Raw genomic sequence first — 117,554 nt, 5'->3', positions numbered from 1 at the left:
GAATATTTTCGAAGTTATAGACACATTAGTGAAGGCGCGCCGACTACATGTAAAGTGCTTTCAAAACTTTAAACTCGTTTTTCTCGAAACGGTGTTTTCAAAGTCGGTGAGCAAGATTTCTCAGAAACGGCTAAACCGATCGGTCTGAAATTTTTACACAAGCTTCTTAACTATATTTTTTAGTAATTAATCGAAGGATTTCCCCATCCGATGAAAATTTCTTATTTTTATAAACAATTAAAGACCCGAATTTTGGTCGAAAATCGAACCTTTTGCTTTGAGTAGCCGCCATTTTGTCAAAAAATTTTTTTTTGCTAATTCCTTCGATCAATCACTAGATTATTTATTATATTAATGAAATTTATTTGGTTTTTGCATTTTAGATGATCCAGTCCAGAGATATCGTGCTCACCGCAAGAGGCCTTTTTTTGCGGACCTCTGCAAAATTGGCAATATCAACGTTCCCGATAATTATTTTTGGCAATAAAAAATATATGAATATAGTTTAAGGTTGTCGTAATATACCTGCCAAGTTTCAAATCAATAAACCAAATAGTTTGCTTAAAAAAAATTCTTGAAAAATGTCTTTTTTTCGACCTTCTAACTGTATATAACCCCTTAAAGGGAGATTCTTTTATTTCCTTCACTAAAAAATGTAAAATGCACATTCTCGATGACAAACTGAGTTGGATGCCACATACTGTTTCCCATTCCTTTCTTTGCGATTTGCCAGTATGAGCATAAACCATTTGTAAGCTGCTTCCATGAGTTGCTGTGCAAAAGCCGCAATTTTTCGTATATTGCAAAATCGACATGGAAAGGTGAAAGGGCCTCTATTAGGATCTTATGCAGGAATAAACGTCCTGTATGTTTAATTTTTATATGTTTATAAGATCATTTTTGATAAATTATTCAGCGAGAAACATTCGTAAATAAATGAAAAAGAGATTGTACAGTTTTCTGACTTTAATATTTCGGAATAGGGTTGATAGTCATCACTAATGTACACAAATTGGCTGTACGACTCAGTGTTTGTGGTAGCCGATATCCAATTATAATGTATACTTTGGTATATGGCTACCAAAGCGCAATTATAGTCGCTATAGTATGGATATGCGATAGATTAGGACTACCTATTTGCCATAGATAAGTCTTTTCTTTTCTTGAAGCCAACTTTACTCCATTAAGGGAGTTCTGCATTGACCGAAAAAAATGGTAGTCTGATGGTGCAAGGTCAGGGCTATATGGTAGATGCATCAAAACTTCCCAGCCAAACTCTCCCAGTTTTTGTCGAGTCATCAAAGATGTGTGTGGTATACCGTTGTCCTGATGGAAGACGAAGAACTGTTGATCAGTTCTGGCCGTGCTTCAATCTCATCAGTTGTTGAGAGTAAAATGTAGAATCAATCGTTCGACCAGGCTGGAGCAGCTCATAGTGGATGATTCCTTTCCAATCCCACCAAAACACTCAGCATAACCTTTCGAGGCGTCAATCCTGGCTTTGCGACCATTTGTTGAGCTTCACCACGCTTGGACCATGATCTTTTTCGCACATTATTGTCGTATTTGATCCACTTTTCATCTCCTATTAACATTTGCTTCAGAAATAGTTCGATTTCATTTCGTTTCAGCAAAGGCTCGCAGATGTTAATTCGATCCATTAAATTTTTCACAGACAATACATGTGGTACAAAAACAACGAGATTCTTTTTGTAGCCAGCACTTTTTAAATCGTTCAAACCATTTGATATTGAATGTTAAGTTTCTAAGTGATATCATGGCTGCTTATGTGACGATCCTGGTCAATCTTTTCCATAATTTCATCGACCTTTTCAACGATAGGTTGGCCAGAGCGAGGTGCATCTTCACATCGAGATTTCCAGAACGGAAGCGAGCAAACAATTTTTGTGCTACACGAACTGATACAGCATAGTCTCCGTAATCTTCACAAATTTTATTGGAGGCTTGCGTGGCATTCTTCCCTTTTTTATACATAAATTTCAAAATATAGTGAATTTCTTTATTATTTTCACTCATTTTTGAACAGCTGTTACTCTTTTTAAACTTCCCCGAATTTAATTGTTTTTTTAATTTTAAATGAAGCTTACACACTATACACACTATATGGTATGAAACAATGGTAGCACTGGAGATATACGACTGCAACGACAGCTATTGATAAAATACGAAAAGACTTTTTCAACTATCCGACTACTTTCGAATTACTCAAGTCTACTCGAGAACATGTTTTTAGACCATACACTGACCAACATACTGGACACTCAGTGTGCAAGGATAAAGAAAATATATAGAATATGGGAGCTTTGGGATTTATAGATCGAAATCGATCAGGTTTAAACTATTACATATCCAATTTTATATTTTTTGCTAAGATATCTTATACATTGATCGATATTTACGGTATAAAAAAAACCGGAAGTTTGAAATTCTTATATAATTCTAAGTTATGTGGGGACAAGTGGAGATATTGTCGTTGACTTCATCCATTTTAGGCAAGATTTTTGTTCTGAATTTAAATAAGATATCTTACATATTAACCGATATATGCGATATTAAAGCAACCGGAAATTCGAAAATATTTATATTATTAGGTTAGGTATATCAAGAAAAATCGTTAATTTTATAACATATTCACATATTAAATACATCTTGATACACATTATTCCCTGATCTTATTTTCACATAAAAATATCACGTTGCTCATCCAGTTAGTACCAAAAATAACAAGAATTTTGAGCTAAGTTTACGGCGACTTTATTAAGGTTCTTTTTACTTTATGCGAAGTAGATCGATTCACACAGTTCGCTATTGTCATAAAATCAGAGCGCGGAAAATAATTTTAATTTCAATTCAGAAAGAAAATTAATTCCTCCACTTACCCAGTTTATGAGCAAAATCACAAAAATTTTTAACAAACAAAATCGAGTTTATTAAAATTTTTTCACTAAACTCTTTAAGAAATACATGCGTCGTACATATTTACGTCAGATCTTTATTTCCTTAGGATGCCCAAACTACACTCTCAATAAAATCTAAGTATTCGGATACCCTAGTAAGCACGTCTGGCACCTGTGAACGACAACGTGGACCAAAAGAATCTATGCCGACGAGTCGATATTTATTTAAACTTGCATCTTCCACTATGACCATAGGTCCACTCGCACTACTACATTCATATACCGATGGATTTACAGCGTGTGCACATAACTGCGTTGTCCGAATACCATCTGCAATAAGCCGGTTTACAAATTTACCATAAGCATCTCGACACAATGGTATTGGAAGAATCCGTACGCGTACTGCACCCACAATACGTTGACCATTGACACCTAGAACGACGAAATTGTATTAAAATTTAATGGATATAATTAAAATAAAATCAAATGAGGGTGTGTAAGAGTGCTGTTCTTCGGACTCAATTAGCGCTGATAGCGTTATTTAGATCGGATAGTTTATATAAATTTTAATACCCCAACGCGTGGCATACAACTCAGTATTGTTTAACGGAATTGCGGCAGCGGTAAATAAGCAAACGGGATACACCAAAGAAGAATAGTTAACGTCACTCTCCAATTCGACCAAACCGATATCGTTGTAAGCAGAAGTCAATGAATAGTTGGGATGCACATGAATGGCCTTAAATTTGAAATTTTTATTTTAAATACTTAAATGTTTATTACGGTATATATGTACATATGTATGAATGTACGCTCATATATATTTACTTTGATTTTCTTCTCAACCATGCCAATACTCTGTTCAAAATTGTCAAGGTCTGTAATGCCCAGTCGCACAATCACCGGATTACCATTTTTATACAATGAGCTGCGGTTAGCACGAAACGTTTATCAATTAAGGCGCCACTACATGGAAATGTGATATTTTCGTTTTGCTTTTGATGACCAATGAGTGCCATATAGGGATATTTTCCAGGTGCAACGGCACTACCTTCGGGTGCATGCGGTATCAAATTGGGCTGTAGGCCATTACCTAATGCCTCACAGACTAAAAAAATTTCATATTTTTACATAAGTACGTGTGTATTCACATATGTAAGCATATAGTAAGTACGTATAAGTATATAACTGTACAGAGTACCAAAAAACACTCTATCATTCTTTTATAGTACACACTTAGGAGAGTTTTACTTACTTCTAACCGCCGGGCGTTGAACTACTTGCGAGTTGATCTTTTGGTTACAGATCGCAAAAATGCAAAGAGTAATAAAAAATACCGCTAGTGGATTGGTGAGTACAGCATTAGCTCTAAAGTTCATATTTCTAAAAGAGAGTTAATACTGCAGAAAACAAATTTTTATTATTAAAACATTACGTTTCTAACTGAGTAATTATTTAAAATATAAAATAGCAAACCGCAAATATTAAATTTATTAAATATTATGGCTGATGTTAGCAAGTCTCACTTATTTCACTGCACGTTTGAACCGATTTTAATCAGAGGCTTCCTATTTATAGCGAAAGTTATGTACATATATGGACACAGATATACTATATATTCCAGTGAAAGTAGATTTGCATACTATTTCTACTGATGATAAGAGTAGAACAATAACATTGCCAACGATTTAATTATGACAAGAATGTGAAATACACATGCTTCCATTACATTAACTTACTGATAAACTGTATGAAACAAGAAGAAACTCTTTTAAAATTTTATTAAAAAAAAACCGAACCTATAATACCGCTCACAAATTTAAAAGTTTTCATACAAGAACTTGATTTTGATCGGTGAGTTTGTATGGCAGCTATATGCTATACATAATATGCTATGCGATATCGGCGATTCCGAATGAGAAAAAGAACGTGTTCCTATAGATATCTGCAAAACATGAACCTTGCTAAATCGACTCAGCTTATCACGCTGATCATGTACATATTTATATACTTTATTGGGTCTCAGACATTTCCTTCTGCGTGTTACAAACTTCGGTAACAAGTTAGTTCCAGAAGTTTGGTGTCATCGTGATTGTGATAAAACGTTTTTCCTGGTTTACTATATGTATGTAGGTATTTATACATATCCTCACCTGAAATTCAAAATAACGTAACAGCATTTTCGGAAATTTACAGTGGCAAGAATGAAACACGAAATAAAATGGAACATGAGTGAAACAAAATTTTAATATTGGTTTAAACTGGTTTATATCTGACCGCAGAACCTTAAAATGTTGAACATATGTAATATTATGTATGTAATTTGAAGTAGTGAAGACACTCAATTTCGAATTTTTTGATAATACGTTGTTTTGCATTTCAGGTGACGATATATAGTACATACAGCGCATTTCAAAATTAAAACGTTTTCGTATCCTAAGTGTAGATAGCATTTATTGGATAAAATGTTGTAATTAACATTGTTTTGTTTTTTTTTTTTTTCATTAGATGCTTCCATCTCCTTCGTTGTCTATTATTTCCTCTCATCTTTGATGGCAACTTGTGAATAAATTTTCCGCATAAGCGACCCACAGGTGTGTTGTAGTAGCCGAATGAAATATTTTATTGACATTAAATGTTTTCTACATATATATTATATTTTGGCTTTCATTGAGGTCGAACTATTCTCTATTGGATTGGCGTCTGATGACTGTGATGACCAATCTAAAGTTCCATTGAGTAAATAGTCTGTTCCTATGTTTCGGATAATTGTCTTCGTGCTGTCCTCCATCACGGTTATTTTGGACGTAAAGCATTTCAGAGGACTACAGTAAACCATTTCTATACAATTTCATCAATCTAACGGCTTTTAGATTTTTTGTAAAGCATATTAAAACCCCAAAACCATAAGCATAGAAGCACCCACAAAAATGCATCATTTGGGGGTGCTTTTTGATTAAATATTTGTTCTTTTCTTAGCCAAAGACGTAAATATTTTACTATCTGTAAATATCAAATGCTCCCAATGTAACCCTTTTCGGTATATTTTTTGGTTATAGTACTGGCGCGTTTGATGGCACATCTCTAAAGCCTTTTCCGTACTGGACTTTGAGATATACTAAATATGTGTCCGCTTTCTAAACAAACTTTCTTAGCTTTTCTTATACATTCCTTATACTGAACACTCATTTTGCTTATTTCATTGCACGACGTGATACATTACGAAGAACGAAAAACTGGCCAAATTGTAGCCGTCAGTGATCGCAAGGAAACATGTATTAATTTGCCAAAAAATAAAATAAGTTTCAAGAATCGATCGCACAAAGAAAAAAACACTTTGAACACACTATACTCTAAGATCATATCAGGAAAGCGTTTTATAATCCGATTACTTGCGTAATCAGTTCTTTGTGTATGAGTTCCGTCTTATGAGAGTTGTCTGAATTGAGGTGGTTTCTTCGAAGATGCTCGATTGGTTTCCAGCAATCCTAGCGAATAGAGGTACTTGGCGCAATGTCGTCGCTCCAACGTGTGCGATCATTCCTCATGCCTTGTGACCATCCAATCTACTACCTGGAAAAAGTAATTATATAAATGTATGTAGTATTATGGTGCCTCGACTGGTAAATGGCTTGTCAATAAAAACAATTAGCCTTCTTCCGCTGCTACCCACAGAGTTTAATTTTTTAAAGCGCGGCCGAACTAAGAACATCTCGATGTTGAACCGATTAGAGCCATTTTTTGAAGTGCGGTCGAAGGCATGCCAAAAGTAGTTCTGAGCGAAAAACTAGTAATGACATAACTCTTTCTTTAACATTTACAATACTTATCTTTAACGTATACTATTTCTGTTCCTTTTTTTCGTTTTGCTATTAATTAATGTTTCGCAACTCATAGTGAAGTCTAAAATTTCAGTGAAGTTAAGCGTCGATAGTTTGAAAGAAAATTAGTGCACGTTCAGCGAATACAAATATTGTTATAGATTTTATATTTTGAAACATATTTCTAAAGAATCAACAAACAAACGAACAGTGATTTCCAAAGCCCGAGGAACGTAGTTTGAACAAGTAAGGAAGGGCTAAGTTCGGGTGTCACCGAACATTTTATACTATCGCATGATAAAGTGATAATCGAGATTTCATTATCCGTCATTTACATATTTTTCAAATACCGTATTTGTGTAAAGTTTTATTCCGCTATCATCATTGGTTCCTAATGTATATATTATACAGAGAAGGCATCAGATGGAATTCAAAATAGCGTTATATTGGAAGAAGGCGTGGTTGTGAACCGATTTCACTCATATACACGTCATCAGGGTGTTAAGAAAATATTATATACCGAATTTCATTGAAATCGGTCTAGTAGTTCCTGAGATATGGTTTTTGGTCCATAGTGGGCGACGCCACGCCCATTTTCAATTTTTAAAAAAGCCTGCAGCTTTCTTCTGCCATTTCTTCCGTAAAATTTAGTGTTTCTGACGTTTTTTGTTAGTCGGTTAACGCACTTTTAGTGATTTTCAACATAACCTTTGTATGGGAGGTGGGCGTGGTTATTATCCGATTTCTTCCATATTTGAACTGTATATGGAAATGCCTGAAGGAAACGACTCTATAGAGTTTAGTTGACATAGCTATAGTAGTTTCCGAGATATATACAAAAAACTTAGTAGGGGGCGGGGCCACGCCCACTTTTTCAAAAAAATTACGTCCAAATATGCCCCTGCCTTATGCGATCCTTTGTGCCAAATTTCACTTTAATATCTTTATTTATGGCTTTGTTATGACATTTATAGGTTTTCGGTTTTCGCCATTTGTTGGGCGTGGCAGTGGGCCGATATTGCCCATCTTCGAACTTAACCTTCTTATGGAGCCAAGAAATACGCATACCAAGTTTCATCATGATATCTCAATTATTACTCAAGTTACAGCTTGCACGGACGGACGGACGGACGGACAGACAGACATCCGGATTTCAACTCTACTCGTCACCTTGATCACTTTGGTATATATATATAACCCTATATCTGACTCATTTAGTTTTAGGACTTACAAACAACCGTTATGTGAACAAAACTATAATACTTTCCTTAGCAACTTTGTTGCGAGAGTATAAAAAGCTAAGATTCAGCAGCGACGATTTTCGGTTAGAATTGTATCCTGACAACGCCAGATTATTTGCGGTGTAATCTTTCTCTTTATACTTATTGATGCAGTATTTAACATGAAATAAATGTGTGGAAACAATCTATGAAGAGTTAGTGCTTATAAAAGTAAACAATATAAGTGTTAAATAAGTTTAATTTCTTATACATAGATGATACTACTACTACCACTATATGATTTCTATTAGTTGGATTATAACTATGTATTAGTTAATGAGATATAGCATTTTTGTGAAGCAACTTGTGTTAGTTTACAAAAAAAAAAATGGATCATAAAGCATTTTTTTAGTGTGTTAATAAAGCATTTTGAAGCTTTTGGGGATTATACTGTTGAATATGGGCTCAGGGAAATCCACCGTTGAAAAAATATTTGCTAAGGTGGAAGCAGGTGAAATGAGCGCCGAGGACAATGATGCTCTAAAGAGGCGAAAGCTCTGTGCAAAGTGCGTGCCTCGAAAGTTCATAATCCAACAAAAACAACGAATAACTGATTCTGAGAAGTGTTTGAGTGCTCTTTAATCGTAATAAAACAGAATTCTTGCCTCGATGTGTAACAATAGAAACATAGCTCCATCAATTCCCACTGGAGTCCAATCGACAGTCATTCTAGTGGACTCCACATGATGAAGCGGCTCTCAAGCGTGGAAAGACGAAAAAGTCGGCTGGAAAGGTTATGACAGCAGTCTTTTGGGATGCACGTCAACGACTGGTTACTGAGCCAGTTATAATCTATTTCACTGCGTATTTGGTTGCAGTTATTTTCTACTATTCCAAATACTTAGCATTTGTATTATTTTTGAGGAAGAATCTGTTAAAAAAGGTACGCGTATAATCAAATGATTCCTACAAACATGAATTTTGAACAAATGCTTATGATTTGAAATATAATTTTTGTATTTATGAGTTGTATTAAATTTTGACATAAAGAGATAAAAGGTATTCTATGTCCTTACCATGGTTCTAGGCTACTTCCCCACCAATTTTCAGCCAAATCGGTTCAGCCGTCCTTGAGTTATAAATCGTGTAACTAACAACAACTTTCTTTTATATACATATGTATATAGATATTGAGTAGTCGGAAAAGTTTTTTCGTATTTCTAATCAAATTTCAAACGTAGTGTTTTTTATATTTATACTATTAAATAAATAACCAAATATGTACCAATTTGGTCGACCACTTTTTGCCATTTTTCCGCTAGAGACATTATTCCATCAGTGTAAATTAAATTCCAGAACGAAAGCGAGCGAACCATTGTTGTGCTACACGAACTGATACAGCATCGTCTCTGTAAACTTCACAAATTTCATTGGTGGCTTCCCTTTTTTATAAAAAAATTTCAAAATATAGCGAATTTCTTCATTATTTCCACTTATTTTTGAACAGCTATAAATTTTTTTCAAAAAAGGGTTAAAACTGTTAATGTGTTTTGATAATATTGAACAAAATAACAACAAGAAAAAAATATAATAATAAACATTGCGTAGACGCACATTTATAATGCACTGGTAGTCGTGGAACTTCCTATGAAGTCCAATAAAAATTTGCAAGGTTACGGCAGACAAAAGTTAAGGCACACAAAGTGTTATTGTTCAAAGCCATTCAACTGCTTCTCAAAGTCCTGAGAGCACAGGCTTTCCTGTAAATAGCAAATTTCCTGTTTTATCTACAAGCCCATCTACATACTGGCCTTCTAATCTTACAAAAATGCCTGAACGTTCGGACTTTATTGTATACAAAGCAATTCCAAGTCATATGCTTTGACTTTAGCCCGAACCATTCGCCAAAATCTAGTAAAAACGGCAAATAACTGCGAACACTTGCATAAATGATTTCCATAGGTATTATTTACATACATACATACATATATTAAAAATTAATTTGAACTCGACGCAGCCATGGGATTTTCACTGAACTTATTTATGAATCAACGTATCAAGCGACTTCCATTAATCAATCGCATTTTCTTCACAAATATTTCTTTCAGGGTTTTTAAAATTATTCGAATACCATGAAAACGGATTATGGATTATTCGAATATTCGGTTTGTAACCCTTCCTATGAATATTACCGATTATGATATTCGAGTGTTGTTCTACTGCGGAATTGAAAATTGAAATCTAAGCAGCCTTGATTTTTACTTGTTTCAAATTTGTGAAAATAAAAATTGTTTGTTTCTATAAACTTACTTATGTATACAGTTTGTCAAGAAATTTTACACACTGAAAATTTACAGCATTTTTTTACTTTGCATACAAAAACAAACACCTTCTGTTAAATTTCATCTAATTTTTTTAATGTAGAATTGTTGAATAGTATGTGCTTAGTTAATAAGTGCAAAAACAAAAACAAAATATTGCAAGGTTAAATATTAATTCAACAAAAAAGTAGTTTACACATTTTGGACACTGTCAAGAAACTCTTTACACATTTTGTTGTTTGTGTCTGTTTTGTTTTTCTTGAAGAAAAAACGGTACTTTTACAATCTATGATTTTGCAATCATCGTTTTTTTGAATTCTTTCTCATTTAATTGTAAAATATTGATGAACGCGTGTCATAAAGCGACTTTTTGAAATTTTTAAAATGCCTGAAAAAAGATTGACCTTCGATGTAGTCCAATTGATTTATTACAATCACCAACTGGGAAAATCTGCGGCAGAATTATCAAAAATGTTTTGTGTCTCCAGAAAAACAATTTATAATGTTTTAAGTCGCGCGGAAAATGAAGGCGTACTTGAAGCAAAAGGTGGCCGTAAGAAAAAGATTTGCGAACGGGAAGATCGACCAAAATCCCCGAATTTCTACCAGAACCCTTGCCAAACAGCTGGAAGAAGAGTGTGGCACAGTCGTTTCACACGAAACAGTACGCCAAGCAATTCTGCGGCATAAGTACACTTCAAGAGTTGCGCGAAAGAAACCGCTGCTTTCCCAGACAAATGTTGAAAAACGTTATACTTTTGCTGTTAACATGGTCAGCACGCCGGCAGGTTATTGGGATGATGTCATTTTCTGTGACGAAACTAAAATCATGCTGTATTATAATGATGGACCAACCAGAGTGTGGCGCAAGGCATTAACAGCGTTGGATCAGCGCAATATGACTGTTAAATTTGGGAAATTGTCGGTTATGATTTGGGGATGCATCAGCAGCAAAGGGGTCGGAGAGCTGGCATTTATAGAAAATACTATGAATGCTGAGCAGTACCTCAATTCTTAAGACCCATTTGAAATGCCCAAAAATTTGGGTTTATTGCCGACAATAAGCCTAAATTTAAATTTTACCAGGATAATGACCCCAAGCATAAAGAGCTTAATGTGCGGACATGGCTCCTTTATAACTGCCAAAAGGTGATTGACACACCTCCCCAGACCCCGGACCTTAACCCAATTGAAAATTTATGGACACACTTGAAAAAAAAACTGGCAAAATGGCAGCCCAAAAATCGAACAGACAAAACGGCAGTGATTGAATATATTAAAAGATTACCCTCTGAATATGACGTCCAAAAGCTAGTTAATTCCATGAAAAAACGCCTCCAGCACGTAGTTAATGCTAAGGGGGGACGTACCAAATATTAAAATTAGATTAAGATAGTATAAGTTATTAAATATGTTTGTTAAACCCGTAGCTAAAGCACTTTGTGTAAAGAGTTTCTTTCACAAAATTATGTCAAAAATGTGTAAACTACTATTTTGGAATTAATCTTTAACCTTGCAATATTTTGTTTTTGTTTTTGCACTTATTAACCAAGCACCGATATGATATTCAACAGTTGTTCTACATTAAAAATTTGATGAAATTCAACAGAAGGTGTTTGTTTTTACTTGCAAATTTGTAAAATAAAAATTTTTGTGTTAAAAACTTACTTATGTATATATGTACAAAAATTAGTAGAAGTGGAATGCTTACTAATCGAACAGTCGACAACGATCTGTTAATCGGATAGTCAAAAATGAGCGGTTAATCGAATAGTCGACGGTGTACAACTATCCGGATACTGCAAACCGAATATTGTTATTCGAATAGTGGCCTATCCGGTTAATTCGGTTAGTCGATTAGTTGAAATATGCCACGCGTTTTCATTCCCGTTTTCACAAAAAGTCATAGGCAGTCATATCAATCGTCATGTCTTTATTTGTGTAAATACTCTTTAAAGCAGTCTTGCCCAGTCAGGTTTCTGATTAGCATGTGAGTCCATCTACTTTTTATTGTTTTTCCCATCGTTTCTGCCACTCATTAAGGGGTTTTACGTGTTTCAAAAAATCGATTTATTATTGTTTTATTAAATTCTACAACATCTCTAGAATATTGTCCTAAATTTTCGAGTTGATCCAAGTAATAGTTTCGGAGATACAGTCTTGAGAACTTGTGCACTCGAGGCTAGCTAAGCTAAGTGCGCCGTCTTTTAACGCGTTTTTCTCGAAACTGTGTTTTTGAAGTCGGTTGGCAAGATTTCTCGAGAACTACTCAACTAATCTTCATGAAATTTTACACAGATCTTTGAGATATAATTTTTAAATACTTGGACGAAAGATTGTTTTCGTTTACAACTATTTAGAAAAAAGTCGAGACATTTTCACTGAAATTTATTTTTGTTACAAAGTATTATAGTTTTGTTCACTTAAAGGTTGTACGTATCACCTAAAACTAATCGAGACAGATACATATAGGGTTATATACATATATATATTAATGATCTGGATGACGAGAAAAGTGGAAATCCGGTTGACTGTCTGTCTGTCCGTGCAAGCTGTAACTTGAGTAAAAATTAAGGTATCTTAATGAAATGAAATGGTTCCTTGGTATGAGGGTACCTTATTACAAAAAATATTTCGAGTTCGTAGATGGGCGTAACTGCACCACTACCACGCCCACAAATCGCCATTAACCAAAAACACATAAAAGGCCATCACTAAGCATCAAATTAAGATATAAAACTGTAATTTTGTACAAAATACTTTTGGGATTTTTTTTTTTAAGTCGGCGTGGCTCCGCCCTCTAACAAGTTAAATGTATATACTTACATATCTCCTAAGCAATTCAAACTCAACAACCAAATTAGTTCAGTACAAATCTTATATTAGTTCTTACAGTGTGAAAAGGAATGAAATCGGGCGGAAACCGATTTAAATTTTACCACCGTGATGGTATGAGGAAGTTTTATGAAAGCCGGTATGAAAATTGGACGATGGCAGTAGCACCGCCCACTTTTTGGTGAAATCCCATATCCCGACCAACCCATTTCGACAAAATTTAGTATGTGACATTTTTCAGACACTCTTATGACACAGTATGAAAATGACCAAAAATTTATAAAATCCAATTAGAACTGTTTAAGGTCCTAGGTACCGAATGTTTAGACCCTGGTACCTATAGTTAACTTTTGTTCGAAAATGTCGGTCCCAATTTATTATCCCAGTTATCCAATGAAAATAAGGTAGCGTCTTTTATTGATAACAGTGTATATTTGTGCCTGAAATAGATAAATTTGAGCGAAAACTTGGCCTAGCCCCTTGCGATAACTAATATCAGGATTTCCGAATATTGGGCTGACTTTAGTCTACATGATTGGCTTTACTACTTAATAGTTAGTTATCGGCTCTTTACTGCATATGATTTAAGTGAATATTCTCAAAGATATTAGAGATTTAAAAATTGAGGGGCGTAGCGTTTGCGGTGGTCCCGGCCAACAGGGGCGGCGGGAGCGTGCCTTGCGCGTCGGAGGCCGCTGTTCTCCCTATAACACTTTGAATTTGGCAGCGATTTATTATACGAGCTCTCTAGCGAGGAATATTTAAACGGAAAAGATGAAATGAATGCGTACAATTTTAAACTGATCCTTCCTCAAAAGTAATACAATTACTAAATATTTGGACAAGTAGAAAAGAACTGCAACCAAATACGCAATACAATGTATTATAACCGGCTCAGTAGTCAGTCGTTGAATATTGTATCACGTGCAACCCAAAAGACTGATGTTATAACCTTGTCAGCCGACTTTTTCGTTTTTCCACGTTCCAGAACCGGTTGATCATGTACAGTCCACTAGAATGACTGTCGATTGGATTCCAGTGGGAAATGATGGAGCCTATGGAGGGTTTCTATTATCCCACACCGACAAAGAGCACTCAAACCCTTCTCAGAATCAGTTATTCGTTGGTTTTGTTTGAGTTATTGGAGGAGACTTGGGGTCTCCCACTTTGCACAGAGCTTTCGCCTCTTTAGGGGGTTGTTGTTGTTTGTTGTTGTTGTTGTTTTAACGGAAATTCAATCCCCGTTGGGATGGTAAATGTCATTTGTGTTGTCGTCGATGTCATCTAACGGTAGGCCCAAGAAACGTGCTGTTTCGACGGGGTCGGACCAAAGGGAGGAGGGTGTTAGATGGGTGGGGTTTGTGGGGCATGCAAAGAGGTGGTCAGTATCATGCGGAGACTCGTTGCATGCAGGACATACGTCGGGTATGTCAGGGTCTATTCTGGATAAGTAGGAGTTTAACCTGCTACAGTATCCAGAACGAAGTTGCGCAAGGGTCACACGCGTTTCTCGCGGCAGCTGGAGCTCTTCGTCTGCGATGGGTGGTGGTTTGACTCCAAGAACGCCATTCACGGGAAGGGAGTCGGTGAAGGTGTTGATGGCTCCGCTGTGAATGGCAGTCAGTACCTGTCTGAAGTTAGTTGCGTCCGAAGTCCGGTCGGCGTACTGTACGACGTCGTCGACGTAATCCAGGAATGACCTTTTGATGCTCCTAGGAGGCGGTTCCGCTCCAAGCAGATGACTGCAGAGGTGATTTCTGCGAAAGCATCCCAGCAGGAACTGCCTGGAGAGGAGTTCATTATGCTCCTTAACTGGGAGCATAAGCGTCTCACTGTGTAGGTGTTCAATGGGAGACATCAAAAGACATCCTGTAGTGGTCCGGAGTGCAGTGTTCTGACAGGTCTGTAGTTTCCTCATCTGCGTACCACTGCATCCAGGCGACCATATGGGGGCTGCGTAATTGAGGACCGGCCGGCCGATTGCCTTGTATGTTGCCAACAACGTTTCTTTGTCTTTTCCCCATGTGCTGCCGGCTAGCGACTTGAGGATTTTGTTGCGGCTCTGTACTTTGGCGATAATCGCGGTCGTATGAGGAGAGAAGGAGCATAGACTGTCGAATGTTACACCTAAAATCTTAGGATTGTTGACAGTCGGAATTTTGACGCCGTCGACTGCAATGTTAAGCTCAAGTCTATACTCCTTCGTCCAGTTTGTGAATATGGTCGCTGTGGATTTGGTGGGGAAAGTGTGAGATTTCGTGCAGTGAGGAAACGAGAAAGGTCGGAGAGGTAGCTGTTTACCTTCGAACACATGCCATCGATTCCATTGCCCGACGCCAATATCGTGCAGTCATCAGCGTACGAGGTTATGGAAACTCCTTCTGGTGGTTGTGGGAGTTTCGAGATGTAGAAGTTAAACAGTAGTGGGGAGAGGACACCAACCTGCGGAACCCCCTGTTTAATTCTTCTCAGTTTAGATGTTTTACCTCGAAATAGTACGGATGACTGGCGACCGCTCAGATAGTTCATGGTCCACCTCTTTAGCCCTGGAGGGAGCGTAGTTGTTTCGATGTCCTGCAGTAGCGTTGTGTGATTGACCGTGTCAAAAGCTTTTGATAGGTCCAACGCTACGAGGATCGTTCTTTCGCAGGGTGGTTTCTGGTTGAGGCCACGAACTATCTTTGCGTTTATGACGCTAAGTGCTGTGGTGGTGCTGTGCACTTTTCGGAATCCATGCTGGTGGCTGGCTAGGCTCAGGTGGTGAGTGAAGGTCGGGAGTAGCAAGGCCTCAAGTGTCTTCACTACTGGGGAGAGGAGAGTTATCGGTCGATAAGATTCCCCTTTGTTGGCGGGTTTCTCAGGTGTCAGTAGTGGGACCACTCTTCCGACTTTCCACACATCGGGTATTTGAAGAGTGGTCAGCTACAGATTGAGGACCTTGGTGAGATATCCTACTCCCGTCGAGCCTAGAGGATTTCCCTGGTTCAGAACCCAATTCCAACAGTATTTTCCCCCAAAAAGACAATGCTTTATTAACACACAAAAATGCTACATGTATATCAATAACTAATAGTTATAATCTAACTAACAGAAAACATATATGTAGATGTTAGTGGAAGTATTATTTATGTGTCAGCTACAGAAATGCGTGGACGGGTCCTCTAGTTTTTATATGAGAAAAAATTTTTGAAAAAGGCTGTTTTTTACCCGAGGAAACCCATGTTACACCTTAAGGCTAGCTTGTCTTTCCTGCTTCCTCTCTTGTTTAGTAAGTTGTCTCCTAGTGCTATTTGTTTTGTGGTAAATTTTTTTGAGCTCCATCGCCATAATGTCTGGTGGCATGATACCTGTTATAATTCCAGCTGCTTCGTGTGACACAGTCCGGAAAGCGCAAGATACCCTGATTACATTAGTACTAACTGACTAACTTTTGCTAGGAGAGCGCGTCTACCCTGACCAGAAATGTTTTCTCTGCCTTTTCTATCTGGGTAATCTTTGCACAAAATAAATGTTTTAGTAAAAAAATTAGTAAGGTATTGGCGCCACCTACATTTCGTATTCTGAATGCTTGTTTAACCAGATAACATAATTTATGTTTTCTGATCAAATGTTGCTAGCGTTTGAGCGCTATCTACAGAGTATTAGTAGATTTTCGTATCAGTTAAATACCTTGTTACCGATCGATAATACTTTAAGAACGTACGTTCTCTGCATCACGTACCCGCACTGCTTTGACTACCCGAACAGCTGATTAGGAAGTAAATTTAGCTGAACTTTGACAGAAAATTATTAATTATGGCATCAACCCAAAGATTTTTATCGCAAATTTGTCAAAGCGCGCCTAATTTGCTAAACCTTTCTAGCAAATTACAGGTGAGTTACTTCATTAAGTGTATAGTTACGCATACTTACTTCCTTTATTTCAGCGCTTACCGGCTAGTGTTTTTGTGCGACATTCTAGCTATCTATCATCCCCACCAGTGGGCCCCCGCGAGGAATATCCCGAAGTAGAGATTGTGCGAGATGCTCCTGAATGGAAATATGTTGAACGTTTGCTACCCCAAAAAACGATTCCATGCCCTGTTAAAAGAGCTGAATACCCATCTGGTTGGAAGCCACAGACCGCCGCTGCACTACCAGACCTGAAATATTTTGTAGCACGCACGAAAAATCACATGGTTCCGGTGTATTTACAAACAACCTTTCGTGGTCAACGTCGTATTACTGTGATTCGACGAATCCAGGGTGATATATGGGAGTTGGAGCGTGAATTGCGCGTTGTGGTAGAAAAAGCTAGAAATGGCAAATTATGCGCCAGTCGAGTAAATGAAATGAGTGGACAAATTCACTTTCATGGCGATTATGTAGATGTTATACGGGAGCACCTTAAAGAAAATGGGTTTTAAGTTGTGAATTTTGTTGCCACGAGACTGTGAATAAATACGAAATTTAAAGTATGTTCTATAAAAGTACAACTATACAATTTTTATTTTTGTTTTGTTTCTTATTTTTTGGGAATTGCGCTAGTACATAGTTAAGATATAGTTAGTTTAGCTTATTAGCGAAATGTTAAAACGAGTTGGCAGAAATTTAACATGTAACCCATTATGTGAGGATTATGTATATATGCCCTGAGATAATTTTAATAATCAGAACTGACTCCATTACATAAACATATACTGTTAAATTTAAATCCCACTTGATGATTTTATAACTAATGAAAAACTAAGGACTATAGAATTGCAATTCGGCTTTTATCATACAGCCACAGAAGAGACTGAGGTCGCCGTAGATCGTTTGAGTGCTTTTCGTATAGCAGTCCAATCCTCCATAATATCTTCATCACGCAACATGTAAACAATGTAGGGACCAGTAACCGTAACAGCTTTTTTTCTCCCAGGACCACGTACTTTACTGGCCCGTCTATCAACAGCCCAATCTGACCAAGATATATCGACATTGTTACGATCTTCCTCCAGTCGACGTATTCTTTCTATTAATTGCTCCTCTATCTGATCGATTGCTAATTGCTTTTCACTCTGAAATATATAAGAAAACATTAGACTTAAAGGAAAATTGAAAATTATTAAATTAATTAAATAGTTGGCGAACCTTAAAGAGTTAGATTAATTAAATTTATATCAAGAATTGTAAACATACTGCTAAATAAATTAAGCATAATTAAGAATTAGGAGGATTTTCCAAAATCTGCTTAAGTGAATTTTTGAAAACAAAAAAACAAATTTTCACCCCAAGTGGAAATTTTTTTTGTGTCAAAATTCGTAGTTGTTACAGTAACTGTACAAAATTTCCGCTGCAATCTGCTTATAATGTAGTTGTTGTCGCAGAAAACGTTCTTCAAAAAATTTTGAGGAACACTTTCGATTTGACAGTTTTCAACTATATATAAATCAGAGCTACCTGAGAATAGTGACCCTGGGCCTCAAACGAAATTGTTGAAACTTACCTCGAAATTTTGCTGTGCGGCTTGTACTTCAGACTGGTACTTATGGTCAATGTTTTCTAACCGAAATTGACGCAGCTTCTCCGCAACTTCTACGCGATTTTCGTAAGCCTTGTCTAATTCTCTCAAGGGAATTAAGTATTCCTCTGAACGTCCTTCGCGCACATCGGCAATCTGTTGTTCATTTTGTTTATATCGCTCTTGATAGTATTGCTCTCGTAATTGTTCAAATTGCAGTTCGAGGCTAGCTGGAAGTTAAAACAAGTTTACAGAAAACGTACTAAGTACTGCACATTGAGTTTTCCATAACATATCATAAGTACCTAAATCCTGACAATATTCGCTTCGGATTCTATCCATTTCGATAAAATCCATATCAGATGAATCGTCAGAGTCCATTTCGTTTGCTTCCTCGTCCGTCGATTCTCGGTTCGGGCTGGAGTTTGAATGATCGGACTCGGCCCCAGAAACATCCTCAACATCTGTTGCCTCCCCCTCATTTTTAGCAGGCATAGTGTTAACGCTTAAAATTCGACTTAACGAACAATTATCGGGAAAACAACTAAATTTAACAGTTATTTATGTAAACAACTCCGTTTATTGCAAATTTTGTTTAATGTTTTCCCCAAGTATTTTTACAACTGTGCTACCTGCGATTGCTATGTTGTTGTGAACTGCAGACCAAATGTCAAAGGCATCATGATAAACGTCAATTGTGTGGAATGTGAAATATATCTTTTAGATGACATATTGTCACATGTAGATGTCGCCATAATCACTTATAAACATAAATGGATTTTAACTAAAGTTTGATATGGAATTAAAGTTATTTTTGCACTATTTTATATAAAATAAATGTTTAGAAACGAATTAGTGAAGTGTTAGCGGATATAAAAGTTAAAAATATAATTATAAAATTCATTATAAATGGGAGAAACACGCATTTTAAATAGTTAATTTTTTGAACTTTAAATGCAAATATCTCAAAAACCATAAGTCATAGGCAACTACATATATATACTACATATATGTATATATTTTCTTAATCTGGAGAACCTTTTATATCCGTACATATCCATTTAAGACCCGAAATGGGGATGCTATTCTAAAATTTATCTTTACATTATTCGAAATTCGGTATAAAATGTTATTATAAAGCACTTTTGTTATTTGAGTATTTTTACAAAATCTGTTATTTAAATAATAAGAAATTTTTATATATATAAATATATAATTATAGCCTTGCATGCTTTAAACGCGAAGCGCTTAGGCTATGCTTCACCTTCCACCTGAAAATCTACGAACTTCTTAGCTTTAATGTTCCAATTAAAAATATAATTTAATTATAAATATAATCGATATATTTAGTCTAGTATCTATACTAGCTACATTTCTTTCCTTCAAGCGTCTACATTTTTATTTTTTTATTAATATCCATTAATTTTTATAACAAAATAAAGTTTAATTTCTGCCGAATACTGCTATTGTGAATTTTTATTAATTAAATAAATATTTTCATAAAATAAAATAAAAAGAAAATCATTATGGAATATCTCTAAAGTTCTTTTTCAACATTAAAACATATTAAAAATGAATTAAGGAACACGATGGGCAAAGAACGTCTTAATCATCTCACTTTGTTGAATATAGAGCATGACTTGCTTAAAGAAGTCGATATTGAAAGTATTATCTCTAAATTTGCCCATAATAAATCCAGAAAACTTTATTTGTAACAATTTTGTTTTATTTAATACCCTAAACTTGAGAACCTATAGCAAACCAAGGGCACCTTGACAGAATTTGCTACAGGCCCCGCGCTAGTTTAATCCGGCACTAGTGTGTATATATTTTTTATATTTCCTGTAAAAAACTTCCAAAAAGCTACAACTCTGCAATTTGTGCGTTTGTTAAACTATTCATGCATTATACTGTACAATGAACAAAAAAAATTGAAATCGGAACTTCCAAATTGAGCAACAGTTTATTTCCTTTTTAATGAATAAAGCTTTCGAATAATAAATTCTTAAAACTAAAGTACATTTTTGGCATTATTTTATTGGAAAATAACTCGAATGAGAACATGTATTTTTATTATAATTTTTGTAAAATTTAATTGCGATGTCAAAAATAAAATATAATAAAAAGTAATAGACGAGCACTTTAAGGAAACAGAAACTTCGATATGTTGTCGCGCATACAAATCAAAAGGGCGTAGGACGCGTCGCAATTGTTCTTTATGCCACTTGTTACATCTTTGCATTTTGCTAGTCCATTGCGATAATCATCCTTGTAATCGTCCGGCATCAGCAAATCGATTTGCTTCAATGCGCTTTCATACAGAAACTTGCCTTTCTTCATCTATAAGAGCGACACACAGAGAAAATTTTTTTAAATGATTTAACTTGCCAAATATTACACATACCGTCTGCATCATTTCCATGATACAATTAATATAACATTTTACGTCCTTCGTGTCTGGAACATTACCTTCTTTGATGCCATCTGCCACTTCTGGAAATATTACAAATAATCACTTGAATTAGATAAGCGAATAGGGCAACAAACCCTACATTTCAACTAGTACTCCCCGTTTGCCAATTCGAGGTAAATTGAGAAACCTTTACGTGGTCCTTTTTGATACCATCGACAAAGGTAAAGAGAAGTGGAGGATATATTGGGAAAAAATCTTAGTCAAGAGTGTTGTCACCGTTGAAACCAAAATTATTAGTCCGCAAAGTTATTAAAGTTCGAACGAGGGCCTAGATAAGGGTAATACCATTTTTTGGAAGGAAAGGCATAAAAAATAAAAAGTTGCGAAAAAAAACAATTACATTCCTACGAAACTTGATATTCATCGCAGAGTCATGGATAAAAGGTAGATATTATTGCAGATTTTAAAGTTTCGCATTAATACTGTCCAGAAAAAATTATATAAATTATAATTGTATCTGAAAACAATTTTAATTTAATAAGAGAATACTTCAGTATAAAACTTCACAATACCCTAAGGTTGTTCTTATTTTGTTCACACCACTGTATATTAGAGATAGCAAATATTTGAGTACCTGTGACTTTGTCACTGCTACTTAAAAATCATTGGTCACAGTTGTGACAAGTTTCCTAAAGTAGCAGTGACAGGATTTAACGAACAAAGTAGCAGTCACAGTATCATGTGAAGAATTGCGACTGTGACAAAATAGCACTCACCGTGGAACATAAAAAATTGCGTCTGTGATGAATTCATATTCATTAAAGCTATGAATTTTCCTTAATTTTAGATATGTATAAATTGGTTAACATATAAAAAGTTAATTTATCTTTAAACTGTAATACTTATGTACAAATTAAATTGATTATAGAAACCTCAATGCTGTAGTAAAGCCAATTATAAAACTTTTAATATTAAAATTGCATCAATTTATATTGTAATTTAAAAAATCTTATAAAAAGTATTTTATAAGTAACGAAATATTTTTAAAAGTATGTTTTCGTTTACTTTAAATAGTTTCTATTGAGTATCCTTATATTGAAAAAAATCCTTCAGAGAATATATTTATTGTGACTTTAACAATGTGCGTCTTAAAAAATAACGGATCATTTACATTAGTTTTTGTACGAAACGGATACAAATCAGTTTGCTTATACGTAATAAAAATTAAAGATGTCTGTGTCAAAAAGAACCAAAACAAGTTATGTGTGGCAATATTTTAAAGAGGTGGATGCTGTTTTCGCAAAATGTGATATTTGTAAATCCAAAATATCATATAAAACGTCAACATCAAATTTAAAAAAACATATGGAACGGAGGCATCCTACTGTTCGATTGGAAATGGTAATATAATTTTGAAGTTATTATCAAATAGGTATTGTGAAAATGTTTTTGCAGTCGGAAATTACGCCTGTTACTTTTGAAGAGGATATTCCATCAACTTCGACTGCATTACCAAGGCCTTTAACTCAAACTAAGATTTTAAATGTCGCGCGGCTAAAATCAAAAAGTGAAATAACAAGCAAGTTATTGCAGCTCTTTACGGTGGATTTGCAACCTTTCTCTATAGTTGAGGACAAAGGTTTTCGGGAATTTGTAACAGCCCTAAATCCATCTTATGACATTCCTAGCAGACGTGTGATTTCAAAATCAATGATTCCTGCATTGTATGAGGAATGTAAACATAAGGTGCGAGAAATGATTAGGAGCGGGGAAAAGTTTTGTATCACCACTGATTGTTGGACATCGCGGAACACGTCTAGTTTCATTGCTGTAACTGCATATTATGTGTCCGACAATTTTGAACTAACGTCAGTGCTTTTATCGTCATCCCAACTGAGGCAAAATCATACAGCTGAAAACTTAAGTGAGGCGATACAACAAATCGTAAGTGATTGGAAAATTAACGATAAAATATTGCTAGCTGTGTCGGATAATGCTAGTAACATAAAAAGTGCTATAATTAATAAGTTAGGTTGGAAGCATTTTGGATGTATGGCTCACACAATTAATTTAATTGTAAAAGAAGGATTACGCATTCATGAAGTAGAACAAGTAACTGATAAAGTTAAAATAATAGTTGCTCACTTCAAGAAAAGTACTTCAGCGAATGAAGCATTTGAAAATTACCAGCGCAACAGCGGTAAAGAACCTCTAAAATTAATTCAACAAGTTGAAACGAGGTGGAACTACACTGGCAATGTTGGAGCGTTTTTCGGAGTTGGAGGAAGCGGTGAAATGTACTTTTGTATATACTTTGTATTTGGTGATTTTCTAAAAATGAATTTACTATGTTAATTTCTGTTTATTCTAATAAATATGTACATTGTACCTAAATGAAAAAAGGAAACAATTTTGTTCTACTTATTGGCCTATGTTTGTTACAATTTTTATACTAGTCACAGTTACAGTTTAAAATCACTGCTACTACAAAGTCACAGTCACAAGTAGCAGTGTTCCTTAAAAGTCACAACATCGCCCATCACTACTGTATATGTATGTGATAGAACAGTCAATAGTGGTGATGCCAGTTGTAAAAATTCATTTTAGTTACAATTGGGAAATCTTTTCTCAAGTTGTGGGCTTTTATACTTCTATACATACATTTTCAAAATAATAACATTTTATATTCATCAAGTAAAATTATATGTATGTCCGGTACAGACGGCAGCGTTAATCCAGATTAACTGCGCACTTTATCAGATCCAAATTTGTAGGTGACAAAGGCAGCTTAGCGAGTTTGAAACTCTGGTAAACAACTGATTGTCATTTTTATTATATTTTCAATGAAAATGGATAAAATAACATGATAACATAAAACTTCTTGTGTTTTTATTGAAAATTTGAAAAACAGCTGTCAGTGTTGCTTGCTTTTCATTCACAGTAGATTAAAATATTGGCAATTTTTAACAATGTTGCCAACGAAAACGCAGCTAACTTTCTAAAATGTTGACGATTACATAGGAGTTAGCAACTGAGTTATCTTCGCTAACTCCTTAATTAATCCGGATTAATGCAGCTAATCCAGATTAACGCTGTCGTCTGTCACTGTTATAAGCACACGAATAGAATACAAATGCTAATAGGTGTATGCAGAGCGCTTATTTGTGCGTAAGTGTTCATAATCTGAAGTTATTTTAATTTAAATCTGTAGAAAATATTATCAGCGAGTGAAAACAGTGTTCAAAATTTAAAAAGAAAAATTAATTCATTGAATGTGGAATGGGGGGGAAGTATTTATGTCAGGAACGCTCTGGCAGCGTATAATGTCAGCTATGTAAACTTTTTATTATTTGTCTTACATTTCGTTAATTTATGGTAGATATAGAGAAACTTAAATTGTTAGGCAATTTGTCTTATTATAAGAATACAAGGAGTATATATTACAGATAAGATGAATCTAATTCTGATACAAAAACTTTTGATAAACTTGAATCCAAAATATGAAAGATCGAACCAATGGATTACTATAATAATAATAATAATAATAATAATAATAATAATAATAATAATAATAATATAAACTATTAATAACTATGTATGAATTCTGTTTGCTTAAAAATATTCCGCAAAAAATATTTTGGAATCCCACGTACTTTAAACCCTATACCAACAGGCAAATTACCTATGAAAAGCTCATTTTCAACCCTCCTGAAGCAAAATCTATCCCTCTATAAGGCATAATAAATATTATTACCTGGTGATACTTTATTAAATTTTGGCAGACAGACATCTCGCATTAGCTTTCCAGCAGATATCATTTGCTCCTCGGTGGCCTGAAAATATAGTACATAATAAAATAGATATTTTTGATTTGTAAGCTTTGAGAACATTTCAAAACAATTCCATAGTTGAAACGCCATTTATAGCGACAACTTTTAACTAGAGAGTATTTTCTGTTCTACAATTTTAAAATTAGCAATACGAGCGACGAGAAGGAAGTTCTACAGCCGTACTCTAAAACATATTTTCCAATTTTTTAAATAAAAAAGTTAACCTACTTTCTACCGCCATCTCTATAATCTCTTAAACGACTGTAGTTGTCTTGGATTACTATTTTCTATACATTTGTCGCAAACGCTGATATCGGATATCAGCATATATTTACAAACTGAACGGTCGGAATCAGATCCTTGTATGGAAACGTTTTTCATTCGGCGAGATATCTACATGAGATATCGCATGTGTTATTGCCTAAGGCAATAATAGTGCAATATCTGAAGAAATTGATCAGATCGAGTTACTATATCAAGGTATATAGTTTATCATATAGCTGCCATAAAAACTGACCGATCAGAGTAAAATTCCTATATGGAAACTTTTTACATTAGTGAAGAGTATTCTAGCTTGGCTGCAACCGAAATTAACGTTTTTTCTCGTTTATATTGTGGTTTATTACTAAATAGTACTTTTCTTTCCAGATACTTTTACGAATTATCAAAATGTTATCGTTCTGTAAAACATGACAATATTTTTGTCGAGCTTTATGTACACACAGGAAAGAACTTGATATCATGACCTGAAGATATGTAGATGGTGTAAACTTTACTGAACACTTAACAGTGTATCAAAACGTAGTCCAAATTTAAATTTGCACAGATCACCAGCACATGTTTTTGAATTTGCTCCAGTCTTTGGAAAATGCGCTTATTTTTTCTGGGTACTTCAGTGTCAATTTTTGCTTTGGGAGTTCTCTAAAGATCAAAACTTGATGCCTGGAGAACTCTGTGAGAACGGATTTTGAGTCACCTTTGCTAGTTTTAGAGCAGAAACGATTCGGAAAAATTTGTTTGAACTGCTTTGCATTAAATTTTAATACTGTGTGAATTTCGAAAATTTTGTAGGTTTCGTACACTTTGAAACTTCAGTTTAATTTTTTAGTATAATTCTAACTACACTCCATCAATAACCATTTCAATCGTAAGATATGATTTTAGCCAGTTTTACACCATCATTTTCTCTATGAGAATGGCTGCATTGCTCATGAAGTTGAATATTGAAAATTTGGATCAACATTTTTTCGCTCTCCAAAAATAATCCAAGGTTCAGACTCACACCGCCAGAAACTTGATCCGAATGTAAAACCAACGCGATGAATACGATTGTAAGGACGAAAGAATTTATTTTATTCAACATAATTAATGAAACGTGTTACTTTTACTATCTTCACGGAATTTTATATCGAATAAAAGCGCGACTTGCTTTGATTGATTAAACGAGAATGTATCAAATACTTAATATAAACACAAGTAACTTTCTTTTATATCTTGACATGATATATGTATATATGTACATACATATGCATATTGCGTTAAAAGCACGGATTTGTTATTATATGTAGGAGTATATAATTTACTTGCCACACACTCCTACATGTACATTTAAATATTTATACTCATACCTACATAAATATACTATATATCCAGTTTACTATAGACAGCGAAAATGTCAATCAATTGATTGGTTGCGAGAATAGGCCCGACAACCGGAAAATGTATAACCGTACAAAAAAGGCGCGAGAGGTAAAGCTCGGGTGTAATCGAATATTAAATTCATTATCAGACGTCTTGGGGGCGGCAAAACGATCTTCGCTGTTTTTTAAAACTCCAATTCGGGCAAAAATTAATGCAAATTGTGTCAAAAGTGTACAAGATATGGGGCAAAAATGAGTTTTTTCTATGGCTTTTAATAAGATGTCTTGTAAATTTACTATCAATTTCCTCAAAAACCGTATTGTGAGAATTTTGGAACTTCAGAATTTGCGTGGCTTCTAGTTCCTTAATTTTATATACTTAATATCGAAGATATTTTGTAAAAATTCACTTTTGTTCGAACCACCTCATGAAACTTGTAGGTAGGTAGATAAAGGGGGCGGCAGAACATCCTTGGCCCCGGGCGTCCGAAATTGTAGCTACGCCACTGTCAGGCGTATTATCTATTAAGATAAACCCATTCGATTCGGGTAAACAATGTTTTTTTACAATTTAATTTAATTGAGGTATTAATTTTTATATTCAGTAATTTATACTTAACACAAATACAAGGCAATCAAGGCAATCAAGGAAAGAAAGTTTTGTGGTTTCCCTAAGCATAGTATGCTCATTTTTTAAAGATGTAATGTACGGATCGGGAAGTAATTTTCATAAACTACATATAGAGGCTATGAGAACCGGTTCCACCGTAGTCTGTCCAGATTCGGGCATCCTTTCGACGATTATTGGTTTGAAAAAAAATCGTGCATTGAAGTTTGTTTGCTCTTCTTTCGCAAATCTTTATAAATTTTTTGATAGCGAGCTACATTTTTTTTTGAAGATTTCTGCTCTGTCACTTAAAGGGTCGTTCTCCAAAATGTAATTTTCCAACTGCTTTGCCATATTTAAAACTTCTCGATATATTTTAGTGAAACATTTTTATCATCGGAATATCGGAAAGATCGTCGGAGCTATCTCAAACTGATTCTTCCATTTGTCTTTGCCACTAAATCTGCTTCGTTTATTTCGTCGTCCGCAATTAATTCTTGAATATCAGCCTCAATCTCACTATGTTCCTATATTCATCTTCTATTGGTGTAGAAACAGTGCTCTGAACATCTCGGTATTACTGCTTTCCAGCAAGCTTTTAGTGTTGAAGGACAAATTTCTTTAAGTGACGCATCAACAATTTCAACGGAATTTAAAGTTGTAAATTGTTTCCAGATTTCTTTAACCGTAATATTTGCGGACTTCATCTTCTCTAATATTACCGCAAAGAATTTCCGAATGTAGTAAGCTTTGAATGCTGCTATTATGCAGCAATCTAAAGGCTGTAATAGCGATGTGGTGTTGGGCGGTAATAATTCCAAAAATTTAAAAATAAGTTTCAAATTAAAATAGTAAGTATTTGGAAAAATTCTCGTAAAAATCGCGTTGAAAGAGTAGCGTTGTAAGAAAATGTCCACATTTTGGGAACCGCGTTGTAGCGAAAACGCATTATAGGAAAACCGCGTTGTAGGAGGTTTACCTGCACATATATGCGAACTAGTTCAGCTTTTTTTTGAGATATTGATTTGAAATTTTATACTTGGCAATAGAATGTATATATGTATGTATGTTCTACTTAAGTAACCACCGATATCAGACCACCAAAGCATGTAGCTGCCATACAAATTAGCCGATCAAAATATAATCCTTTCTTGGAAACCTTTTTCATTTGACAAAACTTATAACTTCACGAAGATCGTTTTATGTACTCTTAACGTTTTTTCAGTAGTCTTTTGTTTATTTTTTTTTGTTAAAATTAACAGTGTCAGCCCTATTGCACATTCTCTAGCAGACTTACTTCAAAGAAATTAAAATAAAAACGTTTAAAGTTAAGGAACGAGCATTTTCGACAGGTTGGACAATATGGAAAGACATGGCATGCAGGACATATGTAGCTACGGAATGTCAGGGTCGATTGAGAATTTCAGCCATTTGTAGTATCCAGAGAGAAGTTGTGCGAAGCTCGGCCAAACTGCTGTTAAATTGCAAGCAGTTTATACCTACAAACACACATACATACATACATACTTTATTTAAATAGTTTTCGCTGATGAAGTGCAAATATGTTGCAAATGCCTCAAACAGATTACAAACATGAAATTACAGGTGAAGATGTGCATGCATGAATGCAAAAAATTGCCCTTTTCATTACGAACGTTGTTATTAGTAAACAAAAGCAAAATAATCGTGAAACATTGCACAACACTAATTTCATAATATTAACGCCCTGTCAGTAAGTGCTCCTGATATATAATACACACATTTAATAAAAGTACATGAAAATCCATAAATACACAAAGAAATGTTTGAAAAAAGCTGAAAAACATAAATGGAAAGTCATATGCAAAATTAATAAATTAAGGAGGAGGGTAAGGTTTATAAGGTAAAAAAAGTACTTTTTTTGCGAATTTATTTCTTAAATATGGATTTAGTAATTTTATTCGGACATTTTGTATATTATTAAGTATACTTTTGACAATATAAGGTAATAAACTAAAAAAGTGACAAACAAAATATATAATATATTGTCAAAAGTGTGCTCATTAAGATACAAAAGATCCGAATAAAATTACTCAATCCATATTTAAGAAATAAATTCGCAAAAAAAGTATTTTTTTACCATGAAAACCTTACCCCTCTCTTAATTAACGAGGGGTTTAAAAAAATAATAATAGTAATTTTCGTTTTGAAAAAAATATTTATTCATTTGTCTAAATTAATGTTGTCGCCTTCAAAATAATCCCCACTCGATATTAATAAGTCATCTGAAAAGTCCCCGCCCTGACACGTACATATGTATGTACTGTGCCCAAAAAATAAGGTGACATTTGAATTTAAACTGCGCGCGTCGAAGGATTTGGAGAATTATTTTTTTTTTTTTTTAGGTTGGTAGTACTGTCAGTCACATTTATGTCAAATTTCATGTCAAAATATTCATTAGTGTTTGAGAAACGTGTCGTTTTGTGAGCTGCTAAAAGTGAGTGTTTTTTTGCGATGTGGAAATTTGTTGAGCAAAGAATTTGCATTAAATGTTGTTTACGGAATCAATTTTCTGCTGCGGATACGTTGAGGATGGTGCAGAAAGCCTTTGGTGATGAGGCTATGTCTAAAAAAAATGTTTACAAGTGGTATTGTGAGTTCCAAGCTGGCCGGGAACGTGTCGAAGACGAAGAGCGTCCAGGGCGACCATCAACCTCAACCGACGAAGCTCACGTTCAACAAATCAAAGATTTGGTGTTGAAAAACCGTCGATTAACAATTAGAGACCTTGCTGATGAAGTTGGCATATCGAAAGGCTCAGCCAATACCATTTTGAAGGATGTTTTGGGCCTCAAGCGCGTCAAATCTCGACTGGTACCGAAAACATTGAATTTTTTGGAAAAAATGCGTCGCGTTGAAGTGTGTGAAACGATGCTTTCCAACTACCAGGGTGTCATGAAACGCATTATAACTGGCGACGAGACTTGGATCTATGCTTACGACCCCGAAACAACCGATCAATCGAGCGAATATCGTGCCAAAAGAGAGCCGAGACCAAAAAAATCGCGCCAAAGTCGCTCAAAAATCAAAGTCATGTTGACTGTTTTCTTCGATTACCGTGGTGTTGTGCATTATGAATTCTTTCCAACCGGTCAAACAGTCAACAAGGAATATTATTTGAACGTTATGCGTCGTTTGCGTAACGCTATCCGCCTAAAAAGGGCGGAATTGTGGGAAGACAATTCTTGGTTTTTACACCACGATAATGCACCATCCCATACTGCCCTTGTAATTCGTGATCATTTCGCCAAAAACTCAACCCATATCGTTCCGCAACCACCGTATTCACCTTATCTGGCGCCGTGCGACTTCTGGCTGTTCACCAAGCTCAAAAGACCGCTCCGGGGACACCGTTTTTATACGATAGAGGAGATTCAAGCCGCAGCGAAGACGGAACTGAAGGTCATCCCGGAAAGTGACTACAACCAGTGTTTCGAAGATTGGAAAATCTTGTATCGGGAGGGGATTACTTTGAAGGGGATGAAATTGATTTGGAAGAATAAATAAAGAATTTTCAAAATAAATACGATGTCACCTTATTTTTTGGGCACATATTAGATTTAAATCCATTAAGTTAGGCCTTCAAAAAGCGCGTATGTATGTAAATTCTATAGCTGTCGGATCATTAGTTTGTGAATTATATCATTTTGAGTGAAGTTACTCTTGTTATTGTGAAAAAAATGCATAAAAAGGTGTTAAAAAAATATTTTTTATTTATTTATTTTGAAGGGGAAAAATGTAGTTCAAACAAAAACTTGGTTTGTTTACGGGTTTCCAGGGCACTGCCCCAAGAAAATCAACCAAGAAGTATTGGTAAACTTAGCATACGTGGTGAAATGAGCACCGACGAAGGTGAACACAGTGGACGCCCAAAAGAGATTGTTTACCGATGAAAATACCAAAAAAAAGGGCAGAAAATAATTTTGGATGACCGTAAAGTGACGTCGTTCGAGATAGCAGTCACTCTGAAGATATCAACTAAATGTGTGCTCTATATCATTCACAAATATTTGGGTACGAGAGAGCAAGGTGGGTGGAGCGCGAGCTCACTTTTGAACAAAAACAACGACGAGATTTTTTTGTTTTATTAACTTTACTTTTATTTATTGAATCTACCCTACTTAAGAGCCTAACAATAAGTTTGCGGATCTTAAATTACTCACTTAATTTACACTCTCCATGGGTGATTATTTTTTAACTGAGCCTAAAATATATTACGTCTGGGTTGGTAAGTCGTTTCTACGTAATCTTGAGTTGGTTTGGGTGAACCGAATGTTTCAATGCATATTTCGCGCTTCGTCGCTTATCCAGATAGACCCCTAGGTAAGTAACATTACCGTCGTTTACTGGGATATCTGAAGTGTATAAAACATTTCACATTGGGCCAAGAACACTGTTTTGTGGTACACCAGTTGGGCTTCAGATGGTGGTGTTACATCGAACTACAAAATTTCCATCATAAAGGTAGGACTTAAACAGTTCGTGGGTGTTTTGCGGGAGTAGCGTTTTTATTTTGTACATAAGACCGTCTAACCATACTCGATCAAAAGCCTGCGCGACATCAAGAAGTATTGCGGAGCAATATTCCCGTTTTTCAAAAGCTGTTTGAATTTCAGATGTGATTCTATGTACTTGCTCGATCGTTCCATGCTTTTCCCTGAAGCCAAATTGGTGAGATGGTATTATGTTGTGGGTTTGAAGACGTGGCTTAATGCGGAGCCTAAGAAGTCTTTCAAATAATTTCGACATGCACGATAGCAAGCTGATGAGCCTATAGGAGGATGGCTGCATTTTGCCCTTTCCAGGCTTAGGTACCCATCACAATAGTTGACTTTTTCCATTGTTGAGGAAAGTGAGCTTGTTTTGTGATTGCATTGAAAAACATACAGATGCAGATTATATGTAGCACAGTTTGGTAGCTCAATAATCATTTCTGGAGTAATTAAGTCGTGCCCAGGAGCTTTTCTTGGTTTCAATTTCTCCATAATTATTTTTGATATCTCTTCAGGTACGAATTTCTCTCGCTCAGATTCCATCAAATAGGGTACGGTTGGAAGTGTAAAGTCATTAGTTGCTGGGTTTGGCTGGAAGACATTTTTTAGATGAGCAGCGAAGGTTGCTGATTTTTCTGCATCACTCCGAGCCCATTTGCCATTATTGTCACGTATTGGCATTACACACTCTGTTGGCGCACTTATAGTTTGAAGTGCTTTCCACAACGGGTGCTTTGTACTAGTCGGTGACAGCAACGACGAGTTGATTTGGAAATGTTCAAGTTAAATAAACCCGTGTTTTTGTCACGACTGGCAAGGGTATAGAGTGTGTATTTTGGGATGCGCATGGAATAATTTCGCATTTAAAGAAAAGAAAGTACTGTTTCAGCAAGACAATGTACCGTGTTACAAGTCAGTGAAAACGATGGCGAAAATCCATGAATTGGGCTTCGAATTGCTTTCTCATCCACCTTATCTCCAGTTCTGACCCCCAGCAACTATTTCCTGTTCTCAGATCTCAAAAAAATGCTCGCTGGGAAGAAATTTTCGTTGAATGAAGGGGTGATCACCCAAACTGAATCCAATTTTGACGCAAAGAACAAATCGTACTACAAAAATGGTATCGAAAAGTTGGAGGGTCGCTATAATCAGTGTATTATTCTAAAAGAGAACTACGTTGAATAAGAAAAACGAATTTTTCTAAAAAATTTGTTTTGATACGGAATTGACCTGTTTTGTACTTACATTCCATTTATTATTCTATTAAGCCAACGCACATTCCAATAGTCGAAACACTTCTCAAACTTCATTTTGACTCTTTCAGCGATGTGCATTTTTAAGATTCTCTTTATTTGTGGAAATAAGAAAAATTAAGACGAAGCCATGCCCGAATATGGGGACTGTTGAATCGTTATAGTATTGTCTGTGCCCAATAATTCACGAAACAGCTATGAACTTTGAGCTTTTAAAAATAAAAATCACTCAGCTCATAAGAACACAATTAACCTTAGCGCCTGTTAAAGAAAAATTAAGCAATGAATAACTGAAAATTTTATCTCACTTCATGCACAGTGAATTTGAAAATTTACGAATATTGCCTTTTAAGTTTTCTACAGTAGTACTTTGGTAGTACTTTGAAGTTTTCAGAACCGAAGAACGCGAATTGAAAATACTTTAGCATAAAGGGTAAAAAGTTACGCAGAAATAATGAAAACAATATATAGATTTAATAAAGTCAAAACCTGGTCGAACAAGAGGACTCCTAATGACGAGAAATGGATACTATATCAAGTCAAGGAAAGCCCACAAATATCAGCACCGAAAATTAACAGCGAACATAAAATTTACTTGGAAAGAGATGTCAGTGATTCAGCAGTAAGGAGAGTGCCTCGTAAAAAAAGTTTCATGGAAGATCTGCTCGTAACGCTAAATAAACGCAAACGATTACAGTTTGCGACTGTCAAACATGGAGGAGGATGCATGTGGTGTGATGCTGTATGTCAGCACACGGAGTCGTTAATTAGGTTTCTGTCGAAAAAATAGACTACAAAGATATTATCAAAGGAAATGTAATACTTAGATTGCTTAGAAAATCGGAATCCGAACTATTAATATAATATGCTATATTTACAAAATAAAAAAATGGCAATACACTCTCCGACCCGCGAAATTTTAAATTTTAAAATACCCGTTATTTTCTGAACACACCTCGTATGTTTGATATGTTTGACACCTATTTTGTCCCTACTGATATTATAAATGAAAACATAAGTTTGTTTGTCATGCCTTCATGTCGAAACCACTGGACCACTTTTCATGAAATAAAAATATTTTGCTCACCATAAGTAAAAATGAGCGCGGCCAATAATAACATTTGTAAACAAGACGCTGCGTATACGCAACCAGGAAAGAAATGGGTTAAGCGAGTACATATAAAAATTTTCAGTTCAGTGAGTGTGTCATCCAATAAAGTCATCACTTTGGGATCGACTTAAAATAATTTGATTTAAGTTTAAACTAATTCTAAAGGACTTAAAGTTTAATTTGGTTCTGTGTGACTTTTTTTCCGTCTCAAAACTAAAATGTCCACTTTGAATAATATGCGTCGAGTTGTTGAGCGCCGAAAAAGAAATTTGCTGTGTTCTATAACAAGAACAAGTATAGAAATTGTATTAACTATTCATCAGCGTGAAATAATCAGAAAGAGCTTACTTTAAAATTACGTACTGAAAATATTAAATTTATATCTTTTAAAGATATCGACTAAAATTATATAGTTTTTTTAGGTTGGCATATATTTCAAGTCACCTAAGTAAAACTTGTGTGAATTATGGTATGAAGTAAACGATTTCAAAGGCGTGACTTAAAACCGCCGTCACTTTTGTTTAATCATGAGTATGATTATTTATCGATTTCTATAAAAACATATCATTCACTTTCAATATCTTAATAATGATTCAATAATTGTTACTTTTGTGATAAAAATTTCGCAAGTTAATTTCAATATTCTTCACTCAACCTATTTGTATTGTCAGTGCTAAAGCAACAAAATGGAATTAAAGTGGCAAAATAATGTTTAATTTACAGCCAACATCGTAGCTACATTAAGTTAAATCTGGGTCAAATACGAAAAATATGTTGTTATTAAGACAAAGCTATGTTTCATATATGTATGTATGTATGCTTCAATATTCATAGATAATTTTGATCGATGTTTGGCCGACTGAGTTCATGCCTCAAGGCAAAATATTCTTTTTTACCTACTGCTATAAACATACGGTGAGTATTTACATACATATGTATGTATTTTGCTATTTGTACTTTGCAAAAAATTATAAACTGTTAATTTGTTTTCAATAATGTACGTATAGAACTTTATTGCTGGGATCTTTAACCTAATAATGAGCTGATTTATTATTTCTTCTTTAATTTGCTTATATTTACCTGTATACATATATACACTACAACTACGAAAGCTACACAATTTTTTCTACCGTAAATTACTTTGTACATTTTCTTATTTTTGGTTGTCACTCGTGCGAGAAATTAGCCAAAAATTTACAGTATATATTCAATTAGAATTTGTAAACCTTCTTCAGTTTCAGTCAGACTTTTCGCGCATTGGTGTATTGTGTTGCAGTATAAACAAAAAACAGTTTTCTAAATTGACTCTTTAATAATGTATTATTGCAAAGCTATCTTCACTACTTCACTTTTGGCGTTTTTATTCGCTACTCCGATATCTGCAGGTGTAAGTTAAAAAATAAAATTCAATTTGCCAATCGCTGGCACGGAAGCGGTTTTAGACCCAAGCAAGGTATATCGAACATAAGACGATATTCCGCGCGTTTAGTTATTTCGAAAGGTAAATCGTATTCTCTATTTTTTGAGTTTTGCGACGGGTCAGATTGTGAGATATTAGTAAATACAGGAATGTTTCGAAACCTCTTAAACCTCTCTCATTTTCATAGACACTCGGTAAGAGTTCCAATGACCGATCAATATTATTTCTATAATCATATATTATCACTGACATTCCTTATGCAGAGTAAATATTCTTGGGGTATCCGTTCGTCAAACTTAAGAGCAATTTTTGAAATATTTACGGATTTGGAAGAGCTCGACAGTTAGTAATATATTTCTAACAGGTCAATAGAACGTTTTATTTTTCAAATAAATTTTTGAAATTTATAGTAAAAACTGGATAAATGATGCAAAATGTTGGGGCTTTTTCAAGTACGAATATTTCGTAAAATGTTAGAGACGATTGATTCTGTTACAAAGTTTGTTTTTAAGATAGCCTGGAAGAATACATTTCATTGGCGCGTTGTGACATATTTTACTAGTGACGCTGAGAGTATATTTTCTTCAATAGAATTGCTATAAATACTATGTAATTTTTGTATGGATTAAAGATGTTCTTAGTGCATTTAAGAAAATAGATCACTATAAAGTAGTATATAGATTATTCAAGAATGGAGGTAGTCAAGATCTGTGTTTTCGAGATCCATTCAACTTCCTACCATGGCGCTTAATGACTAAACTGCTTTATCAATCTTCTGCATCGTTGTGTAATGAGCTTAAAATTTTGAGCAATTGAACGGTTAAAGGGTAGGGTAATTTTTTATTTGATGACAACTGTCCTATTGTGATAGTGAAAAATTAACCTGATTTTAAGGACGAAATATTTAAACTAATTTATAGACAAATAAAAAATAGAAATGTTTTTGTTTTTATTTGTGGAATTTATTTATTTTTTTACATCATAATGGATTTAATATGTCTCATCTTGATTGCTTGATAACCGTTCTCCGGTTTTTATATTTACTATGTTTGCAGATCACTGAGGAGCAGATGTGGGCCACTGCCAAGTTAATGCGAGATGTGTGCTTACCAAGATTTCCGAAAATTAACATCGGTAAAAATTATTTTATGAATTCTTAATAATTTAACAAACAGTTCGAACAGTACGAGATTTGGTAGTGATTGCTTTCAGGAATAGTAGAAATAGATTTTAGGACAGTTTCGTATGGTTTTTTTTCGGAGTTACGTCATAAAAGAATGGGCAAAACTTCCCGTTTATATTCATATTATCAATTACAATGGAATATTGCCAGTTCGTTTCGTTTATACCGTGGATTGTAGAATAGTTGCCTCTATAATTCTTACTGCTTGCCAGCCTTTCTAACTACTATAGGGTAATATGTAGTCGTGCAAAACAGGCGACAATAATGGGACATGTCAGCTACTTTCTGAGTTGGATCTTTGTTGGATCTTTGTATAAGATGTTATACTTCATCCATTTGCTGGGGAATCAACATGTAAGAGATCTAGTTTTACTTCACGTGCTCCGAAACTTTTCAAGAACTTATTGAGTAGGTTTCTTTATTAATATAAATAGGTATATTTTTTAGCGTCTTCATAAAAACAATAATTTATATTTCAAATAATAAATTTATGACTAAAAACATTTAATACAAGCTGACATGAAATGAGTTAGCGACTCTGTATCCATCTGCAAAGACCTAAAATACTCCTACGTATACCTCTAAAAACTATTCACACCTTATTTACAGAACTCGCAAATCAATTGCGCGACGGCAACATACCAGACAACAATAAAGATGTTAAATGCTATATTAATTGTGTTTTAGAAATGATGCAAACGGTAATAACTAGTCATTACAATGTTTATGTTCATTATGTTGTTAAATTTTATCTTGACTACCATACTTTAGATGAAAAAGGGTAAGTTCCTGTACGAAGCGTCGTTGAAGCAAGTTGATTTAGTTTTACCCGACTCTTACAAAGACGATTACCGCGCGGGTCTACTGAAATGCAAGGACGCAAGTGCTGGCATAAAGAAAGACAACTGTGAAGCGGCATACACAATACTGAAGTGTTTGCGTGGTGAAATTAAACAATTTATATTCCCTTAAAAAGTGTCGAATTGCGTGCCTTATTTATTATATATCTCTAATAAGTGCTAAATATGACTTTTGCTATATATTACAATAAAAACTGTCGCATAATTAATTTTTTTATTTGCCTCTATTCATACACATACCCCGTATGAAAAAAATCAAATGCAAGTTTGACACGATACTGGTATCTGGCGTTAAGCATCTAAAAATAGCTAAAAATAGTAACACTTCTTAATTTAAATTTCGTTCGATAGCCCATTCGTCGGAATATTTATTTTTCTAGATTGGTATGACTGTCAGTGATATCTGTGCAAATGTCACAACAAAATTACCATTAATTTTTAGTATATGCTTGTCTTCCTGAAGAATATAAAGTGATTTTTACGATGAGCGAAATTGTTCAACAAAGAAGTTCCATTAAATTTTGTGTGCGGAATCAAATTTCTGTTGCCGAAATGTTCAGGATGTTGGAAAAGACCTTCGGTGATAGTTCTTTGTCGCGACCAAGTGTTTTTGATTGCCACAAATTATTAAAAGAGAACGCGTTGACCACGTCCATGACGGCCATCAACATCAACTGATGATCAACATGTCAATAAAATAAAGGAATGGGTGCTTGATAATCGATGATTAACGGTGAGAGTTCTTACTGGCTATGGTTGGAATATCGGAAAGATCTGTGAAAACCATTTTGAAAAATAATTTGTGCCTAAGAAAAGTGAAAGCACGATTGGTTTCAAAATCACTAAATTTTGTCGAAAAACTGCGCCGCGTTTTCGTCTGTGAAACAATGGTTTACGCCTACCAGGATGTCATGAAACGTATTATTATTGGCGATGAGTCTTGGCTTTATGCTTACGACCCGAAAACCAATCCCCCGCATACTCGTATCGTGGCAAAGGTGAGCCGAAGACGAAAAAAACACCTCAAAGCAGGTCAAAAATCCAGATGTGCTGCACTCCGAATTCCTTCCGACCGGCCAAGTTGTCAACAAGGAATACTACTTGAGTGTTATGCGTAGTTTGTGCGAAGCTATTCGTAAAAATAGGCTATAATTATGGGCCGAAAACTCTTGGTTTTTGCACCACGATAATGCTCTGTCGTATACCGCATTGATTCTTCGTGAGTTTTTGCCAGATTTTCAACAAATATCCCTTATGGCTATTCAGCAAACTCAAACGACCGCTCCCGAGAAGCTGTTTTAAGTCAATTGAAAACATCGAATCGTTACGCGCATTGAAGGCTATTCCGGAAATTGACTTTAACAACTGTTTCCAGAATTGAAAAAAACGTTGGCACAAATGTATTGGGGCTAAGGGGGATTACTCTGAGAGGGGCGATATGGATTTTGAACAATAAATTAAGAATTTTAAAATGACGAATAAAGTCTCATTATTTTTGACTCATAGTAGTACCATTTCGTTTTCTTTAGTTTCAAATTATTTCGAAACAGTTAAAATTTAGTAAACCGTCGAATAGAAATACTTTTCTTTATTATATTCGTCTTTTCTGCTCTCTATGCTATTCACTAAAAGTAAAATATTAGAGCTCGTTTAACACTACTTCCCCACTTATTTGGTAGTATTTGGGCTAAAAATATAAAAATTCAAGTTGGAATTGAACTTTGTTACAAAGTATCCATGTAAATCTATTAAAGAATTGAAACAAAATTGCTTTCCTCATAATTACCCACCGATTCCCTAAGGGGTCAGTTGTGAGGATGTGCGTGTTCAAGTGTTAAGTTATTGCAATGAAATTTTGTTTTTAATATTGACTAGTGTTGACGATGAGTTGAAAGCTGAAATTGGCTGCTATTTCCATTTTATGTATACTAAAACATCCCAATAGCTTGTCATCATATATGTACTATATGTAAACACAGGTTTGTTTCTGATTTAGTAATTACTGACACAGTATCAATGGAACACTCCACAAATTGATACTTAATATAGTAATTAGTGGGCGGAACAAGTTATTAGTAACAGTATAATATTTAATTTGATGTGCGTGTTGACTTGCGTTTGCAGTCAATACATTTATGATTTTAAACTAATGACTGAATTTGACTTCCTCCTCATTCGGCAACGACTATAATATATGGTAAGTATACAATACTTTTTTGTTTTATTACTATCTATTATATATGTATATCGTATGTAAAAATTACAAGTCGACCGATTTTAGAGAAATTTTGCACTCAGTTTGATCCAACTTAAAAATTGGATCAATAATGTTAAAAGTCAAAACTTCTCACACATAAAACAATATTTCAAACCCTAAAAATGCGTTAAAAATTCATGTGAGAATCATTTGACTACTCGGTTGTAGCCGAGTTAACAACAGCGCGCCAGTCGTCTCTTCTTTCCGCAAGGTAGCACCAATTGGAGATTTCAAGCGAAGCCAGGTCTTTCTCTACCTGGTCCTTCCAACGGAGTGGAGGTCTTCCTCTTTCTCTGTTTCCCCGGCGGGTGCTGCGTCGAATACTTTCAGAGCTGGAGTGTTTTCGTCCATTTGGACAACATGACCTAGCCAACGTAGCCGCTGTCTTTTAATTCGCTGAACTATGTCAATGCCGTCATATATCTCATATAGCTCATCGTTCCATCGAATGCGATATTCGCCGTGGCCAACTCGCAAAGGACCGTAAATCTTTCGCAGAACCTTTCTCTTGAAAACTCGTAACGTCGACTCATCAGATGTTGTCATCGTCCACGCCTCTGCACCATATAGCAGGACGGGAATAATGAGTGACTTATAGAGTTTTGCTTTTGTTCGTCGAGAGAGGACTTTACTTCTCAATTGCCTACTTAGCCCGAAGTAGCACCTGTTGGCAAAAGATATCCTGGTTGGATTTTCAGGCTGACATTGTTGGTGGTGTTTACACTGGTTCCAAGATAGACGAAATTATCTACAACTTCAAAGTTATGACTGTCAACAGTGACATAAGAGCCAAGTCGCGAGTACGACGGCTGTTTTTTTGATGACAGGAGATATTTCGTCTTGCCCTCGTTCTCCACCAGAGCACACTTAAATTCCTATCGTTGGCCCCCGCCGCTTTGTTGTTCTTCAGACGGATAATTGCTATTCGAACTTCTTCATGGACGAGCAGTGGAACGTCTGCTCCATCATCATCGATTGGGGAATCGGGTTCACCTTCTCCTGACGTTATGCTTTCACTGCCATTCAGCAGGCTGGAGAAGTGTTCCCTCCATGATTTTATTATGCTTTGGGCATCGGTTACTAGATCACCTCTGAGAGTTCTACAAGAGTACGTTCCGGTCTTGAAACCTTCTGTTAGTCGCCGCATTTTGTCGTAGATTTTTCGAGCATTATCCTTGTCGGCCAGCTTGTCAATCTCTTCATACTCACGGATTTCGGCCTCTCTATTTTTCTGTCTTGAAATCCGTCTCATTTCCCTTTTCAACTCTCGGTATCTCTCCCATCCTGCACGTGTTTTGGTCGATGCAAGCCTTTTGCATGGCCTCTACATCTGGATAACGCTTTCATTTCTTGGGCAAATGCATTTTTCCGTAAAGGAAGAAGACTCACGGTGCCATATCAGGTGAATACGGGGAGTGGTAAATGTTTAAAATGTGATTTTTGGTCAAATAATCGGTCACAAGCGTCGATCGATGAGAGCAATTTTTGGTCATCAGCCAATTTGTGCGGAACAAACCGTGCACACACCTTTCATAAGCCCAAATGTTCGGTCAAAATGCGATAAATCGATGTTTTGGAGGTGTTCTATTCCATTTCCATGAATTTCAATGATGATTTCGGCTGATTTTTGATGATGGAATTTCCGGTGATCACGTATTTTGATTGGACCATATGTTGATCGTCATTTATGTCAATAACTTCACTTCCAATCAATGAAATATCATGAAATTCTCACTGGGCAATCGATAAAGATAGCAGATTCTAACGCACCAGTCGACAAATAGATGGTGCCACCAGGGGGCGCTAGATTCAAAATCCTGTTTACTTTGGAATGCACCTTGTATATACTGCCCTACTCGAACCGTCTTTGAACCTTTTTCGTGCGATTTAAGTCGGAGTTTAGCTGTGCTGCAAAGCCTGCGGAAAAACTTTACATAAATATACATTTTGCGTCGCTGAAATTCGGTTCGAAAATCACGATCGGTTGTATGCATTATTGGTCAGCCCACATCATTTATGTATACATATATTCATGATTTGTGTTTATTTTTTGTTTGGTGACAATTTAATTGAAGCTCTGGGGATTTTCCGTGTACAAATTGTTATACAATTGTAGATATTCAAAGGTATTCAACTGTCATATTGGTAGATTCCACTGCTACAAATGTGCCATTTAGTATTTCTGTAAATTATTATTGATTTTCAAAAATTAGTATGCTATTTCTGAACGCATTTTGATGGAAGGGGGTTGGTAATTTTGGCTATCATTTACTGGCATGCTATCAGTAAGCGTAACATTCGTTATATAAAATCGTATATGCATTTTTGATCCATAATATTTGACAAAATAAATTTATAGCGGAGTCAAATGTAGCAAAAATTATGGAACGGTGGTTTGTAGAATACATTCGAATAAATTGCGCGTGTCGATGCGCCGTTATGGTGGTAGGGCACTTTTTTCTTCGGCAAATAACACCGTTTTTCTTCCATTAAGAAACGAATCGGTTCAATGGTTCGAAATAGTAGAGTTCTGTAGTTGATGCTGGTCACCCTTTGTGAGTCCCAGAACTGCGAACATCTCCATTTCGGCTGATAGGACAGTCTTCCCCTTCTTCGGAGAAGGTTCGACGGTGATGTCCATTTTTTCGTCGACAGTCATGAAAAGACATATGTACATAGCAACTCTTTCGGATTACGCTTCAACAGTGTCAAGCACTGCTGTGAACTGGGCTCACGGTTGCGTTTGTTGAGCTAACGCGTTATTTTGACAAGTCGACTTCTAATTTTTAATCTGTGGTCTGGTAATATGATAGCTTGAACTTTTGTCAGGTCGGAGAGAAGAGTCACTATACACAGCATCCAAATGCTTTGAGATTTTTCCTTCCAAAAACAAAAACAATGAGTCGATTTGTGTAGACTTCGTTATAATAGCTTTTCAGAATCAGATTTGTAGAAAATATTTGTTGTTATTAACGATTTTCTAAATTAACAGAGAGTTTTTTTGTCTTCTAAGACGAATACCTTGAAGGGTAATACCTTAATTAATTTAAAATTTTAGAGCGAAATTAGAAAATTTTAAATCTAAGAAAGATATTGGAGTAAAATGTGTCTATTTTTGACAAATCCATGCATTCTTGTAATGGATTCAACAGTGTTCAAAACCAAATTTTGGCCATTGAAGCTTTGAAAGTAAAGCAGAGAAATATTTAATAATCAAAAAGACTTAGAAATGATTCAGTACTTTAACACATTGGATTATATTTATATAGAAGTAATTATGTCTAGGCTGCACAGCAAAATATTTTCATATAAGTTGACATTATGCAAGTTATATTGATTAACATATGAATTTGAAAATAGTTTTTCGAATGTTTAAACCTACATACATTTTTCAACAAAAGAATAACAATTCTGCCATTACCACTCATTGTTCCACTTCGGGTATCTCATACTCGCGCTCCTTCATTTCCTTCAGCATGCACATGGCAAACGAATGCGCCACCTCGCATCTTTTCAATGAGAGATATGAGATCATAAGTCTTTACACGTTAGCAAGCATAAAAACGATTATCAACTCACTTATCAGTAATGCCCATTTCAACATTTTTCTCATTACAACCATTGGATATTGCCCTGAGTTCATCAATTTTTTCGGAATACAATAGTACCATCCAGCTCAGTAACTTCTCCGTGTTCACATCAGTGCTATCTTCTACGAACTGTTTAACTGCCAAAATGACAAATTCCCAAAACAAAACAGATATATTTGTATACTTACCAAATCGAACTGCTCCATGAGGCAGCTACGTAAACATCTCGTTATTAAGTCCGCGTCCTCTTTATTCAAGATAAGCTCTTCCATATGTGCTTTTTAATATTAAAAAAGTATTAAGGTGGATATATACTATTTTGAATTCTTCGACAAAGTGTTTTAGCAGGCGACTTACCTTTTTCAGGCTTAGGCTCACAGTTCATGGCAAACGGTTCGACGGTCTCAAGCGCTAGACCCATGGGTACCTTCATTATTTCCTCTGCCTATTTTATATAAAAATATGTGCTTTAAAAATTTAGGACATTTTAAATCACAGCTGTTTTAACTAACCAGCACTTTCCTTGTGGCAATCATTGAAACAACGACCGCAAAAACTGTTAACACCTTATTCATTTTATTTTGGGTTTTATCACCTCTACGCGTTCAGTAAGACTGGACCAGAGTACTGAATGCGCATTGCAATATAATTTATGGAATGATGAATGAAGCAAATTAAAATTGTTTTTTGCCAGATATCAGCGACAATGTATTTTGAACATGCTCAACTGATAAAATCCATTAGACAGGGATCTAAATTGAACATCACATTAGTAGAAATACCTTGTTTTTGCAGTCATAACCTACGCACGTTACTAACTAACGAGATGAACTTTAATCGTTATGTAAACTTTAATAAAAAGGCTTAGTTCCGGCGGAACTTTATTACAATTAATTTTCGAGACACTCGTGTTTTACCGAATTCTTACCAAACGAATTATTAGACGAACTTTCTCTATAAGTAACCAAATCGAATATGTTGTCGCTTGAGGAAAATAATATGGCTTAAAATGTTCATTTGGCACTTTTTAAGGTACCTGGTTCTGGTGCATAAATTTGAAAAAAACGAGTAAGGAAGGGCTAAGTTCGGGTGTCACCGAAGATTTTATACTCTCGCATGATAAAGTGATAATCGAGATTTCATTATCCGTCATTTACATATTTTTCAAATACCGTATTTGTGTAAAGTTTTATTCCGCTATCATCATTGGTTCCTAATGTATATACTCGTATTATACAGAGAAGGCATCAGATGGATTTCAAAATAGCGGTATATTGGAAGAAGGCGTGGTTGTGAACCGATTTCACCCATATTTCGTACATGTCATCAGGGTGTTAAGAAAATATTATATACCGAATTTCATTGAAATCGGTTGAGAAGTTCCTGAGATATGGTTTTTGGTCCATAAGTGGGCGAGGCCACGCCCATTTTCAATTTTTAAAAAAAGCCTGGGTGCAGCTTCCTTCTGCCATTTCTCCCGTAAAATTTAGTGTTTCTGACGTTTTTTGTTAGTCGGTTAACGCACTTTTAGTGATTTTTAACATAACCTTTGTATGGGAGGTGGGCGTGGTTATTATCCGATTTCTTCCATTTTTGAACTGTATATGGAAATGCCTGAAGGAAACGACTCTATAAAGTTTGGTTGTCATCAGGGTTGTTAGAGTAGTTTCCGAGATATGTACAAAAAACTTAGTAGGGGGCGGGGCCACGCCCACTTTTCCTCCAAAAATACGTCCAAATTTCATCAATGATATCTCAATTTTTACCAATATCTTTAGCTTTATGGACGGTTACGGACAGACTTTATAGGTTTCCGGTTTTCGCCATTTTCGTCACCCTGATCACTTTGGTATATATAACCCTATATCTGAACTTTTAGTTTTAGGACTTACAAACAACCGTTATGTAACAAAACTATAATATCTCAATTTTTACTCAAGTTACAGCTTGCAAACAGACGGACGGACGGAATCTATGATTTTGTGCATCCGAGATTTCAAAATATTTATTTCACCCTGAGTATAGGTATATATAACCCTATATCTGACTCTTTAAACGTTTTCTTACAAACAATTTTTTTGTGAACAAAACTTTAATGACCTCTTTATATGTTTGTATATGTATGTGATTTATAAAAATACATATTTGTGGCACCCAGAAAAAAACGTTGAAGAAGAAACGTCGAACTAGTCCCTCAGTTTCTATACTCCTGCAACATGTTGCAATTGTGTATAATAGTTTTGTTCACCTAACGAGAGATAGATATAGAGTTATATATACATATATACAAATGATCAGTGTGAAGAGACCAGTTAAACTCGGAGTGACTGTCTGTCTGTCCGTCCGTCCCTTCGTGTGAACTGTAACTTGAGTAAAAAATGAGATATCATAAATAAACTTGGTACATAGGTTTCTTGGCAAAAAAGTAAGAATGAATTCGTAGACGATCGTAATCGAACCATTTCCACCATAAGTACCATAACTATATACTCAAAATAATCGCAGTAGCGGCGCCCCTTGCCACCTGTCACCTCACTTTCACACATGTTAAAATTTTGTTGGCACACTTCAACTCGTCACAATTTGGGACCATCTTCGCGCACACCTTGCGCATGTCAAGTGCTCCGCCACAACGTCATGAACCACAGATTTTGCTGAATTTAACATCTGGGCAATTAAACGAATACTTAGTCGACGGTTTGAGTTGAAAACTTTGCGTACACGAGTCACATTGTCGGTGTTTGTCGAAGTCGCAGGTCTCCCAGCACGGTCTTCATCAGCGACCTTTTTCCGGCCCTCCAAAAAGGCCTGGTGCCACCGAAACACTCACTTCTTGCTAAAGTAACATCTGGGTAAGCCTACTTGATCATATCAAACGAAATCTGTCGCAGATTTACCGAGTTTTACACAGAATTTAATCTGCTCTAACGAAAGCTGCATTTTCGGCTTGCACCACTCACAGAAATACGTCGCCCTCTATCGAATACAGTTCGACGGTCTCAAAGTACAATTGGGGCGGCAGAAAAACAGACCTATTACTTACCGGACAAACCTGTAGGCTTGTTTAAAATTGTATTTAAATCAATATGCCTTAGGCATAAAAATGATTATTGCGAAAGATTTATTTATACAGTACTTTTTTCAAACAAATTTAGCTTAAAATTGCTTTGCTGACATTTAATTGAAATGTCAAATTAATTTATAACTATGCTTAAGTAATAATTTAATTATTGCCTTTTCTCTAATAGATGAGCTTAATTTTGCGCATTTTCATTTCAGCGGCGATGCATTTATTAATTTGAAAAGCGCGCTCACAAGAATCTTCCGCAGTGATGAACTTTTTGCAATTCTCAGCTGAGGCCACAGCAATTGACGTTATTAAGGCATTATTATCGCCAATCTACAAAAAAATATAATTATTACAGCTGTGTGTGGAGATGAAACTGTAAATGTACTCACGATGTCAGCGATGTATGCAATCGCCGTCGTCGACAACGTGTCGTCTTTGCTCATCTGCAAGTGAAATTTTAATTTTAATTTAAATTTCGAACAATTTTTCTAAAAACAAAACAAAAAACTAACTTCGGCTGCACCATAGCCATATATGCCACTTACATTTGCATTTCTTATTTTAACTATAAGTATAACTTAATCTGAAAATATAACTAACTAATGGCTTGTACCCAACAGAGTTTTGTTAGTTCTTTCTAGCCACAATGTTTGATACATTATAAACAACCTGCAAGTCAAATTAGGGAAAACACTTCTTGAAGATCGGTCAGTTGGAATGGCAGCTATACACTAGGTCCGATATCGGCGATTCTCCCACAACAGAGCAGCTTCATGGAGATAGAAGGACGTGTAATGTACACACGGAAACCCCGACAATTAGACGGACCTGGCTAAATGTACTCATCTCGCTTTATGCATACACTTTACACTCCGTTTTCTTCTGGGTGTTACAACTTCGAGGCAAACCTAATGTATATATACCCTGTTTAGGGTATAAAAAGTAAACTCACCACTTCTATGCGCTTCAAAATACACTCCATCATACACTTCTCCATGGAAGTCGGTTGATCTTCGTAAAGCAACGATTTTTGCAATTCATTCGAATTAATATTCATTTCTTTTGCGCATTGGTTCTTCGAAGTTGTTACAAAATCTTGAAACTCTTGCAGCGGTTGCGGCAATTGGCGTTTGGTGCGTTTGTAATCTTCCAAAGTTGAAGGATCCTCGCGCGTCATCAGTGGCTTGCGCTTTTCAGATAACTTGTCAGCGTCTTCACTGAGTGCAGTGAGCTAAGAAATAACAAAATATATAGTACATCTTTAATGCCACAGGTCTTCGTTAGGAGATTGACTTTTTCTATAGAGACCGCTTTGCATAAAAAGCAGAAAAACTTAATTTGCTTACACTTTGTAGACTCATCAAACAAATGAAGCCAGCAATTAGTAGTGCGCTACTTGACTTAACCATTTTGTTGTCTCTTTTTTAGTCAGAGAACGCCTGAAGAATTACGTGTATCAACTGTGGTGCTCGCCAACCAAACTTTACTTTTATACCTGTCCACTCAACTGTCATTTTTGTAAATAAAAGTTTTGCAAGCGTAGTCAGTTTTCGTGGTTGAAGGTTCTGTAAGAACTTCAAGTTTGCGCTATGTATATACAAAATATATAAAATTTCTGCTGAAGCGTTGTTAATTGTTATAATATACTATTCGGTTCATAATTGTGCACATATGTATATATATACATACATACACCTACATACGTAAGTGGCGCTTAGAATTCTGCTTCCTTTCTGTTTGTCGTCTGACGTTTTGAGGATACCCAACAACCGTACGTTCTATGAATCTTATGCCACTTCCGATTAGCTTCTAGATTTCAAATATAAGTATTACGTTAGTCATATTCTAAACAAGATCGTCACTGCTTATTATATTTATTTTCTGTGAAGTATCTTTGGGAACGGCTAATCACAAAAACAATTGGTATAATTAACTATATCAGTCGGGTCTACGTTACCGGAACGGGCGAAAACTAATATATAATTTATTTGGAGAGATAAAAAGACTCAATACATTGTAGTGTAATTTAAAATGGTAGTCGCCCTGAGCGTATAGAACTATGAAATATTTGAAATGATTTTACAAATATAACATTATTGTGTCAATGAATTTATAATTATATGATTGTGTAATAAAACACTGACTTTATTTAATGATAATACATTTTTTTTTAATGCAACCATGCCTTGATAAGATAATTATCTCGCCTTTATTCAACAAATCGATTAGAGAAAATAATGTACAAAAACTTTAAAAATTATTTGCTTTAGTTTCTGTATATATGTATGTCAATATTTGCACATACTTATGGTATGTACTGTATGTTCGAAGCTAGGCTGAAATCAGAAGTTCAAGCATTATTAACAAATGCAATTTCTTCAACGAAAGGTTTATAGCCTAGTAGAAAACTTTACAGAGCTTCGTCTTTGTAGGCTTTCATTCACCTATATTCCTCGTTATGATGAAATCTATCATAGTGTGAGACTATTAATTTCCCGTTAAACAGTTATCAGAGCTTAAAGCTCTCCTAAATTGTAACATGTTAGGTTAGTAGCTTGAAAAACGCTTAACGGTGGTTCATGACTTTGATAAGTTCAGCACGGTTTTAACCATTACTATTTGTGTCGATCACAAAAAATTTATATTATGTCCCTGATAAAAACATTTACTTGTACTTACTTTTTAGTACTTTTCATTGTACTCCACAGTTATACAAGTATTTTACTTAATAATTGTGGCAATTACTAGTACATTAAAATAAATAAGTTGGAATTAATTTTATGAAAACCTGTTTGGTATCGATTTATTTTTATAACCTTTAATAAACCTCACTCCTTTATTTGGAAGAACAATTATTTACCTTTTAGAAAACACAATATGTCAATATTGTGTCAATGCCCCGAATCTATCTGTCATTGCTACGTTGTTTAGTTTACACTAACTCTGCAGATGGAGGATGGAGACATGTGTAGAAGTTCACGCAAGTGAGCAAAGTTCTCTGATCGCCATTCACTTGGGAGTGGCCAGAAACGATTCTTTTACATATGACTCAAGCAGCTCACGACTTCCGGTCTTTGACCAAGTATCCTCTGGGTAGCTTAAGAACATCTCTTTGAAGGCGATCTAAATTGAGAAGGCGAAACATCCCCTACTCAGGGTTGTGCGCTAGGTTTGGGACTCGTCACGTAAAAACGGTGCCCCCCATGAACAGTCCAAACCAGCTTCGGATAAGAAACCTTTTTGATGACGACTAAGGCACGATCCTAATTGGAAATGTGCCACTGCCCAGCTGGTTGATGTCCTTGTGAAAATAAAGGCTGTCATCACCGCCAACCAAGAAATGCGATGGATGGGACAAGGCCAGAGGCGAGTAGGTCCTTGTGGCATTTACCACAGTGGCTATATAAAGGAGCGCAAGTTTGGTGTAGGATTCCATGATGGGAGAGAGACTCTTCAATATATTTACTCCGGCGTCCTGCCATTCCGCATCAAAGCGATTTTCTACAATATATCGCTGATTTGCGCCCACGCCCCTGCGGAAGAGAAGGACGATGTGACCAAAGATGCCTTCTATGAGGGTTTGGAGTGCACCTATGAGAGCTGCCCCCGCCACGATGTCAAAATCGTGTTTGGCGACTATAACGCCAGGGTGGGCAAAGAAGGTATCTTTGGCGCAACAGCCGGTAAATTCAGGCTCCACGAGGAAACACCTCCAAATGGGTTGGTTATCTGTAGTAATAGATTCCAGCACAAGAAAATACATTAAGCTACCTGGCTGTCTCCGGATCGAAAAGCCACTAAACAGATTGGCCATGTTATGATAGACGGAAGACACGTCTCCAGTGTTCTAGACGTGCGTACGCTCCGCGGTCCTAACATCGACTCGGACCACTATCTTGTTGCAGCCAAGATTCGCACACGCCTCTTTGCAGCAAAAAACGCACGTCCACAAGGAAGGTTCGACGTCGAAAAGCTGCAATCACAACAGACAGCAGAACGATTTTCTACTCGGCTTGTACTCGTGCTCTCTGAGACTGAGAGCACTCGTCAACAACTCGGTATAAGGGAACTGTGGGACGGCATTTCAACCTCCTTACGTGCAGCTGCAACCGAAGCCATTGGTTTTTGGAAAATGAAAAAGAACAGCTGGTACGACGAGGAGTGCCGTGTCGTAGCGGTAAGAAAGCAGACTGCCTACCTCACAACGTTACGATAGACCACAACACTTGCGGGATGGGATAGATATCGAGAGTTGAAGAGGGAAACGAGACACATTTGCAGACAGAAAAATAGAGAGGACGAAATGCGTGAGTATGAAGAGCTTGACAAGCTGGTCGACAGGGGTAATGCTCGAAAATTCTACGAAAGAATGCGGCGACTAACAGAAGGTTTCAAGACCGGATCATACCCTTGTAGAACCCCTCGAGGTGACCTAGTAACTGATGCCCAGAGCATACTAAAATGTGGAGGGAACACTTTTCCAGCCTGCTGAATGACGATGGAGCCGTTCTATTGCCCGACCATGAAGAAGTTCGAATATCAATTACCCGTCTGAAAAATAACATACCCGACGATTGGAGTTAAGTGTAAGTGTGCTCTGGCCAATCCACAAAAAGGGAGAACCCACAATCTGCGCCAACTACCGTGGGATAAGTCTCCTCAACATCGCGTATTGTGTGAAAGATTAAAGCCCATCGTCAACAAAATGATTGGACTTTATCAGTGTGGCGTTAGACCCGGCAAATCAACAACTGACCAGATATTCACCATGCGCCAAATCTTGGAAAGGACCCGTGAAAAGAGAATCGACACTCACCACCTCTTTGTCGCCTTTGACAGCACGAAAAGTAGCTGCCTTTATGCCGCGATATCTTAATTTGGTATTCCCGCAAAACTAATGCTGCTGTGGGACGTTGAGCAACACAAAAGCTCCTTCAGAATCGGGAAGGACCTCATCGAGCCGTTCGATACCAAACGATATTTTTTCGTGTGGCTTCTTCAACCTTCTTCTGGAGAAATAATTCGAGCAGCAGAACTAAACCGAGAAGGTACAATCTTCAATAGGAGTGTACAGCTTCATATTCTGCGATATTGACATCATTGGCCTTAACAAGCGCGCTGTTAGTTCTGCTTTCTCCAGAATGGATCTCGGAATCCGAATGATCGATTTCGACTAAATTAATACCTAGCATTCTTTCTATGTTTTTATATCAAAGTATGAAAATGGACGAAATCGGACGATTACAACAAAGTCCTATTCCTATATAACATAATTTTAGATAATTGTTCTTTCGTTTCCAGCATAACATCAAATCAGCGTCAGCCTAAATCTAATATAACGGGATAATGGATATTTTGCACTAATAACTCCATTAAAGTATGCCACCTTATGACCAAAAATTGTCCGAATCTAAACAAAAATGTTAAAGCCCCTAGGTACCGAATATATGGACCCCAGTACCTTTAGTTGATTTCTCACCGAAAATATCGGTCAATGTGTGAGAGATATAATTGAAATTCAGAAGGAATCTTTTCCTGACAATACTAGTTCTGTGTATCAAAAATTCCGGTTATCACGGATATTGATTGGCCCAAATTTAATCGTCATTTATGTCCTCACGACCATTATTTTAAAACGTTTGCCTGAAATATAGTAGATAGGCAATCATCCCCATACACTTGTTTTATAACTATTACCAGAATATTTCAACAAAAGTTTTACCAATTTTAAAACGAAATTTAATGTTGGCTCGAAGTCATTTTGGCACCGATAACACAAACATACTGACACTTAAAATTCAATGAGTCTCTCTTCCCAATCAATGAAATCTCATGGCTTCTCACTGTTTAGATAACGATTCTGATAGCAGATTCTAACGCACCAGTCAACATATAGATGGCGCCACCAGAAATAGGTTGAAAAATCATGTTTACAAAGAATGCAGATGTAGTTCAGTATATATATATTACTTTATATAAATTCATGTGGTATCCAAACATCGAACATCTTTTTGTAGTCAACCTGTTTTAAAAGAGTAGAAAATGTTTGCTTGCACCTGAACTTAGCGAACTTAGCGCTTTCTTACTTTTTTTATATAAAGTTTATTTCTAAATTAAGAAAAGTTTTGAAAAATGGCAACAATGCGGCAAAAGTGTTTGTTATTTTGGATTTGAGTAAGTTTTCTTAGGCCAATTTAATTCGATATCTGCTACAAGCGTTCCTAATCCTCTTCAGTTTGGTAATTTTTGTCTTATCGTTATTTTTACTTAAAATTCCAAATAATCTTCTATCTTTTTTGTTTAAACTATTCGATTAGTACACCGAATAATATCAAAACGCATAGAAACAGAATCAAGTGTGATCCGGACCTAGTCCATTTTAACTGCGCCCACACATCAATGAAGATTTTTTGTTTGCATTGGTACAATCTTTTTTATGTTCGTGTGAAGTTTTCCTACGTCAGTTACTGTATGTTTGACAGCTGTTTGTTTATAACGCCAAAAGTTGGTTTGGCGATTTCCTTTTGGTCGAAGTGTATTTTTCAGTTTCGTACAGTGGCGTAGCTACAACTTCGGGCGCCCGAGGCCAAGGATGTATTCTGCCGCCCCCCAAGTTTCATGAGGTGGTTCGAACAAAAGTGAATTTTTACAAAATATCTTCGATATTAAGTTTATAAAATTTAGGAACTAGAAGCCACGCAAATTCTGAAGTTCCAAAATTCTCACAAAACGGTTTTTGAGGAAATTGATAGTAAATTTACAAGACATCTTATTAAAAGCCATAGAAAAAACTTATTTTTGCCCTATATCTTGTACACTTTTGACACAATTTGCAGGAATTTTTGCCCGAATTGGAGTTTTTAAGTACCATTTTGCCGCCCCCAAGAAGTTGCGCCCAGAGCGATGGCCCCCTTCGCCCCCTCCTAGCTACGCCACTGGTTTCGTAAAAAGAAAGAAGTAACAGGGAGACAAATCTGATGAATACGGTGTCTAAGCGATGACTCTCGTTTCGTGTTTGGCCAAATTTGAATTGTAGAATGGAATCTAGAACGTGACGGAGAATATATATCTTTGGTACGAGACATCCTTGATACATAACTAATTAACTAATATGGTCGAGTCGTTCCAGAGATGTTGACATCCCCTTCTAGGTATATCTTTCGAATCCAACTCGATGATTTTCAATCATCGGAGCAATTCACAACCTGCCGTAAAGCGTCGTAAAATCGTAAAATTATAAAAAAAACAAGTGTAAAGATTTATAATTTTACGATTTTACGATACTTTACGACAGGTTGTGAATTGAACAATCGTTTCTTTAACTTTTTCGATGTTATCGTCATTATTGCCATCGGCTCGAATAGGGCAAGTTACTCATAACTTTACGACCTTCTTTGAATTTTCAAACACGTGTGTTTGTGATAATGTAAACCCCGCAAAATAACATTTAACTAATTCCTTAAATGTCATTCCATTGGAAACTCAAAAATTTTGCAAACTCATTGCTATATTATTTTCCTCTTGGTAATAATCGTTAGACAAAGCTTTCGCGAGGTAAACAAACAACTGTCAAACGCAAAGTAATTGACATAAGGAAATGAAACTTCAGTTTATTCGGATCCGTCCGAGTTAAATTTGATCTTTGATCCCATTATCTTCGCTACAGTTGCGCTCTGTAAACTTCGACTATGACTGTGCATATCGATTTACAACGGATATCTCCAACCCAAATAAATACACTTGCATATGGGATATAATTTAATAATAATTTATATATAGTTTGTATATAGATTATTTTATGTTTATATATTATATGTATGTACTTTAACTTAAAATAGGTAGATATACATTTTCATTGAAATCTTCGACCTCCAGGATTGCCTGGTGCGCCTGGTCCACCGGGTGGTGCGCCGGGAGCTCCTGGGTTGCCACCTCCTTGGGCTAACGCAAAACCTATATGAAATAAAATTTCATAATTTCACAACTAATAATAGGATAGAAAATATTCTTACCGCTCAACAGAGCAATCATTGCCAATAAAAGCATTACGAAGTGAAATATCGATTGCATTTTGCTTACTCAACGGGAGCTTCTTTATTATGACATTCGAGTGAGAATCAGAGTATTGAATAGCAAGCTGAGCCAGAAGCCATGCCTTTTATAGTTTGTTGATTCACCACGATAGCTTTACAGTGCTTTACCGTGAATGAAATTTCTATGTGAACACTTGTTAATATATATGTACATTTGTATACGTATATATAAATGTAAATATGCATGAACGTATAGATAACACAAAATAAATAATGTAAACATACGAGTACATATACTTAAATCCGTGATGTGAATGAATTCGAGATTATTTGCTTATCTGGCCTACATCACGGAATAAGGTAACATACATATGTACAAATGTATATGGGTAAAAAATAATAAGATTTTGTTCATAATTTTAAAATTCTTAATTTATTCTTCAAAATCTATGTCGTCCCCCTCAAAGTAATCCCCCTTGGCCCTTGTTCCAATACGCGAAACAGTTGTCAAAGTCAATTTCCGGTATAGCCCTCACACTCAAATAGTATTCCTTGTTGACAGTTTGGCCGGTCGGAAGGTATTCGGAGTACGCCACACCTCGATAATCGAATAAAACTGTCAACATAACCAGGATTTTTGACCTGCATGGAGATGTTGTTTTCGACTTCGGCTCACTTTTGCCACGATCATGGGATCCGGGTTGTAAGCATAGATCTAAGACTTATCGCCACTGTTTTTCGAAAAATATGAGAGATTTTGGAAACAATCGTCCTTCAACTTTCCGTAGACCCGAATGATCTTTCAAAATGGGTTTCACTGAACCTTCCGATATTCGAACGATCCCAGTAAGATCTCTGACTGTTGATCGTCGATTTCCAAACACCAATTCTTTTATTTTATTGACTTGCTGATTATCAGTTGATTTTGATGGCTGTCCTGGACGTGGTTCGTCGTAAACGCGTTCTCGACCTTCTTAGAATAATTTGTAGCAATCAAAAACACTTGCTCGCGACAACGAATTATCACCGTGGGCATTTTCCAACATTCTGAACGTTTCGGCACCAAAAATTTGATTGCGCACACACAATTCAATGGATCTTATTTGTTAAATAATTTCACTCATCGTAAACATCGCCAAATGCACTTTATGTACTTCAGAAAGACAAATGTACCAGGTTTGTCGCAAAAGAAACAGGACTGTTAAAAAACAACAAAAAATTAATATTTTTCAAAAGTTATATTTTTTTATTCAAAGTAGTTTCCTTGTGCTTCGATACAGCGTTTAGCCCGGTCAATTAGCATTTTAAATGAGTGTTTGAGGTAATTTTTCGGAATGCTCTTGAGAATATTGGCCGTCGCCTTTTGATAGCTGAAATGTCCTGAAACCAGTGTCCTTTCATGGGCAAATGAACTTTTCCAAATAGGTAAAAATCACAGGGTGCCAGATCAGGTGAGTAGGGTGAGTGATTAATGGTTAATATGGAGTTTTTTGTCAAAAAATCAGTGACAAGCGTCGACCGATGACACGGCGTATTATCGTGCAACAGGCGCCAGGACCCTGCCTCACGGTATTGTGGTCGAGCACGACGAATGCGTGACAAAAGACGCTTCAGAACACCAAGGTAAAACACAGCATTCATCGTTTGGCCAGGTGGGACGAACTCTCGGTGTACAATACCCTCGGAATCGTAAAAACAAATCAGCATTGTCTTTATTTTTGACTTCTGAAGACGGCCGACTTCTGATCGTCACAGAGGTCCTTACGACCTTCTTGGAATCGCTTAAACCACTCATGCACATTACTACGGGATAGGCACTGATCACCATAAACTTTTTTCATCATTTGAAATGTTTCAGTAAACGTTTTCCCAAGTTTAAAACAAAATTTAATATTTGCTCTTTGTTCAAAATGCATTTTACGACCGATGACCAAAAGCTGCTGTCACTTTTTGATCGATAACATCGATTGTAGTTCTCCAATTGTCTTAAAATTTTTACGAAATGTCAACAAGAGATCAAACTTTTTATTTAATATACCCACCAATAGGTGGCGCCACCAGAAACAGTTATATTTAAAAAGTTCTGTTTCTTTTGCGACAGACCTTAGTACATACATAGATACATTATCATAAAGATCTAAGCTAAACTCAAAGCTGTCCTCCATTTCAACACTTTGTAAAGAAATCTATCTTGTTATAACGAAGTCTATAATATCGGGAATTTTTGCTAAGATCTTAGCTTAGATTTTGAACGTGCAATTGATCTGGGGTTCTATATATGTATCTACCTACATCCATATGTATGCTATAACTATTAAACGTATACTGTTGACTGCATTCCCATAAATACTGCGTTAATCCAGCATAACTTGAATAGAATGTAACTTAATATTCTTGTTTGAATACACTAAGCGAAATTTCATCTAAAACTAAAAATTAACATTTTGACTAATAAAAAATTGGATGTTTTCCATGGATACCGAATTTTGCATAAGAATCTCATCGGATCATCTTAACTATAGAAATAAAGAGAATAATAGCATATCTTTATATTTTCCATTATAAGACACTCATGATAAGGAAAACAAGTTAAATAGGAATAATCATAATTTTATTTCCATTCACCAATTTTTTCAAGTGTACGAAAGTTGAATTTTCGAAACTACAAAATTTTGGTATAAATACGAGGACGATTTAATGGGTTCGACATTATAATTAACAATATGAAGATCCAAGTATTTCTAGCTATTGCGCTGATTATATTAGCAATAGCTATTGGTGAGTATATGTACATACATATATATAATTTATGTAATAGTGAAATAATATTTTTCCATAGCTCATCCAAGTCCGAAAGCTCATAGAGGTGGCTGCTGTGGCCCTTGGGTTGGTGGAGGTGGCGGAGGCGGCGGCGGTGGCGGTGGAGGTTGGCAAAGCGGTGGTGGAGGAGGAGGTGGTGGAAAATAGATTTACACAGATTGTGATATCTTTCTTAAAGCAAATAAATAAGCCAAAGTGCTATTATTAAATAAGTGAGTTATTCATTAAATATTTGGATATATCGTCCTTTCTAAAATATTGACAATTAACAATAACCTATGTAAAGAACATTATATCAAAATCCATACATAATATTCAAAGTTTAAAAACTCGCTATTTTAAATACTTTTTAATTCATCATTTTGAGTACTTTAGCCCTGCAATAAATAAACTGTTGAGCATAGTAAAATTATTTCGAAGTACATCAACTATTTTCGAATTTTCTTTCTGTTGCCAATATTGTAATATTTAATTTGTTTTATGGGTTTGCTTGATTTACAAATTTTAAACTAGTGGCAACTCCTCTTAAATATATCTCCGGCATATTATAAATGTTTCTTAAACCTGTTTAGCTTGGTAATATTTATGGTAAGTTTTCTGTTACATATTTATGAATAAAATATTTTAAACTAATGGCAACTATTCTCAAAAATATTTTTTATAATAAAACTTGTAAGATATTTTTTACCCACATTGTAATGGCTCAGTAGTAATATATTTAGTTTTGTGAATTGTTTTTACTTACAACTATTAAACAGGTGGCATCCTTCTAGTTAATTAAAATATTCGTTTCCGTCATGGTAGCGTTCTGCGTACCTTGACGATTTTTTTTTTGCAACGCTTTTTGGATTTTGCTATATATATTTCTGGCCTAATAATGTAAATAGGCATATTTATCAACGAAAATGTTTTTTTTTTTTTTTTTTTTTATTTATTTTTTTTTTTTTTTGTTTGTCGATTGCTGTTTTGTTTCGGGCTCATACGCATAGATCCATGATTCGTCACCTGTGACGATCTTATAAACGTCTTTTGAAGCACCGCGATCGTATTTTTTCAGCATTTCTTTACACCAATCCACACGAGCCTTTTTTTGAGCGATTGTCAAATTGTGCGGGATCCAACGAGAACAAACCTTTTTTACGGCCAGGTGTTCATGCAATATCGAATGTATGCTGGTGGGAGAAATGCATAGGCATGCCTCTATCTGAAGGTATGTTACATGACGGTCTTGTATTATCAGTTCACGTACGGCATCGATGTTTTCTGGCACAACGGCTGTTTTTGGACGACCTTCACGGAATTCGTCTTTGAGCGAGCGTCGGCCACGATTGAATTCGTTGTACCAGTTTTTCACAGTGCTTCATAGCCATACAAAGATTTTAGTTCATCGATGCACTCTTGTCGTGATAATCCACGTCGAAAGTTGTGAAAAATGATCGCACGAAAATGTTCACGAGTTAATTCCATTTTTTGGCCGAGATGAATTTTTTAATTCCCTGTAAATAAAACAATTCACGATTAAATGACAAAACGTTCTGAGTGATGTTATGCTAAAAAATGTCAAATTTCCAATGGAAATGTCAGATTGCACCTGGCAACACTTAGTGTTGACCTAGGCCAGAATATATATAGCAGCCCTCGTAATAAGTTAACAATTCTAATTATTGAACAAAATTTTGTATTAACTCCAGTTAAAAGACCTGTGTATAAAACAACAGTTTATAATATTTCTTTTGAAGGTCGAAAAGTTTATATCTGAATGGTTGATTTTCGAGAAATTCTTACAAAAACGTGGTTTACGGTTAATTGTTCTAAAAAATAGAGTGCAAATAGGTTTTCTTTGCTAGGTATTGAAATATTATTCAATGTAGTACTTATGTATGTATGTATTCAAAAAGTACTAGTTTTAAAAAGTATTCTTTATTAATCTGTGATCTCTATTCATAAAAGTACTGTGTCACAGCCCTTAAGGGGGTATTCTACTCTGGAATTTTGAAAAAATCGATTTTTTTTGCATATTCTTAAAGACTGGACCCTTACGAATATATTTCAGAAAGAAATTTTTAAAATTCCTATTATTTATCGACTTATAGCTATTTTAGTAATGTAAGTATAGACTGCCTGCAGTTAGACTCAAATCTTTAATCGCGTTTTCTTCTTTTCAACACTTCTGACATGATTTCTCAAGTTCTAATGAACCGATTAACTTGAAATTTGGTGTGGACCTTCTTTATATATCTCTCTATGGTTGGAACTAGGATTATTAAAAAATTTTGATTTTTACTATTTTTAAAAAATTTTGATCTTTGCCAAAAAACGGGCAAAAAATTCAAACAGTCGCCATTTACTGAAATTTTTTTTTTTATTTACGATAGCGATTTGACGAAAGCGGTATTTGTACTGATAAAATTTTTTTTTTTTGTTTTTTTCAGATCACCCAAAGTGTTGGAATCGTGTCAAGAAGGGCGCACGCAATCACAAAAACTTTTTTTTTATTTTTTTTTTGTATTCTTAAAATATCAATAAATATCTGATAAAAATTTTGACTTTTACTATTTTTAAAAAATTTTGATCTTTGCCAAAAAACGGGCAAAAAATTCAAACAGTCGCCATTTACTGAAATTTTTTTTTTATTTACGAAAGCGATTTGACGATAGCGGCATTTGTACTGATTAAAATTTTTTTTTTTTTTTTTTTCAGATCACCCAAAGTGTTGGAATCGTGTCGTTAATCAAATTATCACAAATTTTTTTTTTTTTTTTTGTATTCTTAAAATATCAATAAATATCTGATAAAAAATTAAATGTAAAAAGGTTTTTAGTTTGTTTTTTATTGGACTTTAAAAAATGCAGTTAAATAGCATTTCTAGACTAGAATACCCCCTTAATGTTAGTAGCATTAATTATCTATCCCGAACCTCAAACCATTTTAGTTGCATTGCTTTCATATCGGTATAACGATAAACAGACGACACACCCATAGGCCCAACTCAACAACACATACCTGCCACAGGAATACTATCACTTCGAAAACGAAAAGTCAATTCGAAAAATAATTATTATAACAAAAAAACTAGTTTAACTTTGGTCTTTTTAATTTATTCTTTGTTTTTTTTTTGTACGAACCTTAGAGATGGAGAGAAAATACAAACCTCCAATCAGTTAAAACAAGCATCAAGCTTATCAGGCGTAGACCACAGATCAAAAAGCTCAAATTAACGCAATTAAAATAAATTATGAAGCAGGCATATTTGACAAAAAATGGGTAAGCCCCACGGAAAGTCATGTGTGACAAGTGAGACAAAATTAATTTCGGAAAACCCTGAATTGATAATGTGTACATAACACAAATAATGCAATTAGTGGGTAGAAGCAACTTTATTCTGCTGGCCACACAAACATATGTACGTTAAGACGATATCAATTCAGTGCATAAAGTATGTAAGTATGTATAAACTCTGGGACAGCGTTATGTGCTGCATATGTATGCGTGTGAGGTGTTTAGTATAGTATTATATTATAAATGTTACAAACATACGATCGACATTCCCCCATTATGAGGTGCGTGAACTCTTGCACCATAAGCACTTATTGGCTTTAATCATTATCTCTTGCTGTAAGTTCCTCATATAAAGTTGTTGAAGCCGAAATTGCATTAACTGATTGATATCACTGTTTACAAAAGTATACATGTAGCTATTATTAGGGGACTCACAAGTTGTCATAACTCCTCGTAAAATCATAAAATCATAAACTTTTTACTAGTTTAACAAATTTGTTTTTGGATTGCATAAAAAAGTAAGTTTACGCAATTTAACTCTTGAACGCTATGTATTTGGTTCGTTACAACTGAGCAGCTGATTTCAGTTTGCTTTTGAGTTGATTTGTTATACTCTTGCAACCTGTTCCTACAGAGTATTATAGTTTTGTTCATCTAACTGTGGTAAGTATCATCTAAAACTAATCAAGATAGATATAGAGTTATACATATGTATAAACATACATATGTAAATGATCAGGATGACGAGAAAAGTTCAAATCCGGTTGACTGTCTGTCCGTCCGCCCGTGAAAGCTGTAACTTGAGCAAAAATTGAGATATTCCTTAACACAAAAAAAAATTACGAGTTCGTAGATGGGCGTAATCGGAATATTGTCACGCCCACAAATCGCGATTAGCCGAAAACATATGTACACATAAATACAAACAATTTTTTAAAAACTGGGCGTGGCCCCGCGATCTAATAAGTTTATTATACATTTCTTCTAAACTACTAAAGCTGCAACAACGAAATATTATAAGAATTGCTACCGGCAATGTAAAAATGGATAAAATCGGAAGATAATTCCGCTCACTCCCCATATAACGGTAATGTCAAAAACAACTAAAAGCGCAATAAATCAAAAACCAAATACTCCAGAGTCAGGTATAGTAATCTTATCCCCGAGATGGTATTAAAGAGCTTTATAGGAGCCAGTGGACGATGGGCATGGCACCACCCACCTTTCGGTGAAATCCGATATCTCGGTACCCGATCCACCGATTTCGACAAAATTTAGTACGTGGCAATTTCCTTATATTCCTGTATGACAGTGTATAAATGGGCGCAATCAGACCACAACTGCGCCTACTTCCCATATAACACAATTTAAATTCCATTTGATTCTTTGACTTTCCAGTACACAAATCGAGAAGTAATTGATATAACGCGCTAAAACTTTGGACTAATAATTAATAATAATGAAACATAACTGCTCAAGCCCCTAGGTACCAAATATGTGGAACCTAGTATCTTTAATTGACTTTTTACCGAAAATATCGGTCAAAGTGTGAGATATACAATTGAAATTCAGACAGAAACCTTTCCTGCCTGTCTTATTTCTGTGTACTAAAAATTATTGAATAGGGTCAATACTTCCCTGAGTCCCCATATACATACATACCTAATATAAAGATTTGCGAACTTCCAGGTGACTTTATGCTGGGTATATCGGCCAAAATTTGAATTATCTCGAGGAAAATTACCGAACATGTTTTGCTCATAACAGAATATCTTTATAGGTACCTAAAATATATACAATTGGGCGAAAACCTTCGAGAAAACATTTACTGGACGCATAAAGATTATTATATTAAATATAGTAGTCTTTATACGATTCAGTATCATGGTGGAAAAATTTCAAATCCGCGTTCCAATATCAAATCCTACTAAATTGAAAAAATACATTATAAATCGTAGAAGTGCGAGTGACATACTTTATTGCAATCTATAATACTGTAATCAGTTCGTATATTGAAAAAAAAAAATTTCACAAAACAAAACGATGTGGTTAAAGTTTTGAGAATCTTTCGAGAACTTCTTCTGCAGTGACTTCAATGTCATTATGCGTGTGCAGCAATGCCCGGCCGATCAATCTATCTTGAAGCATGTTCGTCCTCAGCCACGTTTTCATGCGGCGAAGTGTCAAAAAGAGCATCGGAGCTCGCATTATTCACAGGAAGTGTGACAGGAAGTGTGCAGAATAGGTCTACATCGCAGTTCTTGAACGTTTCCAATGCAGTAGTCGGTAACTTGTTGTCTTTTGACTTTTGCTTCTGCCCCCAATGGCCCTGCAAGTGATCAAGTTCACCTATGAGCTTCAAATCTCGCTCGACGTTTTTATTATACAAAAGGTTTTTTAATCTATCTATCAAGCAGTCAATATATTCGATAACGATACCGAAACAATTCTCAATTCGTAAACGATATTTTGAAAAGTACTTGTTGAAACGGAAACCAGGGAAACCTCTTCTAAAGGAATCATTAAGTTTAGTGAAGTATGAGAGAAACGGCGTGGTAACCAAAAATGAACTGACCTGATTTGTATTTTAAAATTTACTCTAATAGATTTGGAAATTTGGATAAGACTTCCTATCAACTTTTTTTTTAACTTTAAATCAACAATGTACCTATTAGTGTGCATTATTGGTTCGCTTAGATTTAAAAATCAAAATATTCACTTAGTACTTATGTTGTAACTTCAATATCTTCAGACACACTCAGCCATCGTAATCTAGGTCATTTGACTTGACTCTATTAAACTAACATATTAATTAACCTGTAAGGAAGATATAAGTTCGGTGCAACCGAACATTTTATACTCTTGGAACTTGCAAGAATCCAAGCCAGAGAAATACATTAAAGTGTAAAACCAATACAGAGTCAGCCGAATGTTTGAAAATCCTGATGAGTTATAAAAGGGCTAGCTTTCGCTCAATTTTATCTATTTTAAACACAAAGATATACTGTTATGAGTAGAACACGCTCTCTTATTTCCATTGCGATAACAAATGTATAAAGTTTTATCCCGTTATATTAATTGCTTTTTGATTTGTGTACTGGAAACTGAACTAATCAAGTGGAATTGAAAATTGTGCTATATGGGAAGTGGGCGTCCTTTTTCACAATGTGACATGTAAGGATGTAAGAAAAACACGTACTAAATTTATCCTCCAATTTCATCCATTCTCACACTGTCGGTAGAAGTTATAAGATTTGTACTCAGCAAATTTGGTTTTTTGTAGCTTAAATGGTTTAGGAGATATATACATTTAACGTGTTAGAGGGCTGGGCCACGCCTACTTTTTCAACAATTTTTACCCACAGACAGACAGTCTCGGTTTCAACTTTTCTCGTCATCTGGCGTATATATATATGTTAAAATATTATAGCTTCTCGTATCTCGTTTTTAACAAAAATACTTATAACAATGTATAAGAACATTTTCCCAATATTCATGATTTTCACATATCTTTTTTATATAGATTTGTACTCATAAAATGTAGCTATATATCTAATTTTCCGATTATAATTAACCGTACTGTAAGTCAATTCTTTACTGCACGAGCATTTCTACTATCAAAATTTCTTTCATAAAATTTTTGGTAAGTAAGTGAACCAAAGCATGCCCAAAGATTGGAATTGAAGTGTGCTTTGCCCAATCCACAAAAAGGGGGACCACACAATCTGCGCCAACTACCGTAGGATAAACTTCCTCAACATCGTATATAAGGTTCTATCGAGCGTACTGTGTTAAAGATTAAAGCCCACCGTTTAAAAACTGATTGGACCTTATCAGTTGGCTTCAGTATATGGAAAATCAACAACCGACCAGATATTCACCATGCCAAATCTTGGAAAAGACCCGTGAAAAGGAGAATCGACACACACCACCTCTTCGTCGATTTCAAAGCGGTTTTCGACAGCACGAAAAGGAGCTGGCTTTATGCCGCGATGTCTGAATTTGGTATCCCCGCAAAACTAATACGGCTGTGTAAACTGACGTTGAGCAACGCCAAAAGTTCCGTCAGAATCGGGAAGGACCTCTCCGAGCCGTTCGATACCAAACGAGGTTTCAGACAAGGTGACTCTCTTTCGTGCGACTTCTTTAATCTGCTCTTGGAGAAAATAAATCGAGATACAGAACTTAACAGAGACGGTACCAACGGCCTCAACACCCGCGCCGTTAGTTTTGCTTTCTCCAGAATGGATAAGGAAGCGAAGCAAATAGGTCTGGTGGTGAACAGGGGCAAGACAAAATATCTTCTGTCATCAAACAAACAGTCGTTGCACTCGCGAATAGGCTCCGACGTCACTGTTGACTTTCATAACTTCGAAGTCATGAATAATTTGTCTATCTTGGAACCAGCATCAGCACAAACAACAATATCGAAAAATACAGAGAAACTCTTGCCAACAGGTGCTACTTCGGACTGAGTAAGCAATTGAAAAGAAAAGTCCTCTATAGATCAACAAAAACCAATATCTGATGAGTCGACGTTACGAGTTTTCGAGAGGAAGGTTCTGGGGAATTATGGTCCTTTGCGCATTAGCTACTGCGAATACCGCATTCGATGGAAAGATGAGATATATGAGATATACATATATTATATATTACGACATTGGCATAGTTCAGCAAATTAAAAGACAGCGGCTACGCTGGCTAGGTCATGTTTTCCGAATGGACGAAAACACTCCAGCTCTGAAAGAATTTGACGCAGTACCCGCCGGGGGAAGCAGAGGAAGACCTCCACTCCGTTGGAAGGACCAAGTGGACAAGCACCTGACTTCGCTTGGAATCTCCTGGCGCGCTGTTGTTAATTCGGCTATAATCGCGTAAGCGGTGTCTACGCCACTAAAGAAGAAGAAGAAGTGACCCGAAGGCTATAATGTAAAAATATAGAATAAAGCACGATTATATATTTTTACACAATTTATAATTTTGTGCCTAAATTAAATCAATAACATGTAGAAAATTTTGTACACGGAAGTTTTACCGATTATGTCTGTAGAAAGAAAAGAAAATGGTGAGATGATCGGGTGTTACGAGTATAAGCGCTTGAATTGACTACGATTGGATCTAATACGGTTACATATGTACATTAGGTAGGAATTAGAACATGAAAATTTAGTAACAAAGCTTCGATAAATCCAACGAATTCCATACATCGAGTTTTGTTATTTTATGCGTCTTTGCTATTTGGCAAAGATTTGCCTTTTTATGCTGCTACCACAACAACAATGTGTGTAATTCGCCCGAAGCTTTACCACTAGAAATTAAAAGGCTTTATTATCAGTTTTGTAGAAAAATATTGATATGTATTTTTGTTGTTATTTCAAACCATACATTTTAACAGTCATTTTAGTATCTTAGGAGTGTATTTAAAATTATATTTACAAGCAATAAAAATAACTACTTTACTTTTAAGTAGTGATTGATCACTCAAACTTTAGTTTAGTAATTCAATGGCCATCGCCACCATCACCACCCTTATAGCCACCACCTCCACCACCTCCGCCACCTCCACCACCCGTACCGCTTCCCCGACCACCGTTACCTCCCCTGCCGCCACCTAAAAGTCGAAAAGAAAAAAGTAATTAAATGGTTTCTGTTTGCTTTTGAAAAAAAACTAGCGAAGAACACACTTACCCAAAGCCAATCCGAGTATGGTGAGAACCAATATAGAGATAACGCGGAGCTTCATGTTGTTCAGCCGTAAATGATCAGTGAGTGCTTAACGAATTCATTATCCGTTTTTATATGAAAGACTACAACTGCAAAACTGAATTATATCGGTGAAAAATATTTCACACAAAAGCTCCAAAGAAATGTGTTGTTTTATAGAAAATGCTAAAAGGAAATAATGCAGTTGTTTAAATACTTAAGAAAGTACATACTTTTGGCAGACTCTGTTGTGAAACAAATTTTGAAATCTCTCTGTAAAATTGTAGTAATATAATGGAATGATGGATAATATCGCGCATTGAGAAAATGGCTTACATTGTTTAATTTCTTAATACGAACAGATCTGGCTTCATAATAATTGCAAGGTACGGTTTGGTTTGAATAACATTTATTGAAAATTGGTTGAAAATAACATTTAATTCCCTTAAGAACAATGCATATTATACCAAGCTATTGCAATACTTGCGTAATAAATGTCAAGCTATTCAAAAGACTCATTAACTGTAAGCTTCAGCTTTTTATTATTGGAAAAGTTTTTTTTCCCTAGGCTGATCAAGTACAGTAATTATTGTTTTAAAATTTATAATATATGTCTGGGCTTTGGGTTTTAAAGTCACCATTGTATGAATTCATAATAAGGATATAAATTCTTGATTTGACATTAAATAGTAAATATAATTTTATTTTTCAAAAAGTACATCTTTGGCTATATTTGCTTCGAGGGTAAACTGTCGGAAATTATTTTTGAAGCATCTGTAGGTATATTTCCTCAATCCTTAAGGATAATATAGTTCAAAACGGCGATACCCCACGTCACAAATGAAGCGTTCTGTCAAATTTTCATAGTTAGTGTTAGTTAAACTGCCGATTACTTAAGCTTAAAAACGTCAAAAACGAATGTATTTTTCTGTCCAACGCGTCCTAAACAAGTAACGGACCAAAGTGTCATAATCTCTGTTTCTAACAGTCTTTCTACATACATTCTGAAGAAACATTAAGCAGCTGTTTAAAGCTTTATTTTAAATTTTTTTTTAAGTGTATTGGAGAAAAATTGTGGGTGGTCATACAATCAATGTCATATCTATTGAATATTTTTTCCTGTGGTTTCCTGAAACCACAAATTTATTAAAAACTTATAGCCTTGGATCTAAAAGCGCTTTAGCATGGGTTTAGCTGCTAGTATGCACATGGCTTTGCATTCAAACAGTGATTTTCATACATTTGTGGTCCAATATTGGCTTCCCTTGGCAAAGATGCTAAAACTACTCCGTCCGAGTTGCAAAATAATACTTAACTCAAAGAAAAATTTCTTCAAACGTAGTCTGGCAACATCTCAGCTATCAAATCTTACTCATGTTGTTTGTGGATAACATTTTTCGAACGTCGCACAGTGGCGGAAAAAATAGGATTTTTCCACTTTCCAATTTCGAAACTTTAATGATTTTGTTTTGTAAAGAAATATTTGGATAAGAAAAATTCAACAAGGTTTTTTATAAAAAGTGAAATTTTATAGTTAAAAAAACTAACAGAAGTCGACGGAAAGTTATTCAATAAAATCAGATTAAAATTATTGTCCAAATAAAGAATTTTTTTTGTATGTAAGTTTATAGCTATGGCTTTTCTTTTATTTTTTAGTGAAAATATAGCACCTACTTGTTTATAAAAAAAAAATTTATTGAAATTGGCAAAGTAAGCTAATTTTTATAATTTTTCAAAAATTATACTAAAAAATATCAACTTTTCATTTTTTGATGGAAAAAAACTTTATGTGGTTTGCCTTGCTTAGCCCTCTTACTATAAAAAAATGAAAGTTCCGAGTCTGTACTTTCAATTAAAAAAAAAAAAAAAAAAACCGCCAATTACCGTCCCTTTTAGTAACATCGATTTTAATTTCCACAAATACTGATGTCTTCAACAGACTTCTTATAACTTCGGATCCTTACATAAGTAGCTTAAGGCGTCATTCGAACAAAATTTCCTTAGGACTAGATCCCATTGTTAAAGATATGGTGCTTGCATAATATTACAAATAAAAACTAACACAATTTTTCGCCTGTTACATATTCAATTAAAACATTGCATATTATATTGGATTTTTATCAAGGTAAAGGTATAAATAACGACACTTTACGTTTAAGTTTAATTTTTTTTCATCAGGAGAACTCAATTAAGAAGTGTCCCGAATTTCAAGTCCCTAGGTCCAAAAATAAAAATTTTGGCAATTGCAGTTATATGGGAGGTGGGTGTGGCAGTGGGCGGTTTTCCAAGATTTTTCAAAATTTCTTAATTTAGTCCAGAGAAGTGTTTCTGCAAAGTTTCATTGTTGTACGACCACTCCTTCTATTTTTTTCCATGAAATGTATGGAGCGGTGCCACTGTGCCTTACACGATTTTCATTTTATCTTTTGAGTAAAAATAAGATATTTGAATTCACTTATTTTAACCGTGTACGCTTTTAAGCTTGAGTTTTTTATTGTGTTGTTTATGGGGAATTTTTACCCTAGAATAGAAAGTCCCTTTTCCAAAGAAACACCTATATATTTAACGGTTTTAAAATTGTAAATTGGCAGTCACGATTTTGTATAAGTATGTGTGATATGAAATTTGCGATATCGGTCTCTTAAAGCTTTGATGAATCTTTGCATTTAAATTTTGATTAGGCCTTAATTGAATTCAAAGTAGAAGTCAATGTATGTATATTGAGTTACGGGTTTGAGTTCTAGAATAATTATGACAAGTTAGGCAATAAAAATAGTGCAACATTAACTGTTTGTGGAAAGCTTAACTAGGCAGTACAAAAACAAAGTGATATTTATTGCAGTATGTTCTCCTAATGTAATGTAATGTAATTAATATATAAACAACTATAAAATAAACGCTGCATGTATGTACATATTTGCAAATATGCATTACCTAATGCAATTTTATGGCACTCGTCCACATGGGGAATTCTTTGTACGTTGACATGAATACGTCTACACCGAACCCTTTGTTCTCGGATTGATAACAAATAAGCTATGTATTGCGTCTGATTTACGTATAAATATGACAGCTATAACGAACGTCGATCATTGCAGACATTAAGCTTGCAACATGAAGTTCTATACGCTCTTCGCTTTCGTGCTAGCCATGCTGGCTATGGCATTTGGTAAGTATAGCTTCGATTATGAAAAAGAATATAGATTTGGTTTTCAGTATGCACCAATTTACGCACATATTTATTTTCAGCTATTCCTAATCCTGAGCTCCGACCCATTTCTGAGCTATATCCTGGCGGCGGTGGCGGTGGTGGAGGAGGAGGTGGCGGCGGTGGTGGCGGAGGTGGTGGTGGTAAATAAGGCAGTCAGAGGATGGTTTATATTTGTCTTTAATTTTTTTTGGAAAGCGATTATATTACTTTAAAACATTTATATAATAAACAACATAATAAATACATATATACATACACCCGAAAAAATAATGTAATTTTTATGGAAGAGAGTATGACAGTCTGATAAATAGCTTTACTACTTTACTAACTACTGTATCAATTGTTTTAAAATTAAAAAAAAAGAAAAAAACAAGAAAAAACATTAACTTCGGCTGCACCGAAGCTAATATACCCTTCACAGGTGCAATTCTTTTAGTAACTATGTGTTCAGTTTATATGGAAGCTATATGCTATAGTAATCCGATCTGAAATTTTTTTTCGGAGATTATAATATTACCTTAAGCAGTAATCCATGTCAAATTTCGTGAAGATACCACGTCAAATGCAAAAGTTTTCCATACCAGCACTAGATTCCGATCGTTCAGCTTGTATGGTAGCTATATGCTATAGTGAGCCGATCTGAACAATTTCTTCGGAGATTACATTGTTGTCTTAGAAAATAATCTATACCAAATTTCGTGAAGATACATTGTCAAATGTGAAAGTTTTCCATACAAAAACTTGATTCCGATCGCTCAGTTTGTATAGCAGCTATATGTTATAGTGGTCCGATATCGGCAGTTCCGACAAATGATCAGGTTTTTGAAGATAAAATGAAGTTTGAAAATTTTCAAAAGGATATCTTAAAAACTGAGGAACTAGTTCGTATATATACAGATGGACAGACAGACAGACGGACATGGCTAAATCGACATCGACTCAGCTCAACATACTGATCATTTATATATATATGTATATACTTTATAGGGTCGCCGACGCTTCCTTCTGGGTGTTACAAACTTCGTGACAAACTTAATACGAGGTGTGTTCAAAAAGTATCGCGAATTTTGTGTTTTTCAAAAATTATTTATTTATTCATGAATATCTATTTTGTCCCCTTCAAAGTAATCCCCATGAGATATTATACACTTGTGCCAACGGTTTTTCCAATCTTCGAAGCACTTCAAAAAATAATTTTTTTTATCTTCTTCAGCTCCTGCTTCGATGCCGTCTTTATCTCGTCAAGAGAAGCGTAACGTCGTCCTTTCATGGGCCTCTTCAGTTTAGGGAACAAGAAAAAGTCACAGGGGGCCAGATCTGGGGAATACGGTGGCTGCGGCATCATTAGTGTGTTGTTTTTGGCCAAAAAGTCGCGCACAAGCAACGATGTGTGAGCAGGGGCGTTATCGTGGTGCAAAAGCCAATTTTTGTTCTTCCACAAATCCGGGCGTTTCTGCCGGATTGCTTCGCGCAAATTGCGCATAACTTGCAGGTAATATTCCTTATTGACCGTTCTTCCCTGTGGGAAGAACTCATGATGCACCACGCCCCTGCAATCGAAGAAAACTGTCAGCAAACTGTCGCGATACTTTTTGAACACACCTCGTATGTATACCCTGTTCAGGGTATAATTAAGGGTAGATTTGGTTGACTGTTCGCCTCTATCTCTCAAAATTTTTTCTTGGATTCAATGTTTCCAAGAGCAGAATTGGATTGCTAGTGAAGAAATTTCCTTTATCTTGATTAATTTTATATATCTTAAGTATTAAAACAGTTCGTGACGAGTCAATGAGCAGGTAAATCTTTATACTCTAGAGTAAAAAATTTTGGTTTTAATGAGTTATATAACAAGATAGTTACCGTCGCCTTCTTCGTTTTATTTATTTCGTGCACTACTTTTGAGATACTTTTGTATTCCATTTTGGCGATGCAGTTTCACGATAAAGGTTGTTTTTTTCATATATTAAAGTGATAATTTAGTCCTTTTTATTATAGGAGGCAGTTGAGCAACCTTAACCATACAGCTTCCAAGACTGCATAAAACCTAATTAATTCGGAAACCAGAATAACTCAATTTTTTGTTCTCAGTTGTAGGTACGGTATTTTTTTAATACTATGCTCAAGTAAATATAGTAGACATTTACAAATGTATATAGTATATGTAAGTGTACGTATGTAATTACGAGTAAATTTACCAATACAAAAGGTCATTAATTTATATAAATTCCCATGAATCTAAATTTTCTATTAGAACAGTAAAATTGTATTACCCAAGCATAATGTTACAATGTTATAATAGCCGTGTCTTTGATTCAGACAAGCGGTAAGTTGAGTAAAAATTAAGATATCTCAGTGAAACTTGGTACGCTTGTTTCTTGGCACTTTCGATAGGTCAGTATTGCAGATGGAATCTGTGGACCTGGCCGCGCCTCCTAATATGTGTAATGTATTGTAACATATATCTCATTAACCAATAAAGCTACATCAACAAAACTTGTTGAGGAAGATGCTTTTGACACATCTTACATCCACTCTCTTCCCTCCGTGTGGAAGAGTTTTATTGAAATCGATATAAAAAATTCTACAAAGGCAATGACAAATGACGTTGCACCGCCAACCTTTATGTGAAATCCTATATCTCAAGAACGACGAAATTAATTTGAACCAAATTCGATATGCCGCGGACTAGAACTACACCTATGTACTTCACATGTACGTAGGTTGCAATATATATTTCTGGCCTAATAATGTAAATAGGCATATTTATCAACGAAAATGTTTTTTTTTTAATTTTTTTTTTGTGTTTTATTTTTTTTTTTTGTTTTATTTTTTTTTTTATTTTTTTTTGTCGATTGCTGTTTTGTTTCGGGCTCATACGCATAGATCCATGATTCGTCACCTGTGACGATCTTATAAACGTCTTTTGAAGCACCGCGATCGTATTTTTTCAGCATTTCTTTACACCAATCCACACGAGACTTTTTTTGAGCGATTGTCAAATTGTGCGGGATCCAATGAGAACAAACCTTTTTTACGGCCAGGTGTTCATGCAATATCGAATGTATGCTGGTGGGAGAAATGCATAGGCATGCCTCTATCTGAAGGTATGTTACATGACGGTCTTGCATTATCACTGGCACAACGGCTGTTTTTGGACGACCTTCACGGAATTCGTCTTTGAGCGAGCGTCGGCCACGATTGAATTCGTCAGTTTTTCACAGTGCTATACGATGGTGCTTCATAGCCATACAAAGATTTTAGTTCATCGATGCTCTCTTGTCGTGATAATCCACGTCGAAAGTTGTGAAAAATGATCGCACGAAAATGTTCACGAGTTAATTCCATTTTTTGGCCGAGATGATTTTTTTAATTCCCTGTAAATAAAACAATTCACGATTAAATGACAAAACGTTCTGAGTGATGTTATGCTAGAAAATGTCAAACTTTCCAATGGAAATGTCAGATTGCACCTGGCAACACTTAGTGTTGCCCTAGGCCAGAATATATATAGCAGCCCTCGTATTTAGTACAATTTTGAATTCCATGTGATTCTTTCTTCTTTTTCCAACATCTGGTTGACTTTGCATCATGTAGTTATATTGTTCAATTATGAGTTAGCCTAATGAAACTCAGAGAGGAACTTTTTCTGAACGGATAGATAACGTTAGGTCAATACTACCCGTAAACCCCACATACCTTATGTAGGATCTCAAACATCTTGTTGGCTTTATATTCGGTATTCGAGGTATAAGATATTTTAGCAAAATTAAATGAAAGCACAAGAAAAAACGTTAACTTCGGTTGCACCGAAGCTAAATACCCTTCACAGGTGCATTTCTGTTAGTAACTATGTGTTCAGTTTGTATGGAAGCTATATGCTATAGTAATCCGTTCTAAACAAGTTTTTTAGAGATTACATTGTTGCCTTAGAAAATAACATATATCAAGTTTCGTGAATATATCTTGTCAAATGTGAAAGTTGTCCATACAAGAACTTGATTCCGATCGTTCAGTTTGTATGGTAGCTATACGCTATAGTTAACCGATCTGATCAATTTCTTCGGAGATTACATTGTTGCCTTAAAAAATAATCTGTACCAAATTTCGTGAATATATCTTGACAAATGTGAAAGTTTTCCCTACAAGAACTTGATTCCGATCGTTCAGTTTGTATGGCAGCTATATGTTATAGTGGCCCGATATCGGCCGTTCCGACAAATGAACAGCTTCTTGAAGAGAAAATGACGTTTGCAAAATTTCAAAACGATATCTTAAAAACTGAGAGACTAGTTCGTATATATACAGACAGACGGACAGACAGACGGACATGGCTAAATCGACTCAGCTCGACATACTGATCATTTATATATATACTTTACAGGGTCTCCGACGATTCCTTCTGGGTGTTACAAACTTCGTGACAAACTTAATATACCCTGTTCAGGGTATAATAATAGTGGATATATGTACATAATTATGTACAATAGTCTAATGCCGAAAACTTATGAAAACAATTAGTGATTTTCGTGCTCTAGCTTCCAGCCACATATGTATTTACATACAAGGATCATTCCAAAGTAAACAGGACTTTATGAATATAGCGCCCCCTGGTGGCGCCATCTAAATGTTGAACGGTGCGTTAGAATCTGCTATTTTTATCGATTGTCCAGTGAGAATTTCATCATGATTGGAAGTGAAGTTATTGCGCTTTAAATGTCAGTTTTTTTATGATATCGGTGTGAAAATGAGCTTCGAACAAGGAGCCAACATTAAATTTTGTTTTAAAATTAGTAAAACTTTTACCGAAACATTTCAATTGATGAAACAAGTTTATGGCGATGATTGCCTATCCCGTAGCAGAGTGCACGAGTGGTTTCAACGTTTTCAAAGTGGTCGTGAGGACATAAAAGACGAAACTATGCGTGAATTCATCAAAAAACAGCTGAAATCATCACTGAAATTCATAGGAAATGGAATTGAACATCTCCAAAACAACGATTTATCGCATTTTGACCGAACATTTGGGCTTACGAAAGGTGTGTGCACGGTTTGTTCCGCACAAATTGACTGACGACCAAAAATTGCTCAGAATCCAACATTCGAAGGACATCATTAAATAGGAAAAAGGACAAAAACTTCCTTTACAATATTCTGACTGGTGACGAAACGTGGTGTTTCCAATGTGATCCCGAAACGAAACGTTAGAGTGCTGAATGGAAGGCACCGTGCGAGCCGAAACCCAAAAAATTGAGCATGGAGAAGTCAAAAGTGAAGACAATGCTGATTTGTTTTTATGATTCCAAGGGTATTGTCCACAAAGAATTTTTTCCACCCGCCCAAAACGTTAATGCGGTATTCTACCTTTGAGTTTTGAAGCGTTTGGTGCGCCGTATTCGACGTGTTCGGCCCGAATATCGCGAAGATGAAAGTTGGCGTTTGTTGCACGATAATGCGCCGTCTCATCGATCGACGCTTGTGACCGATTATTTGACCAAAAATCACATTTTAACCATTAACCACTTCCCGTATTCACCTGATATGGCACCGTGCGACTTCTTCCTTTTTGGGAAAAATGCATTTGCTTATGAAAGGAAAGTGTTATGCAGACGTAGAGGCCATGCAAAAGGCTTGTTCTTATAAAAAAATTTTTGTTAGTCTTGCAGACTTTGTACCGAATAAATGGGTCAATGGGTTGAGTTGATTGACCGGGTGACTGTCTGTCCGTTCATCCGTCCGCCTGACCATACAAGCTGTAATTTGAGTAAAAAGATATCTTGATGAAGCTTGATATATATATTTCTTGGCCAGTGGCGTAGCTACAACTTCGGGCGACCGGGGCCAAGGATATTCTGCAGTAAGTTTGCCCCCTTTAGGTGGTTCGAACAAAGTGAATTTTTACTGATATTCGATATTATTACCAAATTTAGGAACTAGAAGCCACGCAAAATCTGAAGTTCCAAAATTCTCACAATATGGTTTATGAGGAAATTAATAGTAAATTTACAAGACATCTTATTAAAAGCCATAGAAAAAACCCATTTTCGCCCTATATCTTGTACACTTTTAACACAATTTGCATGAATTTTTGCCCGAATTGGAGTTTTTAAATACCAAAAGTTTTTAAATGCCAAAAGATATAAGACAAATTCAAAGACTGAAGAGTATTCGAGTAAAAATTAATATTTTTCATTGTTATTCAGATTACTACATTGTGAGTGTACAACTCATTATCTTTTATAATAAATTTTGTAAAAAAAATTGTTGAAGTATTTTTCTGAATATTAAAAAAACAGCGAAGAAAGTTGATACGCCGGATCGATACATACATATGCCACTGTTCTTGGCAAAAACAGTAAGGCGGAGTTTGAAGATGGACGCCATCGGACCACTGCCACGCCATTGAAGGAAAATAAAGTGCCACATGGATTGTTTTTTACTCACAATTGCTTCGAATAATGAATGTTAAATTCTTCACAACATGTTGTAATATAATTAACCAATGCCTGAAGAAAATTGCGGATGATTTTTTCGACTTGCAAGAGTATAAAATGTTCGGTTAGCCCCTCCTTACTTGCTTATTATAAAGTTTTGACAACACCTAAGAATATTTCTGCATCAAATTGCTAGAGTATAAAACGTTCGGATACGGCTGAACTAATCGCTTTCTTACTAGTTTCACTTGTATTCAATAGCATATTACATACATTTATTTATATGTATGTATGTATACGCCAACCTTCCTTATGTGTTTATTGCGGCTTTCTTATCACATTTGCTCATTTCATTGACAGCTGTTCGTCAACAGTGACACAAAATGCTATATACAAATACAAATGCTTATGTCTATTTTGGTATAATCGTTTCCACTTGCTATCGACGAGAACAGAATTTGCATCATTTGGGAAATCCAGTTTAGACCTCTTATCGCTGTTGGAAGCAATAAAAAGATTTATACACATTAATATGTACTTTATATATATGTTAGTATACATGAATACATACATATGTACATATTGTAGTTTATTTGTATTCCCTGAGTAGCTTTGGGGAACAGGTTTTCACCTCAAACGGTATAAAAATACGAAAAAGTAAACAAAACAGTGGCAAAATGAAATTTGTTTTTAGCCGGCAATTTTCAGCTGTTCTTGTTTGTGTTTACATTATAGGAAGGTTAAAAGAAGGTTGGGCGAAGTTGCTATTTTTGTTTGGAAGTACATATCGTCAACTGAAATGCAAAATAACGTAACATCACTTTTCGTAGGTTTACAGGAGAAGCAAAAAACCATATAAAAAGAAAACCACTTGAGATATTGAAACAAAATTTTCAAATCTGTATTAACATGAACCTATAAGTATATTTTAGAAAAAAAAATAACGAAAAAATTAAGCAAATTTTATAGCAGGTGTCTTACCTTATTTTGAATTTTCATTTCAGAAACAAAATAACGTATGATCAATCTAAATTTGTATACAAATTAAAAATTTTAATATTAATACTTTTTTTTAATTTTAAATAAAAACAGTTGCAAGTTTTTCATATTTCATGTTATTTTTATTACTAATATGTACATAAGTACTAGAAAAAATTTAAATATTTCAAGCTAAAAATGAGGATAATGCTTAATTATTATTTATTGAATAACTAATTATTCGAAATGTATATTATCAAAAAAGTAATAACAGTCTGCTGGAATTAAAGCTTCTAGGTCCTGCAGATGTTGCCATTTCTTCTTAGTTATTCTTAAACTTTGCAAAAGAATAGGCTGCTGAATTCCTAAAAAAGCACGGGTCTGATCACTTGGAGCATGGAGTCGCTGAACCGAACTCTGGCGGCTCCTTCTCTACTCATATACCGAAGGAGTTGTGGGTGGGAAGAAGCCGTTAGAGAAAAGGGACAGGGAGCTTCTTCACGGATGGGTCAAAAGTGGAGGGGTCTACTGTCAGGAGCTCTCTATCAAATCCAGTTTTCTCCAACTTCCTAAGTATTGCAGTGTCTTCCAGGCCGAGATTGGAGCCATTAAGGTAGCAGTAGATTTACTACTCCGGAGTGCAGGCTCCTTCAGAGGAGTGACCATCGATTCAGATAGCAGAGCGACGATTCCAGCCTTTAACTCATTAAGAATGAGAGAATTCAGAGCTGATCGAAGACCTAACCTCGCTATCAATAGCATCGAGTGCCTTTGTGATAAGAATGATATGAGTGCTAGACCACAGCGGAATCGCCGGAAACATGAGCTAGCAAGAAGAGGTCCCCTAGAATCGCTATCGGTAGAATGGGAGCGGATCTGTGCTCCCGTATCCTATTCTATTACTGCTGGGCCACAATTTTTACACACCCTGTTGAAAAAGTCTTTTGTCCCAAGATCGTTCGCATGAGATCTAGTGATCTCTTTGCCCTCAGTAAGGCAGCCTTTCCCTAGTTTTGGGGCTTGAAACACGCCATTGCCCTATTGGCTTCCACGCAGTAAGGCTGGGAATCCTACCAGACGCCATCTGCAGAAGCTGTATGGAAGTTAGGGAGGGGAACAACTCAACACTTAATCACTTTGGCGCATACCTTCAGACATCCCACCTGGTGGGAAGCGTTTTGTTAATTTATAAGTTCGAACACAGGAGTTCTTCTTTTCTATGGCCTCACAAAGGACTACATATATGTATGTATATAGTAGTCCACGTTCGATCAACTAACCAAAGCACATTGAACTTAATCACTAAAAATAAACATAAACAATAAATGAAGGCTAACTTCGATATAAAAAAACACTCTGTTATATTTACATACTTGAGTGATGATACGTTATTTTGTTTAACGAAATCAAGCACTTGATGATACGTTTTTTTGAAGTTTTAATATACATAGCTTGGGTATTTTTGATCGCAGAAAAAAAAAATTTGCTACGCATATGTAATATGATGTGGTGAATCGTAATCAGTAAAAAACTTAATTTTGCATTTTTTGATGATACGTTATTTTGCATTTCAGGTGACGATATGTAAGTGTATTACTCATTGGCACAAATGTATCGAAGTTCTTACTCTTACGTGGGTTTTAAAAACAAGTTGAAGTGTTAAGTAGTGCCCCTCTATACTTTCTACTATAGCTTATAGTACGATCCGTCACTTAAATTGCTACTCCCTTCTTTATGGTAACTTATTATCCATAATCTCTAGTATTTCTAAAAAAGCTACCAAATTAGAAAATAAAATACACACATAAGTATACTAATGAATTAGACATGTAATATTTGATAGTTTCAACGTGTTCCCTGGATCTGGCCTCAGCGATACTCGAAAAAATTTAATGACAAAAAACAGGTAATCGCCGAGATTGAGGCCGATTTTAAATCAAAAGAAAAAACGTACTGCAAAAATTGTACTTAAAAGTTGGAAAATTTCTTATTGGCTTGTCAGATTGCAAATATACAGTACATTGAATAACAGAATCGAATTTTACCAAAAATTAAAAACCATAACAACTTTTCATTTCCTGACTAGATGTTTTTGTGAGTTCAACGCATTCATATTTTTCAATACATTCATAAAGGGACATTCACATCAAGATATTGTTCATGATAACTGTTTATATTAATGCACCTCTGGATGAACTTCAATTTACTCAAGTTCTTTGTTAATGTTTTTTGCGCTCTTATGGAAATACCCTGCATATCCCTTTATTTAAACTTAATTATTATTTATTTAAAGTAGTACTTATATTCATTATTTGCACAATAAACACTTAACTTTTTAAGTACTCAGAACACATGCGCTTGAATCCACTTGAAAATATTGACTTTTGCCATTTTATGCGCGAGAATTATTTACGTTTCATTTGAAGTCAAAATTTACGTTTATTGAGTTTAAATAAAACTTCCACTTACAAAGTCAATAATCGCGACATAAAATTTTTTCCATTTTTGTAGGTTATGGGCAAATATGTAAGTGCGGTACATGATTACAATAGATTAATGATGTTTTCATCAAATACTCTCAATACGGCTGTTGCGTCTTAAAATTTTTGTTCGAACTTTCTTTTCTGATTCTGATTTATATCTTCACTTGTTCTACAATAATATAAATAGTAAGTACATATATGTACAGGAGTTTTCGAAAACTCGAAGATCTTCCTCTTTACTGCTTACGCGATTATAGCCGAGTTAACAACAGCGCGCCAGTCGTTTCTTCTTTTCGCTACGAGGCGCCAATTAAAGATTCCAAGAGAAGCCAGGTTCTTTACTTTCAGAGCTGGAGTGTTTTCGTCCATTCCGGACAACATGACCTAGCCACCGCAGCCGCTGTCTTTTAATTCGCTGAACAATGTCAATTTCGTCGTATATCTCATACAGGTCATCGTTTCATCGAATGCGATATTCGCCATGGCCAATGCGCAAAGGACCATAAATCTTTCGCAGAACCTTTCCCTTGAAAACTCGTAACGTCGACTCATCAGATGTTGTCACCGTCCAAGACCTCTGCACCATATAGCAGGACGGGAATTATGAGTGACTTATAAAGTTTTGTTTTTGTTCGTCGAAAGAGGACTTTACTTATCAACTGCCGACTTAGTTGGTGGTGTTTATACTGGTTCCAAGATAGACAAAATTGTGTAAGACTTCAAAGTTATGACCGTCAACAGTGAGGTGAGAGCCATGTCAGGATGACAGGAGATATTTCGTCTTGCCCTCGTTCACTGCCAGACCCATTTGCTTTGCTTCCTTGTCCAGTCTGGAGAAAGCAGAACTAATAGCACGGGTGGTGAGGACAATGATTTCAATATCATCGGCGTATGCCAGAAGCTGTACACTCTTATAGAAGATTTTACCTGCTCGATTAAGTTCTGCAGCTCGAACTATTTTCTCCAGCAGTAGATTGAAGAAGTCGCACGATAGGGAGTCGCCTTGTCTGAAACCTCGGCTCGGAGAGGTCCGAGCTTTGTTCAGTTTACACAGCCGAATTAGTTTTGCGGGGATACCAAATTCAGACATCGCGGCATAAAGGCAGCTCCTTTTCGTGCTATCGAAAGCAGCTTTGAAATCGACGAAGAGGTGGTGTGTGTCGATTCTCCTTTCACGGGTCTTTCCAAGAATTGGCGCATGGTGAATATCTGGTCGGTTGTTGGTTTTCCAGGTCTGAAGCCACTCTGATAAGGTCCAATAAGTTTGTTGACGGTGGGAAATAATCTTTCACACAATACGCTCAATAGAACCTTATACGCGATGTTGAGGTGACTTATCCTATGGTAGTTGACGCAGATTGTGAGGTCTCTCTTTTTATGGATTGGGCAGAGCACACTTAAATTCAATTATTGCATGTGCATGCTTTCGTCCGACCATATTTTACAAAGAATCTAATGCAAGCTCCTTATCAGTTCTTCGCCGCCGTGTTTGAATAACTCGGCCGGCAATCCATCGGCCCCCGCTGCTTTGTTGTTCTTCAGACGGGTAATTGCTATTCAAACTTCTTCATGGACGGGCAATGGAACATCTCCTCCATCGTCATCGATTGGGGAATCGGGTTCGCCTTCTCCTGGCGTCGTACTTTCACTGCCATTCAGCAGGCTGAAGAAGTGTTCCCTCCATAATTTTAGTATGCTCTGGGTATCGGTTACTAGGTCACCTTTGGGGTTTTCACAAGAGTATGCTCCGGTCTTGAAACCTTCTGTAAGCCGCCGCATTTTTTCGCAGAATTTTCGAGCATTACCCCTGTCGGCCAGCTTATCAAGCTCTTCGTACTCACGCATTTCGGCCTCTTTCTTTTTCTGTCTACAAATGCGTCTCGTTTCCCTCTTCAACTCTCGGTATCTATCCCATCGCGCACGTATTGTGGTCGATCGTAACGTTGCGAGGTAGGCCTCGTCGTACCAGCTGTTCTTTTGCATTTTCCGAAAACCAATGGTTTCGGTAGCAGCTGTACGTAAGGAGTTTGAAATGCCGTTATGCGTTTTTGGCCACACAGAGGCGTGTGCGTATCTTGGCTGCTACAAGATAGTGGTCCGAGTCGATGTTAGGATCTCGGAGCGTACGCACGTCTAAGACACTGGCGACGTGCCTTCCGTCTATCACAACATTTTCGATCTGGTTGATGGCTTTCCGATCCGGGTACAGCCAGGTAGCTTGATGTATTTTCTTATGCTGGAATCTAGTACTACAGATAACCATATTTCTGGCCCCGGCGAAGTCTATCAACCTCAACCCGTTTGGGGATGTTTCCTCGTGCCCAGCCTGGCGTTAAAGTCGCCAAGCACGATTTTGACATCGTGACGAGGGCAGCTTTTATAGGTGCGTTCCAAGCGTTCATAAAAGGCATCTTTGGCCACATCGTCCTTCTCTTCCGTCGGGGGTGGGCGCAAATCATCGATATGTTGAAAAACCTCGCCTCCACCGGAGTTAATGACAGTACTCTGCGACGGAGTCTCTTTCCCACCACGAATCCCACATCGAACTTGCGCTCCTTTATATGGTTACTGTAGTAAATGCCACAAGGATCTACTCGCCTTAGTCCTTGTCTCGTCCAACGCATTTCTTCACTCTAGCTGGGCAGCGGTACTTTCCCAATTAAGGAACCGGACATTGTTTGCCATTGTCGTCATCAAAAGGGGGGTCTCTCATCCGACGCTGGTGGTTATTTTTCATTGGGCGCGTTTTTTTACGTGGCGGGTCCCAAATCCAGCGCACAACCCCTCGGAAGGGGATGTTTCGCCTTCTCACTTTTGCTCGCCTTCGAACGGATGTTCTTAAGCTACCGAGAGGATACTTGGTCTAGGACCGGAAGTCCCGAGCTGCTTGAGTCATATGTAAAAGAATCGTTTCTGTACACTCCCAAGTGAATAGCAATGAGAGAACTTTCCTCACTTGCGTCAACTTCTACACATGACTCCATCCTCCACTCTAGATCACCTGTTCAAAAAACATGGTTTTGAGAAAAATGCTTTTGAAGTTTTCCACAAACATTATAAAGAGCCCGAGAATACTTCAAACTACTTCTTTCTTGGTTTGCATTATATTTGCGATGCTATTTTATAATTATTTATAGTGTTCTATAACTTTTCCTTTAACCGATAGATCTTTGCTTCTATCAAATTTATTTTAATAAAATACAGTACAACAAGAAATTGCATTAACTTCGAAGCTATAATACTCTTCACAAATGCAAAATATTCCTTACAATTACTTTGATAGGTCAGTTTATATGGCAACTACTTATATAAAGTGACTAGATCTGAACAATTTCTTCGGTGATTGCACCGTTGTCGTGAAATGAAAGAGCTTTGCATACATATAGTATACAAGCAGTTTTTTCCGCTCCTTCGTCGGCAGCCATATGTTATAGTATTATGACACCGGCCGTTGGCTTTTATACTCTCGCAACAAAGTTGCTAAGGAGAGTATTATAGTTTTGTTCACATAACGGTTGTTTGTAAGTCCTAAAACTAAAAGAGTCAGATATAGGGTTATATCTACCAAAGTGATCAGGGTGACGAGTAGAGTCGAAATCCGGATGTCTGTCTGTCCGTCCGTCCGTCTGTCCGTCCGTCTGTCCGTCTGTCCGTCCGTCCGCAAGCTGTAACTTTAGTAAAAATTGAGATATCATGATCAAACTTGGTACACGTATTCCTTGGCCCCATAAGAAGGTTAAGTTCGAAGATGGGCAAAATCGGCCCACTGCCACGCATAAAGTGGTCATAACTATTTGGACGTAATTTTTTTGGAAAAGTGGGCGTGGCCCCGCCCCCTACTAAGTTTTTTGTACATATCTTGGAAACTACTATAGCTATGTCAACCAAACTCTATAGAGTCGTTTCCTTCAGGCATTTCCATATACAAAAATGGAAGAAATCGGATAATAACCACGCCCACCTCCCATACAAAAGTTATATTGAAAATCACTAAAAGTGCGTTAACCGACTAACAAAAAACGTCAGAAACACTAAATTTTACGGAAGAAATGGCAGAAGGAAGCTGCACTCAGACTTTTTTTAAAAATTGAAAATGGGCGTGTCGTCGCCCACTTATGGACCAAAAACCATATCTCAGGAACTACTAATCTAATTAATTTTACAGCAAAATAAAAAAATATGTAAATGACATAATGAAATGTCGATTATCACTTTATCATGCTAGAGTATAAAATGTTCGGTGACACCCGAATTTAGCCAACTTAGCCCTTTCTTACTTGTTACTATTAATATTTATGAAGTTTTATTAGTGATTCATCATGATTTGCATCATTCAGATGAAGCAAAAAGTTTTCACTTTTAAATTATTTAATTATTTATTTAGTGCACATTTGCTAAGTTCTATTGCTTAAATAAGGTTGCCAGATATTCTGAGTTGTGTAAATTTTATTAAACTATGTAGATAATTTTAGTTCTTTGAAGTTGTGTTGCAAGTGTCTAAAAAGCCAATAAAAACACTTAAAAAAACATGAATTTGATATAAATTTTGTTTAATGACAGAAATGTACTTAAAGTTCGATATTGTCTGCCAATGGCATGGTTTTTGTATAATTTGTTACTCTAGTCGAAATTGGAAATTATTGCTCACAGAGTGGTGTACGAGTATACCGTTCGCAGCTTACATTAAAAATATAATATATATTAATTAACTTAGCATAACACAAAAAAATTATAAATTATCGATTTATTCATTTTATTTGCTACGTTTTTGGCCTCAAAAATTCTTAATTGTTTTTGACTGAGTCCACAATGGCACGCCTATCACCCAATTTGAGACCTTTCCAGACATCACTTTTCTCTACTATCACCAGCCAGTACCATATTATTTTAGATCCTAAGGAGACCTGGCTTTCCATTTTATAATACGATAAAGTGTTGACTTTATACCTCGAGGTATAAATACTTCTCAGTTACCTTATCTAAACAGATCAGTGATCAGATGAGAATTTATTTAATTCCATGTCAAACCTTATTTCCGAAGATCCCACTGTACCAACTGCTTATGAAATCAACTTTTTTTGATTGAGTTGAGTTAAGCAAAAAAGTAAAAAATCAATAACTTTTTCTCAAATGCAATATTGGCAGCTCTAGTTAATATATCAATAGGAGAACGTACATACATACATATGTACATATTGCATAGTATGCCATACTAATTTGCATATACAGTCGACGCTCACAAAATATAACCACTTTGTTTTTAAGGTGACTCTCCTTTTCTGGAGGCTTCTTTATTTGTCAAGGTACTCGTATAAGCAAAAAATTAGTTAAATTTACTTTGAACGCTACTTTGAATTAAATCTGTTAATGTAAAATGAAAGCAATCAACATTTTCGATTCTAATTTCAGAAGGTTAAATGTAGTGCAAACACAGATTCTAAATTCTAGAATTTCTATTTACTGAAGGTTTTAATTTGTGAGCGTCGACTGTACTGCAATGCAACATCTGAAAATATAGAAGATTGATGACTTATACACAATACCTACATTTAAATAGGAGCAATAAAAATTCGTCTACAGTAAACTCTTGATAACTCATTATTGCAAGAAACTACAGAGCTTTACAAACAAAACAAAAACAAAAAAAATTTCCCGGTTATGTAAGCAAATTTTGATGTTATGAAATGCCCAAATAACGAATTTTTCGTCAAAGTATTGAATGTGTTCCTGTTTTAAGGTGTAGGATTCTACGCAACTTTTTACGCATCACACATCAACATCACGTGACCTGAAGATGATTTATTGCCAAAAAACACAAAAAATTATGCGAAAGGCTTAAAGCAAATTAAACTATTTCCGCAATGACCTGGATAAATTTTGGAAATTATAGTAAGGAATAGAGAGAGCGGTTCAACTAGGATCTATGAGTGATGGAAGAAAGGTATCAAGGTTGATGGAATCGTGCTATGTTGGCAAATTAAAGCGGTTCTTAAAAAGAATTTGTCAATTGAAAAAGTATGAAATAAAACGAGTCTTTATTAAAGTGCAAGTATAGCATATGTTTTCGACAATTTTCTCTATGTCTACTTTGATGTATGATGTCGGCTATTTAGATCATGTTTCCTGACTTATGTGATGCAAAATGAAACTAAGATTTATGATAGTTTCATGAATTGTACTTACAAAGGTATTATATATCTAAAATCGATCTAATATATAATAAATAATCGTATATACTGAAAAATATGAAATTTGTTGTTAATTACGATAAGGTCTTTAGTTGATGGATCTTCTCTTCCGGCAAGTGTTGCAGGAATTCTTTAATCTTATCAGCTACTTCAATGAATATGTTCCAACAATAATTACTGTATTTGTATTATACCGTCTCTTTGCTGATAATACATAACCTTTGCTGAACAAGTTTTTATTTACTTTACTTCAAATTTTCGTTCAATACAATCAAATCAGACGAATGATGTAATAAGCGTTGGTATTACATACCAGTCAAAAAAGTGTAGTTGCATAAAAGACAATGCTCTGTGTCAGAAATCATTGAAATTGATTGAAGAAAAGCGTGAACTGGGCTATGAATTTGTTCTGCATCCATCAGTGTCTGACTCCTACCGACTTCTTTCTCTTCTCAGGCCTCAAGAGAAGGTACACTGAAAAGAAATTTAGTTACAATAGCGAAGTATTCAACGGAATGAGGAGTACTATTTTTAAGCAAATTTGTGCAAACAATATGGTCTCAAAAGATATGCTTTAATTAAAGCAAGGGAAGTACCTTCAGGTACATAAGGCTTGTTGGTTAAATGGGATCTAGGTCGAGTATTCGTCCGATTTTATTCATTCTAAACAAAAACATGCACCGTTATAAGATAAATACACTATTTCAATTTTATTAAGATAACTCACATATTGGCCGTTATATGAGGTAAGTATATAGTTACGCAGAAGCTCGAAAAGCTTTACATTAGTTATATATGGGGATTGAAGGAAGTACTGAACTTATTCAACCCATGTGTATGAAACAAACAGACATACAGACGTACATTATGCAAGAATTCTCTCTGAATTTCAATTATAAATCTGACACATAGATCAATATTTTCGGTAAAAAGTCAACTATGGACACTGGGGTCCAAATATTGTATTCAGTACCTAGGGAATTGAAAAGTTTTTGTAATATTATTAACCGGGTTAAATTAAGCGGTAATATTTACTCGTAACAGGTCATTCTAAGTAAAAACATTTTATGGCTAAATTCTTTTTATACTCTCGCAACAAAGTTGCTTAGGAGAGTATTAAAGTTTTGTTCCATTATTTGTTTGAAGTTTAAAAGAGTCCCGACATATTGCATTAATTGCTTCTTGATTTTTGTACTCGAAAGGAAAGAAAGAATATTTAGAGATCGTTGCTTACATTTTTAAAATGTTAATTTAGGAAGTCTCTAATCTTGGACTTTTACCACAGCTTTCACTGTCTTGTGACACGGAGCATTGTCTTCATGCAACAGCACTTTCTTTTTCTTCAAATGAGACCGCTTTTCGGCGATTTCGTCGCTGCTGATGGTCCTTCCCTTTTCAAGGTAGTCAATGAAAATTATTCAATGCGCATCCCGAAATACAGACACCAAAAACTTGTCATCCGAATAACATATTACATATTAGTTGACAATTGCGGGTCTAATAAGAGCAGACTTTACTGTATTTTGAAAATTTACTCAATGCAAGTGCAAACAATTACTAGTAAATTAATGCATTTTCCACGCCTCGTAAAATGTTTGGTCGATTTTGTGACTTTTCTCAATACAAATATCACTTTTGTAGGCACACAGTTAGTCCGTCTGACTTTACTCCAATTCACTACATATAATATGCATACGTCTGTTATGTTATTTTTATATACTATATATAGTATGTATATGGGTATATACCTTATCCGCTGTTGTTACTCTTCATGCATTTTTTGTGATGCCCAGGGTATAAAACACGGTAGCATTGCATTAGCTCATCAATCGCAATTCAGTATTCAGCGAGAATCGTTGCAATGAAGCTTTTGCTTGTTTTCTGCGTTGTGGCCACAATCATGGTGGTCCAGTGTTATGGTTCGTTCTCATAAGGCATACATATACGAATGTCGAAAATTTTAACATACATACATATATTTCTTTGTACTTGCAGCTGGGGAACCTAAAGGGCCGGGTAGGCAGAAGCGTTCACCCGAACCACTTAGTAGCAATGGAGCGCCTGGTGAGCCTGGTAAAAATGGCGGAGGAGGTGGAGGTGGTGGTGGCGGTGGCGACAATGGAGGTGGTGGTGGTAATGGTGGAGGTGGTGGCAATGGTGGCGGTGGTGGCAACGGTGGCGGTGGCGGTGGTGGCAATGGTGGTGGTGGTGGCAATGGAGGTGGTGGTGGCAACGGTGGCGGTGGTGGCAATGGAGGTGGTGGTGATGGCGGCAAAGGGGGCAAAGGTGGTGACGATGGTGCTCCTGGTGCGCCTGGAGCTCCCGGTCATTAATGTTGTTTACGAAAATAAAGTTTTGTTTTGTTTATAAGTCGGCATTCGGAATTATTTTTTATTGATGGTCATTGACGGTCATCGGTTGTACTTCTACATATCTCTCTGACTCTGTACGTAATAAACATCTACATATGTAAGTACATATCATTACCATTTTATAATCTCAAATAGTTGCAAATTGTTAATGATCAATAATGTTGGAATTAGTATGCAAACTTTCTACCTTAAACAGTTTAATATGATCATCTAATGAGTGGGTTGTGATGGTGAGTATTTAACCGTCTACCTAATACTGCCAGGAAGCATCTCTGAGTGGAACGATTACTCAAAGTTTTTACTGAATATTTTCTTCAATGTGATTTGAGTTATTGTTAGGTTAGGTTAGCTAAAAACGCTGATTTTTCGTGAGGCCACCAATAATACCAATTTGATAGCTAGAGACCAATTCGCTGTGTTCGTAGAAAGTGTGGCAACCGAGATGCTTCAACCTTACTCTGGCGAAATGTGGACCGTGGATGAGAAAGTATGTAGATCTTTCTGCCTCAACTTCCTCATTGCAACTTTGACAAGTTGTGTCCTCCAAAACCTTTAGCCTCACCGTGTGAGTGCAAGTGAGACAGTGTCCAGTTGGGATACTTATCATTGTGGCAAATGTGAACTTTGATAAGAGCTAGCAGTTCAATGGACCTAAGGAGTTATTGTAATTTCAAAGCATTTTGGTGTTTTTATCAAAAATATTCTGTAAACTCGAAGAGAATAGCGATAAAAATGATAGATAAGGTGGATCGCTCAATTAGGAATGTCGAAATCATTATGACTGTAGTATTTCGCAAAACTATCAGGCATACATACATATGTACATACTTATGTATGTTCAATGTAAATATTGAAAAGTATATGCAGATTCTTCAATGGTATACTACCAAAATGCTTACTCAAATTTAATATCCTCAATATGCAAGGTTAACGCTTAAAATTAGCGAATTAAAGAAGAAATCGCAAATAAGAAATGGAAAAATAAAAACAAATATTATTTTATGTTTCCTAGAATTACTTTAAAGAACAAAAAAACAAATATTTTCACTGAACTAACTGTATTCGAAGCGCTCCACCCTGCTATCGTTGACATTACAGCGAAGAAAAACTATGGTAGCATGGTTTATTTACGTTTAAAGTTCGTAAATATTGAAACACATTATTTTGAGGTTTCCATAATAATATTAGTAAATATGAATAGAAGTTCTGATTATCAAACTGTTATTTTAAAATTCGCTATATATAACAGGTGATCCAAGTAGAAGTACTTTTTTCAATAGCTTTTTTTTTGACAGATCACACATGAAACGGTGAAATCATCGGCTCATATAGTATCTACAAAAATTATGTCGGTAAGAACGTAATGACAATGGCGACCGGCGCCACTTTGTCACATCGATTATACAAAGGTAATAAACAATTTTCCTTGTGTCTTTTGGTGAATTTTTTTTTTTTCAAAAATAAGTGAAAATTTAACAAAAAATTGCTTGATTGAATTTTTAAGTGTTAAGAATGGCAAAATTACAACTTACAACTACAACTTCAATACTTACTTTCTTACAAGGTCCGTCGCAAAAGAAACAGGACTGTTAAAAAAAAAACAACAAAAAAATAATATTTTTCAAAAGTTATATTTTTTTTATCTCCCCCTAAGAAACAATTTCCTCAAATGCTTCGATACAGCGTTTTGAGTCCGGTCAATTAGCATTTCAAATGAGTGTTTGAGGTCATTTTTAAAGGAAAAACCTTGAAAATATCGGTCGTCGCCTTTTGGATAGCTGAAATGTCTTTTAACCAGTGTCCTTTCATAGGCAATTGAATTTTTCCAAATAGGTAAAAATCACTGGGTTAGATCAGGTGAGTATATGAGTAATTAATAGTTAATATGAGTTTTTGTCAAAAAATCAGAATACCGACTTTAAAAAAGCGTCGACCGATGGATCATGGGCGCATTATCGTGCAACAGTTTAACAAAATTTCAGAAAGACAAATGCCTCACGGTATTACAAGTGGTCAGCACTGACACGTATAAATATGAATGGTGACCAAAAATGTAACAGTTACATAACACCGATGCTGCCATCTAGGTAAAAAATACACATAAGCATTAATCGTTTGGCTATAGGTGGGACGAACTCTCGGTAGTGTATAATACCCTCGGTAATCGTAAAAACAAATCAGCATTGTCTTTATTTTTGACTTCTGAAGACGACCGACTTCTGATCGTCACAGAGGTCCTCCACGACCTTTAATTGGAATCGCTTTCAAACCACTCATGCAATGGGTTACTACGGGATAGGCACTGATCATCATAAACTTTTTTCATCATTTTAAATGTTTCAGTAAACGTTTTCCCAAGTTTAAAACAAAATTTAATATTTGCTCTTTGTTCAAAATGCATTTTACGACCGATGACCAAAAGCTGCTGTCACTTTTTGATCTTTAATTTTTTCAACATCGATTGTAGTTTTTATCCTTTAATTGTCTTAAAATTTTTTGCCCAAAATGTCAACAAGTGATGAAACTTTAAAATTTGATTGGAACATAAGAAGGTAATTTTACACAAAATTTCGTGAAAGCAAATTTGTTTGTGCACAAGATAAAAATGAAAAAGTCTAGATGTAAAAGTTATAGATCTTCTCACTATCTCCAAAATAGCGATACAACTTTTTTCTGTAGGACTGGTAGTTGTACCGGAAATCGAGAAAAAACATGATTAACCCTTATATATTCAACCACACCCCTCCCCAACCTTTTCCCGACCGCAGATTGCAAGTCAGTTACTTTTCATTTAATGTTTGTTAGTTTATCTTTAATTTCTGATGGGTCTCAAGCTACTATGAATTTCTTCCTTTCTTATCATTTTCAAAGGCATTACATTTTCTCAGAAAATAAAAAAAAAAACCCTTTAGTTTTTGTTACTTCATCTTTCAGTTCCAATGGTATTTTTGTACATATGTATGTATGTATGTACATTAGGGTGTTTTTTTTTTAACTATTTATTTTTTTTTCAATCCTGGCACGAAATTTCCTTAGAAATACCCTAAAAAAATTCTCTAAAAATTTTAGCACTTAATAATATATTAACATTAAGAACTGGACCAAGGCCTGTAAAAATTTTCCATAGAAAATACACTACAATCGTGATTTTTTATCTTTAAATTCCTACAGATCAGAGGTATTTTATGGCATCGCTTTGCCTTTAGACGCATATTTCTCAGAATTGTTCACTCTACAAAAGTGCCCAGTGCAACAAAGTCGTAACTCACACCGGCGCGTTAGTACGGGGCTCTAAACCTGATTTTTCTATGAAATTTATATTTATTTAATTATTTTTTTTTGTATATATCTCGTAAATGACAACAGCTATAGAAAAAATGTACAAAACAAACTTGTAGGAAATTTTATTGGCTAAAAAAAAGATCCGAGCTCAAAATCGCTATCATTAATACTTCTCGAGATATTCGGCTTTTTAAGTAAGGCTTTCATTTGGTTTTTTTCACTTTTTACTATTTTCAAAGACGTTTACGCTAAAACATTTGCGCCCTGTACTCAAGATGTTCCAATACCTGCGGTTTTAATTTAATTTGCATATTAATGTACAAATAAATCGTTCTTTTTAATTAATAGACAGTAAGCAATTTGAGCGCTTTAATGATATAATTTCTAGTTGAGTTTCCTCAATAAAACGCAACTAATCAAATGTCATTTACAGCTGCACGCATGACATTAAGAGTTTGATGAGTTTGTTTTCATCTCGTTGACAAGTTGTTCTACCCGTTTGGCACAAGCGACCTTGTACGGATTAGCGAGTTCTCGGAAACATTGCTTCCACTGATAATTAACCGCAAGAAAATTATGGTTTTTGCACATATGTATGTATGTATGTACATACATATTTATGTAGTATGTATGTATATAAATTAAATATATTTTTCCACATTATTAATTTAGATGAATTCATAGATTTTTATTTAATTTCACAATAGCCTACATACGTACATATGTATGTACATGTAAGTACATAAAGTAAGTAGATTACTTCGAAGAACATCGTGAAATTATGCTGACGATCTAAAGAAGGCAAAACAGTTACTGCGCAATAATTTCTATTCGTAGAACGGTACTCTTCATTTGCTCTTATTACAAACACCCAAATTGTGATCCACCCAGGCATTACCGGTATTTTTTATTGTTTTGCTATTTTGTTTTTGTCTACAGCATTTATACTCGTATGCACACACACACATAAATACAATAAATACTTACGTATAAAAAATTAGCTTTCTATATAAATGCACACACATACAGGTACACATATTTAGTTAAGCGCCGGCGTTAATCAACAAAATGCATGTGTAAGCATTTCTATACATCTTTTGCCTCTGTAAAAACCAAAATGCACACATGTAAGGTTTGACTGCTGCTATCACTATGCCTTTACTGGCGCGTCAAAACAGCGGGTCAAGTTTATTGCGTCAGCTGCTTTTGATATGAACCTGAGCTGCATGATGCCGAGTATAAATATCGGCCCTAACTTTGGTTTCGGACATTGCAGTTTCAGTATTTGCAACATGAAGTTCTACGCTCTCTTTGCTTTTGTCCTGGCCTTAGTGGCGATGGCTATGGGTGAGTTACAGGATGCAGTCCAAAATTTACAAAGCAACACTACATTCACATAAATATACATACATACACTCAAATAATCGACATATTGATTAATTAAAAATGTGTCTTCTTCTGTTTACAGCCATGCCTGAACCTCTGCCCGGTGGTGGCGGCGGCGGCGGTGGCGGTGGTGGTCTCACCTTTGAAGAACTCGGTGGAGGCGGCGGCGGCGGTGGTGGCGGTGGCCTCAACCTTGAGCTCGGCGGAGGCGGTGGTGGTGGCGGCGGCGGTGGCAAGTAAATCGCATAGCCATCAACCGACATAGTTTAACACATTGTTAATTGATTTGACTGTTTGGCCCAAGGATTTAGAACAAATTATTACATTAATAAATCTAATTTGATAAACAAAAAATAATTGCATTTAATGACTTGCTCTTATAATTATTAAGTTATTATTAAGTCAGCGTGTATTCACTATTGAGCAGCTAAGATGATATTCGGTAAAAGAGAAGTATTCCAGAATATCTTCTCTTTTAAGGAGATTTAATTTATTGTTGGATAAGTTAGTGCTTTAGAGGGAATTGCATAATGCCACAAACATCGAAACTCCCATCCCTATTACCAATAACCTGGAACAGCTTCTCTTATGGCGTATTTTTCACCAGCAAAGTCCTTCGGCCTAGACAGGAGCAGACGGTAATCAATGATACTGTGTGAAGTAAACACAAAACTGTCTGAGCAATTTTTTATTACGAAGAAAACAAAAAGTATAGCAACAATATGATATGTATGTTATAATTGTCTGATCTGCACAAGTTCTTTTTAGATTGGAGCGCAGTCTTTGATAATAATCTTTGCCAAATTTCTTGAAAACACCTTGAAAAATAAAAGCGTTTTCCTTAAAAAGACTTGAGTTCTACCGGTCAGTTTGTAATGCAGCTATATGTTATAGTTATCAGATATCGGCGGTACAGATACTTATAAGCAGTTTCTTGGTGAGGAAAGGATTACAGGCCACTCTCTAAAAAACTAAAGAACTAGTTCGTGTATATACAGACGGACAGGCAAACAAACGCCTATGGTTAAATCGACTCAGCTCGTCAAGTTAATCATTTATGTATGTATGTATGTATATAAAATTTAGCGTTGAATTGCGCTCTAATTTGTACTATGTATGTATGTATGTATATGATCTAGATGTATAACTTCCCTGTTCTATGAACGCATCATAACATTTATTTAAAATATATTTCGCCTCCATCGCCATCTATTTGCATGGTGCGAATATTTTACTTATCGGCATTAATATGAGTTCCAAATATCGGAATGATCAAATATAAACCGGAGACTAAATGTAATATTTGGAAAAATGACTTAACTGACAACATCTGCAACAATAAATTTGTGTCAGAATATATACATACATACATACATATGTACACATTATTTAGCAATGTTATATATTGGAAGGATATACAATCGCTTTTTGACATGTACATAGGTGCAAACATTATTAGTGCTAAGTTCTTTTTCGATATTTTTGTTGATGCTTCATTTATCTATTGTATTGAGAAATAATTTGATGGATTTTAAAACGGTGCCACAAGTGCCTATTTGCAAATATTGGTTGTCAAAAAAGTCTTGCGGTATTTAGAGCTGAAGGCGCGTAGTTCATCGGGGGTCATGCTATACCTTTTTGGAAAGCTCATTTCACACGCTAACACGTGTTTGATTGATTGTCGTTTCTTTTAAGTCGTTCGTGAGTTATAGCGTCGCAAACATGGAGAAAAATAAAGAGAAAATACGGCATATTTTACAGTACTACTACGATAAAGGCAAAAATGCATCTCAAGCCGCCAATAAAATATGTGCAGTTTATGGACCCGATACAGTTTTCATTTCCACCGCACAACGATGGTTTCAACGTTTTCGTTCTGGTGTAGCGGTGGTCGAAGATGCGAAACGCTCCGGAAGGCCTGTCGTCGAAAATTGCGATAAAATCGCTGAATTGGTCGAAAGAGACCGGCATAGTAGCAGCCGTAACATCGGTCAAGAGCTGGGCATGAGCCATCAAAAATTCATTTCAATTTCAATAAAAAAAAAAACTTCAATAAAAATACCGCAAGACTTTTTTGACAACCCATTATATTGGAAAATCAACGTCTATGCAATAATAAACCTCCTTAGAGCGCCAAGGATCGTGTTACCAAGTCTTATCAACATTTATCGCTTATGTCCCTTGGAAAAGTTGATCTTTGTGATTTCTTGATCATAAGCGAAATAAAAATTTCTGGCAATATATGCTAAGGAGGCTAATATAAGTTAATTTAATATTTAAATTTAATAAAAAAGTGAGATATCTGGACAATTGCAGGAAGGCTTTAAGCTCACACGTAGGTCACTACTAGTCCACAATTTGGATTCCCGGGTAGAGCAGTTAGACAACCTAGGAACTTCTATCGATGAATCCGAGGCGTAGTTACTACCGTGCCCACTAGGAACAATCGGAAGAGAATTTATATTCAATCTAATTCAGGGCAGATAGAAATCAATAATCACAATGGGCCTTCTAAGAGCCTGGATGCGTCATCAGACAGCCACTCTACCTACCTAGCCATGATAAGAATAGCACTAAAGACTTATTACATAAGTAGATGAATAGTATTTACGGTCTCACGGCTACTATAATTTGGGACTGGCTTATGGAGAACATGCGTTAATGGATAAAGTAAGTAGTCTCACTGAGAGCAACAAATGCTTTGAGCGCAACGATGAAACGAGATTGCAATATTATAAAGGTTAAATATAATTTACCCCAAGGTGGCAGCACTTTTACCTACCTATTGCACATAAGTATCTGGATGAAGCTTGATAAACATATTCCTTTCAGTCTGAAGAAGTTGTTATTGCAGGTGGATAGTATTAGACTATTGCTATGTTTAAACTCAACAAAGATTTATCATTCCTTACAAAAATGAAACCGTCTTTCTTATATAAATATTTCATTCTGTATTGTATCGCCTCGGCATTGGCGAAGATAAGCCTGTTCAATATATTTGAACTTATTGCCGAGGGAAAGAAATGATTATTAGTGAACTGTATGTGTTTTTACAATAGTGAGAATTACACTGTTTCATATCTTATTTGTATAAAATTGTCTAAATATAAATATATTAATTATTCCGCCTTTTTGAAGTAATGATCCTGTTCAATTTTGAACAGCTACGACCAAAATTACCACTACTAAAAAATTGTAAAGAGCTGCAAGTAAGTCGCAAACCTTTCTTTAACAAAAAAGTTATATTATCTTACAAACTGCTAAAACTCTATCAATCAAATTTTGTGGATATATTGAATTCTAGCATATCCTTGATATAGTTCAAAAAATGTCAAAAACTTAAAAGTAAGTGATTATGATTGACTTTAAACCGAAAAGTCGGCTGACTACTTCCCCTAGTTCCCATGTGCTTAATATAATGTAATGATTTTAGAAATTCGAATCGTTTTTATACGGTATAAAGTAGATATATCTTAAACATTGAGTCAACCCTTACTGTAGTTTGGTGCCAAAAATCATAGAAATCGGAATCTCAGTGACCACATATGGCTTTCCCTACTCTGTTTGACTTTATGCCGAATAATTGAGTCAATATACCCCTCTATGGATAATAGAGGACCTATTTTATTGTTACTGTTAGGGGGGTATTCTGGTCTAGGAGCATGAATTTCAGGTAATTTTTAAAGTGTCGTAAAAAAAGGCAATTAATATTTTTAGTATCCATTTTTTTATTAGTTATTTGCTAATTTTAGAAGAGTACAGAAAAAAATTAAAAACTAAAAAAAGGAAAAAAATTTAAAAATTATGAGCTGACGATGTGGGGGGTCATTAAAAATTTCCACGTGACCGGACCCATGATTTCAACCCTCCTAGTTATCTGAAACCAAAAAAAAGATTATTAATCTAGAATAATGTTGCAATGGCCAGAACTACGGAAAAGTGGGATTTTTTTTTTCACAAAATGGCGACTGCCTGAAAAAAAAAGTTTTTTGGATCACATTTTCTGACTATTTCGAATTTTTTAAAAATAATAAAAATAAAAATTTGGGAATGGGGCTAGTTCCAACCATAGACAAGCCTATAAAGAAGACTCTATAAAAATTTCAAGTAAATCGGTCCAGTAGAACCTGAGAAATCGTGAGAGTTTTGAGAAAAACGCGTTTAAAATTTAGGAGACAATTCTAGTGAACACGGACGCCACGTCACAAAATCGGCTGTATCTCCGAAAATAAGTCGAATTTTGAAAAATCCTTCCAAGGTCATATTTTTGAAAGTCTAAACAAAATCAAAAGGTCAAAATCCTAGACAAGAATAGCCCCTTAAAACTTATAATGATTTATGTTTGTATAATTTAATAATGAATGTTCTATTTATAAATTTATAAATTTTTCCTTATAAAGATTTGCAGACACGTGGAAATATTTCCTCACCTTAAATTCTAATCAAATGAGACTTCGGTTGCACCCGACTTACCTATTTGTTTGCTATAAAGTTTAGCTGACGCTTTTGATCATTACAAACCGAGAATAAAATGTATTCAGATGCACCCCCACATAGCGCTTTCTTAGCCGTTATTTTGCATTTTCGCTGTCAATCAATATGCAGCACCTTTGTACCTCTTTCCGGTGAAAATAGGAGAGTATGCTTCATCAATCACTTAGACATATGTGTCCATATAAAAGTATATACTATATATGCATTTGTTTTCAATTATTTATGTAAAAAACCAATAACTTACATACTTATATGTATATATACTTCTCTATATGGACGTGTGTATGTCTAGACTGTTGTTATCGCTGTGCGTTTAAGAGCGCATCAAAACACCGGGTCAAGTTTATTGTCTCAGCTGCTTTTGCGACGAAGCTGACAACATGACGCCGAGTATAAATAACAGCCCTAAATGTTGTTTCAGACATTGCAGTTTCAGTATTTGCAACATGAAGTTCTTCGCTCTCTTTGCTTTTGTCCTGGCCTTAGTGGCGATGGCTATGGGTGAGTTACAGGATTCGGTTAAAAATTAAAGAAGCAATGCATAAAATCACGTACATACATATACTTATATTCATGTTATCGACTTTCCGATTAATTACAAATACTTTTTCTTCTCTTTACAGCCATGCCTGAACCTCTGCCCGGTGGTGGCGGCGGCGGCGGTGGCGGTGGTGGTCTCACCTTTGAAGAACTCGGTGGAGGCGGCGGCGGCGGTGGTGGCGGTGGTCTCAACCTTGAACTTGGCGGAGGCGGTGGTGGTGGCGGCGGCGGTGGCAAGTAAATCGCTCAGCCATCAACCGACATACATAGTTTAACACATTGTTAATTAATTTTACTGTTTGGCCCAAGGATTTAGAACAAATTATTACATTAATAAATCTAATTTGATAAACAAAATATAATGTGTGCTTTTGTTGTTGCTTTTGTTGTTATTAAGTAATTTGCTGTTGAGCAGTTAAAATGCTTTTTCGTAAAAGTAGAAGCCTTAAAGAGTTCCTTTACTTTGAAGGAGATTAATAAAGTGAACTATCCTAAAATAATCTCAGCAAGGACCAGATTTACGGATCAACTAGAAAGGATATCAGTATAAGGATGATGCCTGAAGTATTTCAGCTATTGGCCGTATGCTTTTAATAAATCCATTATTATAACAGATATTTTCCTGATTTTGAATAAAGCGAAAACATTTGAAGATATTTTTTCTCGAGAGGGTTCACTGATTAAGTTTCAGTGGGGTAATAGAATAACAACTTAAATACCTTTATGTGGGGTTCCTTCATTCCACTGAAATATGTAATCATACCAATGGAAACAGTGGTCATTTCTATATTATTATACTTATGTTTACTAAGTATGGTAGCATTTTAGAGACAATCAACATTGTCATTGTCATCGCAATTGAAGTTGACATGTTTGGTTACCTTAAGTATACCAGTGTGACATCATATGAAAAATTAGGCGATTATCGTGATTTTTTTAAAAGAAAGTATAGATTGAATGTTTCGGCGTTCTATGGACGTAATAAAGTATATTTTTAGCTATATAAAAAAATTTTCTTTTACAAAAATATTTGAAAAATAACGGAGTTATGTGCTGTCTGCGGAAATGCCGAAAGAAAAAGTTCAACTGTCTGGCATATTGTCATTTTTGAATATATAAAGTATCGAATTTGACATGAAAGTTCACACTGGTATAGCCCCTTAATTGTAGATTAAATGGCAAATTCGGTGTCTTTTTTGCAAATAAAAACAACTAAGGTTCAACTAAAAAATGGGTAATTTTTAGGCAGATATAGCCTTTTTTGGCACCCAACTACAATATATTATACGATCAATGAGTTTGTCGGAAGCATTAATTTTTAATCAGGGAACGATGTCCACTTCATTTTCGTATATTTATACCCTGAACATGTATATTTATACCCATGGAACACAATTAAGTTTGTCACGAAGTTTGTAACACCCAGAAAGAATCGTCGGAGACCCTATAAAGTATATACATATATATAAATGATCAGTATGTCGAGCTGAGTCGATTTAGCCATGTCCGTCTGTCTGTCTGTCCCTCAGTTTTTAAGATATCGTTTCGAACGTCCGATATCGGACCACTATAACATATAGCTGCCATACAAACTGAACGATTCAAATGCTTGTATGGAAAACTTTCACATTTGACAAGATATCTTCACGAAATTTGGTATATGTTATTTTCTAAGGCAACAATGTAATCGCCGAAGAAATTGATCAGATTTAACTATTCTTCCATATGATTTACAACAGAAATGCATTTTTTAGCTTCGGTGCAACCGAAGTTAACGTTTTTTCTTGTTTTGGCATAAATTCAGCTGTACTGATCTTCATATATGCCCATATACAAGGGGACTTGCAAAATATTACGACGATTATGAGTTAAAATATTAAAATAATTATTTTTCCTAAGTTACCTTTACATAGCTTTATTCATGCTTGACTTATATGGCATAAAGTAAGAGATTGATGGAATTTAAAACAGTGCCATATAAGAAGCAGGCATCTCTTTTCAAACTTTGACTGAACGATTTAAAGGTAAGTATTTGCTAGATTTCTCCTAAATGAAGGCGCCCTACGCCTAGGTCTTAGAAGCACAAACGAAATTGTTGTACAATACGGAATTAAACGTAGTTAAGACCGCTTTAATTACACATTTTAATGCGATCCCGTGTACCAAGTTCATGTTTTCAGATTAATGTATGACTTAGTTATCGGTTTATACTCTCTCAACATGATTAACACAGTACTCTGGTATGTATATATTACTGTTTTGTGGAGCTAACGATTCTTTGTAACACCTAAAACTAATCGAGTAGTTTTAGTTGTATAAATGATTGGGGTGACGATACGGTTGCTAAGACTTGAGTAAAAATTAAGATAACATACCATATTCTCACTTCAGGGGTGGGATCTACAGTTTGGATTGTATTATTGCACAACCTGGTTTGTTGATGAAACCTGGAACTTGGTAATGTAGATTAGCATAATCGAACCATTGCCAATTCTAAAAAACGTCATTAATCGAAAACATATAAAGCGATTCACCTAAGCACCACAATAAGATACAAAACAGAAGATTTTTTAATGTTGGCGGGGCTCTGCTCTCGAATAGGTAATGTTCATACATATAGCAACTCCTAAACCAAAAAGGCAAAAACAACCAAATTTCAGTCGTATTTTCCAGTGCTTTTCATTCCATCTGATTTTTTCACTTTTCGGTATATGTAAAATTCAAAGACCAATGAATATATCGGGATGATACTCTGCATAAATAGTGTTTTAAGATATGTATATGTCATCTCAAATTTAAAAATTGTCCAAATCGGTTTATAAGTTGCAACCAGTTTTTATAAGTTTTCCAGGATGTGGACCCATTTGCATAAGCTTAATTTTTTGCCAAAATTATCGATAAATCCGTAAGATATATTATTAAAATTCCAAAAAACTTTGTTTTCTGTTAATAATGTGTCTTGTGTTAAAAATAGATAAAATCGGTGTTTCCTTGTACCTAAAGTAGATAAAATCGGGTGAATACTTCTGCAAGCCACACCTATTATAATGATTTTTAAACTTTCAATTGAAATTCATAAGGCATCCTTTCTGGTAATAACATTTGATCAATGGTACCCCTCATATACCCAATACATGAATCTGAAATTTCTGTTGGCTTAATACCGTATATATCGGTTATTTAATATCGAAAAGCTCTATATACACCACATATAATGCTTTTAGTTAATCTAACAGACTTTATGCTCAATTTGTCAGTAATGTTCTCGAGTATACTTGATATTAATGCAATCGGTACAGGCTAAGCTGTAATACATACATACATATATCCGATATAATATTTTGGACTTTCCACCTGTCTTAAAACCACTTATGTCGGCGCATAAGTGTGAAATTTTAAATAAATTATTATAAAGTTTATTGAACAAATATAATATTTGATCTCTTCATAGCCCTTTCTAACATTGTTATTTTGCTGGTACATCTTTCCGGTGAAAATAGAAAAGCAAAAAAAAAATCACATATGCGTATACATAAGTATGTTCATACATATCCATACATACTTTTCCATACGGACATGTGCATATGTATCTGTAGTTATCGCTACGCATTTAAGAGCGCATCAAAACACCGGGTCAAGTTTATTGCGTCAGCTACTTTTGGTACGAAGCTGAGCGGCATTGTGCCGAGTATAAATATTGGCCCTAACTTTGGTTTCGAACATTGCAGTTTCAGTATTTGCAACATGAAGTTCTTCGCTCTCTTTGCTTTTGTCCTGGCCTTAGTGGCGATGGCTGTGGGTGAGTTACAGGATTCGGTTACAAATTAACGAAGCAACAATACATACATACATACACTCAAATAATAAACTTTTCGTTTAATTACAAATATTTCTTATTTGCTTTACAGCCATGCCTGAACCTCTGCCCGGTGGTGGTGGCGGCGGCGGTGGCGGTGGTGGTCTCACCTTTGAAGAACTCGGTGGAGGCGGCGGCGGCGGTGGTGGTGGTGGCCTCAACCTTGAGCTCGGCGGAGGCGGTGGTGGTGGCGGCGGCGGTGGCAAGTAAAACGTAAAGCCATTAAGGACATAATTTAATATATTGTTTATTGTTTTGATGGTTTGGAGCAGTGTTTTGAACAATTTTTAAAATATTATAATAAATCCAATTTGAGACAACAAAAAATATTTGAATTTTTTTATTACACCATAAAAAGGATATGTTAAGCCTAAAAGGAAACTCCAGAGATCGTTTGATATATATTAGGGTGATTCAAAAAACAATTTTTTTTTTCGTTTGGTACTCGGAAAAATAGGTTCCTAGACACCTCTAAGAAAGCCTCTCCAAACATGAGTTCTTAATTGTAACGGGAAGGTCCTCCTACATACAGTTTTCTATTTTTTCTTATTATCAGAGAGAAAAATTTATATCTCGCTTCCAACTACTTGAAAAAATATCTTGTTCCTTAGATTTTGTAGGAAATTGAATGCTCTACAAAAAAGGTCTCCACGATTTTTTCGTAAACCCAACCGTTTAAAAGATATTAACGGTTGAAGTTTGATTATTTTTGGGAAAATGTTTTATTTCTTATAAATTTTATAACTCAATGAAAAAAAATTATTATGAATAGATTTTTGGAGAGGCTTTCTTAGAGATGTCTAGGAATCTATTTTTCAGAGTATCAAACGAAAAAATTTTTTTTTTTTTTGATCCACCTTAACATGCATTGATGTTTGACGATGAATATCTCGTAAACGCTTAACTTAATCGAAAAATCATAGGAGACCATTTTTATAGACAGTAAATTTCCTACAAAACTATCGGCCGACATTATTGTCAAAGATAGTTCATGGAGCTTTCAAGGTTCAATGCAGCCGAAGTTAAGGTTTTTCGTTTTTTTTTTTTTTATTTGCGGTCTGCAAATGAAATATGTATACCGGAAATGAAGATCCTAAACACTTTATGCAGCCTTCCCAAGTGGTTTTAGAGAATACACTGAGATTATTGCTGTTGCCCTTCAGGAGGCAAACGCTATTGCAATCTTCATTGCTTTTCGAACAGAGGAACATTTTCCTGTGTATTTAAAAAATATTTATTCATATATTGTGCAAACTTAAATACACGTTATTTAACGATTACCATATATTTGCATAAATGACCCGAATGATTAACTAAACTTTCATAATCGCAATCATAACCTTAATCGACTCAAAGCGCATCCCTTGAAAGTACTATATTCTTTGAGATAAATAAATATGTTGATGATGGCAACATTTTCTTACTTCCTTCATATGAATTTCAAAGGGTTTACACAACTACCAGATAAAAAAATAATCGTTATGTGAGTTAGGAGCAGTCCCGTTTTAAACGGATCTGTTCTAGTCCAGAGTTTGTAATGACAAGAATCTCCAGTCCATAGTGTCAGTAATACCCAATATGAAAATTAACGTTGCCGCAAACTCATTATAGAAAATGGAATTATAATTTGAATCTTATTTTATACATTTATTAAGTGTGTTCGTAAAATCTCATATTTTTCAAAAAAGTAAAACTGAAAATAATTGAAATAATGAAATAAATTGGTACTAGGAAGATGAAAAAAGTTTGTTAACGTTTTAACAGATAAGATAGATTTCAATGTTAAAAATCACTGAGATGAGATGAGTATGGCTAAATGTTTAAATACTGGCTCCAAAATCCGAAATCGATTTATGAGAATATAAAAAATCCTAATTCGAGTAAATGATGATTTTCGAATCGAAACGGGACTAAAATTGAATAGGCCCCCATAGTTTATAGAGTTCAAGAATTTTTCCCATGTCAGTAAACTCCAATATGAAAATTAACGTTGCCACAAACTCATTATAGAAAATGGAATTATAATTCGAATCATTTTATACATTTATTAAGTGTTTCTGATATTGTTCATAAAAAATGTAAAACTGAAAATAATTGAAATAAAAAGTAAATTGGTACTAGGAAGATGAAAAAAGTTCGTTAACGTTTTAATGGCTAATTTTTTGATGAGTTCCACTTAAAAGCAGATTCCTATGTTAAAAATCACTGAGATGACATGAGTATGGCTAAATGTTTAAATACTGTGTTCCAAAAATAGTTTACCGAAGGATTTATGAGATGCTTCTGAAGAACGCGTCGCATCAAATGAGATTTGCTAGATATACTATACAAAACGGGACTCGAAAATTGTAAACTACCTTCCCATATCTACCATAAAATATTGATAGCTGCCTTTTTCCAAATTTGAAACCCATTCGGAAATATAACTCAACATTAAAAAACCAGTAGATATTAAAGTCTCTTTCGTACATTTAACTAGTAAAACTCAGTAGTAAGACAATAAACAGTTTTTAACAATATTCATATACATACTTTCATACATATGTACTTTTGTATGTATGTACATAAGTACATTTCAAAATTATTTAACTATATTACTTATTTATTCTTCAGATTGATTTAAAATCCAAATAAAACTTAAAAAAAATCATGATAGAGAAAGCCTAACGCTGTGTAGATAACGATGCGGTAATACGACGAAATGTTTTTGAAATGTTCTTCGGTCGTTTTCTAAGTTTATACCTTATACCGATATAATAATAATATTGTGTAAACATTGAAGTCGCAATTTATTAATATCATGTGTTTATATACAATATTTTTTCCATTGAAATTTCGCATTTTGTTTTCAGTTCAAAATTCTGCGTAAATACAACAAGATCGTTGACCCAGTTTCAACATTTGTATGTACATACATATACATACATAAGTACATATGTATGTATTTATATTTTATTAATAAATGTTTTGAAATATAATTGCGCATAGTTATTACATAATTGCGTTCTTAGAATGCGCGTCATTTAGATTTGCACAACGGAGATTAAGCTAATTAATTAATGTGCATTTAGTGTTAATTTCTTATCAGCAACGACCTTTTCGGCGTAAATACTTAGTTGACTTAGGCATATTTCTACTATGAACTCGTATTATTGCAACGTACTGTACTCGTATATGAATATTCGCACTTTGAATTTTAGTTGTTTATTGTCGAGATTGTTTTGGATTTTCCAGTGACACTAAAGAGCAGTGAGGTGATAATTGCACACATGTCTTATCACAATAAGTTTTCCGCTTGCCTCGCCCATCTTGTGCCGCAGCGTCAATTGATCGCCACAAGTATGAATCTACTTGCATACATACATATGTATGTATGGATGTGTTCGTATTTTGTTATTGTAGCACATTGCACCGCTTCGGAGCGTTTACCGCAATTGAATAACCCTACGAAAATTCCCCGATCTCATTGAACTCATGTGTTTTCCATACTGAAAACCGATGCTCATCTGTGGTTGTATATAAAGGGCCGGCGCTATATAAAACATCGTATCACTTCAGCCAGGGTAACGCAAAATTAACAAGTGCAAATGAAGATCCAGTTACTGTTAATTGTTTTAATCGCTGTGTTGGCGTTGGTTAAAGGTAATATTTCCAATTAAATTCTAAATCATCCTTTATAAACAATTTGTTGCAATTTCATATAGGCGTACCAGTGCCAGGAGGCGGTGGCGGTGGCGGCGGCGGCGGTGGTGGTCGAGGTTGCAATTGTGAACGTGGAGGCGGTGGAGGAGGCGGCGGCGGCGGTGGTGGTGGTTGGGGTAATGGCCCTGGCGGTCCAGGTGGTGCAGGTGGTCCGGATTGCGTAAGACCTTCTTGGATGCCTCCGTGTCCGCCATAAATTCATCGTTCGTAAAACTTAATCCAAAGAAATTAATATAGCGCTGTTATACCCCCCAATCAGTCCTAATTAAAGACACATTTAGTATAAGGACCTTCCACCTCTGTGCATATAGTATACATACTATATATATAGAAATGTAAACCAAAAGCTTTAATTTTATTTAAAAATAAATCAAAATGTAGATTGTAATCTTCTGGTTATTGCTTTTTCACTATACATACTTACTTATTTCAAAACGTGATAAGATTTTTGTAGCTTTCCAAGAGGAAGTGATAAAGGTGCACGGTTCAGGTTGACTTTATACCCAAACGAAAACTAAGATGTCTTCATTTTACTGAAATAGCATAATCCATATTTAACGCACTTTAGACTTATCGTAACGGGTGCGATCTGTTTTTCGAGCTCCACATTTAAGTCGAATGAGATTAAGTTTTTTATCGTACATTTGAACAATTTTAATGGTTGCTCTTCCTGTATTTGAACCAGCGCTGCTTCATGGATGCAATTTGCTGAAGTTTTAAGGCATTTCGTTCATTAGGTAATGTAGGAGAGCAGTCGTAGTTGTTAGTAGTACGTTATATTCCCAAAATTCCTGAACTTAAAAAATATCAAGGTGTTGGTGTTACATCATCTGCTACCAAAATACAGGTAAAGGACATCGACCGGTCCTGTGAACCCTTTAAACTTGTACTAAAAGAAGAAAAAACGTAAACGTCGTCTACGCCGAAGCAATAATACCCTTGACAGATACAAAAAAATTCCTTACAAGAACTTTATGGGTGTATTCTGGTCTAGAAGCATGAATTTCAGGTAATTTTTAAAGTGTCGTAAAAAAAGCATATTTTTTATATTTTTAATATCCATTTTTTTATTAGTTATTTGTTAATTTAAGAAGAGTACAGAAAAAAATTAAAAACTAAAAAAGGTAAAAAATTTCAAAAATTATGAGCTGACGAAGTGGGGGGTCTCTAAAAATTTCCACGTGACCGTACCCATGATTTCAACCCTCCTAGTTATCTGAAACTAAAAAAAAGATTATTAGTCTAGACTCACTTTTTCTGACTATTTCGAATTTTTTAAAAATAATAAAAATAAAAATTTGGGGATGGGGCTAGTTCCAACCATAGACAAGCCTATAAAGAAGACTCTATAAAAATTTCAAGTAAATCGGTAAAGTAGAACCTGAGAAATCGTGGGTATCGTTCCGAAAAAATCAGTTTTGAGAAAAACGCGTTTAAAGTTTCGCTTAAAGTCTTTTGTTCGATTAGTTCCGACCGAACCAGTTTGGATGCCGGGTCAGAAAAATGCCTATATCTCCGAAAATAATTTGAATTTTGAAAAATCACCTTGTACACATATTCTTGAATTGTTAAACTTTGAAATATAAAAAAAATTTCAATTTCTTTAAATTTCTAGACCAGAATACCCCCTTATTTCAATTACTCAGTTTGTATGGCAGCTATATGCTATATGTTGAGGAGGCTTAACCCTCGATATCCCCATAGATTGTGGGGTCATCTTTTTGTGGATTGCAGAGCACATCTAATAATTCTAGGTTCAAAAAGAACTGAAGCTATTATATCCTTCACAGGTACATTTCTATATATGTATAAGTATGTATGTATATGTACAGCTGTAAAAAAAGATTAAATCTTGATTTTAATCGGATCTGAATTATTTGTTTGGAAATTGTATCGTTGCCTTGAACAAAAATCTGAGACAAATTTCGTAAAGATTGGCTTAACTTGATTTTTATCTATCAATTTGTATCCTCAGCTACATATGTATGTACTTACATATGTATACCTCAAAATACCATATCGATATACCCAAAACTGAGAAGACATACATACATATATAGACAAATATTTCTAAATTAACTCAGCTCATTGGCATACATATAAGTATATATGTATGTATATAATATAGATACATATATTCTTACACATACTTTATGGAGTCTCCGACATCTTCTTCTTGGCAACTTAGTTCACCGTAATTATTCCAATTTTTGTAATTATTTTCTTTCTAATTATATCGTGAATAAGAGCGGTCGATAGCAATATATTGTAGTAACTGTTGACCCTGTAGAGTGAAACTACCAATTGTTTACAATCCGTTAGCTATTCTTAAGGTAAGAAACCTTCCTGTACCATATGTTCAAGTATTGAAGGGATATAAAATGGATGTGTTGTTGGGAATTTAATTAAAATCGAAAGGCATTTGAAAAACCCTTTATTGCGGGGTGTCTTATAGAGGCTATTTTGGAACAATATTTAGAGACTTGGAAAAAGGGCAACTGTAGTTTAGCACAAAGGATCGCAGTAGCAAGAGACACCAGTGGGCTAAAAATTAAAAAAAGTGAGAGTGACCCAGCCCTCTAATAGGCCTTAAATAAATATTTCTCAAGCCGTTCAAGCTAAAATAACCGAATTCGCCGAAGGCAAATTTTATAAGAACACCTATCGACAGTGTGAAAATGAATGAAAATCGGATCATAACCCCGCTCACTCCCCACATAAAGGTAATGCAAAAAGCGCGATAAGTCGTTAAGAAAAAACTCCAGAAACATTGGATTTTACTATAGAGATGGTATTCGACAGCTTTACAAGAGCAGGGTTAAAATTGGATAATGGTTTTTAGATTAAATCACATCCTCTAGGTACCGAATATGCAAACCCAAGTATCTACAAGGTGCGTTCCAAAGTAAACAGAACAAATGGTTTTTTCGGCAAAATCAATTTATTTTATTCAAAATAGTCTCCTTCTGCTTCAATATAGCTTTTTGCACGTTCCAAAAGCATGTCGAACGAGTGTTTTAGCTCGTTGGCCGGTATGGCCGCCAGTATGCCGGTCGCAAGCCTTTTGAATGGCCCCTACGTCTGCATAACGCTTTCCTTTCATGGGCAAATGCATTTTTCCGAAAAGAAAGAAGTCGCACGGTGCCGGTGAATACGCAATGCCTTTTTGAAATAATTGGTCACATCGCCATAAACTTCCGAAACGTTCGATACAATTTTTTGGTCGTCAGCATTTGTGCTGAACAAACCGCACACACCTTTCGTAACCCCAAACGTTCGGTCAAAATGCGATACATCGATGTTCAATTCCATTTAATGATTTCGGCTGATTTTTGATGAATTCACGCACAGTTTCGATGGCATTTCCGGTGATCACGGATTTTGATTGGCCTACATGTTGATCGTCATTTATGCGCTCACGACCACTTTGAAAACATTGGAACGACTCGTGCACTCTGCTACGGGATTGGCAATCATCGCCATAAACTTACTTCATTAATTGAAACGTTTCGGTAAAAGTTTTAGCAATTTTAAAACAAAATTTAATGTTGGCTCTTTGTTCGAAGCTCGTTTTCGCACCGATAACACAAACATACTGACGTTTAAAACGCAATAACTTCACTTCCAATCAATGAAATGTCATTAATATATACTCACTGGATCAATCGATAAAGAGCAATTTTTGGTCGTCAGCCAATTTGTGCGGAACAAACCGTACACACACCTTTCGTAAACCCAAATGTTCGGTCAAAATGCGATACATCGATGTTCAATTCCATTTAATGATGATTTCGGCTGATTTTTGATGAATTCACGCACAGTTTCCATGGAATTTCCGGTGATCACGGATTTTGATTGGCCCACATGTTGATCGTCATTTATGTCCTCACGATCATTTTGAAAACGTTTAAACTACTCGTGATGATAGCGGAATCTGCTACGGGATATGCAATCATCGCCATGAAATTGATTTCATTAATTGAAACGTTTCGGTAACCCGAACTTAGTTTTACCAATTTTTTTGACTAGCTAAACTCTTTAATGTTGGATCTTAGATTATATTAATGTAATAATTATATTTACCGATAAACATGTAAACATACTGACGTAAAACGCAATAAATTCACTTCCAATCAATGAAATGTCATTAATTTTCAAAGAAATGGACAAAAACAATAAAGATAGCAGATTTATTCAAACACAGGCAGTCGACATACATATGTTTATTAACATGGATGCTCAAAAACGCGGACGCAGATTCAAAAGTTGGCCACATTTAAGTCGGAACGCACCTTGTATAGTTGACTTTTTACCACAAATATCGGTCAATGTATGGAATATACAAATGAAATTCAGAGTGAATCCTTTCTTGACAATAGTAACTCTGATCCCTCCCTGATGAACTCGTGGGAGTATTTTATTAGTCTATGGCCTTTTAACTGCAAGTAGTATTGCGAAAAAAATAAATAAAATCGTGTTAATATTATCTTCTTTATACTTCAAACTTTCAAATTGAATATACTATATTTTAATGCCAAAAATATGAGAATTTGGACTACGAAACCTACTTAAATTATCAGCAATACCCAACATACGCGCAATTAATAGATATCAAATAAATATTTTTATCCATTATTCCTTCAATAAAAATGTATGGAGGCCGCCATGATCCCCAGACCATTACAAATCCTCCGTGATTCAGAACTCTAAAATTCTTCAGGGTGCGATATAACGCCTGCCGTCAGATTTTTCGAACAAATTTTGCAATTTGCTTCATCTTGAAATAATAAATATAATATTATTGTTCAAACATAATCGCATTACAAATTTACTCCAAAATGAGTAGTCTTTCGTTTTGTATTCGCGCGCAAAATCAAGCCGATCTTTTTTTATTTTTTGCAAAATCCAGTAAATTATAAGGCCACTCGTCCATGTATGTGAAAGACTATTGAGAAAAAAAACTCCGACAAACACAAATCACAAATTTTCATTGAGAGATGTAAAGTTTTGGGCGACAGATCGGATCCTTTTGAATTTCTTTTAAAATATACTTTTCATCTCTCGAACAAACCTTATGCCAAATATGGTGGTCAGTGATATTGGATTCCGAACCTCTCGTTGACGCTTGTCATCTTAAGGTATGTATTTGCCTGGCTTTGGTCCTGACAAGTTGCAACGGTCCGTTACACCCGAACAGAGCCCTTCCTTACTTGTAGTTTTTATTCTTATTCTTTAGGCAAATGCAAAAATGTTTTTGACTAACTACCCTTAACTCTTTAACTGATGCGGATGGTAACAGTGCGAGCTAAAAATCGTGATTGTATTAATGTAATAATTATATTCTTTACTCTACTAAACATTAGTTTATAAAAACCGGCATCTTTAAACTGAAATACCCAGAATTTGTGGGTAGTTTTAATTAATAATATCCACACATACATACTTACATACTCACATATCTAGTATTTCATTACAGCTTAAGTGTAAATTAAGCTTTAGTATATGGGTCATGAAATCAATTCTCCGAACTGTCCAGCAATTAAATTGTTACTGGTTTTCCGCCCAACATATATATGTATGTAAGTATGTATGTAGTATAGTTATATGTACAAATGTGAGTATATATACTACATATGTATGTATGTATGTATAAATGCAACAGTGAGGGCATTGCGGTCAGTGGGCTAACCAAGCTTTGCTTGATTTTGTTTATCTGAACCCACCTCGGGGGAACTACAAAAACCAATCGCAAGAAAGTTGTAAACAATAATTAGCATTTGTATAAATAAAATGCTTACTGCGTATTCTCCGAAGCACATCAACATGCTCGCATATGTTTCCACATAAAATTTAGTTTATATTAAAAACAATTGCGACTCAAAACTCAATATGCTGAGTATTTAATGAAACGCTTCTTGCGACTGTTGTTACCTTCCTGATTTGGTTTAAACAACAATAACGAAACTGCTGAGAGGTGTGAATGAACCGGCCCACGCTTATTACTTATTATAAGTATGTTGACACAGGCGGCTATTCACTGAGCTGAACTGGTAAACATGTTGATGCTGATGCAACGGCTAAACATGCGCACATGCGCTCAGGCGCGTTGCTTCGCATTAAACCGGTAATAATATTATTGATTTCATGCAAGTGACATCTACTTACCAGACATACATATCATACCTACTTATGTACATATGTATGTAAGCAAAAAGTTAAATGCTATTGGTATAACTGTAAACGAATAAACACTTAAATGCCCTCTTCAAGCGGGTAATTAATCATACAAACAATTTCACACAGAAGAGACTTGTTTTGCAACAAAAGTTCCCACAAGCACAGAACATTTCATTGTGAGCATTGTTGTTACTCATTTCGATTTAAACGCGTTTAATCAACTGTTCTTTTGATGTATGTATGTATGTATGTAAGTTTAAATAAAGCAACATATTATATTAAGTGATTGTTACATAATAAAAGCTTTTTTGGTATAAGAATAGCAAAAGATCAAAATGAAAAAAAAATTTACAGGTTTTTACCTTGCAGATATCATTTCCGCTGTTAAGCACATACATAGTATGTATGTATTTAAAAATGTAAAAGTTTGGACGATGGGCGGGGCTTCGCCCACTCTCTGGTGAAATCTCACATCTTGGGACCCCTTACATTTCGATACATACATATATTCCTATGTATGTATTTGAGAAAAATAAACACGCAAAATATTGGAAGATGGGCGGGGCTTCGCCCTGAATTTCTGGTAATTTTTAAAGTAAAAAGGCTTATATCTTTACTCACATTACCGAATTTTAGTAGAGTGCAGAAAAAAATTAAAAACTAAAAAAAGTAAAAAATTCAAAAATTATGAGCTGACGAAGTGGGGGTCTCTAAAAATTTCCACGTGACCATACCCATGATTTCAACCCTCCTAGTTATCTGAAACCAAAAAAAAAAGATTATTAATCTAGAATAATGTCGCAATGGCCGGAACTACGGAAAAGTGGGAAAAATTTTTTTTCACAAAATGGCGACTGCCTGAAAAAAAAGTTTTTTGGATCACTTTTCTGACTATTTCGAATTTTTAAAAATAATAAAAATAAAAATTTGGGGATGGGGCTAGTTCCAACCATAGACAAGCCTATAAAGAAGACTATAAAAATTTCAAGTAAATCGGTCCAGTAGAACCTGAGAAATCGTGGGTATCGTTCCGAAAAAGTCAGTTTTGAGAAAAACGCGTTTAAAGTTTCGAGTAAAGTCTTTTGTTCGATTAGTTCCGGCCGAACCAGTTTGGAGGCCGGGTCAGAAAAATATCTACATATATCTCCGAAAATAATTTGAATTTTGAAAAATTCTCTTGTACACATATTCTTGAATAGTTAAACTTTGAAAATATAAAAAAAAGATTTCGATTTTTTTTAATTTCTGGACCAGAATATGTACATAAGTATGTATGTATGTAGTTCTAATTCCTTGCCAGTTAATATTTAGAGCAACAAGCAAACTCTCTATAAAAGTTTGAGTTTTTATTTCTTGTATACATACATATGTATGTATGTATGTATGTACATACTATATGCACATACATACGTATCTGCTAATATTTATATACCATGTGTAGTTAGTATAGACTCGTGCCTTTTGTTTACAATATAAACAAAATAATCACTTTAACGCCGATTATGTTTACAACCAAAAGTAAATATTTATCGTAAATATTAAACGATTATTTATTAGTCAATATAAAATACAGTTAATTGCTGCATAATATTTTTTACTGCAAACAAGTATTTTTTACCTGGAACACTTAAACTCATAACATGAAATCTTAGACAATTTGCTGTTTGCATTAATTTATCATTTTTCCCAGTTGCCATATCGAGTTTATTGCTCGGAAGTCGGTTTTTCACCTCATACCGATGAAATAGAATACAATTTCGCAATGAGAAATAATAAACTTTTACTGTTAATTGATTTAAAAGTTACTGATACGAATTGTTTCGTGGAATACTGTTATGCTGTGTTTTATATCTCTGTTTACCACTTACTATAAATGTGAGTTTATCCGTAAACGGTTAATAATTATGTACATACATACATATGTATATACATATAGTACAGTACATGCAAATGTTTGTAAATTCAAGCAATAAGGAATTTTAAACGATGTTAATGTTAAAAAAATATGAAGATACAAACGCACCTGCTCATTATTTTCAGGTAATATAAATACCAACCCGCAGATATGCATACATACGTATGTATGGATGTACATACTTACATAAGTATGTACATACATATTTATTATACTAAATTAATTATTCTTGATGAGCTTTGTTTTCTAGGTCGCCTAACTGTTCGTTACAGTAATAACACAGTACAACAGCTAATCTGGGGGTATTATAGTATAGTAAAACTAAATTATGTAACCTTATTCTTTTAATCGATGAGCAATTCAATGGATTGTGACCTTCGCTAGGATTAGTCCAAGTCATTGGGATACCCAATGGCATACTTTCATGTCTTCTGTTTTTCCAATCCATTAGACGGTAATAACACACTAGTTTGGTACAACAGCTAAACATTTTGGTTGAAGTACTACATATGTATACGTATGTTTGAACAAAATCAGTACTGAAATTTCCCCTTTTTTTATGTGTTGAGACATATCGAGTTACTTATGTTAAACTACGTTTTTGTCAAAATGTTACAACTAAGCAAAAAATTTAAAAGGTCATAAAAAAACTGATACATACGAACGCCAAACTCTTTGAGGGTTTTACTATACTGACCTAGTACCATCACCGTGACTTGGAATTTCTCACCCCCCAGACAATCCCAAAAATGTTCCACAGTGTAATTAATGTGTGGATATGCTTAAAAGTTGAAAACTTTTTAACTTCCTTGAACTCTTGGCTAAGGATCACTTTTCAACTAATATCGTGCCGCAACCACCGCATTTGCCTGATTTGCCTTCGCGTTACTTCTGGCTATTCTGCAAATTCTCATGACCACTCCGAGGACACCATTTCGACTCAATTGAGAATATAAAAGCTGAATCGAAGAAGGCTCTGATGGCCATCACGGCGGAGAATTTTTCCAAGTGCTATGATGACTGGAAAATTCGTTGGCATAAGTGTATTGTAGCGGGAGGGGATTACTTTAAAGAAGATGCAATGTACAAAATTCACCTTTCAATTTGATCACAGAGTACATATGCAGAAATTATGCAGAAATTATTTATTAGAATAAGTAGGGCGTGCAAAGGCGCCAGTTCTTAATTTGTAATGTGATTACAACCTGAAAAAAAACATAATGTTATGCGAATATACATATGTACATATGTATATGTAAGGATAACTTTTAGAACCCACAAGTTTTAGTGAAAACAAGAAAAAAATTCTTATAAGATATCAGAGTATAAAAAGGTTTTATATTGATTTCCATATATGACAGCGATACGCTATAGTAATTTGATCTGATTTTCTTTGGATATGGTACCGTTACCTTCGGCAATAATCCCTACAAAGACATCTATTTTATCGTTCAGTTCGTATGGCAGCTGTATGCTATAGTGGTTCGGTTTCGGCGGTTCCGATAAATAAGCAGCTTCTTATCGAGAAAACGACATGTGCATTTGGTCGATATCTCATAAACTGAGGTACTTTTTCGCGTTAATATGACAGACTCTTATTGCTAAATCGACTGAGTTTATCATGCCGATCTTTTATATTTTGGGTAGTCGAAAAAGTCTTTTCGTATTTCTAATAAAACTTCAACTTTTTTTAGTTTTATAACCTATATAAGTACATACTACATAATGGGATGTCAAAAAAGTCTTGCGGTATTTTTATTGAATTTTTTTTTATTGAAATTGAAATGAATTTTTGAAGACTCATGCCCAGCTCTTGACCGATGCTATGGCTGCTACTATGCCGGTCTCTTTCGACCAATTCAGCGGTTTTATCGCAATTTTCGACGACAGGCCTTCCGGAGCGTTGCGCATCTTCGACCACCTCTACACCAGAACGAAAACGTTGAAACCATCGTTGTGCGGTGGAAATGGAAACTGTATCGGTCCATAAACTCCACTTTATCGTAGTAGTACTTCTCTTTATTTTGCTCCATGTTTGCGATGCTATAACTCACGAACGACTTAAAAGAAACGACAATCAATCAAACACGTGTTAGCGCGTGAAATGGGCTTTCCAAAAAGGTATAGAATGACCCGATGCGACGAATAAGACTAGAACTACGCGCTTTCAGCGCTAAATACCGCAAGACTTTTTTGACAACCAATATAAAAGAAAGTTTATTTATTTATAACTCAAGAACGGCTGAACCGATTTGGCTGAAAATTGGTGGGGAGGTAGCTTAGAACCAGGGTAAGGACATAGGATACCTTTTGTCTCTTTATGTCACAATTTAATACAACTCATACATACCAGTACAAAAATTATATTTCAAATCATAAGCATTTGTTCAAAATTTATGTTTGTAGTTGTAATCATTTGAATTGTATGCGTACAATTTTAAACAGATTCTTCCTCAAAAATAATACAATTGCTATGTCTTTGGAATAGTAGAAAAGAACTGCAACCAAATACGCAGTGAAATAGATTATAACTGGCTCATCAATCAGTCGTTGAGTATGTACTACTTATATCTATTATACCACGTGCATCCCAAAAGACTGATGTCATAACCTTTCCAGCCGACTTTTTCGTCTTTCCACACCTTAGAACCGGTTCATCATATGCAGTCCACTAGAATGACTGTCGATTAAACTCCAGTGGGAAATGATGGTGCCATGTTTTTATTGTTACACACCGACGCAAAAATTCGGCTTTATTACGATTAAAGAGTACTCAAACACTTCTCAGAATCAGTAATTCGTTTTTTTGTGGGATTATGAACTTGCGAGGCACCCACTTTGCACAGAGCTTTCGTCTCTTTAGAGCATTTTTGTTCTCGGTGCTCATTTCACCTGTTTCCAGCTTAGCAAATATCTTTTCAACGGTGTATTGCACTGAGCCCAAATTCAACAGTATTTTCCCCCAAAAAGTAATGCTTTATTAACACACGAAATGCTTTATGATCCATTTTTTTGTAAACTAACACAAGTTGCTTCACAAAAATGCTATATCTCATTAACTAATAGTTATAATCCAACTAATAGAAATCATGTAGTGGTAGTAGTAGTATTATCTATACATCAGCCACAGTGAAGCGTGGAATATGCAATTATGTACCATTTTGGTCGACCACTTTATGCCATTTTTCCGCTAGAGACATTATTCCATCAGTGTAAATTGAGATTTCGAAATTTTCAGAACGGAAGCGAACGAACCATTATTGTGCTACACGAACTGATACAGCATCGTCTCTGTAAACTTCACAAATTTCATTGGTGGCTTGCGTGGCATTCTTCCCTTTTTTATACAAAAATTTCAAAATATAGCGAATTTCTTTATTATTTTCACTAATTTTTGAACAACTGTAACTTTTTTCAACTTCCCCGAGTTTAAAAATTTTTTTGTTTTTTTGGTTAAGTGAAGCTTAAAAGCTCTCCTTTCTACCACTATATGGTATGACACAATATTATTGGCAGCACTGGAGATATACAAGTACGACTGCAATAACATCTATTGGCAAAATACGAAAAGACTTTATATACATACATGTGTAAATACATGGTTCAACATTAACTTCCTTTTTCAGGGTATAATTATGTACTAGTATATTATATTAAAAATGAAAAAAATGATGCCTCGTCATATCGTCCAATCTCACTGTTGCCTATTTTGTCCAAGCTACTTGAAGCTGTAATCATAAGAAGACTTCAGAACATAATTGAAGAAAGTGGACTTATATCAATTCATCAATTTGAATTTAGATCTCAACATTCCACAATCGCTCAAGTTCATCGAATAACGAGCATAATTGAAGATGCGATGGAAAAAAGGCACAATTGCACCGCTGTTTTTCTTGACGTATCCCAGGCGTTCGATAGAATAAGACTCCATGGCTTACTTCATAAATTAAGACTTCACTTTCCGCAGTATCTAACCGATCTAGTTGACTCTTACCTGAGCAACCGCTACTGCAGAATCAAGCAGGGACAATCATATACTACGTTACAGCCGATAAAAACAGGTGTACCCCAAGGAAGTGTGCTGGGACCAATCTTATACATTTTGTTTACTAGCGACATGCCTACGCCGCCGAACCGCCCAATCGCCACATTTGCAGATGATACATGCATCACATCGACCGGCAAAAATAAAGTTGAGTCGTCGCACTGAATGCAATCTTCACTAAATCAAATTGTAGAATGGACACAGAAATGGTACATTACTTTAAACGAGTTGAAGTCTATCCAATTACATATTCGAAATGAAGTAATCCCGTACTCCATCTCGACGAAATATACATA

At 35.3% G+C, this 117,554-nt stretch overlaps 11 protein-coding genes, 3 long non-coding RNA genes and 1 pseudogene across 15 annotated transcripts; 9 read left to right on the top strand and 6 right to left on the bottom strand.

Moving 5' to 3' along the window:
- Nucleotides 1-2,993: 2,993 nt before the first annotated feature.
- LOC126759461 (serine protease Hayan-like) lies at nt 2,994-4,447 on the bottom strand (annotated as a pseudogene).
- LOC126759484 (general odorant-binding protein 19a-like) lies at nt 4,177-37,720 on the top strand. 2 transcript variants are annotated; one of them, XM_050474319.1, is made up of 4 exons: nt 4,177-4,268; nt 36,459-36,537; nt 37,196-37,287; nt 37,358-37,720. In XM_050474319.1, exons 1-4 carry the CDS (start codon nt 4,233-4,235, stop codon nt 37,556-37,558), a joined length of 408 nt encoding a protein of 135 aa, XP_050330276.1. In that variant the 5' UTR covers nt 4,177-4,232; the 3' UTR covers nt 37,559-37,720. The 2 variants fall into 2 exon arrangements, with proteins under 2 accessions (XP_050330276.1, XP_050330274.1); XM_050474317.1 differs by lacking the exon at nt 4,177-4,268 and adding an exon at nt 35,241-35,370.
- On the top strand, nt 16,847-17,590 carry LOC126759471 (probable 39S ribosomal protein L49, mitochondrial). Its single transcript, XM_050474300.1, has 2 exons — nt 16,847-16,988; nt 17,042-17,590. The coding sequence occupies exons 1-2, from the start codon at nt 16,911-16,913 to the stop codon at nt 17,519-17,521; spliced, it is 558 nt and encodes a 185-aa protein (XP_050330257.1). The 5' UTR covers nt 16,847-16,910; the 3' UTR covers nt 17,522-17,590.
- LOC126759467 (breast cancer metastasis-suppressor 1-like protein) lies at nt 17,571-19,230 on the bottom strand. Its single transcript, XM_050474296.1, has 3 exons — nt 18,903-19,230; nt 18,583-18,827; nt 17,571-18,154 (listed from the first exon to the last, which is right to left on the bottom strand). Exons 1-3 carry the CDS (start codon nt 19,090-19,092, stop codon nt 17,873-17,875), a joined length of 717 nt encoding a protein of 238 aa, XP_050330253.1. The 5' UTR covers nt 19,093-19,230; the 3' UTR covers nt 17,571-17,872.
- Nucleotides 20,615-26,312, bottom strand: LOC126759482 (general odorant-binding protein 19a). The gene is made up of 4 exons (XM_050474315.1): nt 26,123-26,312; nt 24,765-24,843; nt 21,002-21,090; nt 20,615-20,937 (listed from the first exon to the last, which is right to left on the bottom strand). Exons 1-4 carry the CDS (start codon nt 26,201-26,203, stop codon nt 20,740-20,742), a joined length of 447 nt encoding a protein of 148 aa, XP_050330272.1. The 5' UTR covers nt 26,204-26,312; the 3' UTR covers nt 20,615-20,739.
- A 5,216-nt stretch (nt 37,721-42,936) lies between the features above and the next one.
- Nucleotides 42,937-43,926, bottom strand: LOC126759479 (uncharacterized). The gene is made up of 5 exons (XM_050474313.1): nt 43,806-43,926; nt 43,651-43,738; nt 43,482-43,570; nt 43,283-43,422; nt 42,937-43,212 (listed from the first exon to the last, which is right to left on the bottom strand). Exons 1-5 carry the CDS (start codon nt 43,866-43,868, stop codon nt 43,128-43,130), a joined length of 465 nt encoding a protein of 154 aa, XP_050330270.1. The 5' UTR covers nt 43,869-43,926; the 3' UTR covers nt 42,937-43,127.
- A 2,471-nt stretch (nt 43,927-46,397) lies between these two features.
- Nucleotides 46,398-47,828, bottom strand: LOC126759472 (general odorant-binding protein 19d). The gene is made up of 4 exons (XM_050474302.1): nt 47,710-47,828; nt 47,316-47,594; nt 46,753-46,806; nt 46,398-46,693 (listed from the first exon to the last, which is right to left on the bottom strand). The coding sequence occupies exons 1-4, from the start codon at nt 47,770-47,772 to the stop codon at nt 46,535-46,537; spliced, it is 555 nt and encodes a 184-aa protein (XP_050330259.1). The 5' UTR covers nt 47,773-47,828; the 3' UTR covers nt 46,398-46,534.
- Nucleotides 47,829-54,110: 6,282 nt separating this feature from the next.
- LOC126759498 (uncharacterized) lies at nt 54,111-54,570 on the bottom strand. Its single transcript, XR_007667001.1, has 2 exons — nt 54,376-54,570; nt 54,111-54,316 (listed from the first exon to the last, which is right to left on the bottom strand). It is a non-coding gene; the product is annotated as an uncharacterized LOC126759498 (long non-coding RNA).
- A 2,466-nt stretch (nt 54,571-57,036) lies between these two features.
- LOC126759501 (uncharacterized) lies at nt 57,037-57,683 on the top strand. The gene is made up of 2 exons (XR_007667004.1): nt 57,037-57,174; nt 57,236-57,683. It is a non-coding gene; the product is annotated as an uncharacterized LOC126759501 (long non-coding RNA).
- An 11,412-nt stretch (nt 57,684-69,095) lies between these two features.
- LOC126759497 (uncharacterized) lies at nt 69,096-69,656 on the top strand. Its single transcript, XR_007667000.1, has 2 exons — nt 69,096-69,367; nt 69,448-69,656. It is a non-coding gene; the product is annotated as an uncharacterized LOC126759497 (long non-coding RNA).
- A 17,633-nt stretch (nt 69,657-87,289) lies between these two features.
- LOC126759486 (ctenidin-1-like) lies at nt 87,290-87,866 on the top strand. Its single transcript, XM_050474321.1, has 2 exons — nt 87,290-87,408; nt 87,485-87,866. Exons 1-2 carry the CDS (start codon nt 87,351-87,353, stop codon nt 87,820-87,822), a joined length of 396 nt encoding a protein of 131 aa, XP_050330278.1. The 5' UTR covers nt 87,290-87,350; the 3' UTR covers nt 87,823-87,866.
- A 4,473-nt stretch (nt 87,867-92,339) lies between these two features.
- Nucleotides 92,340-92,886, top strand: LOC126759492 (rRNA 2'-O-methyltransferase fibrillarin-like). Its single transcript, XM_050474328.1, has 2 exons — nt 92,340-92,490; nt 92,612-92,886. Exons 1-2 carry the CDS (start codon nt 92,355-92,357, stop codon nt 92,767-92,769), a joined length of 294 nt encoding a protein of 97 aa, XP_050330285.1. The 5' UTR covers nt 92,340-92,354; the 3' UTR covers nt 92,770-92,886.
- A 4,458-nt stretch (nt 92,887-97,344) lies between these two features.
- On the top strand, nt 97,345-97,925 carry LOC126759493 (rRNA 2'-O-methyltransferase fibrillarin-like). Its single transcript, XM_050474329.1, has 2 exons — nt 97,345-97,524; nt 97,647-97,925. Exons 1-2 carry the CDS (start codon nt 97,404-97,406, stop codon nt 97,802-97,804), a joined length of 279 nt encoding a protein of 92 aa, XP_050330286.1. The 5' UTR covers nt 97,345-97,403; the 3' UTR covers nt 97,805-97,925.
- A 3,199-nt stretch (nt 97,926-101,124) lies between these two features.
- On the top strand, nt 101,125-101,746 carry LOC126759485 (uncharacterized). Its single transcript, XM_050474320.1, has 2 exons — nt 101,125-101,362; nt 101,472-101,746. The coding sequence occupies exons 1-2, from the start codon at nt 101,140-101,142 to the stop codon at nt 101,627-101,629; spliced, it is 381 nt and encodes a 126-aa protein (XP_050330277.1). The 5' UTR covers nt 101,125-101,139; the 3' UTR covers nt 101,630-101,746.
- Nucleotides 101,747-104,944: 3,198 nt separating this feature from the next.
- On the top strand, nt 104,945-105,509 carry LOC126759494 (rRNA 2'-O-methyltransferase fibrillarin-like). The gene is made up of 2 exons (XM_050474330.1): nt 104,945-105,061; nt 105,124-105,509. The coding sequence occupies exons 1-2, from the start codon at nt 105,007-105,009 to the stop codon at nt 105,315-105,317; spliced, it is 249 nt and encodes an 82-aa protein (XP_050330287.1). The 5' UTR covers nt 104,945-105,006; the 3' UTR covers nt 105,318-105,509.
- The last annotated feature ends 12,045 nt before the right edge of the window (nt 105,510-117,554 follow it).

The sequence above is a fragment of the Bactrocera neohumeralis genome, chromosome 5 (assembly GCF_024586455.1).
Source record: "Bactrocera neohumeralis isolate Rockhampton chromosome 5, APGP_CSIRO_Bneo_wtdbg2-racon-allhic-juicebox.fasta_v2, whole genome shotgun sequence".
In the NCBI taxonomy this organism is placed as follows: domain Eukaryota; kingdom Metazoa; phylum Arthropoda; class Insecta; order Diptera; family Tephritidae; genus Bactrocera; species Bactrocera neohumeralis.
The sequence above is the reverse complement of the archived record's forward strand: the minus strand, read 5'-3'. Positions and strand labels throughout refer to the sequence as shown.

Coding starts and splice junctions, on each gene's coding strand:
- LOC126759486 (XM_050474321.1), top strand. CDS start 87,351: ATGAAGCTTTTGCTTGTTTTCTGCGTTGTGGCCACAATCATGGTGGTC. Junction 87,409..87,484: donor CATGGTGGTCCAGTGTTATG/GTTCGTTCTCAT, acceptor TTGTACTTGCAG/CTGGGGAACCTAAAGGGCCG.
- LOC126759485 (XM_050474320.1), top strand. CDS start 101,140: ATGTGCATATGTATCTGTAGTTATCGCTACGCATTTAAGAGCGCATCA. Junction 101,363..101,471: donor CTTAGTGGCGATGGCTGTGG/GTGAGTTACAGG, acceptor TTTGCTTTACAG/CCATGCCTGAACCTCTGCCC.
- LOC126759494 (XM_050474330.1), top strand. CDS start 105,007: ATGAAGATCCAGTTACTGTTAATTGTTTTAATCGCTGTGTTGGCGTTG. Junction 105,062..105,123: donor TGTGTTGGCGTTGGTTAAAG/GTAATATTTCCA, acceptor AATTTCATATAG/GCGTACCAGTGCCAGGAGGC.
- LOC126759484 (XM_050474317.1), top strand. CDS start 35,299: ATGTATTATTGCAAAGCTATCTTCACTACTTCACTTTTGGCGTTTTTA. Junction 35,371..36,458: donor CTACTCCGATATCTGCAGGT/GTAAGTTAAAAA, acceptor CTATGTTTGCAG/ATCACTGAGGAGCAGATGTG. Junction 36,538..37,195: donor ATTTCCGAAAATTAACATCG/GTAAAAATTATT, acceptor CCTTATTTACAG/AACTCGCAAATCAATTGCGC.
- LOC126759492 (XM_050474328.1), top strand. CDS start 92,355: ATGAACCTGAGCTGCATGATGCCGAGTATAAATATCGGCCCTAACTTT. Junction 92,491..92,611: donor CTTAGTGGCGATGGCTATGG/GTGAGTTACAGG, acceptor TTCTGTTTACAG/CCATGCCTGAACCTCTGCCC.
- LOC126759479 (XM_050474313.1), bottom strand. CDS start 43,868: ATGAATAAGGTGTTAACAGTTTTTGCGGTCGTTGTTTCAATGATTGCC. Junction 43,739..43,805: donor TTGCCACAAGGAAAGTGCTG/GTTAGTTAAAAC, acceptor TATATAAAATAG/GCAGAGGAAATAATGAAGGT. Junction 43,423..43,481: donor TCATGGAGCAGTTCGATTTG/GTAAGTATACAA, acceptor GCAGTTAAACAG/TTCGTAGAAGATAGCACTGA.
- LOC126759471 (XM_050474300.1), top strand. CDS start 16,911: ATGGCATCAACCCAAAGATTTTTATCGCAAATTTGTCAAAGCGCGCCT. Junction 16,989..17,041: donor ACCTTTCTAGCAAATTACAG/GTGAGTTACTTC, acceptor CCTTTATTTCAG/CGCTTACCGGCTAGTGTTTT.
- LOC126759467 (XM_050474296.1), bottom strand. CDS start 19,092: ATGCCTGCTAAAAATGAGGGGGAGGCAACAGATGTTGAGGATGTTTCT. Junction 18,828..18,902: donor CGAATATTGTCAGGATTTAG/GTACTTATGATA, acceptor TTTAACTTCCAG/CTAGCCTCGAACTGCAATTT. Junction 18,155..18,582: donor CCGCACAGCAAAATTTCGAG/GTAAGTTTCAAC, acceptor TATATATTTCAG/AGTGAAAAGCAATTAGCAAT.
- LOC126759493 (XM_050474329.1), top strand. CDS start 97,404: ATGACGCCGAGTATAAATAACAGCCCTAAATGTTGTTTCAGACATTGC. Junction 97,525..97,646: donor CTTAGTGGCGATGGCTATGG/GTGAGTTACAGG, acceptor TTCTCTTTACAG/CCATGCCTGAACCTCTGCCC.
- LOC126759472 (XM_050474302.1), bottom strand. CDS start 47,772: ATGGTTAAGTCAAGTAGCGCACTACTAATTGCTGGCTTCATTTGTTTG. Junction 46,807..47,315: donor TTTTGAAGCGCATAGAAGTG/GTGAGTTTACTT, acceptor TTTCACTTGCAG/ATGAGCAAAGACGACACGTT. Junction 46,694..46,752: donor TTGCATACATCGCTGACATC/GTGAGTACATTT, acceptor ATTTTTTTGTAG/ATTGGCGATAATAATGCCTT.
- LOC126759482 (XM_050474315.1), bottom strand. CDS start 26,203: ATGTTGAATAAAATAAATTCTTTCGTCCTTACAATCGTATTCATCGCG. Junction 24,844..26,122: donor CGGATCAAGTTTCTGGCGGT/GTGAGTCTGAAC, acceptor CTATATTTTCAG/GCCACCGAGGAGCAAATGAT. Junction 20,938..21,001: donor TCATGGAAATGATGCAGACG/GTATGTGTAATA, acceptor TCGCTCTTATAG/ATGAAGAAAGGCAAGTTTCT.